The following is a 144,179-nucleotide window of genomic DNA, read 5'->3' on the forward strand; positions in this document are numbered from 1 at the left end:
CAGTGGTAAAGTGAGTAAGGGACCCACCTCTGGGCATACCCTGCCAACTTAGGTCGAGCAAAGCATACAGAAGCAGATGAATGACGGAGTTCCCAAACTTTTCAAACACACACCCCCAGTCACAGATCTGCGTTAAATCCATCATCATTCTTTAGCTCACTTTACCACCCCAATTCAGACACAGCTATATGCAAATCAGTCTTGACCTTGTGCCTCATGGGAAGAGTCCAGCCCGAACGGCAGAGCTGTGCCTTCCCTGGACCGGAAATAAGCATCCTGGGACCGGTTTCGGGCTAACAGCCCTCATCAGCCAGGCTAGCTCGAATCCCGTGGCAAAGTGAGCAAGGGACCCACGTCTGGGCATACCCTGCAAACTTAGGGCAAACAAAGCAAACACAAGGAGATGATGGACGGAGTGCTGAAACCTTTCAAACTCTCCCCCCCAGCCATCTGCGTTGAATCCCTCATCATTCTTTGGCTCACTTTGCCACCCCAGTTCAGACACAGCTATATGCAAATCAGTCTTGACCCTGTGCCTCATGGGAACAGTCCAGCCCGAACTTCTAAGCTATGTCTTCCCTGGACCGGAAACAAGCATCCTGGGACCGGTTTCGGGCTAACAGCCCTCATCAGCCAGGCTAGCATGAATCCATTGGCAAAGTGAGCTGGGGACCCACATCTGGGCATACCCTGCCAACTTAGGGCGAACAAAGCAAACACAAGGAGATGAAGGACGGAGGGCTGAAACTAACACTCACCCCCAGTCACAGATCTGGGTTGAATCCATCATCATTCTTTAGCTCACTTTGCCACACCAGTTCAGACACAGCTATATGCAAATCAGTCTTGACCCTGTGCCTCATGGGAACAGTCCAGCCCGAACTGCAAAGCCGTGCCTTCCCTGGACCGGAAACAAGCATCCTGGGACCGGTTTCGAGCTAACAGCCCTCATCAGCCAGGCTAGCTTGAATCCCGTGGCAAAGTGAGCAAGGGACCCACGTCTGGGCATACCCTGCAAACTTAGGGCAAACAAAGCAAACACAAGGAGATAATGGACGGAGTGCTGAAACCTTTCAAACTCTCCCCCCAGTCATCTGCGTTGAATCTCTCATCATTCTTTGGCTCACTTTGCCACCCCAGTTCAGACACAGCTATATGCAAATCAGTCTTGACCCTGTGCCTCATGGGAACAGTCCAGCCCGAACTGCTAAGCGATGTCTTCCCTGGACCGGAAACAAGCATCCTGGGACCGGTTTCGGGCTAACAGCCCTCATCAGCCAGGCTAGCATGAATCCATTGGCAAAGTGAGCTGGGGACCCACATCTGCGCATACCCTGCCAACTTAGGGCGAACAAAGCAAACACAAGGAGATGATGGACAGAGTGCTGAAACTTTTCAAACTCTCCCCCCCAGTCATCTGGGTTGAATCCCTCATCATTCCTTGGCTGACTTTGCAACCCCAGTTCAGAGACAGCTATATGCAAATCAGTCTTGACCCTGTTCCTCATGGGAACAGTACAGCCCAAACTGCTAAGCTATGTCTTTCTTCCCTGGACTGAAAACAAGCATCATGGGACCGGATTCGGGCTAACAGCCCTCATCAGTCAGGCTAGCTTGAATCCAGTGGCAAAGTAAGCAAGGGGTCCCACATCTGGGCATACCCTGACAACTTAGGGCGAACAAAGCAAACACAAGGAGATGAAGGACGGAGGGCTGAAACCTTTCAAACACTCACCCCCAGTCACAGATCTGGGTTGAATCCATCATCATTCTTTAGCTCACTTTGCCACCCCAGTTCAGACACAGCTATATGCAAATCAGTCTTCCCCCTGTGCCTCATGGGAACAGTCCAGCCCAAACTGCTAAGCTATGTCTTCCCTGGACAGGAAACAAGCATCCTGGGGCCGGTTTCGGGCTAACAGCCCTCATCAGTGAGGCTAGCTTGAATCCATTGGCAAAGTGAGCAAGGGACCCACGTCTGGGCATACCCTGCCAACTTAGGGCGAACAAAGCAAACACAAGAAGATAATGGACGGAGTGCTGAAACTATTCAAGCAGTCACCTCCAGTCACAGATCTGGGTTGAATCCCTCATCATTCTTTATCTCACTTTGCCAACCCAGTTCAGACGCAGCGTATGCAAATCAGTCTTGACCCTGTGCCTCATGGGAACAGTCCAGCCCGAACAGCTAAGGTATGTCTTCCCTGGACCGGAAACAAGCATCCTGGGACCGGTTTAGGGCTAACAGCCTTCATCAGCCAGGCTAGCTTGAATCCCGTGGCAAAGTGAGCAAGGGACCCACGTCTGGGCATACCCTGCCAAATTAGAGCGAGCAAAGCAAACACAAGGATATGATGGACGGAGTGCTGAAACCTTTCAAACTCTCCCCCCCAGTCATCTGCGTTGAATCCCTCATCATTCTTTGGCTCACTTTGCCACCCCAGTTCAGACACAGCTATATGCAAATCAGTCTTGACCCCGTGCTTCATGGGAACAGTCCAGCCCGAACTTCTAAGCTATGTCTTCCCTGGACCGGAAACAAGCATCCTGGGACTGGTTTGGGCTGGCAGCCCTCATCAGCCAGGCTAGCTTGAATCCAGTGGCAAAGTGAGCAAGGGACCCACATCTGGCAATGCACTTCCAACTTAGGGCGAACAAAGCAAACACAAGGAGATGATGGACGAAGTGCTGAAACTTTTCAAACTGTCACCCCCAGTCACAGATCTGGGTTGAACCCCCCGTCATTCTTTAGCTCACTTTGCCACCCCAGTTCAGACACAGCGTATGCAAATCAGTCTTGACCCTGTGCCTCATGGGAACAGTCCAGTCCAAACTGCTAAGCTATGTCTTCCCTGGACCGAAAACAAGCATCCTGTGACCGGTTTCTGGTTAACAGCCCTCATCAGCCAGGCTAGCTTGAATCCAGTGGCAAAGTGTGTTAGGGACCCATGTGTGGGCATACCCTGCCAACTTAGGGTGAACAAATCAAACACAAGAAGATGATGGACGGAGTGCTGAAACTTTTCAAACGCTCACCCCCAGTCACAGATCTATGTTGAATCCATTATCATTCTTTACCTCACCTTGCCACCCCAGTTCAGACACAGCTATGAGCAAATCAATATTCACCCTGTGCCTCATGGGAACAGTCCAACCCGAACAGCTCAGCTATGTTTTCCCTGGACCGGAACCAAGCATCCAGGGACCGGTTTAGGGCTCCTAGCCCTCATCAGCCAGGCTAGCTTGAATCTAGTGGCAAAGTGAGTAAGGTACCCACGTCTGGGCATACCATGCCAACTTACATCAAGCAAAGCAAACACAAGGAGCTGATGAACGGAGTGCTGAAACTTTTCAAACACTCACCTCCTGTCACAGATCTGGGATGAATCCATCATCATTCTTTAGCTCACTTTTCCACCCTTGTTCAGACCCAGCTATATGCAAATCAGTCTTCACCCTGTGCCTCAAGGGAACAATGCAGCCCGAACTGCTAAGCTATGTCTTCCCTGGACTGGAAACAAGCACCCTGGGACCGGTTTAGGGCTCACAGCCCTCATCTGCTAGGCTAGCTTGAATCCAATGGCAAAGTGAGCAAGGCACCCACGTCTGGGCATACCCTGCCAACTAAGAGCAGACAAATCAAACACAAGGAGATGATGGACGGAGTGCTGAAACTTTTCAAACGCTCACCCCCAGTCACAAATCTGGGTTGAATCCATTATCATTCTTTACCTCACTTTGTCACCCCTGTTCAGACACAGCTATGTGCAAATCAGTCTTCACCCTGTGCCTCATGGGAACTGTCCAGCCCGAACAGCTAAGCTATTTCTTCTCTGGACCGGAAACTAGCATCCTGGGACCGGTTTAGGGCTATTAGCCCTCATCAACCAGGCTAGCCTGAATCCAGTGGCAAAGTGAGCAAGGCACCCACGTCTGGGCATACCCTGCCAACTAAGAGCGGACAAATCAAACACAAGGAGATGATGGACAGGGTGCTGAAACTTTTCAAACGCTCACCCCCAGTCACAAATCTGGGTTGAATCCATTATCATTCTTTACCTCACTTTGTCACCCCTGTTCAGACACAGCTATGTGCAAATCAGTCTTCACCCTGTGCCTCATGGGAACAGTCCAGCACGAACAGCTAAGCTATTTCTTCTCTGGACCGGAAACTAGCATCCTGGGACCGGTTTAGGGTTATTAGCCCTCATCAACCAGGCTAGCCTGAATCCAGTGGCAAAGTGAGCAAGGGACCCACATCTGGGTATACCCTGCCAACTTAGGGCGAACAAAGCAAACACAAGGAGATGATGGACGAAGTGCTGAAACTTTTCAAACTGTCACCCCCAGTCACAGATCTGGGTTGAACCCCCGTCATTCTTTAGCTCACTTTACCACCCCAGTTCAGACACAGCGTATGCAAATCAGTCTTGACCCTGTGCCTCATGGGAACAGTCCAGTCCAAACTGCTAAGCTATGTCTTCCCTGGACCGAAAACAAGCATCCTGTGACCGGTTTCTGGTTAACAGCCCTCATCAGCCAGGCTAGCTTGAATCCAGTGGCAAAGTGTGTTAGGGACCCATGTGTGGGCATACCCTGCCAACTTAGGGTGAACAAATCAAACACAAGAAGATGATGGACGGAGTGCTGAAACTTTTCAAACGCTCACCCCCAGTCACAGATCTGGGTTGAATCCATCATCATTCTTTACCTCACCTTGCCACCCCAGTTCAGACACAGCTATGAGCAAATCAATATTCACCCTGTGCCTCATGGGAACAGTCCAACCCGAACAGCTAAGCTATGTTTTCCCTGGACCGGAACCAAGCATCCAGGGACCGGTTTAGGGCTCCTAGCCCTCATCAGCCAGGCTAGCTTGAATCTAGTGGCAAAGTGAGTAAGGTACCCACGTCTGGGCATACCAAGCCAACTTAGATCGAGCAAAGCAAACACAAGGAGCTGATGAACGGAGTGCTGAAACTTTTCAAACACTCACCTCCAGTCACAGATCTGGGATGAATCCATCATCATTCTTTAGCTCACTTTTCCACCCTTCTTCAGACACAGCTATATGCAAATCAGTCTTCACCCTGTGCCTCATGGGAACAATGCAGCCTGAACTGCTAAGCTATGTCTTCCCTGGACCGGAAACAAGCACCCTGGGACCGGTTTAGGGCTCACAGCCCTCATCTGCTGGGCTAGCTTGAATCCAATGGCAAAGTGAGCAAGGCACCCACGTCTGGGCATACCCTGCCAACTAAGAGCGGACAAATCAAACACAAGGAGATGATGGACGGAGTGCTGAAACTTTTCAAACGCTCACCCCCAGTCACAAATCTGGGTTGAATCCATTATCATTCTTTACCTCACTTTGTCACCCCTGTTCAGACACAGCTATGTGCAAATCAGTCTTCACCCTGTGCCTCATGGGAACTGTCCAGCCCGAACAGCTAAGCTATTTCTTCTCTGGACCGGAAACTAGCATCCTGGGACCGGTTTAGGGCTATTAGCCCTCATCAACCAGGCTAGCCTGAATCCAGTGGCAAAGTGAGCAAGGCACCCACGTCTGGGCATACCCTGCCAACTAAGAGCGGACAAATCAAACACAAGGAGATGATGGACAGGGTGCTGAAACTTTTCAAACGCTCACCCCCAGTCACAAATCTGGGTTGAATCCATTATCATTCTTTACCTCACTTTGTCACCCCTGTTTAGACACAGCTATGTGCAAATCAGTCTTCACCCTGTGCCTCATGGGAACAGTCCAGCACGAACAGCTAAGCTATTTCTTCTCTGGACCGGAAACTAGCATCCTGGGACCGGTTTAGGGTTATTAGCCCTCATCAACCAGGCTAGCCTGAATCCAGTGGCAAAGTGAGCAAGGGACCCACATCTGGGTATAACCTGCCAACTTAGGGCGAACAAAGCAAACACAAGGAGATGATGAACAGAGTGCTGAAACTTTTCAAACACTCACCCCCAGTCACAGATCTGGGTTGAATCCCTCGTCATTCTTTAGCTCACTTTGCCACCCCAGTGCAGACACAGCTATATGCAAATCAGTCTTCACTCTGTGCCTCATGGGAACAGTCCAGTCCAAACTGCTAAGCTATGTCTTCCCTAGACCGGAAACAAATATCCTGGGACCAGTTTCGGGCTAACAGCCCTCATCAGCCAGGCTAGCTTGAATCCAGTGGCAAAGTCAGCAAGGGACCCACGTCTGGGCATACCCTGCCAACTTAGGGAGAACAAAGCTAACACAAGGAGATGATGGACAAAGTCCTGAAACTTTTCAAACACACACCCCCAGTCACAGATCTGGGTTGAATCCATCATCATTCTTTAGCTCACTTTGCCACCCCAGTTCAGACACAGGTATATACAAATCAGTTTTCACTCTGTGCCTCATGGGAACATTCCAGCCCGAACTGCTAAGCTATGTCTTCCCTGGACCGGAAACAAGCATCCTGAGACCGATTTGGGCTGGCAGCCCTCATCAGCCAGGCTAGCTTGAATCCAGTGGCAAAGTGAGCAAGGGACCCAAATCTGGCAATACACTTCCAACTTAGGGCGAACAAAGCAAACACAAGGAGATGATGGACGAAGTGCTGAAACTTTTCAAACACTCACCCCCAGTCACAGATCTGGGTTGAATCCCTCGTCATTCTTTAGCTCACTTTGCCACCCCAGTGCAGACACAGCGTATGCAAATCAGTCTTGACCCTGTGCCTCATGGGAACAGTCCAGTCCAAACTGCTAAGCTATGTCTTCCCTGGACCGAAAACAAGCATCCAGGGACCGGTTTCTGGTTAACAGCCCTCATCAGCCAGGCTAGCTTGAATCCAGTGGCAAAGTGTGTTAGGGACCCATGTGTGGGCATACCCTGCCAACTTAGGGTGAACAAATCAAACACAAGAAGATGATGGACGGAGTGCTGAAACTTTTCAACCGCTCACCCCAGTCACAGATCTGGGTTTAATCCATCATCATTCTTTACCTCACCTTGCCAACCCAGTTCAGACACAGCTATGAGCAAATCAGTATTCACCCTGTGCCTCATGGGAACAGTCCAACCCGAACAGCTAAGCTATGTTTTCCCTGGACCGGAAACAAGCATCCAGGGACCGGTTTAAGGCTCATAGCCCTCATCAGCCAGGCTAGCTTGAAACTAGTGGCAAAGTGAGCAAAGTACCCACGTCTGGGCATACCATGCCAACTTAGAGCGAGCAAAGCAAACACAAGGAAATGATGAACGGAGTGCTGAAACTTTTCAAACACTCAACCCCAGTCACAGATCTGGGATGAATCCATCATCATTCTATAGCTCACTTTTCCACACTTGTTCAGACACAGCTATATGCAAATCAGTCTTCACCCTGTGCCTCATGGGAACAATGCAGCCCGAACTGCTAAGCTATGTCTTCCCAGACCGGAAACAAGCATCCTGGGACCGGTTTAGGGCTCACAGCCCTCATCAGCTAGGCTAGCTTGAATCCAATGGCAAAGTGAGCAAGGCACCCACGTCTGGGCATACCCTGCCAACTTAGAGCGGACAAATCAAACACAAGGAGATGATGGACGGAGTGCTGAAACTTTTCAAACGCTCACCCCCAGTCACAAATCTGGGTTGAATCCATTATCATTCTTTACCTCACTTTGTCACCCCTGTTCAGACACAGCTATGTGCAAATCAGTCTTCACCCTGTGCCTCATGGGAACAGTCCAGCCCGAACAGCTAAGCTATTTCTTCTCTGGACCGGAAACTAGCATCCTGGGACCGGTTTAGGGCTATTAGCCGTCATCAACCAGGCTAGCCTGAATCCAGTGGCAAAGTGAGCAAGTGATCCATGTCTGGGCATACCCTGCCAACTTATGGTGATAAAGCAAAAACAAGGAGATGATGGACAGAGTACCCAACCTTTTCAAACACTCACCCCCAGTCACAAATCTGGGTTGAATCCATCATCATTCTTTAGCTCACTTTACCACCCCAATTCAGACACAGTTATATGCAAATCAGTCTTCACCCTGTGCCTCATGGGAACAGTCCAGCCCGAACTGCTAAGCTATGTCTTCCCTGGACAGGAAAGAAGCAACCTGGGACCGGTTTCGGGCTAATAGCCCTGATCATCCAGGCTAGCTTGAATCCAGTGGCAAAGTGAGCAAGGGACCCACGTCTAGACATACCCTGCCAACTTAGGGCGAACAACCAAACACAAGGAGATGATGGACGGAGTGCTGAAACTTTTCAATCACTGACCCCCAGTCACAGATCTTTGTTGAAGCCCTTGTTGTACTTTAGCTCACTTTGCCACCCCAGTTAAGACACAGCTATATGCAAATCAGTCTTGACCCTGTGCCTCATGGGATCAGTCCAGCCCGAACTGCTAAGCTATGTCTTCCCTGGACCAAAAATTACCATCCTTGGACCAGTTTCTGGCTAGCAGCCCTAATCATCCAGGCTAGTTTTAATCCAGTGGCAAAGTGAGTTAGGGACCCACGTCTGGTCATACCCTGCCAACTTAGGGCGAACAAAGCAAACACAAGGAGATGATGGATGGAGTGCTGAAACTTTTCAATCACTCAACCTCAGTCACAGATCTGGGTTGAATCCATCATCATTCTTTAGCTCACTTTGCCACCCCAGTTCAGACACGACTATATGTAAATCATTCTTGACCCTGTGCCTCGTGGGAACAGTCCTGTCTGAACTGCTTAGCTATGTCTTCCCAGGACCGGAAACAAACATCCTGGGACCGATTTCGGGGTAACTGTCCTCATCAGCCAGGCTAGCCTGAATCCAGTGTCAAAGTGAGCAAGGGACCCACGTCTGGGCATACCCTGCCAACTTAGGGCGAACAAAGCAAACACAAGTAGATGATGGAGGGAGTACTGAAACTTTTCAAACACTCACCCCAGTCACCGATCTGAGTTGAATCCCTCGTCATTATTTAGCTCACATTGCCACCCCAGTTCAGACACAGCTGTATGCAAATCAGTTTTGACCCTGTGCCTCATGGGAACAGTCCATCTTGAACTGCTAAGCAATTTCTTCTCTGGACCGAAAACAAGCATCCTGGGACCGATTTCTGGCTAACAGCCCTCATCAGCCAGGCTAGCTTGAATCCAGTGGCAAAGTGAGTTAGGGACCCACGTCTGGGCATACCCTGCCAACTTAGGGCAAACAAAGCAAACACAAGGAGATGATGGATGGAGGACTGAAATTTTTCAAACACTGACCCCCAATCACAGATCTGGGTTGAATCCATCATCATTCTTTAGCTCACTTTCCCACCCCAGTTCAGACACAGCTATATGCAAATCACTCTTCACCCTGTGCCTCATGGGAACAGTCCAGCCCAAACTGCTAAGCTTTGTCTTCTCTGGACTGGAAACAAGAATCCTAGGACCAGTTTCGGGCTAACAGCCCTCATCAGTCAGGCTAGCTTGAATCCAGTGGCAGAGTGAGAAAGGGACCCACGTCTGGGCATACCCTGTCAACTTAGGGCGAACAAAGCAAATACAAGATGATGGACAGAGTGCTGAAACTTTTCAACCACTCACCCCCAGTCACACATCTGGGTTGAATCCATCATCATTCTTTAGCTCACATTGCCACCCCAGTTCAGACACAGCTATATGCAAATCAGTCTTCACCCTGTGCCTCATGGGAACAGTCCAGCCAAAACTGATAAGCTATGTCTTCCCTGGACTGGAATCAAGCATCCTGGGACCGGTTTCGGGCTAACAGCCCTCATCAGCCAGGCCAGCTTGAGTCCAGTGGCAAAGTGAGCAAGGGACCCACGTCTGGGTATACCCTGCCAACTTAGGGCGAACAGAGAAAACACGAAGACATAATGAACAAAGTGCTGAAACTTTTCAAACACTCACCCCCAGTCACAGATCTGGGTTGAATCCATCATCATTCTTTACCTCACTTTGCCACCCCAGTTCAGACACAGCTATATGCAAATCAGTCTTCACCCTCTACCTCATGGGAACAGTCCAGCCCAAACTGCTAAGCTATGTCTTCCCTGGACCTGAAACAAGCATCCTGGCACTGTCTTCGGGCTAACATCCCTGATCAGCCAGGTTAGCTTGAATCCAGTGGCAAAGCCAGCAAGGGACCCACCTCTGTGCATACACTGCCAACTTAGGGCGAGCAAAGCAAACACAAGCAGATGATGGACGGAGTGCCCAAACTTTTCAAACACTCACCCCCAGTCACAGATCTGGGTTGAATCCATCACCATTCTTTGGCTCACTTTGACACCCCGGTTCAGACACAGCTATATGCAAATCAGTCTTGACCCTGTGCCTCATGGGAACAGTCCAGCCCAAACTGCAAAGCTATGTCTTCCCTGGACTGAAAACAAGCATCCTGGGACCGGTTTCGGGCTAGCAGCCCTCTTCAGTCAGACTAGCTTGAATCCAGTGGCAAAGTGAGCAAGGGACCCACGTCTGGGCATACCCTGCCACCTTAGGGCGAACAAAGCAATCACAAGGAGATGATTGACGGAGGGCTGAAACTTTTCAAACACTCACCCCCCGTCACAGATCTGGGTTGAATCCATCATCATTCTTTAGCTCACTTTGCCACCCCAGTTCAGACACAGCTATATGCAAATCAGTCTTCACACTGTGCCTCATGGGAACTGTCCAGCCCGAACTGCAAAGCTATGTCTTCCCTGGACCGGAAACAAGCATCCTGGGACTTGTTTCAGGCTAACAGCCCTCATCAGCCAGGTTAGCTTGAATCCAGTGGCAAAGTGAGCAAGTGACCCATGTCTGGGCATACCCTGCCAACTTAGGGCAAACAAAGCAAACATAAGGGAATGATGGACGGAGTGCTGAAACTTTTCAAACACTCACCCCCGTCACAGATCTGGGTTGAATCCCTCATCATTCTTTAGCTCACTTTGCCACCCCAGTTCAGACATAGCTATGCGCAAATCAGTCTTGAACCTGTGCCTCATGGGAACAGTCCAGCCCAAACTGCTAAGCTAAGTCTTCCCTGGACCGGAAACAAGCAACCTGGGACCGGTTTCGGGCTAACAGCCCACATCAGCCAGGCTAGCTTGAATCCAGTGGCAAAGTGACCAAGGGACCCAAGTCTGGGCATACCCTGCCAACTTAGGGTGAACAAACCAAACACAAGGAGATGATGGATGGAGTGCTGAAACTTTTCAAACACTGACCCCCAGTCACAGGTCTAGGTTGAATCCCTCGTCATTCTTTAGCTCACTTTGCAACCCCAGTTCGGACACAGCTATATGCAAATCAGTCTTCACCCTGTGCCTCATAGGAACAGTCCAGCCCGAACTGCTAAGCTATGTCTTCCCTGGACCGAAAACAAGCATCCTGGGACCGGTTTCTGGCTAACAGCCCTCATCAGCCAGGCTAGTGTGAATCCAGTGGCAAAGTGAGTTAGGGACCCACGTCTGGTCATACCCTGCCAACTTAGGGCGAACAAAGCAAACACAAGGAGATGATGGATGGAGTGCTGAAACTTTTCAAACACTCACCCCCAGTCACAGATCTGGGTTGAATCAATCATCATTCTTTACCTCACTTTGCCACCCCAGTTTAGACACAGCAATATGCAAATCAGTTGTGGCCCTGTGCCTCATGGGAACAGTCCAGCCCGAACTGCAAAGCTATGTCTTCTCTGGACCGAAAACAAGCATCCTGGGACCGGTTTTGGGCTAATTGCCCTCATCAGCCAGGCTAGCTTGAATCCAGTGGCAAAGTGAGCCAGGGATCCACGTCTGAGCATACCCTGCCAACTTAGGGTGAACAAAGCAAAAACAAGGAGATGATGGACGGAGGGCTGAAACTTTTCAAACACTCACCCCCGTCACAGACCTGGGTTGAATCCATCATCATTCTTTAGCTCACTTTGCCACCCCAGTTCAGACACTACTATATGCAAACCAGTCTTGACCCTGTGCCTCATGGGAACAGTCCAGCCCGAACTGCTAAGCTATATCTTCCCAGGACCGGGAACAAACATCCTGGGACCGGTCTCGGGCTAACAGTCCTCATCAGGCAGGCTAGCTTAAATCCAGTGGCAAAGTGAGCAAGGGACCCACGTCTGGGCATACCCTGTCAACTTAGGGCGAACAAAGCAAACACAAGTAGATGATGGACGGAGTGCTGAAACTTTTCAAACACTCACCCCCAGTCACAGATCTGGGTTGAATCCATCATCATTCTTTACCTCACTTTGCCACCCCAGTTTAGACACAGCAATATGCAAATCAGTTGTGGCCCTGTGCCTCATGGGAACAGTCCAGCCCGAACTGCAAAGCTATGTCTTCTCTGGACCGAAAACAAGCATCCTGGGACCGGTTTTGGGCTAATCGCCCTCATCAGCCAGGCTAGCTTGAATCCAGTGGCAAAGTGAGCCAGGGATCCACGTCTGAGCATACCCTGCCAACTTAGGGTGAACAAAGCAAAAACAAGGAGATGATGGACGGAGGGCTGAAACTTTTCAAGCACTCACCCCCAGTCACAGATCCAGGTTGAATCCATCATCATTCTTTAGCTCACGTTGCCACCTCAGTTCAGAGACAGCTATATGCAAATCAGTCTTCACCCTGTGCCTCATGGGAACAGTCCAGCCCGAATTGCTAAGCTATGTCTTCCCTGGACCGGAAACAAGCATCCTGGGACCGGTTTTGGGCAAACAGCCCTCATCAGCCAGGCTAGCTGGAATCCAGTGGCAAAGTAAGCAACGGACCCACGTCTGGGCATACCCTGCCACCTTAGGGCGAACAAAGCAATCACAAGGAGATGATTGACGGAGGGCTGAAACTTTTCAAACACTCACCCCCGTCACAGATCTGGGTTGAATCCATCATCATTCTTTAGCTCACTTTGCCACCCCAGTTCAGATACAGCTATATGGAAATCAGTCTTCACCCTGTGCCTCATGGGACCAGCCTAGCCCAAATTGCTAGGCTATGTCTTCCCTGGACTGAAAACAAGCATCCTGGGACCGTTTTCGGGCTAGCAGCCCTCATCAGTCAGACTAGCTTGGATCCAGTGGCAAAGTAAGCAACGGACCCACGTCTGGGCATACCCTGCCACCTTAGGGCGAACAAAGCAATCACAAGGAGATGATTGACGGAGGGCTGAAACTTTTCAAACACTCACCCCCCGTCACAGATCTGGGTTGAATCCATCATCATTCTTTAGCTCACTTTGCCACCCCAGTTCAGACACAGCTATATGCAAATCAGTCTTCACACTGTGCCTCATGGGAACTGTCCAGCCCGAACTGCAAAGCTATGTCTTCCCTGGACCGGAAACAAGCATCCTGGGACTTGTTTCGGGCTAACAGCCCTCATCAGCCAGGTTAGCTTGAATCCAGTGGCAAAGTGAGCAAGTGACCCATGTCTGGGCATACCCTGCCAACTTAGGGCGAACAAAGCAAACATAAGGGAATGATGGACGGAGTGCTGAAACTTTTCAAACACTCACCCCCGTCACAGATCTGGGTTGAATCCCTCATCATTCTTTAGCTCACTTTGCCACCCCAGTTCAGACACAGCTATGCGCAAATCAGTCTTGAACCTGTGCCTCATGGGAACAGTCCAGCCCGAACTGCTAAGCTAAGTCTTCCCTGGACCGGAAACAAGCAACCTGGGACCGGTTTCGGGCTAACAGCCCACATCAGCCAGGCTAGCTTGAATCCAGTGGCAAAGTGACCAAGGGACCCACGTCTGGGCATACCCTGCCAACTTAGGGTGAACAAACCAAACACAAGGAGATGATGGATGGAGTGCTGAAACTTTTCAAACACTGACCCCCAGTCACAGGTCTAGGTTGAATCCCTCGTCATTCTTTAGCTCACTTTGCAACCCCAGTTCAGACACAGCTATATGCAAATCAGTCTTCACCCTGTGCCTCATGGGAACAGTCCAGCCCGAACTGCTAAGCTATGTCTTCCCTGGACCGAAAACAAGCATCCTGGGACCGGTTTCTGGCTAACAGCCCTCATCAGCCAGGCTAGTGTGAATCCAGTGGCAAAGTGAGTTAGGGACCCACGTCTGGTCATACCCTGCCAACTTAGGGCGAACAAAGCAAACACAAGGAGATGATGGATGGAGTGCTGAAACTTTTCAAACACTCACCCCCGTCACAGACCTGGGTTGAATCCATCATCATTCTTTAGCTCACTTTGCCACCCCAGTTCAGACACTACTATATGCAAACCAGTCTTGACCCTGTGCCTCATGGGAACAGTCCAGCCCGAACTGCTAAGCTACATCTTCCCAGGACCGGGAACAAACATCCTGGGACCGGTCTCGGGCTAACAGTCCTCATCAGGCAGGCTAGCTTAAATCCAGTGGCAAAGTGAGCAAGGGACCCACGTCTGGGCATACCCTGTCAACTTAGGGCGAACAAAGCAAACACAAGTAGATGATGGACGGAGTGCTGAAACTTTTCAAAAACTCACACCCAGTCACAGATCTGAGTTGAATCCATCTTCATTTTTTAGCTTACTTTTCCACCCCAGTTCAGAGACAGCTATATGCAAATCAGTCTTCACCCTATGCCTCATGGGAACAGTCCAGCCCGAACTGCTAAGCTATGTCTTCCCTGGACCGGAAACAAGCTTCCTGGGACCGATTTCGGGCTAACAGACCTCATCAGCCAGACTAGCTTGAATCCAGTGGCAAAGTGAGCAAGGGTTCCACGTCCGGCCATGCCCTGCCAACTTAGGGTGAACAAGGCAAAAACAAGGAGATGATGGACGGAGTGCTGAAACTTTTCAAACACTCACCCCCAGTCACAGATCTGGGTTGAATCCATCATCATTCTTTACCTCACTTTGCCACCCCAGTTTAGACACAGCAATATGCAAATCAGTTGTGGCCCTGTGCCTCATGGGAACAGTCCAGCCCGAACTGCAAAGCTATGTCTTCTCTGGACCGAAAACAAGCATCCTGGGACCGGTTTTGGGCTAATTGCCCTCATCAGCCAGGCTAGCTTCAATCCAGTGGTAAAGTGAGCAAGGGACCCACATCTGGACATACCATGCCACCTTAGGGCAAACACAAGGAGATGATGGACAGAGTGCAGAAACTTTTCAAACACTCACCCCAAGTCACAGATCTGGGTTGAATCCATCACCATTCTTTACCTCACTTTCCCACCCCAGTTCAGACACAGATATATGGAAATCAGTCTTCAACCTGTGCCTCATGGGAACATTCCAGCCCGAACTGCTAAGCTATGTCTTCCCTGGACCGGAAACAAACATCCTGGGACCGATTTCGGGCTAACATCCCTCATCAGACAGGCTAGCTTGAATCCAGTGGCAAAGTGAGCCAGGGATCCACGTCTGAGCATACCCTGCCGACTTAGGGCGAACAAAGCAAACACAAGGAGATGATGGACGGAGTGCTGGAACTTTTCAAACACTCACCCCAAGTCACAGATCTGGGTTGAATCCATCACCATTCTTTACCTCACTTTCCCACCACAGTTCAGATACAGCTATATGGAAATCAGTCTTCACCCTGTGCCTCATGGGACCAGCCTAGCCCAAATTGCTAGGCTATGTCTTCCCTGGACTGAAAACAAGCATCCTGGGACCGGTTTCGGGCTAGCAGCCCTCATCAGTCAGACTAGCTTGAATCCAGTGGCAAAGTAAGCAACGGACCCACGTCTGGGCATACCCTGCCACCTTAGGGCGAACAAAGCAATCACAAGGAGATGATTGACGGAGGGCTGAAACTTTTCAAACACTCACCCCCCGTCACAGATCTGGGTTGAATCCATCATCATTCTTTAGCTCACTTTGCCACCCCAGTTCAGACACAGCTATATGCAAATCAGTCTTCACACTGTGCCTCATGGGAACTGTCCAGCCCGAACTGCAAAGCTATGTCTTCCCTGGACCGGAAACAAGCATCCTGGGACTTGTTTCGGGCTAACAGCCCTCATCAGCCAGGTTAGCTTGAATCCAGTGGCAAAGTGAGCAAGTGACCCATGTCTGGGCATACCCTGCCAACTTAGGGCGAACAAAGCAAACATAAGGGAATGATGGACGGAGTGCTGAAACTTTTCAAACACTCACCCCCGTCACAGATCTGGGTTGAATCCCTCATCATTCTTTAGCTCACTTTGCCACCCCAGTTCAGACACAGCTATGCGCAAATCAGTCTTGAACCTGTGCCTCATGGGAACAGTCCAGCCCGAACTGCTAAGCTAAGTCTTCCCTGGACCGGCAACAAGCAACCTGGGACCGGTTTCGGGCTAACAGCCCACATCAGCCAGGCTAGCTTGAATCCAGTGGCAAAGTGACCAAGGGACCCAAGTCTGGGCATACCCTGCCAACTTAGGGTGAACAAACCAAACACAAGGAGATGATGGATGGAGTGCTGAAACTTTTCAAACACTGACCCCCAGTCACAGGTCTAGGTTGAATCCCTCGTCATTCTTTAGCTCACTTTGCAACCCCAGTTCGGACACAGCTATATGCAAATCAGTCTTCACCCTATGCCTCATAGGAACAGTCCAGCCCGAACTGCTAAGCTATGTCTTCCCTGGACCGAAAACAAGCATCATGGGACCGGTTTCTGGCTAACAGCCCTCATCAGCCAGGCTAGTGTGAATCCAGTGGCAAAGTGAGTTAGGGACCCACGTCTGGTCATACCCTGCCAACTTAGGGCGAACAAAGCAAACACAAGGATATGATGGATGGAGTGCTGAAACTTTTCAAACACTCACCCCCAGTCACAGATCTGGGTTGAATCCATCATCATTCTTTACCTCACTTTGCCACCCCAGTTTAGACACAGCAATATGCAAATCAGTTGTGGCCCTGTGCCTCATGGGAACAGTCCAGCCCGAACTGCAAAGCTATGTCTTCTCTGGACCGAAAACAAGCATCCTGGGACCGGTTTTGAGCTAATTGCCCTCATCAGCCAGGCTAGCTTGAATCCAGTGGCAAAGTGAGCCAGGGATCCACGTCTGAGCATACCCTGCCAACTTAGGGTGAACAAAGCAAAAACAAGGAGATGATGGACGGAGGGCTGAAACTTTTCAAACACTCACCCCCGTCACAGACCTGGGTTGAATCCATCATCATTCTTTAGCTCACTTTGCCACCCCAGTTCAGACACTACTATATGCAAACCAGTCTTGACCCTGTGCCTCATGGGAACAGTCCAGCCCGAACTGCTAAGCTATATCTTCCCAGGACCGGGAACAAACATCCTGGGACCGGTCTCGGGCTAACAGTCCTCATCAGGCAGGCTAGCTTAAATCCAGTGGCAAAGTGAGCAAGGGACCCACGTCTGGGCATACCCTGTCAACTTAGGGCGAACAAAGCAAACACAAGTAGATGATGGACGGAGTGCTGAAACTTTTCAAACACTCACCCCCAGTCACAGATCTGGGTTGAATCCATCATCATTCTTTACCTCACTTTGCCACCCCAGTTTAGACACAGCAATATGCAAATCAGTTGTGGCCCTGTGCCTCATGGGAACAGTCCAGCCCGAACTGCAAAGCTATGTCTTCTCTGGACCGAAAACAAGCATCCTGGGACCGGTTTTGGGCTAATTGCCCTCATCAGCCAGGCTAGCTTGAATCCAGTGGCAAAGTGAGCCAGGGATCCACGTCTGAGCATACCCTGCCAACTTAGGGTGAACAAAGCAAAAACAAGGAGATGATGGACGGAGGGCTGAAACTTTTCAAGCACTCACCCCCAGTCACAGATCCAGGTTGAATCCATCATCATTCTTTAGCTCACGTTGCCACCTCAGTTCAGAGACAGCTATATGCAAATCAGTCTTCACCCTGTGCCTCATGGGAACAGTCCAGCCCGAATTGCTAAGCTATGTCTTCCCTGGACCGGAAACAAGCATCCTGGGACCGGTTTTGGGCAAACAGCCCTCATCAGCCAGGCTAGCTGGAATCCAGTGGCAAAGTAAGCAACGGACCCACGTCTGGGCATACCCTGCCACCTTAGGGCGAACAAAGCAATCACAAGGAGATGATTGACGGAGGGCTGAAACTTTTCAAACACTCACCCCCGTCACAGATCTGGGTTGAATCCATCATCATTCTTTAGCTCACTTTGCCACCCCAGTTCAGATACAGCTATATGGAAATCAGTCTTCACCCTGTGCCTCATGGGACCAGCCTAGCCCAAATTGCTAGGCTATGTCTTCCCTGGACTGAAAACAAGCATCCTGGGACCGGTTTCGGGCTAGCAGCCCTCATCAGTCAGACTAGCTTGGATCCTGTGGCAAAGTAAGCAACGGACCCACGTCTGGGCATACCCTGCCACCTTAGGGCGAACAAAGCAATCACAAGGAGATGATTGACGGAGGGCTGAAACTTTTCAAACACTCACCCCCGTCACAGATCTGGGTTGAATCCATCATCATTCTTTAGCTCACTTTGCCACCCCAGTTCAGACACAGCTATATGCAAATCAGTCTTCACACTGTGCCTCATGGGAACTGTCCAGCCCGAACTGCAAAGCTATGTCTTCCCTGGACCGGAAACAAGCATCCTGGGACTTGTTTCGGGCTAACAGCCCTCATCAGCCAGGTTAGCTTGAATCCAGTGGCAAAGTGAGCAAGTGACCCATGTCTGGGCATACCCTGCCAACTTAGGGCGAACAAAGCAAACATAAGGGAATGATGGACGGAGTGCAGAAACTTTTCAAACTCTCACCCCCGTCACAGATCTGGGTTGAATCCCTCATCATTCTTTAGCTCACTTTGCCACCCCAGTTCAGACACAGCTATGCGCAAATCAGTCTTGAACCTGTGCCTCATGGGAACAGTCCAGCCCGAACTGCTAAGCTAAGTCTTCCCTGGACCGGAAACAAGCAACCTGGGACCGGTTTCGGGCTAACAGCCCACATCAGCCAGGCTAGCTTGAATCCAGTGGCAAAGTGACCAAGGGACCCAAGTCTGGGCATACCCTGCCAACTTAGGGTGAACAAACCAAACACAAGGAGATGATGGATGGAGTGCTGAAACTTTTCAAACACTGACCCCCAGTCACAGGTCTAGGTTGAATCCCTCGTCATTCTTTAGCTCACTTTGCAACCCCAGTTCGGACACAGCTATATGCAAATCAGTCTTCACCCTGTGCCTCATAGGAACAGTCCAGCCCGAACTGCTAAGCTATGTCTTCCCTGGACCGAAAACAAGCATCATGGGACCGGTTTCTGGCTAACAGCCCTCATCAGCCAGGCTAGTGTGAATCCAGTGGCAAAGTGAGTTAGGGACCCACGTCTGGTCATACCCTGCCAACTTAGGGCGAACAAAGCAAACACAAGGATATGATGGATGGAGTGCTGAAACTTTTCAAACACTCACCCCCAGTCACAGATCTGGGTTGAATCCATCATCATTCTTTACCTCACTTTGCCACCCCAGTTTAGACACAGCAATATGCAAATCAGTTGTGGCCCTGTGCCTCATGGGAACAGTCCAGCCCGAACTGCAAAGCTATGTCTTCTCTGGACCGAAAACAAGCATCCTGGGACCGGTTTTGAGCTAATTGCCCTCATCAGCCAGGCTAGCTTGAATCCAGTGGCAAAGTGAGCCAGGGATCCACGTCTGAGCATACCCTGCCAACTTAGGGTGAACAAAGCAAAAACAAGGAGATGATGGACGGAGGGCTGAAACTTTTCAAACACTCACCCCCGTCACAGACCTGGGTTGAATCCATCATCATTCTTTAGCTCACTTTGCCACCCCAGTTCAGACACTACTATATGCAAACCAGTCTTGACCCTGTGCCTCATGGGAACAGTCCAGCCCGAACTGCTAAGCTATATCTTCCCAGGACCGGGAACAAACATCCTGGGACCGGTCTCGGGCTAACAGTCCTCATCAGGCAGGCTAGCTTAAATCCAGTGGCAAAGTGAGCAAGGGACCCACGTCTGGGCATACCCTGTCAACTTACGGCGAACAAAGCAAACACAAGTAGATGATGGACGGAGTGCTGAAACTTTTCAAACACTCACCCCCAGTCACAGATCTGGGTTGAATCCATCATCATTCTTTACCTCACTTTGCCACCCCAGTTTAGACACAGCAATATGCAAATCAGTTGTGGCCCTGTGCCTCATGGGAACAGTCCAGCCCGAACTGCAAAGCTATGTCTTCTCTGGACCGAAAACAAGCATCCTGGGACCGGTTTTGAGCTAATTGCCCTCATCAGCCAGGCTAGCTTGAATCCAGTGGCAAAGTGAGCCAGGGATCCACGTCTGAGCATACCCTGCCAACTTAGGGTGAACAAAACAAAAACAAGGAGATGATGGACGGAGGGCTGAAACTTTTCAAACACTCACCCCCGTCACAGACCTGGGTTGAATCCATCATCATTCTTTAGCTCACTTTGCCACCCCAGTTCAGACACTACTATATGCAAACCAGTCTTGACCCTGTGCCTCATGGGAACAGTCCAGCCCGAACTGCTAAGCTATATCTTCCCAGGACCGGGAACAAACATCCTGGGACCGGTCTCGGGCTAACAGTCCTCATCAGGCAGGCTAGCTTAAATCCAGTGGCAAAGTGAGCAAGGGACCCACGTCTGGGCATACCCTGTCAACTTAGGGCGAACAAAGCAAACACAAGTAGATGATGGACGGAGTGCTGAAACTTTTCAAACACTCACCCCCAGTCACAGATCTGGGTTGAATCCATCATCATTCTTTACCTCACTTTGCCACCCCAGTTTAGACACAGCAATATGCAAATCAGTTGTGGCCCTGTGCCTCATGGGAACAGTCCAGCCCGAACTGCAAAGCTATGTCTTCTCTGGACCGAAAACAAGCATCCTGGGACCGGTTTTGGGCTAATTGCCCTCATCAGCCAGGCTAGCTTGAATCCAGTGGCAAAGTGAGCCAGGGATCCACGTCTGAGCATACCCTGCCAACTTAGGGTGAACAAAGCAAAAACAAGGAGATGATGGACGGAGGGCTGAAACTTTTCAAGCACTCACCCCCAGTCACAGATCCAGGTTGAATCCATCATCATTCTTTAGCTCACGTTGCCACCTCAGTTAAGAGACAGCTATATGCAAATCAGTCTTCACCCTGTGCCTCATGGGAACAGTCCAGCCCGAATTGCTAAGCTATGTCTTCCCTGGACCGGAAACAAGCATCCTGGGACCGGTTTTGGGCAAACAGCCCTCATCAGCCAGGCTAGCTGGAATCCAGTGGCAAAGTAAGCAACGGACCCACGTCTGGGCATACCCTGCCACCTTAGGGCGAACAAAGCAATCACAAGGAGATGATTGACGGAGGGCTGAAACTTTTCAAACACTCACCCCCGTCACAGATCTGGGTTGAATCCATCATCATTCTTTAGCTCACTTTGCCACCCCAGTTCAGATACAGCTATATGGAAATCAGTCTTCACCCTGTGCCTCATGGGACCAGCCTAGCCCAAATTGCTAGGCTATGTCTTCCCTGGACTGAAAACAAGCATCCTGGGACCGGTTTCGGGCTAGCAGCCCTCATCAGTCAGACTAGCTTGGATCCAGTGCCAAAGTAAGCAACGGACCCACGTCTGGGCATACCCTGCCACCTTAGGGCGAACAAAGCAATCACAAGGAGATGATTGACGGAGGGCTGAAACTTTTCAAACACTCACCCCCGTCACAGATCTGGGTTGAATCCATCATCATTCTTTAGCTCACTTTGCCACCCCAGTTCAGACACAGCTATATGCAAATCAGTCTTCACACTGTGCCTCATGGGAACTGTCCAGCCCGAACTGCAAAGCTATGTCTTCCCTGGACCGGAAACAAGCATCCTGGGACTTGTTTCGGGCTAACAGCCCTCATCAGCCAGGTTAGCTTGAATCCAGTGGCAAAGTGAGCAAGTGACCCATGTCTGGGCATACCCTGCCAACTTAGGGCGAACAAAGCAAACATAAGGGAATGATGGACGGAGTGCAGAAACTTTTCAAACACTCACCCCCGTCACAGATCTGGGTTGAATCCCTCATCATTCTTTAGCTCACTTTGCCACCCCAGTTCAGACACAGCTATGCGCAAATCAGTCTTGAACCTGTGCCTCATGGGAACAGTCCAGCCCGAACTGCTAAGCTAAGTCTTCCCTGGACCGGAAACAAGCAACCTGGGACCGGTTTCGGGCTAACAGCCCACATCAGCCAGGCTAGCTTGAATCCAGTGGCAAAGTGACCAAGGGACCCACGTCTGGGCATACCCTGCCAACTTAGGGTGAACAAACCAAACACAAGGAGATGATGGATGGAGTGCTGAAACTTTTCAAACACTGACCCCCAGTCACAGGTCTAGGTTGAATCCCTCGTCATTCTTTAGCTCACTTTGCAACCCCAGTTCAGACACAGCTATATGCAAATCAGTCTTCACCCTGTGCCTCATGGGAACAGTCCAGCCCGAAATGCTAAGCTATGTCTTCCCTGGACCGAAAACAAGCATCCTGGGACCGGTTTCTGGCTAACAGCCCTCATCAGCCAGGCTAGTGTGAATCCAGTGGCAAAGTGAGTTAGGGACCCACGTCTGGTCATACCCTGCCAACTTAGGGCGAACAAAGCAAACACAAGGAGATGATGGATGGAGTGCTGAAACTTTTCAAACACTCACCCCCGTCACAGACCTGGGTTGAATCCATCATCTTTCTTTAGCTCACTTTGCCACCCCAGTTCAGACACTACTATATGCAAACCAGTCTTGACCCTGTGCCTCATGGGAACAGTCCAGCCCGAACTGCTAAGCTATATCTTCCCAGGACCGGGACCAAACATCCTGGGACCGGTCTCGGGCTAACAGTCCTCATCAGGCAGGCTAGCTTAAATCCAGTGGCAAAGTGAGCAAGGGACCCACGTCTGGGCATACCCTGTCAACTTAGGGCGAACAAAGCAAACACAAGTAGATGATGGACGGAGTGCTGAAACTTTTCAAAAACTCACACCCAGTCACAGATCTGAGTTGAATCCATCTTCATTTTTTAGCTTACTTTTCCACCCCAGTTCAGAGACAGCTATATGCAAATCAGTCTTCACCCTATGCCTCATGGGAACAGTCCAGCCCGAACTGCTAAGCTATGTCTTCCCTGGACCGGAAACAAGCATCCTGGGACCGATTTCGGGCTAACAGACCTCATCAGCCAGACTAGCTTGAATCCAGTGGCAAAGTGAGCAAGGGTTCCACGTCCGGCCATGCCCTGCCAACTTAGGGTGAACAAGGCAAAAACAAGGAGATGATGGACGGAGTGCTGAAACTTTTCAAACACTCACCCCCAGTCACAGATCTGGGTTGAATCCATCATCATTCTTTACCTCACTTTGCCACCCCAGTTTAGACACAGCAATATGCAAATCAGTTGTGGCCCTGTGCCTCATGGGAACAGTCCAGCCCGAACTGCAAAGCTATGTCTTCTCTGGACCGAAAACAAGCATCCTGGGACCGGTTTTGGGCTAATTGCCCTCATCAGCCAGGCTAGCTTCAATCCAGTGGTAAAGTGAGCAAGGGACCCACATCTGGGCATACCATGCCACCTTAGGGCAAACACAAGGAGATGATGGACAGAGTGCAGAAACTTTTCAAACACTCACCCCAAGTCACAGATCTGGGTTGAATCCATCACCATTCTTTACCTCACTTTCCCACCCCAGTTCAGACACAGATATATGGAAATCAGTCTTCAACCTGTGCCTCATGGGAACATTCCAGCCCGAACTGCTAAGCTATGTCTTCCCTGGACCGGAAACAAACATCCTGGGACCGATTTCGGGCTAACATCCCTCATCAGACAGGCTAGCTTGAATCCAGTGGCAAAGTGAGCCAGGGATCCACGTCTGAGCATACCCTGCCGACTTAGGGCGAACAAAGCAAACACAAGGAGATGATGGACGGAGTGCTGGAACTTTTCAAACACTCACCCCAAGTCACAGATCTGGGTTGAATCCATCACCATTCTTTACCTCACTTTCCCACCACAGTTCAGATACAGCTATATGGAAATCAGTCTTCACCCTGTGCCTCATGGGACCAGCCTAGCCCAAATTGCTAGGCTATGTCTTCCCTGGACTGAAAACAAGCATCCTGGGACCGGTTTCGGGCTAGCAGCCCTCATCAGTCAGACTAGCTTGAATCCAGTGGCAAAGTAAGCAATGGACCCACGTCTGGGCATACCCTGCCACCTTAGGGCGAACAAAGCAATCACAAGGAGATGATTGACGGAGGGCTGAAACTTTTCAAACACTCACCCCCCGTCACAGATCTGGGTTGAATCCATCATCATTCTTTAGCTCACTTTGCCACCCCAGTTCAGACACAGCTATATGCAAATCAGTCTTCACACTGTGCCTCATGGGAACTGTCCAGCCCGAACTGCAAAGCTATGTCTTCCCTGGACCGGAAACAAGCATCCTGGGACTTGTTTCGGGCTAACAGCCCTCTTCAGCCAGGTTAGCTTGAATCCAGTGGCAAAGTGAGCAAGTGACCCATGTCTGGGCATACCCTGCCAACTTAGGGCGAACAAAGCAAACATAAGGGAATGATGGACGGAGTGCTGAAACTTTTCAAACACTCACCCCCGTCACAGATCTGGGTTGAATCCCTCATCATTCTTTAGCTCACTTTGCCACCCCAGTTCAGACACAGCTATGCGCAAATCAGTCTTGAACCTGTGCCTCATGGGAACAGTCCAGCCCGAACTGCTAAGCTAAGTCTTCCCTGGACCGGAAACAAGCAACCTGGGACCGGTTTCGGGCTAACAGCCCACATCAGCCAGGCTAGCTTGAATCCAGTGGCAAAGTGACCAAGGGACCCAAGTCTGGGCATACCCTGCCAACTTAGGGTGAACAAACCAAACACAAGGAGATGATGGATGGAGTGCTGAAACTTTTCAAACACTGACCCCCAGTCACAGGTCTAGGTTGAATCCCTCGTCATTCTTTAGCTCACTTTGCAACCCCAGTTCGGACACAGCTATATGCAAATCAGTCTTCACCCTGTGCCTCATAGGAACAGTCCAGCCCGAACTGCTAAGCTATGTCTTCCCTGGACCGAAAACAAGCATCATGGGACCGGTTTCTGGCTAACAGCCCTCATCAGCCAGGCTAGTGTGAATCCAGTGGCAAAGTGAGTTAGGGACCCACGTCTGGTCATACCCTGCCAACTTAGGGCGAACAAAGCAAACACAAGGATATGATGGATGGAGTGCTGAAACTTTTCAAACACTCACCCCCAGTCACAGATCTGGGTTGAATCCATCATCATTCTTTACCTCACTTTGCCACCCCAGTTTAGACACAGCAATATGCAAATCAGTTGTGGCCCTGTGCCTCATGGGAACAGTCCAGCCCGAACTGCAAAGCTATGTCTTCTCTGGACCGAAAACAAGCATCCTGGGACCGGTTTTGAGCTAATTGCCCTCATCAGCCAGGCTAGCTTGAATCCAGTGGCAAAGTGAGCCAGGGATCCACGTCTGAGCATACCCTGCCAACTTAGGGTGAACAAAGCAAAAACAAGGAGATGATGGACGGAGGGCTGAAACTTTTCAAACACTCACCCCCGTCACAGACCTGGGTTGAATCCATCATCATTCTTTAGCTCACTTTGCCACCCCAGTTCAGACACTACTATATGCAAACCAGTCTTGACCCTGTGCCTCATGGGAACAGTCCAGCCCGAACTGCTAAGCTATATCTTCCCAGGACCGGGAACAAACATCCTGGGACCGGTCTCGGGCTAACAGTCCTCATCAGGCAGGCTAGCTTAAATCCAGTGGCAAAGTGAGCAAGGGACCCACGTCTGGGCATACCCTGTCAACTTAGGGCGAACAAAGCAAACACAAGTAGATGATGGACGGAGTGCTGAAACTTTTCAAAAACTCACACCCAGTCACAGATCTGAGTTGAATCCATCTTCATTTTTTAGCTTACTTTTCCACCCCAGTTCAGAGACAGCTATATGCAAATCAGTCTTCACCCTATGCCTCATGGGAACAGTCCAGCCCGAACTGCTAAGCTATGTCTTCCCTGGACCGGAAACAAGCATCCTGGGACCGATTTCGGGCTAACAGACCTCATCAGCCAGACTAGCTTGAATCCAGTGGCAAAGTGAGCAAGGGTTCCACGTCCGGCCATGCCCTGCCAACTTAGGGTGAACAAGGCAAAAACAAGGAGATGATGGACGGAGTGCTGAAACTTTTCAAACACTCACCCCCAGTCACAGATCTGGGTTGAATCCATCATCATTCTTTACCTCACTTTGCCACCCCAGTTTAGACACAGCAATATGCAAATCAGTTGTGGCCCTGTGCCTCATGGGAACAGTCCAGCCCGAACTGCAAAGCTATGTCTTCTCTGGACCGAAAACAAGCATCCTGGGACCGGTTTTGGGCTAATTGCCCTCATCAGCCAGGCTAGCTTCAATCCAGTGGTAAAGTGAGCAAGGGACCCACATCTGGGCATACCATGCCACCTTAGGGCAAACACAAGGAGATGATGGACAGAGTGCAGAAACTTTTCAAACACTCACCCCAAGTCACAGATCTGGGTTGAATCCATCACCATTCTTTACCTCACTTTCCCACCCCAGTTCAGACACAGATATATGGAAATCAGTCTTCAACCTGTGCCTCATGGGAACATTCCAGCCCGAACTGCTAAGCTATGTCTTCCCTGGACCGGAAACAAACATCCTGGGACCGATTTCGGGCTAACATCCCTCATCAGACAGGCTAGCTTGAATCCAGTGGCAAAGTGAGCCAGGGATCCACGTCTGAGCATACCCTGCCGACTTAGGGCGAACAAAGCAAACACAAGGAGATGATGGACGGAGTGCTGGAACTTTTCAAACACTCACCCCAAGTCACAGATCTGGGTTGAATCCATCACCATTCTTTACCTCACTTTCCCACCACAGTTCAGATACAGCTATATGGAAATCAGTCTTCACCCTGTGCCTCATGGGACCAGCCTAGCCCAAATTGCTAGGCTATGTCTTCCCTGGACTGAAAACAAGCATCCTGGGACCGGTTTCGGGCTAGCAGCCCTCATCAGTCAGACTAGCTTGAATCCAGTGGCAAAGTAAGCAACGGACCCACGTCTGGGCATACCCTGCCACCTTAGGGCGAACAAAGCAATCACAAGGAGATGATTGACGGAGGGCTGAAACTTTTCAAACACTCACCCCCCGTCACAGATCTGGGTTGAATCCATCATCATTCTTTAGCTCACTTTGCCACCCCAGTTCAGACACAGCTATATGCAAATCAGTCTTCACACTGTGCCTCATGGGAACTGTCCAGCCCGAACTGCAAAGCTATGTCTTCCCTGGACCGGAAACAAGCATCCTGGGACTTGTTTCGGGCTAACAGCCCTCTTCAGCCAGGTTAGCTTGAATCCAGTGGCAAAGTGAGCAAGTGACCCATGTCTGGGCATACCCTGCCAACTTAGGGCGAACAAAGCAAACATAAGGGAATGATGGACGGAGTGCTGAAACTTTTCAAACACTCACCCCCGTCACAGATCTGGGTTGAATCCCTCATCATTCTTTAGCTCACTTTGCCACCCCAGTTCAGACACAGCTATGCGCAAATCAGTCTTGAACCTGTGCCTCATGGGAACAGTCCAGCCCGAACTGCTAAGCTAAGTCTTCCCTGGACCGGAAACAAGCAACCTGGGACCGGTTTCGGGCTAACAGCCCACATCAGCCAGGCTAGCTTGAATCCAGTGGCAAAGTGACCAAGGGACCCAAGTCTGGGCATACCCTGCCAACTTAGGGTGAACAAACCAAACACAAGGAGATGATGGATGGAGTGCTGAAACTTTTCAAACACTGACCCCCAGTCACAGGTCTAGGTTGAATCCCTCGTCATTCTTTAGCTCACTTTGCAACCCCAGTTCGGACACAGCTATATGCAAATCAGTCTTCACCCTGTGCCTCATAGGAACAGTCCAGCCCGAACTGCTAAGCTATGTCTTCCCTGGACCGAAAACAAGCATCATGGGACCGGTTTCTGGCTTACAGCCCTCATCAGCCAGGCTAGTGTGAATCCAGTGGCAAAGTGAGTTAGGGACCCACGTCTGGTCATACCCTGCCAACTTAGGGCGAACAAAGCAAACACAAGGATATGATGGATGGAGTGCTGAAACTTTTCAAACACTCACCCCCAGTCACAGATCTGGGTTGAATCCATCATCATTCTTTACCTCACTTTGCCACCCCAGTTTAGACACAGCAATATGCAAATCAGTTGTGGCCCGGTGCCTCATGGGAACAGTCCAGCCCGAACTGCAAAGCTATGTCTTCTCTGGACCGAAAACAAGCATCCTGGGACCGGTTTTGAGCTATTTGCCCTCATCAGCCAGGCTAGCTTGAATCCAGTGGCAAAGTGAGACAGGGATCCACGTCTGAGCATACCCTGCCAACTTAGGGTGAACAAAGCAAAAACAAGGAGATGATGGACGGAGGGCTGAAACTTTTCAAACACTCACCCCCGTCACAGACCTGGGTTGAATCCATCATCATTCTTTAGCTCACTTTGCCACCCCAGTTCAGACACTACTATATGCAAACCAGTCTTGACCCTGTGCCTCATGGGAACAGTCCAGCCCGAACTGCTAAGCTATATCTTCCCAGGACCGGGAACAAACATCCTGGGACCGGTCTCGGGCTAACAGTCCTCATCAGGCAGGCTAGCTTAAATCCAGTGGCAAAGTGAGCAAGGGACCCACGTCTGGGCATACCCTGTCAACTTAGGGCGAACAAAGCAAACACAAGTAGATGATGGACGGAGTGCTGAAACTTTTCAAACACTCACCCCCAGTCACAGATCTGGGTTGAATCCATCATCATTCTTTACCTCACTTTGCCACCCCAGTTTAGACACAGCAATATGCAAATCAGTTGTGGCCCTGTGCCTCATGGGAACAGTCCAGCCCGAACTGCAAAGCTATGTCTTCTCTGGACCAAAAACAAGCATCCTGGGACCGGTTTTGGGCTAATTGCCCTCATCAGCCAGGCTAGCTTGAATCCAGTGGCAAAGTGAGCCAGGGATCCACGTCTGAGCATACCCTGCCAACTTAGGGTGAACAAAGCAAAAACAAGGAGATGATGGACGGAGGGCTGAAACTTTTCAAGCACTCACCCCCAGTCACAGATCCAGGTTGAATCCATCATCATTCTTTAGCTCACGTTGCCACCTCAGTTCAGAGACAGCTATATGCAAATCAGTCTTCACCCTGTGCCTCATGGGAACAGTCCAGCCCGAATTGCTAAGCTATGTCTTCCCTGGACCGGAAACAAGCATCCTGGGACCGGTTTTGGGCAAACAGCCCTCATCAGCCAGGCTAGCTGGAATCCAGTGGCAAAGTAAGCAACGGACCCACGTCTGGGCATACCCTGCCACCTTAGGGCGAACAAAGCAATCACAAGGAGATGATTGACGGAGGGCTGAAACTTTTCAAACACTCACCCCCGTCACAGATCTGGGTTGAATCCATCATCATTCTTTAGCTCACTTTGCCACCCCAGTTCAGATACAGCTATATGGAAATCAGTCTTCACCCTGTGCCTCATGGGACCAGCCTAGCCCAAATTGCTAGGCTATGTCTTCCCTGGACTGAAAACAAGCATCCTGGGACCGGTTTCGGGCTAGCAGCCCTCATCAGTCAGACTAGCTTGGATCCAGTGGCAAAGTAAGCAACGGACCCACGTCTGGGCATACCCTGCCACCTTAGGGCGAACAAAGCAATCACAAGGAGATGATTGACGGAGGGCTGAAACTTTTCAAACACTCACCCCCGTCACAGATCTGGGTTGAATCCATCATCATTCTTTAGCTCACTTTGCCACCCCAGTTCAGACACAGCTATATGCAAATCAGTCTTCACACTGTGCCTCATGGGAACTGTCCAGCCCGAACTGCAAAGCTATGTCTTCCCTGGACCGGAAACAAGCATCCTGGGACTTGTTTCGGGCTAACAGCCCTCATCAGCCAGGTTAGCTTGAATCCAGTGGCAAAGTGAGCAAGTGACCCATGTCTGGGCATACCCTGCCAACTTAGGGCGAACAAAGCAAACATAAGGGAATGATGGACGGAGTGCTGAAACTTTTCAAACACTCACCTCCGTCACAGATCTGGGTTGAATCCCTCATCATTCTTTAGCTCACTTTGCCACCCCAGTTCAGACACAGCTATGCGCAAATCAGTCTTGAACCTGTGCCTCATGGGAACAGTCCAGCCCGAACTGCTAAGCTAAGTCTTCCCTGGACCGGAAACAAGCAACCTGGGACCGGTTTCGGGCTAACAGCCCACATCAGCCAGGCTAGCTTGAATCCAGTGGCAAAGTGACCAAGGGACCCACGTCTGGGCATACCCTGCCAACTTAGGGTGAACAAACCAAACACAAGGAGATGATGGATGGAGTGCTGAAACTTTTCAAACACTGACCCCCAGTCACAGGTCTAGGTTGAATCCCTCGTCATTCTTTAGCTCACTTTGCAACCCCAGTTCAGACACAGCTATATGCAAATCAGTCTTCACCCTGTGCCTCATGGGAACAGTCCAGCCCGAAATGCTAAGCTATGTCTTCCCTGGACCGAAAACAAGCATCCTGGGACCGGTTTCTGGCTAACAGCCCTCATCAGCCAGGCTAGTGTGAATCCAGTGGCAAAGTGAGTTAGGGACCCACGTCTGGTCATACCCTGCCAACTTAGGGCGAACAAAGCAAACACAAGGAGATGATGGATGGAGTGCTGAAACTTTTCAAACACTCACCCCCGTCACAGACCTGGGTTGAATCCATCATCATTCTTTAGCTCACTTTGCCACCCCAGTTCAGACACTACTATATGCAAACCAGTCTTGACCCTGTGCCTCATGGGAACAGTCCAGCCCGAACTGCTAAGCTATATCTTCCCAGGACCGGGAACAAACATCCTGGGACCGGTCTCGGGCTAACAGTCCTCATCAGGCAGGCTAGCTTAAATCCAGTGGCAAAGTGAGCAAGGGACCCACGTCTGGGCATACCCTGTCAACTTAGGGCGAACAAAGCAAACACAAGTAGATGATGGACGGAGTGCTGAAACTTTTCAAAAACTCACACCCAGTCACAGATCTGAGTTGAATCCATCTTCATTTTTTAGCTTACTTTTCCACCCCAGTTCAGAGACAGCTATATGCAAATCAGTCTTCACCCTATGCCTCATGGGAACAGTCCAGCCCGAACTGCTAAGCTATGTCTTCCCTGGACCGGAAACAAGCATCCTGGGACCCATTTCGGGCTAACAGACCTCATCAGCCAGACTAGCTTGAATCCAGTGGCAAAGTGAGCAAGGGTTCCACGTCCGGCCATGCCCTGCCAACTTAGGGTGAACAAGGCAAAAACAAGGAGATGATGGACGGAGTGCTGAAACTTTTCAAACACTCACCCCCAGTCACAGATCTGGGTTGAATCCATCATCATTCTTTACCTCACTTTGCCACCCCAGTTTAGACACAGCAATATGCAAATCAGTTGTGGCCCTGTGCCTCATGGGAACAGTCCAGCCCGAACTGCAAAGCTATGTCTTCTCTGGACCGAAAACAAGCATCCTGGGACCGGTTTTGGGCTAATTGCCCTCATCAGCCAGGCTAGCTTCAATCCAGTGGTAAAGTGAGCAAGGGACCCACATCTGGGCATACCATGCCACCTTAGGGCAAACACAAGGAGATGATGGACAGAGTGCAGAAACTTTTCAAACACTCACCCCAAGTCACAGATCTGGGTTGAATCCATCACCATTCTTTACCTCACTTTCCCACCCCAGTTCAGACACAGATATATGGAAATCAGTCTTCAACCTGTGCCTCATGGGAACATTCCAGCCCGAACTGCTAAGCTATGTCTTCCCTGGACCGGAAACAAACATCCTGGGACCGATTTCAGGCTAACATCCCTCATCAGACAGGCTAGCTTGAATCCAGTGGCAAAGTGAGCCAGGGATCCACGTCTGAGCATACCCTGCCGACTTAGGGCGAACAAAGCAAACACAAGGAGATGATGGACGGAGTGCTGGAACTTTTCAAACACTCACCCCAAGTCACAGATCTGGGTTGAATCCATCATCATTCTTTAGATCACGTTGCCACCCCAGTTCAGAGACAGCTGTATGCAAATCAGTCTTCACCCTGTGCCTAATGGGAATAGTCCAGCCCGAATTGCTAAGTTATGTCTTCCCTGGACCGGAAACAAGCATCCTCCGACCGGTTTTGGGCTAACAGCCCTCTTCAGACAGGCTAGCTGGAATCCAGTGGCAAAGTGAGCAAGGGACCCACGTCTGGGCATACCCTGCCAACTTAGGGCGAACAAACCAAACACAAGGAGATGATGGACGGAGTGCTGAAAATTTTCAAACACTCACCCCTAGTCACAGATCTGGGTTGAATCCATCATCATTCTTTATCTCACTTTCCCACCCCAGTTCAGACACAGCTATATGGAAATCAGTCTTCACCCTGTACCTCATAGGAATAGTCCAGCCCAAACTGCTAAGCTATGTCTTCCCTGGACCGGAAACAAACATCCTGGGACTGGTTTCGGGCTAACAGTCCTCATCAGCCAGGCTAGCTTGAATCCAGTGGCAAAGTGAGCAAGGGACCCACCTCTGGGCATACCCTGCCAATTTAGGGCAAGCAAAGCAAACACAAGCAGATGATGGATGGAGTGCCCAAACTTTTCAAACACTCACCCCCAATCACAGATCTGGGTTGAATCCATCATCATTCTTTGGCTCCCGTTGCCACCCCAGTTCAGACACAGCTATATGCAAATCAGTCTTCACCCTGTGCCTCATGGGAACAGTCCAGCCCGAACAGCTAAGCTATGTCTTCCCTGGACCGGAAACAAGCATCCTGGGACCGGCTTCGGGCTAACAGCCCTCATCAACCAGGCTAGCTTGAATCCAATGGCAAAGTGAGCAAAGGACCCACGTCTGGGCATACCCTGCCAACTTAGGGCGAACAAAGCAAACACAAGGAGATGATGGACGGAGTGCTGGAACTTTTCAAACACTCACCCCAGTCACAGATCTGGATTGAATCCATCATCAGTCTTTAGCTCACTTTGCCACCTCAATTCAGACACAGCTATGTACAAATCAGTCTTCACCCTGTGCCTCATGGGAACAGTCCAGTCTGAACTGCTAAGCTATGTCTTCCCTGGACCAAAAATGACCATCCTTGAACCAGTTTCTGGCTAGCAGCCCTAATCAGCCAGGCTAGTTTTAATCCAGTGGCAAAGTGAGTTAGGGACCCACGTCTGGTCATACCCTGCCAACTTAGGGCGAACAAAGCAAACACAAGGAGATGATCGATGGAGTGCTGAAACTTTTCAATCACTCAACCTTAGTCACAGATCTGGGTTGAATCCATCATCATTCTTCAGCTCACTTTGCCACCCCAGTTCAGACACAACTATATGCAAATCAGTCTTGACCCTGTGCCTCGTGGGAACAGTCCAGCCTGAACTGCTAAGCTATGTCTTCCCAGGACCGGAAACAAACATCCTTGGACCGGTTTTGGGGTAACTGCCCTCATCAGCCAGGCTAGCTTGAATCCAGTGGCAAAGTGAGCAAGGGGCCCACGTCTGGGCATACCCTGCCAATTTAGGGCGAACAAAGCAAACACAAGTAGATGATGGACGGAGTACTGAAACTTTTCAAACACTCACCCCAGTCACAGATCTGAGTTGAATCCCTCGTCATTCTTTAGCTCACATTGCCACCCCAGTTCAGATACAGCTGTATGCAAATCAGTCTTCACCCTGTGCCTCATGGGAACAGTCCAGCCCGAATTGCTAAGCTATGTCTTCCCTGGACCGGAAACAAACATCCTGGGACCGATTTCGGGCTAAAATCCCTCATCAGCCAGGCTAGCTTGAATCCAGTGGCAAAGTGAGCCAGGGATCCACGTCTGAGCATACCGTGCCACCTTAGGGTGAACAAAGCAAAAACAAGAAGATGATGGACGGAGGGCTGAAACTTTTCAAGCACTCACCCCCAGTCACAGATCCAGGTTGAATCCATCATCATTCTTTAGCTCACGTTGCCACCTCAGTTCAGAGACAGCTATGTGCAAATCAGTCTTCACCCTGTGCCTCATGGGAACAGTCCAGCCCGAATTGCTAAGCTATGTCTTCCCTGGACCGGAAACAAGCATCCTGGGACCGGTTTTGGGCAAACAGCCCTCATCAGCCAGGCTAGCTGGAATCCAGTGGCAAAGTGAGCAAGGGACCCACGTCTGGGCATACCATGCCACCTTAGGGCGAACAAAGCAAACACAAGGAGATGATGGACAGAGTGCTGAAACTTTTCAAACACTCACCCCAAGTCACAGATCTAGGTTGAATCCATCACCATTCTTTACCTCACTTTCCCACCCCAGTTCAGACACAGATATATGGAAATCAGTCTTCAACCTGTGCCTCATGGGAACAGTCCAGCCCGAACTGCTAAGCTATGTCTTCCCTGGACCGATAACAAGCATCCTGGGACTGGTTTCTGGCTAACAGTCCTCATCAGCCAGGCTAGCTTGAATCCAGTGGCAAAGTGAGTTAGGGACCCACGTCTGGGCATTCCCTGCCAACTTAGGGCGAACAAAGCCAACACAAGTAGATGATGGAAGGAGAGCTGAAACTTTTGAAACATTCACCCCCAGTGACAGATCTGGGTTGAATCCATCATCATTCTTTAGCTCACTTTGCCACCCCAGTTCAGACACAGCTATATGCAAATAAGTCTTGACCCTGTGCCTCATGGGAACAGTACAGCCGAACTGCTAAGCTATGTCTTCCCTGGACTGAAAACAAGCCTCCTGGGACCGGTTTCGGGCTAACAGCCCTCATCAGTCAGGCTAGCTTGAATCCAGTGGCAAAGTGAGCAACGGAACCCAAGTCTGGGCATTCCCTGCCAACTTAGGGCGAACAAAGCAATCACAAGGAGATGATTGACGGAGGTCTGAAACTTTTCAAACACTCATCCCCAGTCACAGATCTGGGTTGAATCCATCATCATTCTTTAGCTCACTTTGCCACCCCAGTTCAGACACAGCTATATGCAAATCGGTCTTCACACTACGCCTCATGGGAACAGTCCAGCCCGAACTGTAAAGCTATGTCTTCCCAGTACCGGAAACAAGCATCCTGGGACCGGTTTCGGGCTAACAGCCCACGTCAGCCAGGTTAGCTTGAATCCAGTGGCAAAGTGAGCAAGTGACCCACGTTTGGGCATACCCTGCCAACTTAGGGTGAACAAAGCAAACACAAGGGGATGATGGAAGGAGTGCTGACACTTTTCAAACACTCACCCCCAGTCATCTGGGTTGAATTCCTCATCATTCTTTAGCTCACTTTGCCATCCCAGTTCAGACACAGCTATATGCAAATCAGTCTTGACCCTGTGCCTCATGGGAACAGTCCAGCCCGAACTGGTAAGCTATGTCTTCTCTGGACCAGAAACAAGCAACCTCGGACCGGTTTCGGGCTAACAGCCCTCATCAGCCAGGCTAGCTTGAATCCAGTGGCAAAGTGAGCTAGTGACCCACATCTGGTCATACCCTGCCAACTTAGGGCAAACAAAGCAAACACAAGGAGATGATGGACGGAGTTCTGAAACTTTTCAAACTCTCAACCCCAGTCACAGATCAGGGTTGAATCCCTCATCATTCTTTAGCTCACTTTGCCACCCCAGTTCAGACACAGATATATGCAAATCAGTCTTGACCCTGTGCCTCATGGGAACAGTCCAGCCCGAACTGCTAAGCTATGTCTTCCCTGGAACAGAAACAAACATCCTGGGACCGATTTTGGGCTAACAACCCTCATCGGCCAGGCTAGCTTGAATCCAGTGGCAAAGTGAGCCAGGGATCCACGCCTGAGCATACCCTGCCAACTTAGGGTGAACAAAGCAAAAACATGGAGATGATGGACGGAGGGCTGAAACTTTTCAAGCACTCACCCCCAGTCACAGATCCGGGTTGAATCCATCATCATTCTTTAGCTCACGTTGCCACCCCATTTCAGAAACAGCTATATACAAATCAGTCTTCACCGTGTGCCTCATGAGAACAGTCCAGCCCGAATTGCTAAGCTATGTCTTCCCTGGACCGGAAACAAGCATCCTGGGACCGGTTTTGGGCTAACAGCCCTCATCAGCCAGGCTAGCTGGAATCCAGTGGCAAAGTGAGCAAGGTACCCACGTCTGGGCATACCCTGCCAACTTAGGGCGAACAAAGCAAACCCAAGGAGATGATGGAAGGAGTGCTGGAACTTTTCAAACACTCATCCCCAAGTCACAGATCTGGGTTGAATCCATCACCATTCTTTACCTCACTTTCCCACCACAGTTCAGATACAGCTATATGGAAATCAGTCTTCACCCTGTGCCTCATGGGACCACCCCAGCCCAAATTGCTAGGCTATGTCTTCCCTGGACTGAAAACAAGCATCCTGGGACCGGTTTCGGGCTAGCAGCCCTCATCAGTCAGACTAGCTTGAATCCAGTGGCAAAGTAAGCAACGGACCCACGTCTGGGCATACCCTGCCACCTTAGGGCGAACAAAGCAATCACAAGGAGATGATTGACGGAGGGCTGAAACTTTTCAAACACTCACCCCCCGTCACAGATCTGGGTTGAATCCATCATCATTCTTTAGCTCACTTTGCCACCCCAGTTCAGACACAGCTATATGCAAATCAGTCTTCACACTGTGCCTCATGGGAACTGTCCAGCCCGAACTGCAAAGCTATGTCTTCCCTGGACTGGAAACAAGCATCCTGGGACTTGTTTCGGGCTAACAGCCCTCATCAGCCAGGTTAGCTTGAATCCAGTGGCAAAGTGAGCAAGTGACCCATGTCTGGGCATACCCTGCCAACTTAGGGCGAACAAAGCAAACATAAGGGAATGATGGACGGAGTGCTGAAACTTTTCAAACACTCACCCCCGTCACAGATCTGGGTTGAATCCATCATCATTCTTTAGCTCACTTTGCCACCCCAGTTCAGAAACAACTATATGCAAATCAGTCTTGACCCTGTGCCTCATGGGAACAGTCCAGCCCGAACTGCTGAGCTATGTGTTCCCTGGACCGGAAACAAGCATCCTGGGACCGGTTTCGGGCTATCAGCACTCATCAGCCAGGCTAGCTTGAATCCAGTGGCAAAGTGAGCCAGGGGTCCATGTCTGAGCATACCCTGCCAACTTAGTGTGAACAAAGCAAAAACAAGGAGATGATGGACGGAGGGCTGAAACTTTTCAAACACTCACCCCCACTCACAGATCTGGGTTGAATCCATCATCATTCTTTAGATCACGTTGCCACCCCAGTTCAGAGACAGCTGTATGCAAATCAGTCTTCACCCTGTGCCTCATGGGAATAGTCCAGCCCGAATTGCTAAGTTATGTCTTCCCTGGACCGGAAACAAGCATCCTCCGACCGGTTTTGGGCTAACAGCCCTCTTCAGACAAGCTAGCTGGAATCCAGTGGCAAAGTGAGCAAGGGACCCACGTCTGGGCATACCCTGCCAACTTAGGGCGAACAAACCAAACACAAGGAGATGATGGACGGAGTGCTGAAAATTTTCAAACACTCACCCCTAGTCACAGATCTGGGTTGAATCCATCATCATTCTTTATCTCACTTTCCCACCCCAGTTCAGACACAGCTATATGGAAATCAGTCTTCACCCTGTACCTCATAGGAATAGTCCAGCCCAAACTGCTAAGCTATGTCTTCCCTGGAACGGAAACAAACATCCTGGGACTGGTTTCAGGCTAACAGTCCTCATCAGCCAGGCTAGCTTGAATCCAGTGGCAAAGTGAGCAAGGGACCCACCTCTGGGCATACCCTGCCAATTTAGGGCGAGCAAAGCAAACACAAGCAGATGATGGATGGAGTACCCAAACTTTTCAAACACTCACCCCCAATCACAGATCTGGGTTGAATCCATCATCATTCTTTGGCTCCCGTTGCCACCCCAGTTCAGACACAGCTATATGCAAATCAGTCTTCACCCTGTGCCTCATGGGAACAGTCCAGCCCGAACAGCTAAGCTATGTCTTCCCTGGACCGGAAACAAGCATCCTGGGACCGGCTTCGGGCTAACAGCCCTCATCAACCAGGCTAGCTTGAATCCAATGGCAAAGTGAGCAAGGGACCCACGTCTGGGCATACCCTGCCAACTTAGGGCGAACAAAGCAAACACAAGGAGATGATGGACGGAGTGCTGGAACTTTTCAAACACTCACCCCAGTCACAGATCTGGATTGAATCCATCATCACTCTTTAGCTCACTTTGCCACCTCAATTCAGACACAGCTATATACAAATCAGTCTTCACACTGTGCCTCATGGGAACAGTCCAGTCTGAACTGCTAAGCTATGTCTTCCCTGGACCAAAAATGACCATCCTTGAACCAGTTTCTGGCTAGCAGCCCTAATCAGCCAGGCTAGTTTTAATCCAGTGGCAAAGTGAGTTAGGGACCCACGTCTGGTCATACCCTGCCAACTTAGGGCGAACAAAGCAAACACAAGGAGATGATCGATGGAGTGCTGAAACTTTTCAATCACTCAACCTTAGTCACAGATCTGGGTTGAATCCATCATCATTCTTCAGCTCACTTTGCCACCCCAGTTCAGACACGACTATATGCAAATCAGTCTTGACCCTGTGCCTCGTGGGAACAGTCCAGCCTGAACTGCTAAGCTATGTCTTCCCAAGACCGGAAACAAACATCCTGGGACCGGTTTCGGGGTAACTGCCCTCATCAGCCAGGCTAGCTTGAATCCAGTGGCAAAGTGAGCAAGGGACCCACGTCTGGGCATACCCTGCCAATTTAGGGCGAACAAAGCAAACACAAGTAGATGATGGACGGAGTACTGAAACTTTTCAAACACTCACCCCAGTCACAGATCTGAGTTGAATCCCTCGTCATTCTTTAGCACACATTGCCACCCCAGTTCAGATACAGCTGTATGCAAATCAGTCTTCACCCTGTGCCTCATGGGAACAGTCCAGCCCGAATTGCTAAGCTATGTCTTCCCTGGACCGGAAACAAACATCCTGGGACCGATTTCGGGCTAAAATCCCTCATCAGCAAGGCTAGCTTGAATCCAGTGGCAAAGTGAGCCAGGGATCCACGTCTGAGCATACCGTGCCACCTTAGGGTGAACAAAGCAAAAACAAGAAGATGATGGACGGAGGGCTGAAACTTTTCATGCACTCACCCCCAGTCACAGATCCAGGTTGAATCGATCATCATTCTTTAGCTCACGTTGCCACCTCAGTTCAGAGACAGCTATGTGCAAATCAGTCTTCACCCTGTGCCTCATGGGAACAGTCCAGCCCGAATTGCTAAGCTATGTCTTCCCTGGACTGGAAACAAGCATCCTGGGACCGGTTTTGGGCAAACAGCCCTCATCAGCCAGGCTAGCTGGAATCCAGTGGCAAAGTGAGCAAGGGACCCACGTCTGGGCATACCATGCCACCTTAGGGCGAACAAAGCAAACACAAGGAGATGATGGACAGAGTGCTGAAACTTTTCAAACACTCACCCCAAGTCACAGATCTAGGTTGAATCCATCACCATTCTTTACCTCACTTTCCCACCCCAGTTCAGACACAGATATATGGAAATCAGTCTTCAACCTGTGCCTCATGGGAACAGTCCAGCCCGAACTGCTAAGCTATGTCTTCCCTGGACCGAAAACAAGCATCCTGGGACTGGTTTCTGGCTAACAGTCCTCATCAGCCAGGCTAGCTTGAATCCAGTGGCAAAGTGAGTTAGGGACCCACGTCTGGGCATTCCCTGCCAACTTAGGGCGAACAAAGCCAACACAAGTAGATGATGGAAGGAGAGCTGAAACTTTTGAAACATTCACCCCCAGTGACAGATCTGGGTTGAATCCATCATCATTCTTTAGCTCACTTTGCCACCCCAGTTCAGACACAGCTATATGCAAATAAGTCTTGACCCTGTGCCTCATGGGAACAGTACAGCCAAACTGCTAAGCTATGTCTTCCCTGGACTGAAAACAAGCCTCCTGGGACCGGTTTCGGGCTAACAGCCCTCATCAGTCAGGCTAGCTTGAATCCAGTGGCAAAGTGAGCAACGGAACCCAAGTCTGGGCATTCCCTGCCAACTTAGGGCGAACAAAGCAATCACAAGGAGATGATTGACGGAGGTCTGAAACTTTTCAAACACTCATCCCCAGTCACAGATCTGGGTTGAATCCATCATCATTCTTTAGCTCACTTTGCCACCCCAGTTCAGACACAGCTATATGCAAATCGGTCTTCACACTACGCCTCATGGGAACAGTCCAGCCCGAACTGTAAAGCTATGTCTTCCCATGACCGGAAACAAGCATCCTGGGACCGGTTTCGGGCTAACAGCCCACGTCAGCCAGGTTAGCTTGAATCCAGTGGCAAAGTGAGCAAGTGACCCACGTTTGGGCATACCCTGCCAACTTAGGGCGAACAAAGTAAACACAAGGGGATGATGGACGGAGTGCTGACACTTTTCAAACACTCACCCCCAGTCATCTGGGTTGAATTCCTCATCATTCTTTAGCTCACTTTGCCATCCCAGTTCAGACACAGCTATATGCAAATCAGTCTTGACCCTGTGCCTCATGGGAACAGTCCAGCCCAAACTGCTAAGCTATGTCTTCCCTGGACCAGAAACAAGCATCCTGGGACCGGCTTAGGGCTAACATCCCTCATCAGCCAGGCTAGCTTGAATCCAGTGGCAAAGTGAGCTAGGGATCCACGCCTGAGCATACCCTGCCAACTTAGGGTGAACAAAGCAAAAACATGGAGATGATGGACGGAGGGCTGAAACTTTTCAAGCACTCACCCCCAGTCACAGATCCGGGTTGAATCCATCATCATTCTTTAGCTCACGTTGCCACCCCATTTCAGAAACAGCTATATACAAATCAGTCTTCACCGTGTGCCTCATGAGAACAGTCCAGCCCGAATTGCTAAGCTATGTCTTCCCTGGACCGGAAACAAGCATCCTGGGACCGGTTTTGGGCTAACAGCCCTCATCAGCCAGGCTAGCTGGAATCCAGTGGCAAAGTGAGCAAGGTACCCACGTCTGGGCATACCCTGCCAACTTAGGGCGAACAAAGCAAACCCAAGGAGATGATGGACGGAGTGCTGGAACTTTTCAAACACTCACCCCAAGTCACAGATCTGGGTTGTATCCATCACCATTCTTTACCTCACTTTCCCACCACAGTTCAGATACAGCTATATGGAAATCAGTCTTCACCCTGTGCCTCATGGGACCAGCCCAGCCCAAATTGCTAGGCTATGTCTTCCCTGGACTGAAAACAAGCATCCTGGGACCGGTTTCGGGCTAGCAGCCCTCATCAGTCAGACTAGCTTGAATCCAGTGGCAAAGAAAGCAACGGACCCACGTCTGGGCATACCCTGCCACCTTAGGGCGAACAAAGCAATCACAAGGAGATGATTGACGGAGGGCTGAAACTTTTCAAACACTCACCCCCCGTCACAGATCTGGGTTGAATCCATCATCATTCTTTAGCTCACTTTACCACCCCAGTTCAGACACAGCTATATGCAAATCAGTCTTCACACTGTGCCTCATGGGAACTGTCCAGCCCGAACTGCAAAGCTATGTCTTCCCTGGACCGGACACAAGCATCCTGGGACCGATTTCGAGCTAACAGACCTCATCAGCCAGGTTAGCTTGAATCCAGTTGCAAAGTGAGCAAGGGTTCCACGTCCGGCCATGCCCTGCCAACTTAGGGTGAACAAGGCAAAAACAAGGAGATGATGGACGGAGTGCTGAAACTTTTCAAACACTCACCCCCAGTCACAGATCCAGGTTGAATCCATCATCATTCTTTAGCTCACGTTGCCACCTCAGTTCAGAGACAGCTATATGCAAATCAGTCTTCACCCTGTGCCTCATGGGAACAGTCCAGCCCGAATTGCTAAGCTATGTCTTCCCTGGACCGGAAACAAGCATCCTGGGACCGGTTTTGGGCAAACAGCCCTCATCAGCCAGGCTAGCTGGAATCCAGTGGCAAAGTGAGCAAGGGACCCACATCTGGGCATACCATGCCACCTTAGGGCAAACAAAGCAAACACAAGGAGATGATGGACAGAGTGCTGAAACTTTTCAAACACTCACCCCAAGTCACAGATCTGGGTTGAATCCATCACCATTCTTTACCTCACTTTCCCACCCCAGTTCAGACACAGATATATGGAAATCAGTCTTCAACCTGTGCCTCATGGGAACATTCCAGCCCGAACTGCTAAGCTATGTCTTCCCTGGACCGGAAACAAACATCCTGGGACCGATTTCGGGCTAACATCCCTCATCAGACAGGCTAGTGTGAATCCAGTGGCAAAGTGAGTTAGGGACCCACGTCTGGTTATACCCTGCCAACTTAGGGCGAACAAAGCAAACACAAGGAGATGATGGATGGAGTGCTGAAACTTTTCAAACACTCACCCCCATCACAGACCTGGGTTGAATCCATCATCATTCTTTAGCTCACTTTGCCACCCCAGTTCAGACACTACTATCTGCAAACCAGTCTTGACCCTGTGCCTCATGGGAACAGTCGAGCCCGAACTGCTAAGCTATTTCTTCCCTGGATCGGAAACAAGCTTCCTGGGACCGGTTTCGGGCAAACAGCCCTCATCCTCTAGGCTAGCTTGAATCCAGTGGCAAAGTAAGCAAGGGACCCACATCTGGGTATACCCTGCCGAGTTGGCGCGAACAAAGCAAACACAAGGAGATTATGGGTGGAGTGCTGAAACTTTTCAACCACTCACCCCAAGTCACAGATCTGGGTTGAATCCATCATCATTCTTTAGCTCACTTTGCCACCCCAGTTCAGACACAGCTATATGCAAATCAGGCTTGACCCTGTGCCTCATGGGACCAGCCCAGCCTGAACCGCTAGGCTATGTCTTCCCTGGACTGAAAACGAGTATCCTGGGACCAGTTTCAGGCTAGCAGCCCTCGTCAGTCAGACTAGCTTGAATCCAGTGGCAAAGTGAGCAACGGACCCACGTCTGGGCATACCCTGCCAACTTAGGGCGAACAAAGCATACACAAGGAGATGATGGGCGGAGTGCTGAAACTTTTTAACCACTCACCCCAAGTCACAGATCTGGGTTGAATCCATCACCATTCTTTACCTCACTTTCCCACCCCAGTTCAGACACAGATATATGGAAATCAGTCTTCAACCTGTGCCTCATGGGAACATTCCAGCCCGAACTGCTAAGCTATGTCTTCCCTGGACCGGAAACAAACATCCTGGGACCGATTTCGGTCTAACATCCCTCATCAGACAGGCTAGCTTGAATTCAGTGGCAAAGTGAGCCAGGGATCCACGTCTGAGCATACCCTGCCGACTTAGGGCGAACGAAGCAAACACAAGGAGATGATGGACGGAGTGCTGGAACTTTTCAAACACTCACCCCAAGTCACAGATCTGGGTTGAATCCATCACCATTCTTTACCTCACTTTCCCACCACAGTTCAGATACAGCTATATGGAAATCAGTCTTCACCCTGTGCCTCATGGGACCAGCCCAGCCCAAATTGCTAGGCTATGTCTTCCCTGGACTGAAAACAAGCATCCTGGGACCGGTTTCGGGCTAGCAGCCCTCATCAGTCAGACTAGCTTGAATCCAGTGGCAAAGTAAGCAACGGACCCACGTCTGGGCAAACCCTGCCACCTTAGGGCGAACAAAGCAATCACAAGGAGATGATTGACGGAGGGCTGAAACTTTTCAAACACTCACCCCCCGTCACAGATCTGGGTTGAATCCATCATCATTCTTTAGCTCACTTTGCCACCCCAGTTCAGACACAGCTATAAGCAAATCAGTCTTCACACTGTGCCTCATGGGAACTGTCCAGCCCGAACTGCAAAGCTATGTCTTCCCTGGACCGGAAACAAGCATCCTGGGACTTGTTTCGGGCTAACAGCCCTCATCAGCCAGGTTAGCTTGAATCCAGTGGCAAAGTGAGCAAGTGACCCATGTCTGGGCATACCCTGCCAACTTAGGGCGAACAAAGCAAACATAAGGGAATGATGGACGGAGTGCTGAAACTTTTCAAACACTCACCCCCCGTCACAGATCTGGGTTGAATTCCTCATCATTCTTTAGCACACTTTGCCACCCCAGTTCAGACACAGATATGCGCAAATCAGTCTTGAACCTGTGCCTCATGGGAACAGTCCAGCCCGAACTGCTAAGCTAAGTCTTCCCTGGACCAGAAACAAGCAACCTGGCACTGGTTTCGGGCTAACAGCCCACATCAGCCAGGCTAGCTTGAATCCAGTAGCAAAGTGACCAAGGGACCCACGTCTGGGCATACCCTGCCAACTTAGGGTGAACAAACCAAACACAAGGAGATGATGGATGGAGTGCTGAAACTTTTCAAACACTGACCCCCAGTCACAGGTCTAGGTTGAATCCCTCGTCATTCTTTAGCTCACTTTGCAACCCCAGTTCAGACACAGCTATATGCAAATCAGTCTTCACCCTGTGCCTCAAGGGAACAGTCCAGCCCGAACTGCTAAGCTATGTCTTCCCTGGACCGAAAACAAGCATCCTGGGACTGGTTTCTGGCTAACAGCCCTCATCAGCCAGGCTAGTGTGAATCCAGTGGCAAAGTGAGTTAGGGACCCACGTCTGGTCATACCCTGCCAACTTAGGGCGAACAAAGCAAACACAAGGAGATGATGGATGGAGTGCTGAAACTTTTCAAACACTCACCCCGTCACAGATCTAGGTTGAATCCATCACCATTCTTTGGCTCACTTTGACACCCCGGTTCAGACACAGCTATGTGCAAATCAGTCTTGACCCTGTGCCTCATGGGACCAGCCCAGCCCGAATTGCTAGGCTATCTCTTCCCTGGACTGAAAACAAGCATCCTGGGACCGGTATCGGGCTAGCAGCCCTCATCACTCAGACTAGCTTGAATCCAGTGGCAAAGTAAGCAACGGACCCACGTCTGGGCATACCCTGCCACCTTAGGGCGAACAAAGCAATCACAAGGAGATGATTGACGGAGAGCTGAAACTTTTCAAACACTCACCCCCTGTCACAGATCTGGGTTGAATCCATCATCATTCTTTAGCTCACTTTGCAACCCCAGTTCAGACACAGCTATATGCAAATCAGTCTTCACACTGTGCCTCATGGGAACTGTCCAGCCCGAACTGCAAAGCTATGTCTTCCCTGGACCGGAAACAAGCATCCTGGGACTTGTTTCGGGATAACAGCCCTCATCAGCCAGGCTAGCTTGAATCCAGTGGCAAAGTGAGCAAGTGACCCATGTCTGGGCATACCCTGCCAACTTAGGGCGAACAAAGCAAACATAAGGGAATGATGGACGGAGTGCTGAAACTTTTCAAACACTCACCCCCGTCACAGATCTGGGTTGAATCCCTCATCATTCTTTAGCTCACTTTGCCACCCCAGTTCAGACACAGCTATGCACAAATCAGGCTTGAACCTGTGCCTCATGGGAACAGTCCAGCCCGAACTGCTAAGCTAAGTCTTCCCTGGACCGGAAACAAGCAACCTGGCACCGGTTTCGGGCTAACAGCCCACATCAGCCAGGCTAGCTTGAATCCAGTGGCAAAGTGACCAAGGGACCCACGTCTGGGCATACCCTGCCAACTTAGGGTGAACAAACTAAACACAAGGAGATGATGGATGGAGTGCTGAAACTTTTCAAACACTGACCCCCAGTCACAGGTCTAGGTTGAATCCCTCGTCATTCTTTAGCTCACTTTGCAACCCCAGTTCAGACACAGCTATATGCAAATCAGTCTTCACCCTGTGCCTCATGGGAACAGTCCAGCCCGAACTGCTAAGCTATGTCTTCCCTGGACCGAAAACAAGCATCCTGGGACCGGTTTCTGGCTAACAGCCCTCATCAGCCAGGCTAGTGTGAATCCAGTGGCAAAGTGAGTTAGGGACCCACGTCTGGTCATACCCTGCCAACTTAGGGCGAACAAAGCAAACACAAGGAGATGATGGATGGAGTGCTGAAACTTTTCAAACACTCACCCCCATCACAGACCTGGGTTGAATCCATCATCATTCTTTAGCTCACTTTGCCACCCCAGTTCAGACACTACTATCTGCAAACCAGTCTTGACCCTGTGCCACATGGGAACAGTCCAGCCCGAACTGCTAAGCTATATCTTCCCAGGACCGGGAACAAACATCCTGGGACCGGTTTCGGGCTAACAGTCCTCATCAGGCAGGCTAGCTTAAATCCAGTGGCAAAGTGAGCAAGGGACCCACGTATGGGCATACCCTGTCAACTTAGGGCGAACAAAGCAAACACAAGTAGATGATGGACGGAGTGCTGAAACTTTTCAAAAACTCACCCCCAGTCACAGATCTGAGTTGAATCCATCTTCATTTTTTAGCTTACTTTTCCACCCCAGTTCAGAGACAGCTATATGCAAATCAGTCTTCACCCTATGCCTCATGGGAACAGTCCAGCCCGAACTGCTAAGCTATGTCTTCCCTGGACCGGACACAAGCATCCTGGGACCGATTTCGGGCTAACAGACCTCATCAGCCAGACTAGCTTGAATCCAGTGGCAAAGTGACCAAGGGACCCACGTCTGGGCATACCCTGCCAACTTAGGGTGAACAAACCAAACACAAGGAGATGATGGATGGAGTGCTGAAACTTTTCAAACACTGACCCCCAGTCACACGTCTAGGTTGAATCCCTCGTCATTCTTTAGCTCACTTTGCAACCCCAGTTCAGACACAGCTATATGCAAATCAGTCTTCACCCTGTGCCTCATGGGAACAGTCCAGCCCGAACTGCTAAGCTATGTCTTCCCTGGACCGAAAACCAGGACCTGGACGGAGTGCTGGAACTTTTCAAACACTCACCCCAAGTCACAGATCTGGGTTGAATCCATCACCATTCTTTACCTCACTTTCCCACTCCAGTTCAGATACAGCTATATGGAAATCAGTCTTCACCCTGTGCCTCATGGGAACAGTCGAGCCCGAACTGCTAAGCTATTTCTTCCCTGGATCGGAAACAAGCTTCCTGGGACCGGTTTCGGGCAAACAGCCCTCATCCTCTAGGCTAGCTTGAATCCAGTGGCAAAGTAAGCAAGGGACCCACATCTGGGCATACCCTGCCGAGTTGGCGCGAACAAAGCAAACACAAGGAGATGATGGGTGGAGTGCTGAAACTTTTCAACCACTCACCCCAAGTCACAGATCTGGGTTGAATCCATCATCATTCTTTAGCTCACTTTGCCACCCCGGTTCAGACACAGCTATATGCAAATCAGGCTTGACCCTGTGCCTCATGGGACCAGCCCAGCCTGAACCGCTAGGCTATGTCTTCCCTGGACTGAAAACGAGTATCCTGGGACCAGTTTCAGGCTAGCAGCCCTCGTCAGTCAGACTAGCTTGAATCCAGTGGCAAAGTGAGCAACGGACCCACGTCTGGGCATACCCTGCCAACTTAGGGCGAACAAAGCATACACAAGGAGATGATGGGCGGAGTGCTGAAACTTTTTAACCACTCACCCCAAGTCACAGATCTGGGTTGAATCCATCATCATTCTTTAGCTCACTTTGCCACCCCAGTTCAGAAACAACTATATGCAAATCAGTCTTGACCCTGTGCCTCATGGGAACAGTCCAGCCCGAACTGCTGAGCTATGTGTTCCCTGGACCGGAAACAAGCATCCTGGGACCGGTTTCGGGCTATCAGCACTCATCAGCCAGGCTAGCTTGAATCCAGTGGCAAAGTGAGCCAGGGGTCCATGTCTGAGCATACCCTGCCAACTTAGTGTGAACAAAGCAAAAACAAGGAGATGATGGACGGAGGGCTGAAACTTTTCAAACACTCACCCCCACTCACAGATCTGGGTTGAATCCATCATCATTCTTTAGATCACGCTGCCACCCCAGTTCAGATACAGCTGTATGCAAATCAGTCTTCACCCTGTGCCTCATGGGAACAGTCCAGCCCGAATTGCTAAGCTATGTCTTCCCTGGACCGGAAACAAACATCCTGGGACCGATTTCGGGCTAAAATCCCTCATCAGCCAGGCTAGCTTGAATCCAGTGGCAAAGTGAGCCAGGGATCCACGTCGGAGCATACCGTGCCACCTTAGGGTGAACAAAGCAAAAACAAGAAGATGATGGACGGAGGGCTGAAACTTTTCAAGCACTCACCCCCAGTCACAGATCCAGGTTGAATCCATCATCATTCTTTACCTCACTTTGCCACCCCAGTTTAGACACAGCAATATGCAAATCAGTTGTGGCCCTGTGCCTCATGGGAACAGTCCAGCCCGAACTGCAAAGCTATGTCTTCTCTGGACCGAAAACAAGCATCCTGGGACCGGTTTTGGGCTAATTGCCCTCATCAGCCAGGCTAGCTTGAATCCAGTGGCAAAGTGAGCCAGGGATCCACGTCTGAGCATACCCTGCCAACTTAGGGTGAACAAAGCAAAAACAAGGACATGATGGACGGAGGGCTGAAACTTTTCAAGCACTCACCCCCAGTCACAGATCCAGGTTGAATCCATCATCTTTCTTTAGCTCACGTTGCCACCTCAGTTCAGAGACAGCTATATGCAAATCAGTCTTCACACTGTGCCTCATGGGAACAGTCCAGCCCGAATTGCTAAGCTATGTCTTCCCTGGACCGGAAACAAGCATCCTGGGACCGGTTTTGGGCAAACAGCCCTCATCAGCCAGGCTAGCTGGAATCCAGTGGCAAAGTGAGCAAGGGACCCACATCTGGGCATACCATGCCACCTTAGGGCAAACAAAGCAAACACAAGGAGATGATGGACAGAGTGCTGAAACTTTTCAAACATTCACCTCAAGTCACAGATCTGGGTTGAATCCATCACCATTCTTTACCTCACTTTCCCACCCCAGTTCAGACACAGATATATGGAAATCAGTCTTCAACCTGTGCCTCATGGGAACATTCCAGCCCGAACTGCTAAGCTATTTCTTCCCTGGACCGGAAACAAACATCCTGGGACCGATTTCGGGCTAACATCCCTCATCAGACAGGCTAGCTTGAATCCAGTGGCAAAGTGAGCCAGGGATCCACGTCTGAGCATACCCTGCCGACTTAGGGCGAGCAAAGCAAACACAAGGAGATGATGGACGGAGTGCTGGAACTTTTCAAACACTCACCCCAAGTCACAGATCTGGGTTGAATCCATCACCATTCTTTACCTCACTTTCCCACTCCAGTTCAGATACAGCTATATGGAAATCAGTCTTCACCCTGTGCCTCATGGGAACAGTCGAGCCCGAACTGCTAAGCTATTTCTTCCCTGGATCGGAAACAAGCTTCCTGGGACCGGTTTCGGGCAAACAGCCCTCATCCTCTAGGCTAGCTTGAATCCAGTGGCAAAGTAAGCAAGGGACCCACATCTGGGCATACCCTGCCGAGTTGGCGCGAACAAAGCAAACACAAGGAGATGATGGGTGGAGTGCTGAAACTTTTCAACCACTCACCCCAAGTCACAGATCTGGGTTGAATCCATCATCATTCTTTAGCTCACTTTGCCACCCCGGTTCAGACACAGCTATATGCAAATCAGGCTTGACCCTGTGCCTCATGGGACCAGCCCAGCCTGAACCGCTAGGCTATGTCTTCCCTGGACTGAAAACGAGTATCCTGGGACCAGTTTCAGGCTAGCAGCCCTCGTCAGTCAGACTAGCTTGAATCCAGTGGCAAAGTGAGCAAAGGACCCACGTCTGGGCATACCCTGCCAACTTAGGGTGAACAAAGCATACACAAGGAGATGATGGGCGGAGTGCTGAAACTTTTTAACCACTCACCCCAAGTCACAGATCTGGGTTGAATCCATCATCATTCTTTAGCTCACTTTGCCACCCCAGTTCAGAAACAACTATATGCAAATCAGTCTTGACCCTGTGCCTCATGGGAACAGTCCAGCCCGAACTGCTGAGCTATGTGTTCCCTGGACCGGAAACAAGCATCCTGGGACCGGTTTCGGGCTATCAGCACTCATCAGCCAGGCTAGCTTGAATCCAGTGGCAAAGTGAGCCAGGGGTCCATGTCTGAGCATACCCTGCCAACTTAGTGTGAACAAAGCAAAAACAAGGAGATGATGGACGGAGGGCTGAAACTTTTCAAACACTCACCCCCACTCACAGATCTGGGTTGAATCCATCATCATTCTTTAGATCACGTTGCCACCCCAGTTCAGAGACAGCTGTATGCAAATCAGTCTTCACCCTGTGCCTCATGGGAATAGTCCAGCCCGAATTGCTAAGTTATGTCTTCCCTGGACCGGAAACAAGCATCCTCCGACCGGTTTTGGGCTAACAGCCCTCTTCAGACAGGCTAGCTGGAATCCAGTGGCAAAGTGAGCAAGGGACCCACGTCTGGGCATACCCTGCCAACTTAGGGCGAACAAACCAAACACAAGGAGATGATGGACGGAGTGCTGAAAATTTTCAAACACTCACCCCTAGTCACAGATCTGGGTTGAATCCATCATCATTCTTTATCTCACTTTCCCACCCCAGTTCAGACACAGCTATATGGAAATCAGTCTTCACCCTGTACCTCATAGGAATAGTCCAGCCCAAACTGCTAAGCTATGTCTTCCCTGGACCGGAAACAAACATCCTGGGACTGGTTTCGGGCTAACAGTCCTCATCAGCCAGGCTAGCTTGAATCCAGTGGCAAAGTGAGCAAGGGACCCACCTCTGGGCATACCCTGCCAATTTAGGGCGAGCAAAGCAAACACAAGCAGATGATGGATGGAGTGCCCAAACTTTTCAAACACTCACCCCCAATCACAGATCTGGGTTGAATCCATCATCATTCTTTGGCTCCCGTTGCCACCCCAGTTCAGACACAGCTATATGCAAATCAGTCTTCACCCTGTGCCTCATGGGACCAGCCCAGCCCAAATTGCTAGGCTATGTCTTCCCTGGACTGAAAACAAGCATCCTGGGACCGGTTTCGGGCTAGCAGCCCTCATCAGTCAGACTAGCTTGAATCCAGTGGCAAAGTAAGCAACGGACCCACGTCTGGGCATACCCTGCCACCTTAGGGCGAACAAAGCAATCACAAGGAGATGATTGACGGAGGGCTGAAACTTTTCAAACACTCACCCCCCGTCACAGATCTGGGTTGAATCCATCATCATTCTTTAGCTCACTTTGCCACCCCAGTTCAGACACAGCTATATGCAAATCAGTCTTCACACTGTGCCTCATGGGAACTGTCCAGCCCGAACTGCAAAGCTATGTCTTCCCTGGACCGGAAACAAGCATCCTGGGACTTGTTTCGGGCTAACAGCCCTCATCAGCCAGGTTAGCTTGAATCCAGTGGCAAAGTGAGCAAGTGACCCATGTCTGGGCATACCCTGCCAACTTAGGGCGAACAAAGCAAACATAAGGGAATGATGGACGGAGTGCTGAAACTTTTCAAACACTCACCCCCCGTCACAGATCTGGGTTGAATCCCTCATCATTCTTTAGCTCACTTTGCCACCCCAGTTCAGACACAGATATGCGCAAATCAGTCTTGAACCTGTGCCTCATGGGAACAGTCCAGCCCGAACTGCTAAGCTAAGTCTTCCCTGGACCGGAAACAAGCAACCTGGGACCGGTTTCGGGCTAACAGCCCACATCAGCCAGGCTAGCTTGAATCCAGTAGCAAAGTGACCAAGGGACCCACGTCTGGGCATACCCTGCCAACTTAGGGTGAACAAACCAAACACAAGGAGATGATGGATGGAGTGCTGAAACTTTTCAAACACTGACCCCCAGTCACAGGTCTAGGTTGAATCCCTCGTCATTCTTTAGCTCACTTTGCAACCCCAGTTCAGACACAGCTATATGCAAATCAGTCTTCACCCTGTGCCTCATGGGAACAGTCCAGCCCGAACTGCTAAGCTATGTCTTCCCTGGACCGAAAACAAGCATCCTGGGACCGGTTTCTGGCTAACAGCCCTCATCAGCCAGGCTAGTGTGAATCCAGTGGCAAAGTGAGTTAGGGACCCACGTCTGGTCATACCCTGCCAACTTAGGGCGAACAAAGCAAACACAAGGAGATGATGGATGGAGTGCTGAAACTTTTCAAACACTCACCCCCGTCACAGATCTGGGTTGAATCCATCACCATTCTTTGGCTCACTTTGACACCCCGGTTCAGACACAGCTATATGCAAATCAGTCTTGACCCTGTGCCTCATGGGACCAGCCCAGCCCAGCCCGAATTGCTAGGCTATCTCTTCCCTGGACTGAAAACAAGCATCCTGGGACCGGTTTCGGGCTAGCAGCCCTCATCAGTCAGACTAGCTTGAATCCAGTGGCAAAGTAAGCAACGGACCCACGTCTGGGCATACCCTGCCACCTTAGGGCGAACAAAGCAATCACAAGGAGATGATTGACGGAGGGCTGAAACTTTTCAAACACTCACCCCCGTCACAGATCTGGGTTGAATCCATCATCATTCTTTAGCTCACTTTGCCACCCCAGTTCAGACACAGCTATATGCAAATCAGTCTTCACATTGTGCCTCATGGGAACTGTCCAGCCCGAACTGCAAAGCTATGTCTTCCCTGGACCGGAAACAAGCATCCTGGGACTTGTTTCGGGCTAACAGCCCTCATCAGCCAGGTTAGCTTGAATCCAGTGGCAAAGTGAGCAAGTGACCCATGTCTGGGCATACCCTGCCAACTTAGGGCGAACAAAGCAAACATAAGGGAATGATGGACGGAGTGCTGAAACTTTTCAAACACTCACCCCCGTCACAGATCTGGGTTGAATCCCTCATCATTCTTTAGCTCACTTTGCCACCCCAGTTCAGACACAGCTATGCGCAAATCAGTCTTGAACCTGTGCCTCATGGGAACAGTCCAGCCCGAACTGCTAAGCTAAGTCTTCCCTGGACCGGAAACAAGCAACCTGGGACCGGTTTCGGGCTAACAGCCCACATCAGCCAGGCTAGCTTGAATCCAGTGGCAAAGTGACCAAGGGACCCACGTCTGGGCATACCCTGCCAACTTAGGGTGAACAAACTAAACACAAGGAGATGATGGATGGAGTGCTGAAACTTTTCAAACACTGACCCCCAGTCACAGGTCTAGGTTGAATCCCTCGTCATTCTTTAGCTCACTTTGCAACCCCAGTTCAGACACAGCTATATGCAAATCAGTCTTCACCCTGTGCCTCATGGGAACAGTCCAGCCCAAACTGCTAAGCTATGTCTTCCCTGGACCGAAAACAAGCATCCTGGGACCGGTTTCTGGCTAACAGCCCTCATCAGCCAGGCTAGTGTGAATCCAGTGGCAAAGTGAGTTAGGGACCCACGTCTGGTTATACCCTGCCAACTTAGGGCGAACAAAGCAAACACAAGGAGATGAAGGATGGAGTGCTGAAACTTTTCAAACACTCACCCCCATCACAGACCTGGGTTGAATCCATCATCATTCTTTAGCTCACTTTGCCACCCCAGTTCAGACACTACTATCTGCAAACCAGTCTTGACCCTCTGCCTCATGGGAACAGTCCAGCCCGAACTGCTAAGCTATATCTTCCCAGGACCGGGAACAAACATCCTGGGACCGGTTTCGGGCTAACAGTCCTCATCAGGCAGGCTAGCTTAAATCCAGTGGCAAAGTGAGCAAGGGACCCACGTCTGGGCATACCCTGTCAACTTAGGGCGAACAAAGCAAACACAAGTAGATGATGGACGGAGTGCTGAAACTTTTCAAAAACTCACCCCCAGTCACAGATCTGAGTTGAATCCATCTTCATTTTTTAGCTTACTTTTCCACCCCAGTTCAGAGACAGCTATATGCAAATCAGTCTTCACCCTATGCCTCATGGGAACAGTCCAGCCCGAACTGCTAAGCTATGTCTTCCCTGGACCAGACACAAGCATCCTGGGACCGATTTCGGGCTAACAGACCTCATCAGCCAGACTAGCTTGAATCCAGTTGCAAAGTGAGCAAGAGTTCCACGTCCGGCCATGCCCTGCCAACTTAGGATGAACAAGGCAAAAACAAGGAGATGATGGACGGAGTGCTGAAACTTTTCAAACACTCACCCCCAGTCACAGATCTGGTTTGAATCCATCATCATTCTTTACCTCACTTTGCCACCCCAGTTTAGACACAGCAATATGCAAATCAGTTGTGGCCCTGTGCCTCATGGGAACAGTCCAGCCCGAACTGCAAAGCTATGTCTTCTCTGGACCGAAAACAAGCATCCTGGGACCGGTTTTAGGCTAATTGCCCTCATCAGCCAGGCTAGCTTGAATCCAGTGGCAAAGTGAGCCAGGGATCCACGTCTGAGCATACCCTGCCAACTTAGGGTGAACAAAGCAAAAACAAGGAAATTATGGACGGAGGGCTGAAACTTTTCAAGCACTCACCCCCAGTCACAGATCCAGGTTGAATCCATCATCATTCTTTAGCTCACGTTGCCACCTCAGTTCAGAGACAGCTATATGCAAATCAGTCTTCACCCTGTGCCTCATGGGAACAGTCCAGCCCGAATTGCTAAGCTATGTCTTCCCTGGACCGGAAACAAGCATCCTGGGACCGGTTTTGGGCAAACAGCCCTCATCAGCCAGGCTAGCTGGAATCCAGTGGCAAAGTGAGCAAGGGACCCACATCTGGGCATACCATGCCACCTTAGGGCAAACAAAGCAAACACAAGGAGATGATGGACAGAGTGCTGAAACTTTTCTAACACTCACCCCAAGTCACAGATCTGGGTTGAATCCATCACCATTCTTTACCTCACTTTCCCACACCAGTTCAGACACAGATATATGGAAATCAGTCTTCAACCTGTGCCTCATGGGAACATTCCAGCCCGAACTGCTAAGCTATGTCTCCCTGGACCGGAAACAAACATCCTGGGACCGATTTCGGGCTAACATCCCTCATCAGACAGGGTACCTTGAATCCAGTGGCAAAGTGAGCCAGGGATCCACGTCTGAGCATACCCTGCCGACTTAGGGCGAACAAAGCAAACACAAGGAGATGATGGACGGAGTGCTGGAACTTTTCAAACACTTACCCCAAGTCACAGATCTGGGTTGAATCCATCACCATTCTTTACCTCACTTTCCCACTCCAGTTCAGATACAGCTATATGGAAATCAGTCTTCACCCTGTGCCTCATGGGAACAGTCGAGCCCGAACTGCTAAGCTATTTCTTCCCTGGATCGGAAACAAGCTTCCTGGGACCGGTTTCGGGCAAACAGCCCTCATCCTCTAGGCTAGCTTGAATCCAGTGGCAAAGTAAGCAAGGGACCCACATCTGGGCATACCCTGCCGAGTTGGCGCGAACAAAGCAAACACAAGGAGATGATGGGTGGAGTGCTGAAACTTTTCAACCACTCACCCCAAGTCACAGATCTGGGTTGAATCCATCATCATTCTTTAGCTCACTTTGCCACCCCGGTTCAGACACAGCTATATGCAAATCAGGCTTGACCCTGTGCCTCATGGGACCAGCCCAGCCTGAACCGCTAGGCTATGTCTTCCCTGGACTGAAAACGAGTATCCTGGGACCAGTTTCAGGCTAGCAGCCCTCGTCAGTCAGACTATCTTGAATCCAGTGGCAAAGTGAGCAACGGACCCACGTCTGGGCATACCCTGCCAACTTAGGGCGAACAAAGCATACACAAGGAGATGATGGGCGGAGTGCTGAAACTTTTTAACCACTCACCCCAAGTCACAGATCTGGGTTGAATCCATCACCATTCTTTACCTCACTTTCCCACCCCAGTTCAGACACAGATATATGGAAATCAGTCTTCAACCTGTGCCTCATGGGAACATTCCAGCCCGAACTGCTAAGCTATGTCTTCCCTGGACCGGAAACAAACATCCTGGGACCGATTTCGGTCGAACATCCCTCATCAGACAGGCTAGCTTGAATCCAGTGGCAAAGTGAGCCAGGGATCCACGTCTGAGCATACCCTGCCGACTTAGGGCGAACAAAGCAAACACAAGGAGATGATGGACGGAGTGCTGGAACTTTTCAAACACTCACCCCAAGTCACAGATCTGGGTTGAATCCATCACCATTCTTTACCTCACTTTCCCACCACAGTTCAGATACAGCTATATGGAAATCAGTCTTCACCCTGTGCCTCATGGGACCAGCCCAGCCCAAATTGCTAGGCTATGTCTTCCCTGGACTGAAAACAAGCATCCTGGGACCGGTTTCGGGCTAGCAGCCCTCATCAGTCAGACTAGCTTGAATCCAGTGGCAAAGTAAGCAACGGACCCACGTCTGGGCATACCCTGCCACCTTAGGGCGAACAAAGCAATCACAAGCAGATGATTGACGGAGGGCTGAAACTTTTCAAACACTCACCCCCCGTCACAGATCTGGGTTGAATCCATCATCATTCTTTAGCTCACTTTGCCACCCCAGTTCAGACACAGCTATATGCAAATCAGTCTTCACACTGTGCCTCATGGGAACTGTCCAGCCCGAACTGCAAAGCTATGTCTTCCCTGGACCGGAAACAAGCATCCTGGGACTTGTTTCGGGCTAACAGCCCTCATCAGCCAGGTTAGCTTGAATCCAGTGGCAAAGTGAGCAAGTGACCCATGTCTGGGCATACCCTGCCAACTTAGGGCGAACAAAGCAAACATAAGGGAATGATGGACGGAGTGCTGAAACTTTTCAAACACTCACCCCCCGTCACAGATCTGGGTTGAATCCCTCATCATTCTTTAGCTCACTTTGCCACCCCAGTTCAGACACAGATATGCGCAAATCAGTCTTGAACCTGTGCCTCATGGGAACAGTCCAGCCCGAACTGCTAAGCTAAGTCTTCCCTGGACCAGAAACAAGCAACCTGGCACCGGTTTCGGGCTAACAGCCCACATCAGCCAGGCTAGCTTGAATCCAGTAGCAAAGTGACCAAGGGACCCACGTCTGGGCATACCCTGCCAACTTAGGGTGAACAAACCAAACACAAGGAGATGATGGATGGAGTGCTGAAACTTTTCAAACACTGACCCCCAGTCACAGGTCTAGGTTGAATCCCTCGTCATTCTTTAGCTCACTTTGCAACCCCAGTTCAGACACAGCTATATGCAAATCAGTCTTCACCCTGTGCCTCAAGGGAACAGTCCAGCCCGAACTGCTAAGCTATGTCTTCCCTGGACCGAAAACAAGCATCCTGGGACCGGTTTCTGGCTAACAGCCCTCATCAGCCAGGCTAGTGTGAATCCAGTGGCAAAGTGAGTTAGGGACCCACGTCTGGTCATACCCTGCCAACTTAGGGCGAACAAAGCAAACACAAGGAGATGATGGATGGAGTGCTGAAACTTTTCAAACACTCACCCCCGTCACAGATCTGGGTTGAATCCATCACCATTCTTTGGCTCACTTTGACACCCCGGTTCAGACACAGCTATATGCAAATCAGTCTTGACCCTGTGCCTCATGGGACCAGCCCAGCCCGAATTGCTAGGCTATCTCTTCCCTGGACTGAAAACAAGCATCCTGGGACCGGTTTCGGGCTAGCAGCCCTCATCAGTCAGACTAGCTTGAATCCAGTGGCAAAGTAAGCAACGGACCCACGTCTGGGCATACCCTGCCACCTTAGGGCGAACAAAGCAATCACAAGGAGATGATTGACGGAGGGCTGAAACTTTTCAAACACTCACCCCCCGTCACAGATCTGGGTTGAATCCATCATCATTCTTTAGCTCACTTTGCCACCCCAGTTCAGACACAGATATATGCAAATCAGTCTTCACACTGTGCCTCATGGGAACTGTCCAGCCCGAACTGCAAAGCTATGTCTTCCCTGGACCGGAAACAAGCATCCTGGGACTTGTTTCGGGCTAACAGCCCTCATCAGCCAGGCTAGCTTGAATCCAGTGGCAAAGTGAGCAAGTGACCCATGTCTGGGCATACCCTGCCAACTTAGGGCGAACAAAGCAAACATAAGGGAATGATGGACGGAGTGCTGAAACTTTTCAAACACTCACCCCCGTCACAGATCTGGGTTGAATCCCTCATCATTCTTTAGCTCACTTTGCCACCCCAGTTCAGACACAGCTATGCGCAAATCAGTCTTGAACCTGTGCCTCATGGGAACAGTCCAGCCCGAACTGCTAAGCTAAGTCTTCCCTGGACCGGAAACAAGCAACCTGGCACCGGTTTCGGGCTAACAGCCCACATCAGCCAGGCTAGCTTGAATCCAGTGGCAAAGTGACCAAGGGACCCACGTCTGGGCATACCCTGCCAACTTAGGGTGAACAAACTAAACACAAGGAGATGATGGATGGAGTGCTGAAACTTTTCAAACACTGACCCCCAGTCACAGGTCTAGGTTGAATCCCTCGTCATTCTTTAGCTCACTTTGCAACCCCAGTTCAGACACAGCTATATGCAAATCAGTCTTCACCCTGTGCCTCATGGGAACAGTCCAGCCCGAACTGCTAAGCTATGTCTTCCCTGGACCGAAAACAAGCATCCTGGGACCGGTTTCTGGCTAACAGCCCTCATCAGCCAGGCTAGTGTGAATCCAGTGGCAAAGTGAGTTAGGGACCCAAGTCTGGTCATACCCTGCCAACTTAGGGCGAACAAAGCAAACACAAGGAGATGATGGATGGAGTGCTGAAACTTTTCAAACACTCACCCCCATCACAGACCTGGGTTGAATCCATCATCATTCTTTAGCTCACTTTGCCACCCCAGTTCAGACACTACTATCTGCAAACCAGTCTTGACCCTGTGCCACATGGGAACAGTCCAGCCCGAACTGCTAAGCTATATCTTCCCAGGACCGGGAACAAACATCCTGGGACCGGTTTCAGGCTAACAGTCCTCATCAGGCAGGCTAGCTTAAATCCAGTGGCAAAGTGAGCAAGGGACCCACGTATGGGCATACCCTGTCAACTTAGGGCGAACAAAGCAAACACAAGTAGATGATGGACGGAGTGCTGAAACTTTTCAAAAACTCACCCCCAGTCACAGATCTGAGTTGAATCCATCTTCATTTTTTAGCTTACTTTTCCACCCCAGTTCAGAGACAGCTATATGCAAATCAGTCTTCACCCTATGCCTCATGGGAACAGTCCAGCCCGAACTGCTAAGCTATGTCTTCCCTGGACCGGACACAAGCATCCTGGGACCGATTTCGGGCTAACAGACCTCATCAGCCAGACTAGCTTGAATCCAGTGGCAAAGTGAGCAAGGGTTCCACGTCCGGCCATGCCCTGCCAACTTAGGGTGAACAAGGCAAAAACAAGGAGATGATGGACGGAGTGCTGAAACTTTTCAAACACTCACCCCCAGTCACAGATCTGGTTTGAATCCCTCATCATTCTTTAGCTCACTTTGCCACCCCAGTTCAGACACAGATATGCGCAAATCAGTCTTGAACCTGTGCCTCATGGGAACAGTCCAGCCCGAACTGCTAAGCTAAGTCTTCCCTGGACCGGAAACAAGCAACCTGGGACCGGTTTCGGGCTAACAGCCCACATCAGCCAGGCTAGCTTGAATCCAGTAGCAAAGTGACCAAGGGACCCACGTCTGGGCATACCCTGCCAACTTAGGGTGAAAAAACCAAAAACAAGGAGATGATGGATGGAGTGCTGAAACTTTTCAAACACTGACCCCCAGTCACAGGTCTAGGTTGAATCCCTCGTCATTCTTTAGCTCACTTTGCAACCCCAGTTCAGACACAGCTATATGCAAATCAGTCTTCACCCTGTGCCTCATGGGAACAGTCCAGCCCGAACTGCTAAGCTATGTCTTCCCTGGACCGAAAACCAGGACCTGGACGGAGTGCTGGAACTTTTCAAACACTCACCCCAAGTCACAGATCTGGGTTGAATCCATCATCATTCTTTAGCTCACTTTGCCACCCCGGTTCACACACAGCTATATGCAAATCAGGCTTGACCCTGTGCCTCATGGGACCAGCCCAGCCTGAACCGCTAGGCTATGTCTTCCCTGGACTGAAAACGAGTATCCTGGGACCAGTTTCAGGCTAGCAGCCCTCGTCAGTCAGACTAGCTTGAATCCAGTGGCAAAGTGAGCAACGGACCCACGTCTGGGCATACCCTGCCAACTTAGGGCGAACAAAGCATACACAAGGAGATGATGGGCGGAGTGCTGAAACTTTTTAACCACTCACCCCAAGTCACAGATCTGGGTTGAATCCATCATCATTCTTTAGCTCACTTTGCCACCCCAGTTCAGAAACAACTATATGCAAATCAGTCTTGACCCTGTGCCTCATGGGAACAGTCCAGCCCAAATTGCTAGGCTATGTCTTCCCTGGACTGAAAACAAGCATCCTGGGACCGGTTTCGGGCTAGCAGCCCTCATCAGTCAGACTAGCTTGAATCCAGTGGCAAAGTAAGCAACGGACCCACGTCTGGGCATACCCTGCCACCTTAGGGCGAACAAAGCAATCACAAGCAGATGATTGACGGAGGGCTGAAACTTTTCAAACACTCACCCCCCGTCACAGATCTGGGTTGAATCCATCATCATTCTTTAGCTCACTTTGCCACCCCAGTTCAGACACAGCTATATGCAAATCAGTCTTCACACTGTGCCTCATGGGAACTGTCCAGCCCGAACTGCAAAGCTATGTCTTCCCTGGACCGGAAACAAGCATCCTGGGACTTTTTTCGGGCTAACAGCCCTCATCAGCCAGGTTAGCTTGAATCCAGTGGCAAAGTGAGCAAGTGACCCATGTCTGGGCATACCCTGCCAACTTAGGGCGAACAAAGCAAACATAAGGGAATGATGGACGGAGTGCTGAAACTTTTCAAACACTCACCCCCCGTCACAGATCTGGGTTGAATCCCTCATCATTCTTTAGCTCACTTTGCCACCCCAGTTCAGACACAGATATGCGCAAATCAGTCTTGAACCTGTGCCTCATGGGAACAGTCCAGCCCGAACTGCTAAGCTAAGTCTTCCCTGGACCAGAAACAAGCAACCTGGCACCGGTTTCGGGCTAACAGCCCACATCAGCCAGGCTAGCTTGAATCCAGTAGCAAAGTGACCAAGGGACCCACGTCTGGGCATACCCTGCCAACTTAGGGTGAACAAACCAAACACAAGGAGATGATGGATGGAGTGCTGAAACTTTTCAAACACTGACCCCCAGTCACAGGTCTAGGTTGAATCCCTCGTCATTCTTTAGCTCACTTTGCAACCCCAGTTCAGACACAGCTATATGCAAATCAGTCTTCACCCTGTGCCTCAAGGGAACAGTCCAGCCCGAACTGCTAAGCTATGTCTTCCCTGGACCGAAAACAAGCATCCTGGGACTGGTTTCTGGCTAACAGCCCTCATCAGCCAGGCTAGTGTGAATCCAGTGGCAAAGTGAGTTAGGGACCCACGTCTGGTCATACCCTGCCAACTTAGGGCGAACAAAGCAAACACAAGGAGATGATGGATGGAGTGCTGAAACTTTTCAAACACTCACCCCCGTCACAGATCTGGGTTGAATCCATCACCATTCTTTGGCTCACTTTGACACCCCGGTTCAGACACAGCTATATGCAAATCAGTCTTGACCCTGTGCCTCATGGGACCAGCCCAGCCCGAATTGCTAGGCTATCTCTTCCCTGGACTGAAAACAAGCATCCTGGGACCGGTTTCGGGCTAGCAGCCCTCATCAGTCAGACTAGATTGAATCCAGTGGCAAAGTAAGCAACGGACCCACGTCTGGGCATACCCTGCCACCTTAGGGCGAACAAAGCAATCACAAGGAGATGATTGACGGAGGGCTGAAACTTTTCAAACACTCACCCCCCGTCACAGATCTGGGTTGAATCCATCATCATTCTTTAGCTCACTTTGCCACCCCAGTTCAGACACAGATATATGCAAATCAGTCTTCACACTGTGCCTCATGGGAACTGTCCAGCCCGAACTGCAAAGCTATGTCTTCCCTGGACCGTAAACAAGCATCCTGGGACTTGTTTCGGGCTAACAGCCCTCATCAGCCAGGCTAGCTTGAATCCAGTGGCAAAGTGAGCAAGTGACCCATGTCTGGGCATACCCTGCCAACTTAGGGCGAACAAAGCAAACATAAGGGAATGATGGACGGAGTGCTGAAACTTTTCAAACACTCACCCCCGTCACAGATCTGGGTTGAATCCCTCATCATTCTTTAGCTCACTTTGCCACCCCAGTTCAGACACAGCTATGCGCAAATCAGTCTTGAACCTGTGCCTCATGGGAACAGTCCAGCCCGAACTGCTAAGCTAAGTCTTCCCTGGACCGGAAACAAGCAACCTGGCACCGGTTTCGGGCTAACAGCCCACATCAGCCAGGCTAGCTTGAATCCAGTGGCAAAGTGACCAAGGGACCCACGTCTGGGCATACCCTGCCAACTTAGGGTGAACAAACTAAACACAAGGAGATGATGGATGGAGTGCTGAAACTTTTCAAACACTGACCCCCAGTCACAGGTCTAGGTTGAATCCCTTGTCATTCTTTAGCTCACTTTGCAACCCCAGTTCAGACACAGCTATATGCAAATCAGTCTTCACCCTGTGCCTCATGGGAACAGTCCAGCCCGAACTGCTAAGCTATGTCTTCCCTGGACCGAAAACAAGCATCCTGGGACCGGTTTCTGGCTAACAGCCCTCATCAGCCAGGCTAGTGTGAATCCAGTGGCAAAGTGAGTTAGGGACCCACGTCTGGTCATACCCTGCCAACTTAGGGCGAACAAAGCAAACACAAGGAGATGATGGATGGAGTGCTGAAACTTTTCAAACACTCACCCCCATCACAGACCTGGGTTGAATCCATCATCATTCTTTAGCTCACTTTGCCACCCCAGTTCAGACACTACTATCTGCAAACCAGTCTTGACCCTGTGCCACATGGGAACAGTCCAGCCCGAACTGCTAAGCTATATCTTCCCAGGACCGGGAACAAACATCCTGGGACCGGTTTCAGGCTAACAGTCCTCATCAGGCAGGCTAGCTTAAATCCAGTGGCAAAGTGAGCAAGGGACCCACGTATGGGCATACCCTGTCAACTTAGGGCGAACAAAGCAAACACAAGTAGATGATGGACGGAGTGCTGAAACTTTTCAAAAACTCACCCCCAGTCACAGATCTGAGTTGAATCCATCTTCATTTTTTAGCTTACTTTTCCACCCCAGTTCAGAGACAGCTATATGCAAATCAGTCTTCACCCTATGCCTCATGGGAACAGTCCAGCCCGAACTGCTAAGCTATGTCTTCCCTGGACCGGACACAAGCATCCTGGGACCGATTTCGGGCTAACAGACCTCATCAGCCAGATTAGCTTGAATCCAGTGGCAAAGTGAGCAAGGGTTCCACGTCCGGCAATGCCCTGCCAACTTAGGGTGAACAAGGCAAAAACAAGGAGATGATGGACGGAGTGCTGAAACTTTTCAAACACTCACCCCCAGTCACAGATCTGGTTTGAATCCCTCATCATTCTTTAGCTCACTTTGCCACCCCAGTTCAGACACAGATATGCGCAAATCAGTCTTGAACCTGTGCCTCATGGGAACAGTCCAGCCCGAACTGCTAAGCTAAGTCTTCCCTGGACCGGAAACAAGCAACCTGGGACCGGTTTCGGGCTAACAGCCCACATCAGCCAGGCTAGCTTGAATCCAGTAGCAAAGTGACCAAGGGACCCACGTCTGGGCATACCCTGCCAACTTAGGGTGAAAAAACCAAAAACAAGGAGATGATGGATGGAGTGCTGAAACTTTTCAAACACTGACCCCCAGTCACAGGTCTAGGTTGAATCCCTCGTCATTCTTTAGCTCACTTTGCAACCCCAGTTCAGACACAGCTATATGCAAATCAGTCTTCACCCTGTGCCTCATGGGAACAGTCCAGCCCGAACTGCTAAGCTATGTCTTCCCTGGACCGAAAACCAGGACCTGGACGGAGTGCTGGAACTTTTCAAACACTCACCCCAAGTCACAGATCTGGGTTGAATCCATCACCATTCTTTACCTCACTTTCCCACTCCAGTTCAGATATAGCTATATGGAAATCAGTCTTCACCCTGTGCCTCATGGGAACAGTCGAGCCCGAACTGCTAAGCTAATTCTTCCCTGGATCGGAAACAAGCTTCCTGGGACCGGTTTCGGGCAAACAGCCCTCATCCTCTAGGCTAGCTTGAATCCAGTGGCAAAGTAAGCAAGGGACCCACATCTGGGCATACCCTGCCGAGTTGGCGCGAACAAAGCAAACACAAGGAGATGATGGGTGGAGTGCTGAAACTTTTCAACCACTCACCCCAAGTCACAGATCCGGGTTGAATCCATCATCATTCTTTAGCTCACTTTGCCACCCCGGTTCAGACACAGCTATATGCAAATCAGGCTTGACCCTGTGCCTCATGGGACCAGCCCAGCCTGAACCGCTAGGCTATGTCTTCCCTGGACTGAAAACGAGTATCCTGGGACCAGTTTCAGGCTAGCAGCCCTCGTCAGTCAGACTAGCTTGAATCCAGTGGCAAAGTGAGCAACGGACCCACGTCTGGGCATACCCTGCCAACTTAGGGCGAACAAAGCATACACAAGGAGATGATGGGCGGAGTGCTGAAACTTTTTAACCACTCACCCCAAGTCACAGATCTGGGTTGAATCCATCATCATTCTTTAGCTCACTTTGCCACCCCAGTTCAGAAACAACTATATGCAAATCAGTCTTGACCCTGTGCCTCATGGGAACAGTCCAGCCCGAACTGCTGAGCTATGTGTTCCCTGGACCGGAAACAAGCATCCTGGGACCGGTTTCGGGCTATCAGCACTCATCAGCCAGGCTAGCTTGAATCCAGTGGCAAAGTGAGCCAGGGGTCCATGTCTGAGCATACCCTGCCAACTTAGTGTGAACAAAGCAAAAACAAGGAGATGATGGACGAAGGGCTGAAACTTTTCAAACACTCACCCCCACTCACAGATCTGGGTTGAATCCATCATCATTCTTTAGATCACGTTGCCACCCCAGTTCAGATACAGCTGTATGCAAATCAGTCTTCACCCTGTGCCTCATGGGAACAGTCCAGCCCGAATTGCTAAGCTATGTCTTCCCTGGACCGGAAACAAACATCCTGGGACCGATTTCGGGCTAAAATCCCTCATCAGCCAGGCTAGCTTGAATCCAGTGGCAAAGTGAGCCAGGGATCCACGTCTGAGCATACCGTGCCACCTTAGGGTGAACAACAAGAAGATGATGGACGGAGGGCTGAAACTTTTCAAGCACTCACCCCCAGTCACAGATCCAGGTTGAATCCATCATCATTCTTTACCTCACTTTGCCACCCCAGTTTAGACACAGCAATATGCAAATCAGTTGTGGCCCTGTGCCTCATGGGAACAGTCCAGCCCGAACTGCAAAGCTATGTCTTCTCTGGACCGAAAACAAGCATCCTGGGACCGGTTTTGGGCTAATTGCCCTCATCAGCCAGGCTAGCTTGAATCCAGTGGCAAAGTGAGCCAGGGATCCACGTCTGAGCATACCCTGCCAACTTAGGGTGAACAAAGCAAAAACAAGGAGATGATGGACGGAGGGCTGAAACTTTTCAAGCACTCACCCCCAGTCACAGATCCAGGTTGAATCCATCATCATTCTTTAGCTCACGTTGCCACCTCAGTTCAGAGACAGCTATATGCAAATCAGTCTTCACACTGTGCCTCATGGGAACAGTCCAGCCCGAATTGCTAAGCTATGTCTTCCCTGGACCGGAAACAAGCATCCTGGGACCGGTTTTGGGCAAACAGCCCTCATCAGCCAGGCTAGCTGGAATCCAGTGGCAAAGTGAGCAAGGGACCCACATCTGGGCATACCATGCCACCTTAGGGCAAACAAAGCAAACACAAGGAGATGATGGACAGAGTGCTGAAACTTTTCAAACATTCACCCCAAGTCACAGATCTGGGTTGAATCCATCACCATTCTTTACCTCACTTTCACACCCCAGTTCAGACACAGATATATGGAAATCAGTCTTCAACCTGTGCCTCATGGGAACATTCCAGCCCGAACTGCTAAGCTATTTCTTCCCTGGACCGGAAACAAACATCCTGGGACCGATTTCGGGCTAACATCCCTCATCAGACAGGCTAGCTTGAATCCAGTGGCAAAGTGAGCCAGGGATCCACGTCTGAGCATACCCTGCCGACTTAGGGCGAACAAAGCAAACACAAGGAGATGATGGACGGAGTGCTGGAACTTTTCAAACACTCACCCCAAGTCACAGATCTGGGTTGAATCCATCACCATTCTTTACCTCACTTTCCCACTCCAGTTCAGATACAGCTATATGGAAATCAGTCTTCACCCTGTGCCTCATGGGAACAGTCGAGCCCGAACTGCTAAGCTATTTCTTCCCTGGATCGGAAACAAGCTTCCTGGGACCGGTTTCGGGCAAACAGCCCTCATCCTCTAGGCTAGCTTGAATCCAGTGGCAAAGTAAGCAAGGGACCCACATCTGGGCATACCCTGCCGAGTTGGCGCGAACAAAGCAAACACAAGGAGATGATGGGTGGAGTGCTGAAACTTTTCAACCACTCACCCCAAGTCACAGATCTGGGTTGAATCCATCATCATTCGTTAGCTCACTTTGCCACCCCGGTTCAGACACAGCTATATGCAAATCAGGCTTGACCCTGTGCCTCATGGGACCAGCCCAGCCCGAACTGCTGAGCTATGTGTTCCCTGGACCGGAAACAAGCATCCTGGGACCGGTTTCGGGCTATCAGCACTCATCAGCCAGGCTAGCTTGAATCCAGTGGCAAAGTGAGCCAGGGGTCCATGTCTGAGCATACCCTGCCAACTTAGTGTGAACAAAGCAAAAACAAGGAGATGATGGACGGAGGGCTGAAACTTTTCAAACACTCACCCCCACTCACAGATCTGGGTTGAATCCATCATCATTCTTTAGATCACGTTGCCACCCCAGTTCAGAGACAGCTGTATGCAAATCAGTCTTCACCCTGTGCCTCATGGGAATAGTCCAGCCTGAATTGCTAAGTTATGTCTTCCCTGGACCGGAAACAAGCATCCTCCGACCGGTTTTGGGCTAACAGCCCTCTTCAGACAGGCTAGCTGGAATCCAGTGGCAAAGTGAGCAAGGGACCCACGTCTGGGCATACCCTGCCAACTTAGGGCGAACAAACCAAACACAAGGAGATGATGGACGGAGTGCTGAAAATTTTCAAACACTCACCCCTAGTCACAGATCTGGGTTGAATCCATCATCATTCTTTATCTCACTTTCCCACCCCAGTTCAGACACAGCTATATGGAAATCAGTCTTCACCCTGTACCTCATAGGAATAGTCCAGCCCAAACTGCTAAGCTATGTCTTCCCTGGACCGGAAACAAACATCCTGGGACTGGTTTCGGGCTAACAGTCCTCATCAGCCAGGCTAGCTTGAATCCAGTGGCAAAGTGAGCAAGGGACCCACCTCTGGGCATACCCTGCCAATTTAGGGCGAGCAAAGCAAACACAAGCAGATGATGGATGGAGTGCCCAAACTTTTCAAACACTCACCCCCAATCACAGATCTGGGTTGAATCCATCATCATTCTTTGGCTCCCGTTGCCACCCCAGTTCAGACACAGCTATATGCAAATCAGTCTTCACCCTGTGCCTCATGGGAACAGTCCAGCCCGAACAGCTAAGCTATGTCTTCCCTGGACCGGAAACAAGCATCCTGGGACCGGCTTCGGGCTAACAGCCCTCATCAACCAGGCTAGCTTGAATCCAATGGCAAAGTGAGCAAGGGACCCACGTCTGGGCATACCTTGCCAACTTAGGGCGAACAAAGCAAACAAAAGGAGATGATGGACGGAGAGCTGGAACTTTTCAAACACTCACCCCAGTCACAGATCTGGATTGAATCCATCATCACTCTTTAGCTCACTTTGCCACCTCAATTCAGACACAGCTATATACAAATCAGTCTTCACCCTGTGCCTCATGGGAACAGTCCAGTCTGAACTGCTAAGCTATGTCTTCCCTGGACCAAAAATGACCATCCTTGAACCAGTTTCTGGCTAGCAGCCCTAATCAGCCAGGCTAGTTTTAATCCAGTGGCAAAGTGAGTTAGGGACCCACGTCTGGTCATACCCTGCCAACTTAGGGCGAACAAAGCAAACACAAGGAGATGATCGATGGAGTGCTGAAACTTTTCAATCACTCAACCTTAGTCACAGATCTGGGTTGAATCCATCATCATTCTTCAGCTCACTTTGCCACCCCAGTTCAGACACGACTATATGCAAATCAGTCTTGACCCTGTGCCTCGTGGGAACAGTCCAGCCTGAACCGCTAAGCTATATCTTCCCAGGACCGGAAACAAACATCCTGGGACCGGTTTCGGGGTAACTGCCCTCATAAGCCAGGCTAGCTTGAATCCAGTGGCAAAGTGAGCAAGGGACCCACGTCTGGGCATACCCTGCCAATTTAGGGCGAACAAAGCAAACACAAGTAGATGATGGACGGAGTACTGAAACTTTTCAAACACTCACCCCAGTCACAGATCTGAGTTGAATCCCTCGTCATTCTTTAGCTCATATTGCCACCCCAGTTCAGATACAGCTGTATGCAAATCAGTCTTCACCCTGTGCCTCATGGGAACAGTCCAGCCCGAATTGCTAAGCTATGTCTTCCCTGGACCGGAAACAAACATCCTGGGACCGATTTCGGGCTAAAATCCCTCATCAGCCAGGCTAGCTTGAATCCAGTGGCAAAGTGAGCCAGGGATCCACGTCTGAGCATACCGTGCCACCTTAGGGTGAACAAAGCAAAAACAAGAAGATGATGGACGGAGGGCTGAAACTTTTCAAGCACTCACCCCCAGTCACAGATCCAGGTTGAATCCATCATCATTCTTTAGCTCACGTTGCCACCTCAGTTCAGAGACAGCTATGTGCAAATCAGTCTTCACCCTGTGCCTCATGGGAACAGTCCAGCCCGAATTGCTAAGCTATGTCTTCCCTGGACCGGAAACAAGCATCCTGGGACCGGTTTTGGGCAAACAGCCCTCATCAGCCAGGCTAGCTGGAATCCAGTGGCAAAGTGAGCAAGGGACCCACGTCTGGGCATACCATGCCACCTTAGGGCGAACAAAGCAAACACAAGGAGATGATGGACAGAGTGCTGAAACTTTTCAAACACTCACCCCAAGTCACAGATCTAGGTTGAATCCATCACCATTCTTTACCTCACTTTCCCACCCCAGTTCAGACACAGATATATGGAAATCAGTCTTCAACCTGTGCCTCATGGGAGCAGTCCAGCCCGAACTGCTAAGCTATGTCTTCCCTGGACCGAAAACAAGCATCCTGGGACTGGTTTCTGGCTAACAGTCCTCGTCAGCCAGGCTAGCTTGAATCCAGTGGCAAAGTGAGTTAGGGACCCACGTCTGGGCATTCCCTGCCAACTTAGGGCGAACAAAGCCAACACAAGTAGATGATGGAAGGAGAGCTGAAACTTTTGAAACATTCACCCCCAGTGACAGATCTGGGTTGAATCCATCATCATTCTTTAGCTCACTTTGCCACCCCAGTTCAGACACAGCTATATGCAAATAAGTCTTGACCCTGTGCCTCATGGGAACAGTACAGCCGAACTGCTAAGCTATGTCTTCCCTGGACTGAAAACAAGCCTCCTGGGACCGGTTTCGGGCTAACAGCCCTCATCAGTCAGGCTAGCTTGAATCCAGTGGCAAAGTGAGCAACGGAACCCAGGTCTGGGCATTCCCTGCCAACTTAGGGCGAACAAAGCAATCACAAGGAGATGATTGACGGAGGTCTGAAACTTTTCAAACACTCATCCCCAGTCACAGATCTGGGTTGAATCCATCATCATTCTTTAGCTCACTTTGCCACCCCAGTTCAGACACAGCTATATGCAAATCGGTCTTCACACTACGCCTCATGGGAACAGTCCAGCCCGAACTCTAAAGCTATGTCTTCCCATGACCGGAAACAAGCATCCTGGGACCGGTTTCGGGCTAACAGCCCACGTCAGCCAGGTTAGCTTGAATCCAGTGGCAAAGTGAGCAAGTGACCCACGTTTGGGCATACCCTGCCAACTTAGGGTGAACAAAGCAAACACAAGGGGATGATGGACGGAGTGCTGACACTTTTCAAACACTCACCCCCAGTCATCTGGGTTGAATTCCTCATCATTCTTTAGCTCACTTTGCCATCCCAGTTCAGACACAGCTATATGCAAATCAGTCTTGACCCTGTGCCTCATGGGAACAGTCCAGCCCGAACTGGTAAGCTATGTCTTCTCTGGACCAGAAACAAGCAACCTCGGACCGGTTTCGGGCTAACAGCCCTCATCAGCCAGGCTAGCTTGAATCCAGTGGCAAAGTGAGCTAGGGACCCACGTCTGGTCATACCCTGCCAACTTAGGGCGAACAAAGCAAACACAAGGAGATGATGGACGGAGTTCTGAAACTTTTCAAACTCTCAACCCCAGTCACAGATCAGGGTTGAATCCCTCATCATTCTTTAGCTCACTTTGCCACCCCAGTTCAGACACAGATATATGCAAATCAGTCTTGACCCTGTGCCTCATGGGAACAGTCCAGCCCGAACTGCTAAGCTATGTCTTCCCTGTAACAGAAACAAACATCCTGGGACCGATTTTGGGCTAACATCCCTCATCAGCCAGGTTAGCTTGAATCCAGTGGCAAAGTGAGCCAGGGATCCACGCCTGAGCATACCCTGCCAACTTAGGGTGAACAAAGCAAAAACATGGAGATAATGGACGGAGTGCTGAAAGTTTTCAAACACACATCCCCATCACAGATCTGGGTTGAATCCATCATCATTCTTTAGCTCACCTTGCCACCCAAGTTCAGACACAGCTATTTGCGAATCAGTCTTCACCCTGTGCATCATGGGAACAGTCCAGCCCGAACTGCTAAGCTATGTCTTCCCTGGACCAGAAACAAGCATCCTGGGACCGTTTTCGGGCAAACAGCCCTCATCCGCCAGGCTAGTGTGAATCCAGTGGCAAAGTGAGTTAGGGACCCACGTCTGGTCATACCCTGCCAACTTAGGGCGAACAAAGCAAACACAAGGAGATGATGGATGGAGTGCTGAAACTTTTCAAACACTCACCCCCGTCACAGATCTGGGTTGAATCCATCACCATTCTTTGGCTCACTTTGACACCCCGGTTCAGACACAGCTATATGCAAATCAGTCTTGACCCTGTGCCTCATGGGACCAGCCCAGCCCGAATTGCTAGGCTATCTCTTCCCTGGACTGAAAACAAGCATCCTGGGACCGGTTTCGGGCTAGCAGCCCTCATCAGTCAGACTAGCTTGAATCCAGTGGCAAAGTAAGCAACGGACCCACGTCTGGGCATACCCTGCCACCTTAGGGCGAACAAAGCAATCACAAGGAGATGATTGACGGAGGGCTGAAACTTTTCAAACACTCACCCTTCGTCACAGATCTGGGTTGAATCCATCATCATTCTTTAGCTCACTTTGCCACCCCAGTTCAGACACAGCTATATGCAAATCAGTCGTCACACTGTGCCTCATGGGAACTGTCCAGCCCGAACTGCAAAGCTATGTCTTCCCTGGACCGGAAACAAGCATCCTGGGACTTGTTTCGGGCTAACAGCCCTCATCAGCCAGGTTAGCTTGAATCCAGTGGCAAAGTGAGCAAGTGACCCATGTCTGGGCATACCCTGCCAACTTAGGGCGAACAAAGCAAACATAAGGGAATGATGGACGGAGTGCTGAAACTTTTCAAACACTCACCCCCGTCACAGATCTGGGTTGAATCCCTCATCATTCTTTAGCTCACTTTGCCACCCCAGTTCAGACACAGCTATGCGCAAATCAGTCTTGAACCTGTGCCTCATGGGAACAGTCCAGCCCGAACTGCTAAGCTAAGTCTTCCCTGGACCGGAAACAAGCAACCTGGCACCGGTTTCGGGCTAACAGCCCACATCAGCCAGGCTAGCTTGAATCCAGTGGCAAAGTGACCAAGGGACCCACGTCTGGGCATACCCTCCCAACTTAGGGTGAACAAACTAAACACAAGGAGATGATGGATGGAGTGCTGAAACTTTTCAAACACTGACCCCCAGTCACAGGTCTAGGTTGAATCCCTCGTCATTCTTTAGCTCACTTTGCAACCCCAGTGCAGACACAGCTATATGCAAATCAGTCTTCACCCTGTGCCTCATGGGAACAGTCCAGCCCGAACTGCTAAGCTATGTCTTCCCTGGACTGAAAACAAGCATCCTGGGACTGGTTTCTGGCTAACAGCCCTCATCAGCCAGGCTAGTGTGAATCCAGTGGCAAAGTGAGTTAGGGACCCACGTCTGGTCATACCCTGCCAACTTAGGGCGAACAAAGCAAACACAAGGAGAGGATGGACAGAGTGCTGAAACTTTTCAAACACTCACCCCAGTCACAGATCTGGGTTGAATCCATCATCATTCTTTAGCTCACTTTGCCACCCCAGTTCAGACACTACTATCTGCAAACCAGTCTTGACCCTGTGCCTCATGGGAACAGTCCAGCCCGAACTGCTAAGCTATATCTTCCCAGGACCGGGAACAAACATCCTGGGACCGGTTTCGGGCTAACAGTCCTCATCAGGCAGGCTAGCTTAAATCCAGTGGCAAAGTGAGCAAGGGACCCACGTCTGAGCATACCCTCTCAACTTAGGGCGAACAAAGCAAACACAAGTAGATGATGGACGGAGTGCTGAAACTTTTCAAAAACTCACCCCCAGTCACAGATCTGAGTTGAATCCATCTTCATTTTTTAGCTTACTTTTCCACCCCAGTTCAGAGACAGCTATATGCAAATCAGTCTTCAACCTATGCCTCATGGGAACAGTCCAGCCCGAACTGCTAAGCTATGTCTTCCCTGGACCGGACACAAGCATCCTGGGACCGATTTCGGGCGAACAGACCTCATCAGCCAGACTAGCTTGAATCCAGTGGCAAAGTGAGCAAGGGTTCCACGTCCGGCCATGCCCTGCCAACTTAGGGTGAACAAGGCAAAAACAAGGAGATGATGGACGGAGTGCTGAAACTTTTCAAACACTCACCCCCAGTCACAGATCTGGTTTGAATCCCTCATCATTCTTTAGCTCACTTTGCCACCCCAGTTCAGACACAGATATGCGCAAATCAGTCTTGAACCTGTGCCTCATGGGAACAGTCCAGCCCGAACTGCTAAGCTAAGTCTTCCCTGGACCGGAAACAAGCAACCTGGGACCGGTTTCGGGCTAACAGCCCACATCAGCCAGGCTAGCTTGAATCCAGTAGCAAAGTGACCAAGGGACCCACGTCTGGGCATACCCTGCCGAGTTGGCGCGAACAAAGCAAACACAAGGAGATGATGGGTGGAGTGCTGAAACTTTTTAACTACTCACCCCAAGTCACAGATCTGGGTTGAATCCATCATCATTCTTTAGCTCACTTTGCCACCCCAGTTCAGAAACAACTATATGCAAATCAGTCTTGACCCTGTGCCTCATGGGAACAGTCCAGCCCGAACTGCTGAGCTATGTGTTCCCTGGACCGGAAACAAGCATCCTGGGACCGGTTTCGGGCTAACAGCCCTCATCAGGCAGGCTAGCTTGAATCCAGTAGCAAAGTGACCAAGGGACCCACGTCTGGGCATACCCTGCCGAGTTGGCGCGAACAAAGCAAACACAAGGAGATGGTGGATGGAGTGCTGAAACTTTTCAAACACTGACCCCCAGTCACAGGTCTAGGTTGAATCCCTCGTCATTCTTTAGCTCACTTTGCCACCCCGGTTCAGACACAGCTATATGCAAATTAGGCTTGACCCTGTGCCTCATGGGACCAGCCCAGCCTGAACCGCTAGGCTATGTCTTCCCTGGACTGAAAACGAGTATCCTGGGACCAGTTTCAGGCTAGCAGCCCTCGTCAGTCAGACGAGCTTGAATCCAGTGGCAAAGTGAGCAACGGACCCACGTCTGGGCATACCCTGCCAACTTAGGGCGAACAAAGCATACACAAGGAGATGATGGGCGGAGTGCTGAAACTTTTTAACTACTCACCCCAAGTCACAGATCTGGGTTGAATCCATCATCATTCTTTAGCTCACTTTGCCACCCCAGTTCAGAAACAACTATATGCAAATCAGTCTTGACCCTGTGCCTCATGGGAACAGTCCAGCCCGAACTGCTGAGCTATGTGTTCCCTGGACCGGAAACAAGCATCCTGGGACCGGTTTCGGGCTATCAGCACTCATCAGCCAGGCTAGCTTGAATCCAGTGGCAAAGTGAGCCAGGGGTCCATGTCTGAGCATACCTTGCCAACTTAGTGTGAACAAAGCAAAAACAAGGAGATGATGGACGGAGGGCTGAAACTTTTCAAACACTCACCCCCACTCACAGATCTGGGTTGAATCCATCATCATTCTTTAGATCACGTTGCCACCCCAGTTCAGAGACAGCTGTATGCAAATCAGTCTTCACCCTGTGCCTCATGGGAATAGTCCAGCCCGAATTGCTAAGTTATGTCTTCCCTGGACCGGAAACAAGCATCCTCCGACCGGTTTTGGGCTAACAGCCCTCTTCAGACAGGCTAGCTGGAATCCAGTGGCAAAGTGAGCAAGGGACCCACGTCTGGGCATACCCTGCCAACTTAGGGCGAACAAACCAAACACAAGGAGATGATGGACAGAGTGCTGAAAATTTTCAAACACTCACCCCTAGTCACAGATCTGGGTTGAATCCATCATCATTCTTTATCTCACTTTCCCACCCCAGTTCAGACACAGCTATATGGAAATCAGTCTTCACCCTGTACCTCATAGGAATAGTCCAGCCCAAACTGCTAAGCTATGTCTTCCCTGGACCGGAAACAAACATCCTGGGACTGGTTTCGGGCTAACAGTCCTCATCAGCCAGGCTAGCTTGAATCCAGTGGCAAAGTGAGCAAGGGACCCACCTCTGGGCATACCCTGCCAATTTAGGGCGAGCAAAGCAAACACAAGCAGATGATGGATGGAGTGCCCAAACTTTTCAAACACTCACCCCCAATCACAGATCTGGGTTGAATCCATCATCAATCTTTGGCTCCCGTTGCCACCCCAGTTCAGACACAGCTATATGCAAATCAGTCTTCACCCTGTGCCTCATGGGAACAGTCCAGCCCGAACAGCTAAGCTATGTCTTCCCTGGACCGGAAACAAGCATCCTGGGACCGGCTTCGGGCTAACAGCCCTCATCAACCAGGCTAGCTTGAATCCAATGGCAAAGTGAGCAAGGGACCCACGTCTGGGCATACCCTGCTAACTTAGGGCGAACAAAGCAAACACAAGGAGATGATGGACGGAGTGCTGGAACTTTTCAAACACTCACCCCAGTCACAGATCTGGATTGAATCCATCATCACTCTTTAGCTCACTTTGCCACCTCAATTCAGACACAGCTATATACAAATCAGTCTTCACCCTGTGCCTCATGGGAACAGTCCAGTCTGAACTGCTAAGCTATGTCTTCCCTGGACCAAAAATGACCATCCTTGAACCAGTTTCTGGCTAGCAGCCCTAATCAGCCAGGCTAGTTTTAATCCAGTGGCAAAGTGAGTTAGGGAGCCACGTCTGGTCATACCCTGCCAACTTAGGGCGAACAAAGCAAACACAAGGAGATGATCGATGGAGTGCTGAAACTTTTCAATCACTCAACCTTAGTCACAGATCTGGGTTGAATCCATCATCATTCTTCAGCTCACTTTGCCACCCCAGTTCAGACACGACTATATGCAAATCAGTCTTGACCCTGTGCCTCGTGGGAACAGTCCAGCCTGAACTGCTAAGCTATGTCTTCCCAGGACCGGAAACAAACATCCTGGGACCGGTTTCGGGGTAACTGCCCTCATCAGCCAGGCTAGCTTGAATCCAGTGGCAAAGTGAGCAAGGGACCCACGTCTGGGCATACCCTGCCAATTTAGGGCGAACAAAGCAAACACAAGTAGATGATGGACGGAGTACTGAAACTTTTCAAACACTCACCCCAGTCACAGATCTGAGTTGAATCCCTCGTCATTCTTTAGCTCACATTGCCACCCCAGTTCAGATACAGCTGTATGCAAATCAGTCTTCACCCTGTGCCTCATGGGAACAGTCCAGCCCGAATTGCTAAGCTATGTCTTCCCTGGACCGGAAACAAACATCCTGGGACCGATTTCGGGCTAAAATCCCTCATCAGCCAGGCTAGCTTGAATCCAGTGGCAAAGTGAGCCAGGGATCCACGTCTGAGCATACCGTGCCACCTTAGGGTGAACAAAGCAAAAACAAGAAGATGATGGACGGAGGGCTGAAACTATTCAAGCACTCACCCCCAGTCACAGATCCAGGTTGAATCCATCATCATTCTTTAGCTCACGTTGCCACCTCAGTTCAGAGACAGCTATGTGCAAATCAGTCTTCACCCTGTGCCTCATGGGAACAGTCCAGCCCGAATTGCTAAGCTATGTCTTCCCTGGACCGGAAACAAGCATCCTGGGACTGGTTTTGGGCAAACAGCCCTCATCAGCCAGGCTAGCTGGAATCCAGTGGCAAAGTGAGCAAGGGACCCACGTCTGGGCATACCATGCCACCTTAGGGCGAACAAAGCAGACACAAGGAGATGATGGACATGGTGCTGAAACTTTTCAAACACTCACCCCAAGTCACAGATCTAGGTTGAATCCATCACCATTCTTTACCTCACTTTCCCACACCAGTTCAGACACAGATATATGGAAATCAGTCTTCAACCTGTGCCTCATGGGAACAGTCCAGCCCGAACTGCTAAGCTATGTCTTCCCTGGACCGAAAACAAGCATCCTGGGACTGGTTTCTGGCTAACAGTCCTCATCAGCCAGGCTAGCTTGAATCCAGTGGCAAAGTGAGTTAGGGACCCACGTCTGGGCATTCCCTGCCAACTTAGGGCGAACAAAGCCAACACAAGTAGATGATGGAAGGAGAGCTGAAACTTTTGAAACATTCACCCCCAGTGACAGATCTGGGTTGAATCCATCATCATTCTTTAGCTCACTTTGCCACCCCAGTTCAGACACAGCTATATGCAAATAAGTCTTGACCCTGTGCCTCATGGGAACAGTACAGCCAAACTGCTAAGCTATGTCTTCCCTGGACTGAAAACAAGCCTCCTGGGACCGGTTTCGGGCTAACGGCCCTCATCAGTCAGGCTAGCTTGAATCCAGTGGCAAAGTGAGCAACGGAACCCAAGTCTGGGCATTCCCTGCCAACTTAGGGCGAACAAAGCAATCACAAGGAGATGATTGACGGAGGTCTGAAACTTTTCAAACACTCATCCCCAGTCACAGATCTGGGTTGAATCCATCATCATTCTTTAGCTCACTTTGCCACCCCAGTTCAGACACAGCTATATGCAAATCGGTCTTCACACTACGCCTCATGGGAACAGTCCAGCCCGAACTGTAAAGCTATGTCTTCCCATGACCGGAAACAAGCATCCTGGGACCGGTTTCGGGCTAACAGCCCACGTCAGCCAGGTTAGCTTGAATCCAGTGGCAAAGTGAGCAAGTGACCCACGTTTGGGCATACCCTGCCAACTTAGGGCGAACAAAGCAAACACAAGGGGATGATGGATGGAGTGCTGACGCTTTTCAAACACTCACCCCCAGTCATCTGGGTTGAATTCCTCATCATTCTTTAGCTCACTTTGCCATCCCAGTTCAGACACAGCTATATGCAACTCAGTCTTGACCCTGTGCCTCATGGGAACAGTCCAGCCCGAACTGGTAAGCTATGTCTTCTCTGGACCAGAAACAAGCAACCTCGGACCGGTTTCGGGCTAACAGCCCTCATCAGCCAGGCTAGCTTGAATCCAGTGGCAAAGTGAGCAACGGACCCACGTCTGGGCATACCCTGCCAACTTAGGGCGCACAAAGCATACACAAGAAGATGATGGGCGGAGTGCTGAAACTTTTTAACCACTCACCCCAAGTCACAGATCTGGGTTGAATCCATCATCATTCTTTAGCTCACTTTGCCACCCCAGTTCAGAAACAACTATATGCAAATCAGTCTTGACCCTGTGCCTCATGGGAACAGTCCAGCCCGAACTGCTGAGCTATGTGTTCCCTGGACCGGAAACAAGCATCCTGGGACCGGTTTCGGGCTATCAGCACTCATCAGCCAGGCTAGCTTGAATCCAGTGGCAAAGTGAGCCAGGGGTCCATGTCTGAGCATACCCTGCCAACTTAGTGTGAACAAAGCAAAAACAAGGAGATGATGGACGGAGGGCTGAAATTTTTCAAACACTCACCCCCACTCACAGATCTGGGTTGAATCCATCATCATTCTTTAGATCCCGTTGCCACCCCAGTTCAGATACAGCTGTATGCAAATCAGTCTTCACCCTGTGCCTCATGGGAACAGTCCAGCCCGAATTGCTAAGCTATGTCTTCCCTGGACCGGAAACAAACATCCTGGGACCGATTTTGGGCTAAAATCCCTCATCAGCCAGGCTAGCTTGAATCCAGTGGCAAAGTGAGCCAGGGATCCACGTCTGAGCATACCGTGCCACCTTAGGGTGAACAAAGCAAAAACAAGAAGATGATGGACGGAGGGCTGAAACTTTTCAAGCACTCACCCCCAGTCACAGATCCAGGTTGAATCCATCATCATTCTTTACCTCACTTTGCCACCCCAGTTTAGACACAGCAATATGCAAATCAGTTGTGGCCCTGTGCCTCATGGGAACAGTCCAGCCCGAACTGCAAAGCTATGTCTTCTCTGGACCGAAAACAAGCATCCTGGGACCGGTTTTGGGCTAATTGCCCTCATCAGCCAGGCTAGCTTGAATCCAGTGGCAAAGTGAGCCAGGGATCCACGTCTGAGCATACCCTGCCAACTTAGGGTGAACAAAGCAAAAACAAGGAGATGATGGACGGAGGGCTGAAACTTTTCAAGCACTCACCCCCAGTCACAGATCCAGGTTGAATCCATCATCATTCTTTAGCTCACGTTGCCACCTCAGTTCTGAGACAGCTATATGCAAATCAGTCTTCACCCTGTGCCTCATGGGAACAGTCCAGCCCGAATTGCTAAGCTATGTCTTCCCTGGACCGGAAACAAGCATCCTAGGACCGGTTTTGGGCAAACAGCCCTCATCAGCCAGGCTAGCTGGAATCCAGTGGCAAAGTGAGCAAGGGACCCACATCTGGGCATACCATGCCACCTTAGGGCAAACAAAGCAAACACAAGGAGATGATGGACAGAGTGCTGAAACTTTTCAAACACTCACCCCAAGTCACAGATCTGGGTTGAATCCATCACCATTCTTTACCTCACTTTCCCACCCCAGTTCAGACACAGATATATGGGAATCAGTCTTCAACCTGTGCCTCATGGGAACATTCCAGCCCGAACTGCTAAGCTATTTCTTCCCTGGACCGGAAACAAACATCCTGGGACCGATTTCGGGCTAACATCCCTCATCAGACAGGCTAGCTTGAATCCAGTGGCAAAGTGAGCCAGGGATCCACGTCTGAGCATACCCTGCCGACTTAGGGCGAACAAAGCAAACACAAGGAGATGATGGACGGAGTGCTGGAACTTTTCAAACACTCACCCCAAGTCACAGATCTGGGTTGAATCCATCACCATTCTTTACCTCACTTTCCCACTCCAGTTCAGATACAGCTATATGGAAATCAGTCTTCACCCTGTGCCTCATGGGAACAGTCGAGCCCGAACTGCTAAGCTATTTCTTCCCTGGATCAGAAACAAGCTTCCTGGGACCGGTTTCGGGCAAACAGCCCTCATCCTCTAGGCTAGCTTGAATCCAGTGGCAAAGTAAGCAAGGGACCCACATCTGGGCATACCCTGCCGAGTTGGCGCGAACAAAGCAAACACAAGGAGATGATGGGTGGAGTGCTGAAACTTTTCAACCACTCACCCCAAGTCACAGATCTGGGTTGAATCCATCATCATTCTTTAGTTCACTTTTCCACCCCGGTTCAGACACAGCTATATGCAAATTAGGCTTGACCCTGTGCCTCATGGGACCAGCCCAGCCTGAACTGCTAGGCTATGTCTTCCCTGGACTGAAAACGAGTATCCTGGGACCAGTTTCAGGCTAGCAGCCCTCGTCAGTCAGACTAGCTTGAATCCAGTGGCAAAGTGAGCAACAGACCCACGTCTGGGCATACCCTGCCAACTTAGGGCGAACAAAGCATACACAAGGAGATGATGGGCGGAGTGCTGAAACTTTTAAACCACTCACCCCAAGTCACAGATCTGGGTTGAATCCATCATCATTCTTTAGCTCACTTTGCCACCCCAGTTCAGAAACAACTATATGCAAATCAGTCTTGACCCTGTGCCTCATGGGAACAGTCCAGCCCGAACTGCTGAGCTATGTGTTCCCTGGACCGGAAACAAGCATCCTGGGACCGGTTTCGGGCTATCAGCACTCATCAGCCAGGCTAGCTTGAATCCAGTGGCAAAGTGAGCCAGGGGTCCATGTCTGAGCATACCTTGCCAACTTAGTGTGAACAAAGCAAAAACAAGGAGATGATGGACGGAGGGCTGAAACTTTTCAAACACTCACCCCCACTCACAGATCTGGGTTGAATCCATCATCATTCTTTAGATCACATTGCCACCCCAGTTCAGAGACAGCTGTATGCAAATCAGTCTTCACCCTGTGCCTCATGGGAATAGTCCAGCCCGAATTGCTAAGTTATGTCTTCCCTGGACCGGAAACAAGCATCCTCCGACCGGTTTTGGGCTAACAGCCCTCTTCAGACAGGCTAGCTGGAATCCAGTGGCAAAGTGAGCAAGGGACCCACGTCTGGGCATACCCTGCCAACTTAGGGCGAACAAACCAAACACAAGGAGATGATGGACGGAGTGCTGAAAATTTTCAAACACTCACCCCTAGTCACAGATCTGGGTTGAATCCATCATCATTCTTTATCTCACTTTCCCACCCCAGTTCAGACACAGCTATATGGAAATCAGTCTTCACCCTGTACCTCATAGGAATAGTCCAGCCCAAACTGCTAAGCTATGTCTTCCCTGGACCGGAAACAAACATCCTGGGACTGGTTTCGGGCTAACAGTCCTCATCAGCCAGGCTAGCTTGAATCCAGTGGCAAAGTGAGCAAGGGACCCACCTCTGGGCATACCCTGCCAATTTAGGGCGAGCAAAGCAAACACAAGCAGATGATGGATGGAGTGCCCAAACTTTTCAAACACTCACCCCCAATCACAGATCTGGGTTGAATCCATCATCATTCTTTGGCTCCCGTTGCCACCCCAGTTCAGACACAGCTATATGCAAATCAGTCTTCACCCTGTGCCTCATGGGAACAGTCCAGCCCGAACAGCTATGCTATGTCTTCCCTGGACCGGAAACAAGCATCCTGGGACCGGCTTCGGGCTAACAGCCCTCATCAACCAGGCTAGCTTGAATCCAATGGCAAAGTGAGCAAGGGACCCACGTCTGGGCATACCCTGCCAACTTAGGGCGAACAAAGCAAACACAAGGAGATGATGGACGGAGTGCTGGAACTTTTCAAACACTCACCCCAGTCACAGATCTGCATTGAATCCATCATCACTCTTTAGCTCACTTTGCCACCTCAATTCAGACACAGCTATATACAAATCAGTCTTCACCCTGTGCCTCATGGGAACAGTCCAGTCTGAACTGCTAAGCTATGTCTTCCCTGGACCAAAAATGACCATCCTTGAACCAGTTTCTGGCTAGCAGCCCTAATCAGCCGGTCTAGTTTTAATCCAGTGGCAAAGTGAGTTAGGGACCCACGTCTGGTCATACCCTGCCAACTTAGGGCGAACAAAGCAAACACAAGGAGATGATCGATGGAGTGCTGAAACTTTTCAATCACTCAACCTTAGTCACAGATCTGGGTTGAATCCATCATCATTCTTCAGCTCACTTTGCCACCCCAGTTCAGACACAACTATATGCAAATCAGTCTTGACCCTGTGCCTCGTGGGAACAGTCCAGCCTGAACTGCTAAGCTATGTCTTCCCAGGACCGGAAACAAACATCCTGGGACCGGTTTCGGGGTAACTGCCCTCATCAGCCAGGCTAGCTTGAATCCAGTGGCAAAGTGAGCAAGGGACCCACGTCTGGGCATACCCTGCCAATTTAGGGCGAACAAAGCAAACACAAGTAGATGATGGACGGAGTACTGAAACTTTTCAAACACTCACCCCAGTCACAGATCTGAGTTGAATCCCTCGTCATTCTTTAGCTCACATTGCCACCCCAGTTCAGATACAGCTGTATGCAAATCAGTCTTCACCCTGTGCCTCATGGGAACAGTCCAGCCCGAATTGCTAAGCTATGTCTTCCCTGGACCGGAAACAAACATCCTGGGACCGATTTCGGGCTAAAATCCCTCATCAGCCAGGCTAGCTTGAATCCAGTGGCAAAGTGAGCCAGGGATCCACGTCTGAGCATACCGTGCCACCTTAGGGTGAACAAAGCAAAAACAAGAAGATGATGGACGGAGGGCTGAAACTATTCAAGCACTCACCCCCAGTCACAGATCCAGGTTGAATCCATCATCATTCTTTAGCTCACGTTGCCACCTCAGTTCAGAGACAGCTATGTGCAAATCAGTCTTCACCCTGTGCCTCATGGGAACAGTCCAGCCCGAATTGCTAAGCTAAGTCTTCCCTGGACCGGAAACAAGCATCCTAGGACCGGTTTTGGGCAAACAGCCCTCATCAGCCAGGCTAGCTGGAATCCAGTGGCAAAGTGAGCAAAGGACCCACGTCTGGGCATACCATGCCACCTTAGGGCGAACAAAGCAAACACAAGGAGATGATGGACAGAGTGCTGAAACTTTTCAAACACTCACCCCAAGTCACAGATCTAGGTTGAATCCATCACCATTCTTTACCTCACTTTCCCACACCAGTTCAGACACAGATATATGGAAATCAGTCTTCAACCTGTGCCTCATGGGAACAGTCCAGCCCGAACTGCTAAGCTATGTCTTCCCTGGACCGAAAACAAGCATCCTGGGACTGGTTTCTGGCTAACAGTCCTCATCAGCCAGGCTAGCTTGAATCCATTGGCAAAGTGAGTTAGGGACCCACGTCTGGGCATTCCCTGCCAACTTAGGGCGAACAAAGCCAACACAAGTAGATGATGGAAGGAGAGCTGAAACTTTTGAAACATTCACCCCCAGTGACAGATCTGGGTTGAATCCATCATCATTCTTTAGCTCACTTTGCCACCCCAGTTCAGACACAGCTATATGCAAATAAGTCTTGACCCTGTGCCTCATGGGAACAGTACAGCCGAACTGCTAAGCTATGTCTTCCCTGGACTGAAAACAAGCCTCCTGGGACCGGTTTCAGGCTAACAGCCCTCATCAGTCAGGCTAGCTTGAATCCAGTGGCAAAGTCAGCAACGGAACCCAAGTCTGGGCATTCCCTGCCAACTTAGGGCGAACAAAGCAATCACAAGGAGATGATTGACGGAGGTCTGAAACTTTTCAAACACTCATCCCCAGTCACAGATCTGGGTTGAATCCATCATCATTCTTTAGCTCACTTTGCCACCCCAGTTCAGACACAGCTATATGCAAATCGGTCTTCACACTACGCCTCATGGGAACAGTCCAGCCCGAACTGTAAGGCTATGTCTTCCCATGACCGGAAACAAGCATCCTGGGACCGGTTTCGGGCTAACAGCCCACGTCAGCCAGGTTAGCTTGAATCCAGTGGCAAAGTGAGCAAGTGACCCACGTTTGGGCATACCCTGCCAACTTAGGGCGAACAAAGCAAACACAAGGGGATGATGGATGGAGTGCTGACGCTTTTCAAACACTCACCCCCAGTCATCTGGGTTGAATTCCTCATCATTCTTTAGCTCACTTTGCCATCCCAGTTCAGACACAGCTATATGCAAATCAGTCTTGACCCTGTGCCTCATGGGAACAGTCCAGCCCGAACTGGTAAGCTATGTCTTCTCTGGACCAGAAACAAGCAACCTCGGACCGGTTTCGGGCTAACAGCCCTCATCAGCCAGGCTAGCTTGAATCCAGTGGCAAAGTGAGCTAGGGACCCACGTCTGGTCATACCCTGCCAACTTAGGGCGAACAAAGCAAACACAAGGAGATGATGGACGGAGTTCTGAAACTTTTCAAACTCTCAACCCCAGTCACAGATCAGGGTTGAATCCCTCATCATTCTTTAGCTCACTTTGCCACCCCAGTTCAGACACAGATATATGCAAATCAGTCTTGACCCTGTGCCTCATGGGAACAGTCCAGCCCGAACTGCTAAGCTATGTCTTCCCTGGAACAGAAACAAACATCCTGGGACCGATTTTGGGCTAACATCCCTCATCAGCCAGGCTAGCTTGAATCCAGTGGCAAAGTGAGCCAGGGATCCACGCCTGAGCATACCCTGCCAACTTAGGGTGAACAAAGCAAAAACATGGAGATGATGGACGGAGGGCTGAAACTTTTCAAGCACTCACCCCCAGTCACAGATCCGGGTTGAATCCATCATCATTCTTTAGCTTACGTTGCCACCCCATTTCAGAAACAGCTATATACAAATCAGTCTTCACCGTGTGCCTCATGACAACAGTCCAGCCCGAATTGCTAAGCTATGTCTTCCCTGGACCGGAAACAAGCATCCTGGGACCGGTTTTGGGCTAACAGCCCTCATCAGCCAGGCTAGCTGGAATCCAGTGGCAAAGTGAGCAAGGTACCCACGTCTGGGCATACCCTGCCAACTTAGGGCGAACAAAGCAAACCCAAGGAGATGATGGACGGAGTGCTGGAACTTTTCAAACACTCACCCCAAGTCACAGATCTGGGTTGAATCCATCACCATTCTTTACCTCACTTTCCCACCACAGTTCAGATACAGCTATATGGAAATCAGTCTTCACCCTGTGCCTCATGGGACCAGCCCAGCCCAAATTGCTAGGCTATGTCTTCCCTGGACTGGAAACAAGCATCCTGGGACCGGTTTCGGGCTAGCAGCCCTCATCAGTCAGACTAGCTTGAATCCAGTGGCAAAGTAAGCAACGGACCCACGTCTGGGCATACCCTGCCACCTTAGGGCGAACAAAGCAATCACAAGGAGATGATTGCCGGAGGGCTGAAACTTTTCAAACACTCACCCCTCGTCACAGATCTGGGTTGAATCCATCATCATTCTTTAGCTCACTTTGCCACCCCAGTTCAGACACAGCTATATGCAAATCAGTCTTCACACTGTGCCTCATGGGAACTGTTCAGCCCGAACTGCAAAGCTATGTCTTCCCTGGACCGGAAACAAGCATCCTGGGACTTGTTTCGGGCTAACAGCCCTCATCAGCCAGGTTAGCTTGAATCCAGTGGCAAAGTGAGCAAGTGACCCATGTCTGGGCATACCCTGCCAACTTAGGGCGAACAAAGCAAACATAAGGGAATGATGGACGGAGTGCTGAAACTTTTCAAACACTCACCCCCCGTCACAGATCTGGGTTGAATCCCTCATCATTTTTTAGCTCACTTTGCCACCCCAGTTCAGAAACAACTATATGCAAATCAGTCTTGACCCTGTGCCTCATGGGAACAGTCCAGCCCGAACTGCTGAGCTATGTGTTCCCTGGACCGGAAACAAGCATCCCGGGACCGGTTTCGGGCTATCAGCACTCATCAGCCAGGCTAGCTTGAATCCAGTGGCAAAGTGAGCCAGGGGTCCATGTCTGAGCATACCCTGCCAACTTAGTGTGAACAAAGCAAAAACAAGGAGATGATGGACGGAGGGCTGAAACTTTTCAAACACTCACCCCCACTCACAGATCTGGGTTGAATTCATCATCATTCTTTAGATCACGTTGCCACCCCAGTTCAGAGACAGCTGTATGCAAATCAGTCTTCACCCTGTGCCTCATGGGAATAGTCCAGCCCGAATTGCTAAGTTATGTCTTCCCTGGACCGGACACAAGCATCCTCCGACCGGTTTTGGGCTAACAGCCCTCTTCAGACAGGCTAGCTGGAATCCAGTGGCAAAGTGAGCAAGGGACCCACGTCTGGGCATACCCTGCCAACTTAGGGCGAACAAACCAAACACAAGGAGATGATGGACGGAGTGCTGAAAATTTTCAAACACTCACCCCTAGTCACAGATCTGGGTTGAATCCATCATCATTCTTTATATCACTTTACAACCCCAGTTCAGACACAGCTATATGGAAATCAGTCTTCGCCCTGTACCTCATAGGAATAGTCCAGCCCAAACTGCTAAGCTATGTCTTCCCTGGACCGGAAACAAACATCCTGGGACTGGTTTCGGGCTAACAGTCCTCATCAGCCAGGCTAGCTTGAATCCAGTGGCAAAGTGAGCAAGGGACCCACCTCTGGGCATACCCTGCCAATTTAGGGCGAGCAAAGAAAACACAAGCAGATGATGGATGGAGTGCCCAAACTTTTCAAACACTCACCCCCAATCACAGATCTGGGTTGAATCCATCATCATTCTTTGGCTCCCGTTGCCACCCCAGTTCAGACACAGCTATATGCAAATCCGTCTTCACCCTGTGCCTCATGGGAACAGTCCAGCCCGAACAGCTAAGCTATGTCTTCCCTGGACCGGAAACAAGCATCCTGGGACCGGCTTCGGGCTAACAGCCCTCATCAACCAGGCTAGCTTGAATCCAATGGCAAAGTGAGCAAGGGACCCACGTCTGGGCATACCCTGCCAACTTAGGGCGAACAAAGCAAACACAAGGAGATGATGGACGGAGTGCTGGAACTTTTCAAACACTCACCCCAGTCACAGATCTGGATTGAATCCATCATCACTCTTTAGCTCACTTTGCCACCTCAATTCAGATACAGCTATATACACATCAGTCTTCACCCTGTGCCTCATGGGAACAGTCCAGTCTGAACTGCTAAGCTATGTCTTCCCTGGACCAAAATGACCATCCTTGAACCAGTTTCTGGCTAGCAGCCCTAATCAGCCAGGCTAGTTTTAATCCAGTGGCAAAGTGAGTTAGGGACCCACGTCTGGTCATACCCTGCCAACTTAGGGCGAACAAAGCAAACACAAGGAGATGATCGATGGAGTGCTGAAACTTTTCAATCACTCAACCTTAGTCACAGATCTGGGTTGAATCCATCATCATTCTTCAGCTCACTTTGCCACCCCAGTTCAGACAAGACTATATGCAAATCAGTCTTGACCCTGTGCCTCGTGGGAACAGTCCAGCCTGAACCGCTAAGCTATGTCTTCCCAGGACCGGAAACAAACATCCTGGGACCGGTTTCGGGGTAACTGCCCTCATCAGCCAGGCTAGCTTGAATCCAGTGGCAAAGTGAGCAAGGGACCCACGTCTGGGCATACCCTGCCAATTTAGGGCGAACAAAGCAAACACAAGTAGATGATGGACGGAGTACTGAAACTTTTCAAACACTCACCCCAGTCACAGATCTGAGTTGAATCCCTCGTCATTCTTTAGCTCACATTGCCACCCCAGTTCAGATACAGCTGTATGCAAATCAGTCTTCACCCTGTGCCTCATGGGAACAGTCCAGCCCGAATTGCTAAGCTATGTCTTCCCTGGACCGGAAACAAACATCCTGGGACCGATTTCGGGCTAAAATCCCTCGTTAGTCAGACTAGCTTGAATCCAGTGGCAAAGTGAGCAACGGACCCACGTCTGGGCATACCCTGCCAACTTAGGGCGAACAAAGCATACACAAGGAGATGATGGGCGGAGTGCTGAAACTTTTTAACCACTCACCCCAAGTCACAGATCTGGGTTGAATCCATCATCATTCTTTAGCTCACTTTGCCACCCCAGTTCAGAAACAACTATATGCAAATCAGTCTTGACCCTGTGCCCCATGGGAACAGTCCAGCCCGAACTGCTGAGCTATGTGTTCCCTGGACCGGAAACAAGCATCCTGGGACCGGTTTCGGGCTATCAGCACTCATCAGCCAGGCTAGCTTGAATCCAGTGGCAAAGTGAGCCAGGGGTCCATGTCTGAGCATACCCTGCCAATTTAGTGTGAACAAAGCAAAAACAAGGAGATGATGGACGGAGGGCTGAAACTTTTCAAACACTCACCCCCACTCACAGATCTGGGTTGAATCCATTATCATTCTTTAGATCACGTTGCCACCCCAGTTCAGAGACAGCTGTATGCAAATCAGTCTTCACCCTGTGCCTCATGGGAATAGTCCAGCCTGAATTGCTAAGTTATGTCTTCCCTGGACCGGAAACAAGCATCCTCCGACCGGTTTTGGGCTAACAGCCCTCTTCAGACAGGCTAGCTGGAATCCAGTGGCAAAGTGAGCAAGGGACCCACGTCTGGGCATACCCTGCCAACTTAGGGCGAACAAACCAAACACAAGGAGATGATGGACGGAGTGCTGAAAATTTTCAAACACTCACCCCTAGTCACAGATCTGGGTTGAATCCATCATCATTCTTTATCTCACTTTCCCACCCCAGTTCAGACACAGCTATATGGAAATCAGTCTTCACCCTGTACCTCATAGGAATAGTCCAGCCCAAACTGCTAAGCTATGTCTTCCCTGGACCGGAAACAAACATCCTGGGACTGGTTTCGGCTAACAGTCCTCATCAGCCAGGCTAGCTTGAATCCAGTGGCAAAGTGAGCAAGGGACCCACCTCTGGGCATACCCTGCCAATTTAGGGCAAGCAAAGCAAACACAAGCAGATGATGGATGGAGTGCCCAAACTTTTCAAACACTCACCCCCAATCACAGATCTGGGTTGAATCCATCATCATTCTTTGGCTCCCGTTGCCACCCCAGTTCAGACACAGCTATATGCAAATCAGTCTTCACCCTGTGCCTCATGGGAACAGTCCAGCCCGAACAGCTAAGCTATGTCTTCCCTGGACCGGAAACAAGCATCCTGGGACCGGCTTCGGGCTAACAGCCCTCATCAACCAGGCTAGCTTGAATCCAATGGCAAAGTGAGCAAGGGACCCACGTCTGGGAATACCCTGCCAACTTAGGGCGAACAAAGCAAACACAAGGAGATGATGGACGGAGTGCTGGAACTTTTCAAACACTCACCCCAGTCACAGATCTGGATTGAATCCATCATCACTCTTTAGCTCACTTTGCCACCTCAATTCAGACCCAGCTATATACAAATCAGTCTTCACCCTGTGCCTCATGGGAACAGTCCAGTCTGAACTGCTAAGCTATGTCTTCCCTGGACCAAAAATGACCATCGTTGAACCAGTTTCTGGCTAGCAGCCCTAATCAGCCAGGCTAGTTTTAATCCAGTGGCAAAGTGAGTTAGGGACCCACGTCTGGTCATACCCTGCCAACTTAGGGCGAACAAAGCAAACACAAGGAGATGATCGATGGAGTGCTGAAACTTTTCAATCACTCAACCTTAGTCACAGATCTGGGTTGAATCCATCATCATTCTTCAGATCACTTTGCCACCCCAGTTCAGACACGACTATATGCAAATCAGTCTTGACCCTGTGCCTCGTGGGAACAGTCCAGCCTGAACTGCTGAGCTATGTCTTCCCAGGACCGGAAACAAACATCCTGAGACCGGTTTCGGGGTAACTGCCCTCATCAGCCAGGCTAGCTTGAATCCAGTGGCAAAGTGAGCAAGGGACCCACGTCTGGGCATACCCTGCCAATTTAGGGCGAACAAAGCAAACACAAGTAGATGATGGACGGAGTACTGAAACTTTTCAAACACTCACCCCAGTCACAGATCTGAGTTGAATCCCTCGTCATTCTTTAGCTCACATTGCCACCCCAGTTCAGATACAGCTGTATGCAAATCAGTCTTCACCCTGTGCCTCATGGGAACAGTCCAGCCCGAATTGCTAAGCTATGTCTTCCCTGGACCGGAAACAAACATCCTGGGACCGATTTCGGGCTAAAATCCCTCATCAGCCAGGCTAGCTTGAATCCAGTGGCAAAGTGAGCCAGGGATCCACGTCTGAGCATACCGTGCCACCTTAGGGTGAACAAAGCAAAAACAAGAAGATGATGGACGGAGGGCTGAAACTTTTCAAGCACTCACCCCCAGTCACAGATCCAGGTTGAATCCATCATCATTCTTTAGCTCACGTTGCCACCTCAGTTCAGAGACAGCTATGTGCAAATCAGTCTTCACCCTGTGCCTCATGGGAACAGTCCAGCCCGAATTGCTAAGCTATGTCTTCCCTGGACCGGAAACAAGCATCCTGGGACCGATTTTGGGCAAACAGCCCTCATCAGCCAGGCTAGCTTGAATCCAGTGGCAAAGTGAGCCAGGGATCCACGTCTGAGCATACCGTGCCACCTTAGGGTGAACAAAGCAAAAACAAGAAGATGATGGACGGAGGGCTGAAACTTTTCAAGCACTCACCCCAAGTCACAGATCTAGGTTGAATCCATCACCATTCTTTACCTCACTTTCCCACCCCAGTTCAGACACAGATATATGGAAATCAGTCTTCAACCTGTGCCTCATGGGAACAGTCCAGCCCGAACTGCTAAGCTATGTCTTCCCTGGACCGAAAACAAGCATCCTGGGACTGGTTTCTGGCTAACAGTCCTCATCAGCCAGGCTAGCTTGAATCCAGTGGCAAAGTGAGTTAGGGACCCACGTCTGGGCATTCCCTGCCAACTTAGGGCGAACAAAGCCAACACAAGTAGATGATGGAAGGAGAGCTGAAACTTTTGAAACATTCACCCCCAGTGACAGATCTGGGTTGAATCCATCATCATTCTTTAGCTCACTTTGCCACCCCAGTTCAGACACAGCTATATGCAAATAAGTCTTGACCCTGTGCCTCATGGGAACAGTACAGCCGAACTGCTAAGCTATGTCTTCCCTGGACTGAAAACAAGCCTCCTGGGACCGGTTTCGGGCTAACAGCCCTCATCAGTCAGGCTAGCTTGAATCCAGTGGCAAAGTGAGCAATGGAACCCAAGTCTGGGCATTCCCTGCCAACTTAGGGCAAACAAAGCAATCACAAGGAGATGATTGACGGAGGTCTGAAACTTTTCAAACACTCATCCCCAGTCACAGATCTGGGTTGAATCCATCATCATTCTTTAGCTCACTTTGCCACCCCAGTTCAGACACAGCTATATGCAAATCGGTCTTCACACTACGCCTCATGGGAACAGTCCAGCCCGAACTGTAAAGCTATGTCTTCCCATGACCGGAAACAAGCATCCTGGGACCGGTTTCGGGCTAACAGCCCACGTCAGCCAGGTTAGCTTGAATCCAGTGGCAAAGTGAGCAAGTGACCCACGTTTGGGCATACCCTGCCAACTTAGGGCGAACAAAGCAAACACAAGGGGATGATGGACGGAGTGCTGACACTTTTCAAACACTCACCCCCAGTCATCTGGATTGAATTCCTCATCATTCTTTAGCTCACTTTGCCATCCCAGTTCAGACACAGCTATATGCAAATCAGTCTTGACCCTGTGCCTCATGGGAACAGTCCAGCCCGAACTGGTAAGCTATGTCTTCTCTGGACCAGAAACAAGCAACCTCGGACCGGTTTCGGGCTAACAGCCCTCATCAGCCAGGCTAGCTTGAATCCAGTGGCAAAGTGAAAAAGGGACCCACGTCTGGTCATACCCTGCCAACTTAGGGCGAACAAAGCAAACACAAGGAGATGATGGACGGAGTTCTGAAACTTTTTTAACTCTCAACCCCAGTCACAGATCAGGGTTGAATCCCTCATCATTCTTTAGCTCACTTTGCCACCCCAGTTCAGACACAGATATATGCAAATCAGTCTTGACCCTGTGCCTCATGGGAACAGTCCAGCCCGAACTGCTAAGCTATGTCTTCCCTGGAACAGAAACAAGCATCCTGGGACCGGTTTTGGGCTAACAGCCCTCATCAGCCAGGCTAGCTGGAATCCAGTGGCAAAGTGAGCAAGGTACCCACGTCTGGGCATACCCTGCCAACTTAGGGCGAACAAAGCAAACCCAAGGAGATGATGGACGGAGTGCTGGAACTTTTCAAACACTCACCCCAAGTCACAGATCTGGGTTGAATCTTTCACCATTCTTTACCTCACTTTCCCACCACAGTTCAGATACAGCTATATGGAAATTAGTCTTCACCCTGTGCCTCATGGGACCAGCCCAGCCCAAATTGCTAGGCTATGTCTTCCCTGGACTGAAAACAAGCATCCTGGGACCGGTTTCGGGCTAGCAGCCCTCATCAGTCAGACTAGCTTGAATCCAGTGGCAAAGTAAGCAACGGACCCACGTCTGGGCATACCCTGCCACCTTAGGGCGAACAAAGCAATCACAAGGAGATGATTGACGGAGGGCTGAAACTTTTCAAACACTCACCCCCGTCACAGATCTGGGTTGAATCCATCATCATTCTTTAGCTCACTTTGCCACCCCAGTTCAGACACAGCTATATGCAAATCAGTCTTCACACTGTGCCTCATGGGAACTGTCCAGCCCGAACTGCAAAGCTATGTCTTCCCTGGACCGGAAACAAGCATCCTGGGACTTGTTTCGGGCTAACAGCCCTCATCAGCCAGGTTAGCTTGAATCCAGTGGCAAAGTGAGCAAGTGACCCATGTCTGGGCATACCCTGCCAACTTAGGGCGAACAAAGCAAACATAAGGGAATGATGGACGGAGTGCTGAAACTTTTCAAACACTCACCCCCCGTCACAGATCTGGGTTGAATCCCTCATCATTCTTTAGCTCACTTTGCCACCCCAGTTCAGACACAGATATGCGCAAATCAGTCTTGAACCTGTGCCTCATGGGAACAGTCCAGCCCGAACTGCTAAGCTAAGTCTTCCCTGGACCGGAAACAAGCAACCTGGGACCGGTTTCAGGCTAACAGCCCACATCAGCCAGGCTAGCTTGAATCCAGTGGCAAAGTGACCAAGGGACCCACGTCTGGGCATACCCTGCCAACTTAGGGTGAACAAACTAAACACAAGGAGATGATGGATGGAGTGCTGAAACTTTTCAAACACTGACCCCCAGTCACAGGTCTAGGTTGAATCCCTCGTCATTCTTTAGCTCACTTTGCAACCCCAGTTCAGACACAGCTATATGCAAATCAGTCTTCACCCTGTGCCTCATGGGAACAGTCCAGCCCGAACTGCTAAGCTATGTCTTCCCTGGACCGAAAACAAGCATCCTGGGACCGGTTTCTGGCTAACAGCCCTCATCAGCCAGGCTAGTGTGAATCCAGTGGCAAAGTGAGTTAGGGACCCACGTCTGGTCATACCCTGCCAACTTAGGGCGAACAAAGCAAACACAAGGAGATGATGGATGGAGTGCTGAAACTTTTCAAACACTCACCCCCGTCACAGATCTGGGTTGAATCCATCACCATTCTTTGGCTCACTTTGACACCCCGGTTCAGACACAGCTATATGCAAATCAGTCTTGACCCTGTGCCTCATGGGACCAGCCCGAATTGCTAGGCTATCTCTTCCCTGGACTGAAAACAAGCATCCTGGGACCGGTTTCGGGCTAGCAGCCCTCATCAGTCAGACTAGCTTGAATCCAGTGGCAAAGTAAGCAACGGACCCACGTCTGGGCATACCCTGCCACCTTAGGGCGAACAAAGCAATCACAAGGAGATGATTGACGGAGGGCTGAAACTTTTCAAACACTCACCCCCCGTCACAGATCTGGGTTGAATCCATCATCATTCTTTAGCTCACTTTGCCACCCCAGTTCAGACACAGCTATATGCAAATCAGTCTTCACATTGTGCCTCATGGGAACTGTCCAGCCCGAACTGCAAAGCTATGTCTTCCCTGGACCGGCGGAAACAAGCATCCTGGGACTTGTTTCGGGCTGACAGCCCTCATCAGCCAGGTTAGCTTGAAACCAGTGGCAAAGTGAGCAAGTGACCCATGTCTGGGCATACCCTGCCAACTTAGGGCGAACAAAGCAAACATAAGGGAATGATGGACGGAGTGCTGAAACTTTTCAAACACTCACCCCCCTCACAGATCTGGGCTGAATCCCTCATCATTCTTTAGCTCACTTTGCTTCCCCAGTTCAGACACAGCTATGCCCAAATCAGTCTTGAACCTGTGCCTCATGGGAACAGTCCAGCCCGAACTGCTAAGCTAAGTCTTCCCTGGACCGGAAACAAGCAACCTGGGACCGGTTTCGGGCTAACAGCCCACATCAGCCAGGCTAGCTTGAATCCAGTGGCAAAGTGACCAAGGGACCCACGTCTGGGCATACCCTGCCAACTTAGGGTGAACAAACTAAACACAAGGAGATGATGGATGGAGTGCTGAAACTTTTCAAACACTGACCCCCAGTCACAGGTCTAGGTTGAATCCCTCGTCATTCTTTAGCTCACTTTGCAACCCCAGTTCAGACACAGCTATATGCAAATCAGTCTTCACCCTGTGCCTCATGGGAACAGTCCAGCCCGAACTGCTAAGCTATGTCTTCCCTGGACCGAAAACAAGCATCCTGGGACCGGTTTCTGGCTAACAGCCCTCATCAGCTAGGCTAGTGTGAATCCAGTGGCAAAGTGAGTTAGGGACCCACGTCTGGTCATACCCTGCCAACTTAGGGCGAACAAAGCAAACACAAGGAGATGATGGATGGAGTGCTGAAACTTTTCAAACACTCACCCCCATCACAGACCTGGGTTGAATCCATCATCATTCTTTAGCTCACGTTGCCACCCCAGTTCAGACACTACTATCTACAAACCAGTCTTGACCCTGTGCCTCATGGGAACAGTCCAGCCCGAACTGCTAAGCTATATCTTCCCAGGACCGGGAACAAACATCCTGGGACCGGTTTCAGGCTAACAGTCCTCATCAGGCAGGCTAGCTTAAATCCAGTGGCAAAGTGAGCAAGGGACCCACGTCTGGGCATACCTTGTCAACTTAGGGCGAACAAAGCAAACACAAGTAGATGATGGACGGAGTGCTGAAACTTTTCAAAAACTCACCCCCAGTCACAGATCTGAGTTGAATCCATCTTCATTTTTTAGCTTACTTTTCCACCCCAGTTCAGAGACAGCTATATGCAAATCAGTCTTCAACCTATGCCTCATGGGAACAGTCCAGCCCGAACTGCTAAGCTATGTCTTCCCTGGACCGGACACAAGCATCCTGGGACCGATTTCGGGCTAACAGACCTCATCAGCCAGACTAGCTTGAATCCAGTGGCAAAGTGAGCAAGGGTTCCACGTCCGGCCATGCCCTGCCAACTTAGGGTGAACAAGGCAAAAACAAGGAGATGATGGACGGAGTGCTGAAACTTTTCAAACACTCACCCCCAGTCACAGATCTGGTTTGAATCCCTCATCATTCTTTAGCTCACTTTGCCACCCCAGTTCAGACACAGATATGCGCAAATCAGTCTTGAACCTGTGCCTCATGGGAACAGTCCAGCCCGAACTGCTAAGCTAAGTCTTCCCTGGACTGGAAACAAGCAACCTGGGACCGGTTTCGGGCTAACAGCCCACATCAGCCAGGCTAGCTTGAATCCAGTAGCAAAGTGACCAAGGGACCCACGTCTGGGCATACCCTGCCAACTTAGGGTGAACAAACCAAACACAAGGAGATGATGGATGGAGTGCTGAAACTTTTCAAACACTGACCCCCAGTCACAGGTCTAGGTTGAATCCCTCGTCATTCTTTAGCTCACTTTGCAACCCCAGTTCAGACACAGCTATATGCAAATCAGTCTTCACCCTGTGCCTCAAGGGAACAGTCCTGCCCGAACTGCTAAGCTATGTCTTCCCTGGACCGAAAACAAGCATCCTGGGACCGGTTTCTGGCTAACAGCCCTCATCAGCCAGGCTAGTGTGAATCCAGTGGCAAAGTGAGTTAGGGACCCACGTCTGGTCATACCCTGCCAACTTAGGGCGAACAAAGCAAACACAAGGAGATGATGGATGGAGTGCTGAAACTTTTCAAACACTGACCCCCAGTCACAGGTCTAGGTTGAATCCCTCGTCATTCTTTAGCTCACTTTGCAACCCCAGTTCAGACACAGCTATATGCAAATCAGTCTTCACCCTGTGCCTCATGGGAACAGTCCAGCGCGAACTGCTAAGCTATGTCTTCCCTGGACCGAAAACAAGCATCCTGGGACCGGTTTCTGGCTAACAGCCCTCATCAGCCAGGCTAGTGTGAATCCAGTGGCAAAGTGAGTTAGGGACCCACGTCTGGTCATACCCTGCCAACTTAGGGCGAACAAAGCAAACACAAGGAGATGATGGATGGAGTGCTGAAACTTTTCAAACACTCACCCCCATCACAGACCTGGGTTGAATCCATCATCATTCTTTAACTCACTTTGCCACCCCAGTTCAGACACTACTATCTGCAAACCAGTCTTGACCCTGTGCCTCATGGGAACAGTCCAGCCCGAACTGCTAAGCTATATCTTCCCAGGACCGGGAACAAACATCCTGGGACCGGTTTCGGGCTAACAGTCCTCATCAGGCAGGCTAGCTTAAATCCAGTGGCAAAGTGAGCAAGGGACCCACGTCTGGGCATACCCTGTCAACTTAGGGCGAACAAAGCAAACACAAGTAGATGATGGACGGAGTGCTGAAACTTTTCAAAAACTCACCCCCAGTCACAGATCTGAGTTGAATCCATCTTCATTTTTTAGCTTACTTTTCCACCCCAGTTCAGAGACAGCTATATGCAAATCAGTCTTCAACCTATGCCTCATGGGAACAGTCCAGCCCGAACTGCTAAGCTATGTCTTCCCTGGACCGGACACAAGCATCCTGGGACCGATTTCGGGCTAACAGACCTCATCAGCCAGACTAGCTTGAATCCAGTGGCAAAGTGAGCAAGGGTTCCACGTCCGGCCATGCCCTGCCAACTTAGGGTGAACAAGGCAAAAACAAGGAGATGATGGACGGAGTGCTGAAACTTTTCAAACACTCACCCCCAGTCACAGATCTGGTTTGAATCCCTCATCATTCTTTAGCTCACTTTGCCACCCCAGTTCAGACACAGATATGCGCAAATCAGTCTTGAACCTGTGCCTCATGGGAACAGTCCAGCCCGAACTGCTAAGCTAAGTCTTCCCTGGACTGGAAACAAGCAACCTGGGACCGGTTTCGGGCTAACAGCCCACATCAGCCAGGCTAGCTTGAATCCAGTAGCAAAGTGACCAAGGGACCCACGTCTGGGCATACCCTGCCAACTTAGGGTGAACAAACCAAACACAAGGAGATGATGGATGGAGTGCTGAAACTTTTCAAACACTGACCCCCAGTCACAGGTCTAGGTTGAATCCCTCGTCATTCTTTAGCTCACTTTGCAACCCCAGTTCAGACACAGCTATATGCAAATCAGTCTTCACCCTGTGCCTCATGGGAACAGTCCAGCCCGAACTGCTAAGCTATGTCTTCCCTGGACTGAAACAAGCATCCTGGGACCGGTTTCTGGCTAACAGCCCTCATCAGCTAGGCTAGTGTGAATCCAGTGGCAAAGTGAGTTAGGGACCCACGTCTGGTCATACCCTGCCAACTTAGGGCGAACAAAGCAAACACAAGGAGATGATGGATGGAGTGCTGAAACTTTTCAAACACTCACCCCCATCACAGACCTGGGTTGAATCCATCATCATTCTTTAGCTCACTTTGCCACCCCAGTTCAGACACTACTATCTGCAAACCAGTCTTGACCCTGTGCCTAATGGGAACAGTCCAGCCCGAACTGCTAAGCTATATCTTCCCAGGACCGGGAACAAACATCCTGGGACCGGTTTCAGGCTAACAGTCCTCATCAGGCAGGCTAGCTTAAATCCAGTGGCAAAGTGAGCAAGGGACCCACGTCTGGGCATACCCTGTCAACTTAGGGCGAACAAAGCAAACACAAGTAGATGATGGACGGAGTGCTGAAACTTTTCAAAAACTCACCCCCAGTCACAGATCTGAGTTGAATCCATCTTCATTTTTTAGCTTACTTTTCCACCCAGTTCAGAGACAGCTATATGCAAATCAGTCTTCACCCTATGCCTCATGGGAACAGTCCAGCCCGAACTGCTAAGCTATGTCTTCCCTGGACCGGACACAAGCATCCTGGGACTGATTTCGGGCTAACAGACCTCATCAGCCAGACTAGCTTGAATCCAGTGGCAAAGTGAGCAAGGGTTCCACGTCCGGCCATGCCCTGCCAACTTAGGGTGAACAAGGCAAAAACAAGGAGATGATGGACGGAGTGCTAAAACTTTTCAAACACTCACCCCCAGTCACAGATCTGGTTTGAATCCATCATCATTCTGTACCTCACTTTGCCACCCCAGTTTAGACACAGCAATATGCAAATCAGTTGTGGCCCTGTGCCTCATGGGAACAGTCCAGCCCGAACTGCAAAGCTATGTCTTCTCTGGACCGAAAACAAGCATCCTGGGACCGGTTTTGGGCTAATTGCCCTCATCAGCCAGGCTAGCTTGAATCCAGTGGCAAAGTGAGCCAGGGATCCACGTCTGAGCATACCCTGCCAACTTAGGGTGAACAAAGCAAAAACAAGGAGATGATGGACGGAGGGCTGAAACTTTTCAAGCACTCACCCCCAGTCACAGATCCAGGTTGAATCCATCATCATTCTTTAGCTCACGTTGCCACCTCAGTTCAGAGACAGCTATATACAAATCAGTCTTCACCCTGTGCCTCATGGGAACAGTCCAGCCCGAATTGCTAAGCTATGTCTTCCCTGGACCGGAAACAAGCATCCTGGGACCGGTTTTTGGCAAACAGCCCTCATCAGCCAGGCTAGCTGGAATCCAGTGGCAAAGTGAGCAAGGGACCCACATCTGGGCATACCATGCCAACTTAGGGCAAACAAAGCAAACACAAGGAGATGATGGACAGAGTGCTGAAACTTTTCAAACACTCACCCCAAGTCACAGATCTGGGTTGAATCCATCACCATTCTTTACCTCACTTTCCCACCCCAGTTCAGACACAGATATATGGAAATCAGTCTTCAACCTGTGCCTCATGGGAACATTCCAGCCCGAACTGCTAAGCTATGTCTTCCCTGGACCGGAAACAAACATCCTGGGACCGATTTCGGGCTAACATCCCTCATCAGACAGGCTAGCTTGAATCCAGTGGCAAAGTGAGCCAGGGATCCACGTCTGAGCATACCCTGCCGACTTAGGGCGAACAAAGCAAACACAAGGAGATGATGGACGGAGTGCTGGAACTTTTCAAACACTCACCCCAAGTCACAGATCTGGGTTGAATCCATCACCATTCTTTACCTCACTTTCCCAGCACAGTTCAGATACAGCTATATGGAAATCAGTCTTCACCCTGTGCCTCATGGGACCAGCCCAGCCCAAATTGCTAGGCTATGTCTTCCCTGGACTGAAAACAAGCATCCTGGGACCGGTTTCGGGCTAGCAGCCCTCATCAGTCAGACTAGCTTGAATCCAGTGGCAAAGTAAGCAACGGACCCACGTCTGGGCATACCCTGCCACCTTAGGGCGAACAAAGCAATCACAAGGAGATGATTGACGGAGGGCTGAAACTTTTCAAACACTCACCCCCCGTCACAGATCTGGGTTGAATCCATCATCATTCTTTAGCTCACTTTGCCACCCCAGTTCAGACACAGCTATATGCAAATCAGTCTTCACACTGTGCCTCATGGGAACTGTCCAGCCCGAACTGCAAAACTATGTCTTCCCTGGACCGGAAACAAGCATCCTGGGACTTGTTTCGGGCTAACAGCCCTCATCAGCCAGGTTAGCTTGAATCCAGTGGCAAAGTGAGCAAGTGACCCATGTCTGGGCATACCCTGCCAACTTAGGGCGAACAAAGCAAACATAAGGGAATGATGGACGGAGTGCTGAAACTTTTCAAACACTCACCCCCGTCACAGATCTGGGTTGAATCCCTCATCATTCTTTAGCTCACTTTGCCACCCCAGTTCAGACACAGATATGCGCAAATCAGTCTTGAACCTGTGCCTCATGGGAACAGTCCAGCCCGAACTGCTAAGCTAAGTCTTCCCTGGACCAGAAACAAGCAACCTGGCACCGGTTTCGGGCTAACAGCCCACATCAGCCAGGCTAGCTTGAATCCAGTAGCAAAGTGACCAAGGGACCCACATTTGGGCATACCCTGCCAACTTAGGGTGAACAAACCAAACACAAGGAGATGATGGATGGAGTGCTGAAACTTTTCAAACACTGACCCCCAGTCACAGGTCTAGGTTGAATCCCTCGTCATTCTTTAGCTCACTTTGCAACCCCAGTTCAGACACAGCTATATGCAAATCAGTCTTCACCCTGTGCCTCAAGGGAACAGTCCTGCCCGAACTGCTAAGCTATGTCTTCCCTGGACCGAAAACAAGCATCCTGGGACCGGTTTCTGGCTAACAGCCCTCATCAGCCAGGCTAGTGTGAATCCAGTGGCAAAGTGAGTTAGGGACCCACGTCTGGTCACACCCTGCCAACTTAGGGCGAACAAAGCAAACACAAGGAGATCATGGATGGAGTGCTGAAACTTTTCAAACACTCACCCCCGTCACAGATCTGGGTTGAATCCATCACCATTCTTTGGCTCACTTTGACACCCCGGTTCAGACACAGCTATATGCAAATCAGTCTTGACCCTGTGCCTCATGGGACCAGCCCAGCCCGAATTGCTAGGCTATGTCTTCCCTGGACTGAAAACAAGCATCCTGGGACCGGTTTCGGGCTAGCAGCCCTCATCAGTCAGACTAGCTTGAATCCAGTGGCAAAGTAAGCAACGGACCCACGTCTGGGCATACCCTGCCACCTTAGGGCGAACAAAGCAATCACAAGGAGATGATTGACGGAGGGCTGAAACTTTTCAAACACTCACCCCCCATCACAGATCTGGGTTGAATCCATCATCATTCTTTAGCTCACTTTGCCACCCCAGTTCAGACACAGCTATATGCAAATCAGTCTTCACACTGTGCCTCATGGGAACTGTCCAGCCCGAACTGCAAAGCTATGTCTTCCCTGGACCGGAAACAAGCATCCTGGGACTTATTTCGGGCTAACAGCCCTCATCAGCCAGGTTAGCTTGAATCCAGTGGCAAAGTGAGCAAGTGACCCATGTCTGGGCATACCCTGCCAACTTAGGGCGAACAAAGCAAACATAAGGGAATGATGGACGGAGTGCTGAAACTTTTCAAACACTCACCCCCGTCACAGATCTGGGTTGAATCCCCCATCATTCTTTAGCTCACTTTGCCACCCCAGTTCAGACACAGCTATGCGCAAATCAGTCTTGAACCTGTGCCTCATGGGAACAGTCCAGCCCGAACTGCTAAGCTAAGTCTTCCCTGGACCGGAAACAAGCAACCTGGCACCGGTTTCGGGCTAACAACCCACATCAGCCAGGCTAGCTTGAATCCAGTGGCAAAGTGACCAAGGGACCCACGTCTGGGCATACCCTGCCAACTTAGGGTGAACAAACTAAACACAAGGAGATGATGGATGGAGTGCTGAAACTTTTCAAACACTGACCCCCAGTCACAGGTCTAGGTTGAATCCCTCGTCATTCTTTAGCTCACTTTGCAACCCCAGTTCAGACACAGCTATATGCAAATCAGTCTTCACCCTGTGCCTCATGGGAACAGTCCAGCCCGAACTGCTAAGCTATGTCTTCCCTGGACCGAAAACAAGCATCCTGGGACCGGTTTCTGGCTAACAGCCCTCATCAGCCAGGCTAGTGTGAATCCAGTGGCAAAGTGAGTTAGGGACCCAAGTCTGGTCATACCCTGCCAACTTAGGGCGAACAAAGCAAACACAAGGAGATGATGGATGGAGTGCTGAAACTTTTCAAACACTCACCCCCATCACAGACCTGGGTTGAATCCATCATCATTCTTTAGCTCACTTTGCCACCCCAGTTCAGACACTACTATCTGCAAACCAGTCTTGACCCTGTGCCTCATGGGAACAGTCCAGCCCGAACTGCTAAGCTATATCTTCCCAGGACCGGGAACAAACAACCTGGGACCGGTTTCGGGCTAACAGTCCTCATCAGGCAGGCTAGCTTAAATCCAGTGGCAAAGTGAGCAAGGGACCCACGTCTGGGCATACCCTGTCAACTTAGGGCGAACAAAGCAAACACAAGTAGATGATGGACGGAGTGCTGAAACTTTTCAAAAACTCACCCCCAGTCACATATCTGAGTTGAATCCATCTTCATTTTTTAGCTTACTTTTCCACCCCAGTTCAGAGACAGCTATATGCAAATCAGTCTTCAACCTATGCCTCATGGGAACAGTCCAGCCCGAACTGCTAAGCTATGTCTTCCCTGGACCGGACACAAGCATCCTGGGACCGATTTCGGGCTAACAGACCTCATCAGCCAGACTAGCTTGAATCCAGTGGCAAAGTGAGCAAGGGTTCCACGTCCGGCCATGCCCTGCCAACTTAGGGTGAACAAGGCAAAAACAAGGAGATGATGGACGGAGTGCTGAAACTTTTCAAACACTCACCCCCAGTCACAGATCTGGTTTGAATCCCTCATCATTCTTTAGCTCACTTTGCCACCCCAGTTCAGACACAGATATGCGCAAATCAGTCTTGAACCTGTGCCTCATGGGAACAGTCCAGCCCGAACTGCTAAGCTAAGTCTTCCCTGGACCGGAAACAAGCAACCTGGGACCGGTTTCGGGCTAACAGCCCACATCAGCCAGGCTAGCTTGAATCCAGTAGCAAAGTGACCAAGGGACCCACGTCTGGGCATACCCTGCCAACTTAGGGTGAACAAACCAAACACAAGGAGATGATGGATGGAGTGCTGAAACTTTTCAAACACTGACCCCCAGTCACAGGTCTAGGTTGAATCCCTCGTCATTCTTTAGCTCACTTTGCAACCCCAGTTCAGACACAGCTATATGCAAATCAGTCTTCACCCTGTGCCTCATGGGAACAGTCCAGCCCGAACTGCTAAGCTATGTCTTCCCTGGACTGAAAACCAGGACCTGGACGGAGTGCTGGAACTTTTCAAACACTCACCCCAAGTCACAGATCTGGGTTGAATCCATCACCATTCTTTACCTCACTTTCCCACTCCAGTTCAGATACAGCTATATGGAAATCAGTCTTCACCCTGTGCCTCATGGGAACAGTCGAGCCCGAACTGCTAAGCTATTTCTTCCCTGGATCGGAAACAAGCTTCCTGGGACCGGTTTCGGGCAAACAGCCCTCATCCTCTAGGCTAGCTTGAATCCAGTGGCAAAGTAAGCAAGGGACCCACATCTGGGCATACCCTGCCGAGTTGGCGCGAACAAAGCAAACACAAGGAGATGATGGGTGGAGTGCTGAAACTTTTCAACCACTCACCCCAAGTCACAGATCTGGGTTGAATCCATCATCATTCTTTAGCTCACTTTGCCACCCCGGTTCAGACACAGCTATATGCAAATCAGGCTTGACCCTGTGCCTCATGGGACCAGCCCAGCCTGACCCGCTAGGCTATGTCTTCCCTGGACTGAAAACGAGTATCCTGGGACCAGTTTCAGGCTAGCAGCCCTCGTCAGTCAGACTAGCTTGAATCCAGTGGCAAAGTGAGCAACGGACCCACGTCTGGGCATACCCTGCCAACTTAGGGCGAACAAAGCATACACAAGAAGATGATGGGAGGAGTGCTGAAACTTTTTAACCACTCACCCCAAGTCACAGATCTGGGTTGAATCCATCATCATTCTTTAGCTCACTTTGCCACCCCAGTTCAGAAACAACTATATGCAAATCAGTCTTGACCCTGTGCCTCATGGGAACAGTCCAGCCCGAACTGCTGAGCTATGTGTTCCCTGGACCGGAAACAAGCATCCTGGGACCGGTTTCGGGCTATCAGCACTCATCAGCCAGGCTAGCTTGAATCCAGTGGCAAAGTGAGCCAGGGGTCCATGTCTGAGCATAGCCTGCCAACTTAGTGTGAACAAAGCAAAAACAAGGAGATGATGGACGGAGGGCTGAAACTTTTCAAACACTCACCCCCACTCACAGATCTGGGTTGAATCCATCATCATTCTTTAGATCACGTTGCCACCCCAGTTCAGATACAGCTGTATGCAAATCAGTCTTCACCCTGTGCCTCATGGGAACAGTCCAGCCCGAATTGCTAAGCTATGTCTTCCCTGGACCGGAAACAAGCATCCTGGGACCGGTTTTGGGCAAACAGCCCTCATCAGCCAGGCTAGCTTGAATCCAGTGGCAAAGTGAGCCAGGGATCCACATGTGAGCATACCGTGCCACCTTAGGGTGAACAAAGCAAACACAAGGAGATGATGGACGGAGTGCTGAAAATTTTCAAACACTCACCCCTAGTCACAGATCCAGGTTGAATCCATCATCATTCTTTGTCTCACTTTCCCACCCCAGTTCAGACACAGCTATATGGAAATCAGTCTTCACCCTGTACCTCATAGGAATAGTCCAGCCCAAACTGCTAAGCTATGTCTTCCCTGGACCGGAAACAAACATCCTGGGACTGGTTTCGGGCTAACAGTCCTCATCAGCCAGGCTAGCTTGAATCCAGTGGCAAAGTGAGCAAGGGACCCACCTCTGGGCATACCCTGCCAATTTAGGGCAAGCAAAGCAAACACAAGCAGATGATGGATGGAGTGCCCAAACTTTTCAAACACTCACCCCCAATCACAGATCTGGGTTGAATCCATCATCATTCTTTGGCTCCCGTTGCCACCCCAGTTCAGACACAGCTATACGCAAATCAGTCTTCACCTTGTGCCTCATGGGAACAGTCCAGCCCGAACTGCAAAGCTGTATCTTCCCATGACCGGAAACAAGAATCCTGGGACCGGTTTCGGGCTAACAGCCCACATCAGCCAGGTTAGCTTGAATCCAGTGGCAAAGTGAGCAAGTGACCTACGTCTGGGCATACCCTGCCAACTTAGGGCGAACAAAGCAAACACAAGGGGATGATGGACGGAGTGCTGAAACTTTTCAAACACTCACCACCAGTCATCTGGGTTGAATCCCTCATCATTCTTTACCTCACTTTCCCACCCCAGTTCAGACACAGCTATATGGAAATCAGTCTTCACCCTGTGCCTCATGGGAACAGTCGAGCCCGAACTGCTAAGCTATTTCTTCCCTGGATCGGAAACAAGCTTCCTGGGACCGGTTTTGGGCTAACACCCCTCATCAGCCAGGCTAGCTTGAATCCAGTGGCAAACTGATCAAGGGACCCACGTCTGGGCATACCCTGCCAACTTATGGCGATCAAAGCAAACACAAGGAGATAATGGACGGAGTACTGAAAGTTTTCAAACACACATCCCCCATCACAGATCTGGGTTGAATCCATCATCATTCTTTAGCTCACCTTGCCACCCAAGTTCAGACACAGCTATTTGCGAATCAGTCTTCACCCTGTGCCTCATGGGAACAGTCCAGCCCGAACTGCTAAGCTATGTTTTCCCTGGACCAGAAACAAGCATCCTGGGACCGTTTTCGGGCAAACAGCCCTCATCCGCCAGGCCAGCTTGAATCCAGTGGCAAAGTGAGCAAGGACCCACTTCTTGGCATACCCTGCCAACTTAGGGCAAACAAAGCAAACACAAGTAGATGATGGGCGGAAAGCTGAAACTTTTGAAACATTCACCCCCTGTGACAGATCCGGGTTGAACCCATCATCATTCTTTAGCTCACTTTGCCACCCCAGTTCAGACACAGCTATATGCAAAGCTGTCTTCACACTGTGCCTCATGGGAACAGTCCAGCCCGAACTGCAAAGCTGTATCTTCCCATGACCGGAAACAAGAATCCTGGGACCGGTTTCGGGCTAACAGCCCACATCAGCCAGGTTAGCTTGAATCCAGTGGCAAAGTGAGCAAGTGACCTACGTCTGGGCATACCCTGCCAACTTAGGGCGAACAAATCAAACACAAGGGGATGATGGACGGAGTGCTGAAACTTTTCAAACACTCACCACCAGTCATCTGGGTTGAATCCCTCATCATTCTGTAGCTCACTTTGCCACCCCAGTTCAGACACAGCTATATGCAAATCAGTCTTGACCCTGTGCCTCATGGGAACAGTCCAGCCCAAACTGCTAAGCTATGCTTTTCCTGGACCGGAAACAAACATCCTGGGACCGGTTTTGGGCAAACAGCCCTCATCAGCCAGGCTAGCTTGAATCCAGTGGCAAAGTGAGCAAGGGACCCACGTCTGGGCATACCCTGCCAACTTAGGGTGAACAAAGCAAAAACAAGGAGATGATGGACGGAGGGCTGAAACTTCTCAAGCACTCACCCCCAGTCACAGATCCGGGTTGAATCCATCATCATTCTTTAGCTCACGTTTCCACCTCAGTTCAGAGACAGCTATATGCAAATTAGTATTCACCCTGTGCCTCATGGGAACAGTCCAGCCCGAATTGCTAAGCCATGTCTTCCCTGGACCGGAAACAAGCATCCTGGGACCGGTTTTGGGCAAACAGCCCTCATCAGCCAGGCTAGCTGGAATCCAGTGGCAAAGTGAGCAAGGGACCCACGTCTGGGCATAGCCTGCCACCTTAGGGCAAACAAAGCAAACAAAAGGAGATGATGAACGGAGTGCTGAAACTTTTCAAACACTCACCCCAAGTAACAGATCTGGGTTGAATCCATCACCATTCTTTACCTCACTTTCCCACCCCAGTTCAGACACAGCTATATGGAAATCAGTCTTCACCCTGTGCCTCATGGGAACAGTCCAGCCCAAACTGGTAAGCTATGTCTTCCCTGGATCGAAAACAAGCAACCTGGGACCGGTTTTGGGTTAACAGCCCTCATCAGCCAGGCCAGCTTGAATCCAGTGGCAAAGTGAGCTAGGGACCCACTTCTGGTCATACCCTGCTAACTTAGGCCGAACAAAGCAAACACAAGGAGATTATGGTCGGAGTGCTTACATTTTTTAAACTCTCAACCCCAGTCACAGATCTGGGTTGAATCCCTCATCATTCTTTAGCTCACTTTGCACCCCACTTCAGACACAACTACATGCAAATCAGTCTTGACCCTGTGCCTCATGGTAACAGTCCAGTCCGAACTGCTAAGCTATGTCTTCCCATGACCGGAAACAAGCATCTTGGGACCGGTTTCGGGCTAATAGCCCTCATCAGCCAGGTTAGCTTGAATCCAGTGGCAAAGTGAGCAAGTGACCCACGCCTGGGCATACCCTGCCAACTTAGGGTGAACAAAGCAAACACAATGGCATGATGGACGGAGTGCTGAAACTTTTCAAACAGTCACCCCCAGTCATCTGAGTTGAATCCCTCATAATACTTTAGCTCACTTTGCCACCCCAGATCAGACACAGCTACATTCAAATCAGTCTTGACCTTGTGCCTCATGGGAATAGTCAAGCCCGAACTGCTAAGCTATGTCTTCCCTGGACCGGAAACAAGCAACCTGGGACCGGTTTCGGGCTATCAGCCCTCATCAGCCAAGCTAGCTTGAATCCAGTGGCAAAGTGAGCTAGGGACCCACGTCTGGGCATACCCTGCCAAATTAGGGTGAAAAAAGCAAACACACGGAGATGATTGATGGAGTGCTGAAACTTTTCAAACACTCACCCCCAGTCACAGATCTGGGTTGAATCCATCATCATTCTTTGGCTCACTTTGCCACCCCAATTCAGACACATCTATCTGCAAATCAATCTTCACCCTGTTCCTCATGGGAACAGTCCAGCCCGAAATGCTAAGCTATTTCTTCCCTGGACCGCAAACAAGTATCCTGGGACTGGTTTAGGGCTTACAGCCCTTATCAGCCAGGCTAGCTTGAATCCAGTGGCAAAGTGAGCCAGGGATCCATGTCTGAGCATTCCCTGACAAACTTAGGATGAACAAAGCAAAAACAAGGAGATGATGGACGGAGGGCTGAAACTTTTCAAGCACTCAACCCCAGTCACAGATCTGAGTTGAATAAATCATCATTCTTTAGCTCACTTTGCCACCCCAGTTCAGACACATCTATCTGCAAATCAGTCTTGACCCTGTGCCTCATGGGAACAGTCCAGCCCAAACTGCTAAGCTTAGTCTTACCTGGACCGGAAACAAGCAAAATGGGACCGGTTTCGGGCTAACAGCCCTCATCAGCCAGGCCGGCTTGAATCCAGTGGCAAAGTGAGCTAGGGACCCACTTCTGGTCATACCCTGCTAACTTAGGGCGAACCAAGCAAACACAAGGAGATGATGGACGGAGTGCTGAAACTTTTCAAACTCTCACCCCAAGTCGTCACAGATCTGGGTTGAATCCATCATCATTCTTAACCTCACTTTCCCACCCCAGTTCAGACACAGCTATATGGAAATCAGTCTTCAACCTGTGCCCCATGGGAACAGTCCAGCCCGCACTGCTAAGCTATTTCTTCCCTGGATCGGAAACAAGCATCCTGGGACCGGTTTCGGGCTAACACCCCACATCAGCCAGGCTAGTTTGAATCCAGTGGCAAAGTGAGCAAGGGACCCACGTCTGGGCATACCCTGCCAACTTATGGCGAACAAAGCAAACACAAGGAGATGATGGACGGAGTGCTGAAACTTTTCAAACACTCACCCCCATCACAGATCTGGGTTGAATCCATCATCATTCTTTAGCTCACCTTGTCACCCCAGTTCAGACACAGCTATATGCAAATCAGTCTTCAGCCTGTGCCTCATGGGAACAATCCAGCCAGAACTGCTAAGCTATGTCTTCCCTGGATGGGAAACAAGCATCCTGGTACCGGTTTTGGGCTAACACCCCTCATCAGCCAGGTTAGCTTGAATCCAGTGGCAAAGTGAGCAAGGGACCCATATCTGGGCATACCCTGCCAACTTAGGGTGAACAAAGCAAAGAAAGGAGATGATGGACGGAGTGCTGAAACTTTTCAAACACTCACCCCCATCACAGATCTGGGTTGAATACATCATCATTCTTTACCTCACTTTCCCACCCCAGCTCAGACACAGCTATATGCAAATCAGTCTTCACCCTGTGCCTCATGGGAACAGTCCGGCCAGAACTGCTAAGCTATGTCTTACCTGGACCGGAAATAAACATCCTAGGACCTGTTTTGGGCTAACAGCCCTCATTAGCCAGGCCAGCTTGAATCCAGTGGCAAACTGAGCAAGGGACTAATGTCTGGGCATACCCTGCCAACTTAGGGCGAACAAAACAAACACAAGGGGAAGATGGACGGAGTGCTGAAACTTTTCAAACACTCAACCCCAGTCATCTGGGTTGAATCCCTCATCATTCTTTAGCTCACTTTGCCACCCCAGTTCAGACACAGCTATATGCAAATCAGTCTTCACCCTGTGCCTCATGGGAACAGTCCGGCCAGAACTGCTAAGCTATGTCTTACCTGGACCGGAAATAAACATCCTAGGACCTGTTTCGGGGTAACAGCCCTCATTAGCCAGACCAGCTTGAATGCAATGGCAAAGTGAGCAAGTGACCCACGTCTGGGCATACCCTGCCAACTTAGGGCGATCAAAGCAAACACAAGGGGAAGATGGACGGAGTGCTGAAACTTTTCAAACACTCTACCCCAGTCATCTGGGTTGAATCCCTCATCTTTCTTTAGCTCACTTTGCCACCCAAGTTCAGACACAGCCATATGCAAATCAGTCTTGACCCTGTGCCTCATGGGAACAGTCCAGCCCGAACTGCTAAGCTTAGTCTTACCTGGACCGGAAACAAGCAACCTGGGACCGGTTTCGGGCTAACAGCCCTCATCAGCCAGGTCAGCTTGAATCCAGTGGCAAAGTGAGCTAGGGACCCACTTCTGGTCATACCCTGCTAACTTAGGGCGAACAAAGCAAACACAAGGAGATGATGGACGGAGTGCTGAAACTTTTCAAACTCTCAACCCCAGTGACAGATCTGGGTTGAATCCCTCATCATTCTTTAGCTCACCTTGCCATCCCAGTTCAGACACAACTATATGCAAATCAGTCTTCACCCTGTGCCTCATGGGAACAATCCAGCCCGAATTGCTAAGCTATGTCTTCCCTGGACCGGAAACAAGCATCCTGGGACCGGTCTCGGGCTAACAACCCTCATCCGCCAGGCTAGCTTGAATCCTGTGGCAAAGTGAGCAAGGACCCGCGTCTGGGGATACCCTGCCAATTAGGGCGAACAAACCAAACACAAGGAGATGATGGACAGAGTGCTGAAACTTTTCAAAAACTGACCCCCAGTCACAGATCTGGGTTGAATCCATCATCATTCTTTACCTCAGTTTCCCACCCCAGTTCAGACACAGCTATATACAAATCAGTCTTCACCCTGTGCCTCATGGGAACAGTCCAACCCGAACTGCTAAGCTATATCTTCCCTGGACCAGAAACAAGCATCCCGAGACCGGTTTAGGTCAAACAGCCCTCATCCGCCAGGCTAGCTTGAATCCAGTGGCAAAGTGAGCAAGGACCCACGTCTGGGCATACCCTGCCAACTTAGGGTGAACTAAGCAAAGAAAGGAGATGATGGACAAAGTGCTGAAACTTTTCAAACACTCACCCCCATCACAGATCTGGGTTGAATCCATCATCATTCTTTACCTCACTTTCCCACCCCAGTTCAGACACAGCTATATGCAAATCAGTCTTCACCCTGTGCCTCATGGGAACAGTCCAGACAGAACTGCTAAGCTATGTCTTACCTGGACCGGAAATAAACATCCTAGGACCTGTTTCGGGCTAACAGCCCTCATTAGCCAGGCCAGCTTGAATCCAGTGGCAAACTGAGCAAGGGACTAACGTCTGGGCATACCCTGCCAACTTAGGGCGAACAAAGCAAACACAAGGGGAAGATGGACGGAGTGCTAAAACTTTTCAAACACTCAACCCCAGTCATCTGGGTTGAATCCCTCATCATTCTTTAGCTCACTTTTCCACCCCAGTTCAGACACAGCTATATGCAAATCAGTCTTCACACTGTGCCTCATGGGAACAGTCCAGCCCAAACTGCAAAGCTATGTCTTCCCATGACCGGAAACAAGCATCCTGGGACTCGTTTTGGGCTAACAGCCCTCATCAGCCAGGTTAGCTTGAATACAGTGGCAAAGTGAGCAAGTGACCCACGTCTGGACATACCCTGCCAACTTAGGGTGATCAAAGCAAACACAAGGGGAAGATGGACGGAGTGCTGAAACTTTTCAAACACTCTACCCCAGTCTTCTGGGTTGAATCCCTCATCTTTCTTTAGCTCACTTTACCACCCCAGTTCAGACACAGCCATATGCAAATCAGTTTTGACCCTGTGCCTCATGGGAACAGTCCAGCCCGAACTGCTAAGCTTAGTCTTACCTGGACCGGAAACAAGCAACCTGGGACCGGTTTCGGGCTGCCAGCCCTCATCAGCCAGGCCAGCTTGAATCCAGTGGCAAAGTGAGCTACGGACCCACTTCTGGTCATACCCTGCTAACTTAGGGCAAACAAAGCAAACACAAGGAGATGATGGACGGAGTGCTGAAACTTTTCAAACTCTCAACCCCAGTGACAGATCTGGGTTGAATCCCTCATCATTCTTTAGCTCACTTTGCCATCCCAGTTCAGACACAACTATATGCAAATCAGTCTTCACCCTGTGCCTCATGGGAACAGTCCAGCCCGAACTGCTAAGCTATGTCTTCCCTGGACCGGAAACAAGCATCCTGGGACCGGTCTCGGGCTAACAACCCTCATCCGTCAGGCTAGCTTGAATCCAGTGGCAAAGTGAGCAAGGACCCGCGTCTGGGGATACCCTGCCAATTAGGGCGAACAAACCAAACACAAGATGACGGACAGAGTGCTGAAACTTTTCAAACACTGACCCCCAGTCACAGATCTGGGTTGAATCCATCATCATTCTTTACCTCACTTTCCCACCCCAGTTCAGACACAGCTAAATACAAATCAGTCTTCACCCTGTGCCTCATGGGAACAGTCCAACCCGAACTGCTAAGGTATTTCTTCCCTGGACCAGAAACAAGCATCCTGAGACCTGTTTAGGGCAAACAGCCCACATCCGCCAGGCTAGCTTGAATCCAGTGGCAAAGTGAGCAAGGACCCACGTCTGGGCATACCCTGCCAACTTAGGGCGAACAAAGCAAACACAAGTAGATGATGGAGGGAGAGCTGAAACTTTTGAAACATTCACCTCCAGTGATAGATCTGGGTTGAATCCATCATCATTCTTTAGCTCACTTTGCCACCCCAGTTCAGACACAGCTATATGCAAATAAGTCTTGACCCTGTGCCTCATGGGAACAGTACAGCCAAACTGCTAGGCTATGTCTTCCCTGGACTGAGAACAAGCCTCCTAGGACCGGTTTTGGGCTAACAGCCCTCATCAGTCAGGTTAGCTTGAATCCAGTGGCAATGTGAGCAAGGGAAGCCATCTCTGGGCATTCCCTGCCCACTTAGGTCGAACAAAGCAATCACAAGGAGACTATTGACGGAGGTCTGAAACTTTTCAAACACTCATCCCCAGTCACAGATCTGGGTTGAATCCATCATCATTCTTTAGCTCACTTTGCCACCCCAGTTCAGACACAGCTATATGCAAATCTGTCTCCACACTATGCCTCATGGGAACAGTCCAGCCCGAACTGTGGTTTCGGGCTAACAGCCCAGGTCAGCCAGGTTAGCTTGAATCCAGTGGCAAAGTGAGCAAGTGACCCATGTCTGGGCATACCCTGCCAACTTAGGGCGAACAAAGCAAACACAAGGGGATGATGGACGGAGTGCTGAAACTTTTCAAACACTCACCCCCAGTCATCTGGGTTGAATTCCTCATCATTCTTTAGCTCACTTTGCCACCCCAGTTCAGACACAGCTATATGCAAATCAGTCTTGACCCTGAACCTCATGGGAACAGTCCAGCCCGAACTGGTAAGCTATGTCTTCCCTGGACCAGAAACAAGCAACCTCAGACCGGTTTCGGGCAAACAGCCCTCATCAGCCAGGCTAGCTTGAATCCAGTGGCAAAGTGAGCTAGGGACCCACGTCTGGGCATACCCTGCCAACTTAGGGTGAACAAAGCAAAAACAAGGAGATGATGGACGGAGGGCTGAAACTTCTCAAGCACTCACCCCCAGTCACAGATCCGGGTTGAATCCATCATCATTCTTTAGCTCACGTTTCCACCTCAGTTCAGAGACAGCTATATGCAAATCAGTATTCACCCTGTGCCTCATGGGAACAGTCCAGCCCGAATTGCTAAGCCATGTCTTCCCTGGACCGGAAACAAGCATCCTGGGACCGGTTTTGGGCAAACAGCCCTCATCAGCCAGGCTAGCTGGAATCCAGTGGCAAAGTGAGCAAGGGACCCACGTCTGGGCATAGCCTGCCACCTTAGGGCAAACAAAGCAAACAAAAGGAGATGATGAACGGAGTGCTGAAACTTTTCAAACACTCACCCCAAGTCACAGATCTGGGTTGAATCCATCACCATTCTTTACCTCACTTTCCCACCCCAGTTCAGACACAGCTATATGGAAATCAGTCTTCACTCTGTGCCTCATGGGAACAGTCCAGCCCAAACTGGTAAGCTATGTCTTCCCTGGACCGAAAACAAGCAACCTGGGACCGGTTTTGGGTTAACAGCCCTCATCAGCCAGGCCAGCTTGAATCCAGTGGCAAAGTGAGCTAGGGACCCACTTCTGGTCATACCCTGCTAACTTAGGCCGAACAAAGCAAACACAAGGAGATTATGGTCGGAGTGCTTACATTTTTTAAACTCTCAACCCCAGTCACAGATCTGGGTTGAATCCCTCATCATTCTTTAGCTCACTTTGCACCCCACTTCAGACACAACTACATGCAAATCAGTCTTGACCCTGTGCCTCATGGTAACAGTCCAGTCCGAACTGCTAAGCTATGTCTTCCCATGACCGGAAACAAGCATCTTGGGACCGGTTTCGGGCTTATAGCCCACATCAGCCAGGTTAGCTTGAATCCAGTGGCAAAGTGAGCAAGTGACCTACGTCTGGGCATACCCTGCCAACTTAGGGCGAACAAAGCAAACACAAGGGGATGATGGACGGAGTGCTGAAACTTTTCAAACACTCACCACCAGTCATCTGGGTTGAATCCCTCATCATTCTGTAGCTCACTTTGCCACCCCAGTTCAGACACAGCTATATGCAAATCAGTCTTGACCCTGTGCCTCATGGGAACAGTCCAGCCCAAACTGCTGAGCTATGCCTTTCCTGGACCGGAAACAAACATCCTGGGACCGGTTTTGGGCAAACAGCCCTCATCAGCCAGGCTAGCTTGAATCCAGTGGCAAAGTGAGCAAGGGACCCACGTCTGGGCATACCCTGCCAACTTAGGGTGAACAAAGCAAAAACAAGGAGATGATGGACGGAGGGCTGAAACTTCTCAAGCACTCACCCCCAGTCACAGATCCGGGTTGAATCCATCATCATTCTTTAGCTCACGTTTCCACCTCAGTTCAGAGACAGCTATATGCAAATCAGTATTCACCCTGTGCCTCATGGGAACAGTCCAGCCCGAATTGCTAAGCCATGTCTTCCCTGGACCGGAAACAAGCATCCTGGGACCGGTTTTGGGCAAACAGCCCTCATCAGCCAGGCTAGCTGGAATCCAGTGGCAAAGTGAGCAAGGGACCCACGTCTGGGCATAGCCTGCCACCTTAGGGCAAACAAAGCAAACAAAAGGAGATGATGAACGGAGTGCTGAAACTTTTCAAACACTCACCCCAAGTCACAGATCTGGGTTGAATCCATCACCATTCTTTACCTCACTTTCCCACCCCAGTTCAGACACAGCTATATGGAAATCAGTCTTCACTCTGTGCCTCATGGGAACAGTCCAGCCCAAACTGGTAAGCTATGTCTTCCCTGGACCGAAAACAAGCAACCTGGGACCGGTTTTGGGTTAACAGCCCTCATCAGCCAGGCCAGCTTGAATCCAGTGGCAAAGTGAGCTAGGGACCCACTTCTGGTCATACCCTGCTAACTTAGGCCGAACAAAGCAAACACAAGGAGATTATGGTCGGAGTGCTTACATTTTTTAAACTCTCAACCCCAGTCACAGATCTGGGTTGAATCCCTCATCATTCTTTAGCTCACTTTGCACCCCACTTCAGACACAACTACATGCAAATCAGTCTTGACCCTGTGCCTCATGGTAACAGTCCAGTCCGAACTGCTAAGCTATGTCTTCCCATGACCGGAAACAAGCATCTTGGGACCGGTTTCGGGCTTATAGCCCTCATCAGCCAGGTTAGCTTGAATCCAGTGGCAAAGTGAGCAAGTGACCCACGCCTGGGCATACCCTGCCAACTTAGGGTGAACAAAGCAAACACAATGGCATGATGGACGGAGTGCTGAAACTTTTCAAACAGTCACCCCCAGTCATCTGAGTTGAATCCCTCATAATACTTTAGCTCACTTTGCCACCCCAGATCAGACACAGCTACATTCAAATCAGTCTTGACCTTGTGCCTCATGGGAATAGTCAAGCCCGAACTGCTAAGCTATGTCTTCCCTGGACCGGAAACAAGCAACCTGGGACCGGTTTCGGGCTATCAGCCCTCATCAGCCAAGCTAGCTTGAATCCAGTGGCAAAGTGAGCTAGGGACCAACGTCTGGGCATACCCTGCCAAATTAGGGTGAAAAAAGCAAACACACGGAGATGATTGACGGAGTGCTGAAACTTTTCAAACACTCACCCCCAGTCACAGATCTGGGTTGAATCCATCATCATTCTTTGGCTCACTTTGCCACCCCAATTCAGACACATCTATATGCAAATCAATCTTCACCCTGTTCCTCATGGGAACAGTCCAGCCCGAAATGCTAAGCTATTTCTTCCCTGGACCGCAAACAAGTATCCTGGGACTGGTTTAGGGCTTACAGCTCTTATCAGCCAGGCTAGCTTGAATCCAGTGGCAAAGTGAGCCAGGGATCCATGTCTGAGCATTCCCTGACAAACTTAGGATGAACAAAGCAAAAACAAGGAGATGATGGACGGAGGGCTGAAACTTTTCAAGCACTCAACCCCAGTCACAGATCTGAGTTGAATAAATCATCATTCTTTAGCTCACTTTGCCACCCCAGTTCAGACACATCTATCTGCAAATCAGTCTTGACCCTGTGCCTCATGGGAACAGTCCAGCCCAAACTGCTAAGCTTAGTCTTACCTGGACCGGAAACAAGCAAAATGGGACCGGTTTCGGGCTAACAGCCCTCATCAGCCAGGCCGGCTTGAATCCAGTGGCAAAGTGAGCTAGGGACCCACTTCTGGTCATACCCTGCTAACTTAGGGCGAACCAAGCAAACACAAGGAGATGATGGACGGAGTGCTGAAACTTTTCAAACTCTCACCCCAAGTCGTCACAGATCTGGGTTGAATCCATCATCATTCTTAACCTCACTTTCCCACCCCAGTTCAGACACAGCTATATGGAAATCAGTCTTCAACCTGTGCCCCATGGGAACAGTCCAGCCCGCACTGCTAAGCTATTTCTTCCCTGGATCGGAAACAAGCATCCTGGGACCGGTTTCGGGCTAACACCCCACATCAGCCAGGCTAGTTTGAATCCAGTGGCAAAGTGAGCAAGGGACCCACGTCTGGGCATACCCTGCCAACTTATGGCGAACAAAGCAAACACAAGGAGATGATGGACGGAGTGCTGAAACTTTTCAAACACTCACCCCCATCACAGATCTGGGTTGAATCCATCATCATTCTTTAGCTCACCTTGTCACCCCAGTTCAGACACAGCTATATGCAAATCAGTCTTCAGCCTGTGCCTCATGGGAACAATCCAGCCAGAACTGCTAAGCTATGTCTTCCCTGGATGGGAAACAAGCATCCTGGTACCGGTTTTGGGCTAACACCCCTCATCAGCCAGGTTAGCTTGAATCCAGTGGCAAAGTGAGCAAGGGACCCATATCTGGGCATACCCTGCCAACTTAGGGTGAACAAAGCAAAGAAAGGAGATGATGGACGGAGTGCTGAAGCTTTTCAAACACTCACCCCCATCACAGATCTGGGTTGAATACATCATCATTCTTTACCTCACTTTCCCACCCCAGCTCAGACACAGCTATATGCAAATCAGTCTTCACCCTGTGCCTCATGGGAATAGTCCAGCCCGAAATGCTAAGCTATTTCTTCCCTGGACCACAAACAAGATACTGGGACTGGTTTAGGGATTACAGCCCTTATCAGCCAGGCTAGCTTGAATCCAGTGGCAAAGTGAGCAAGGGACTCATGTCTGGGCATACCCTGCCAACTTAGGGCGAACAAAGCAAGCACAAGGAGATGACGGACGAAGTGCTGAAACTTTTCAAACATTCACCCCCAGTCACAGATCTGGTTTGAATCCATCATCATTCTTTAGCTCACTTTGCCACCCCAGTTCAGACAAAGCTATGTGCAAATCAGTCTTCACCCTGTGAATAATGGGAACAGTCCAGCCCAAACTGCTAAGCTATGTCTTCCCTGGACCGGAAACAAGCATCCTGGGACTGGTTTCGGGCTAACAGCCCTCATCAGCCAGGCTAGCTTGAATCCAGTGGCAAAGTGAGCTAGGGACCCACGTCTGGTCATACCCTGCTAACTTAGGGTGAACAAAGCAAACACAAGGAGATGATGGACGGAGTGCTGAAACTTTTCAAACTTTCAACCCCCGTCACAGATCTGGGTTGAATCCCTCATCATTCTTTAGCTCACTTTGCCACCCCAGATCACACACAGCTATATGCAAATCAGTCTTGATCCTGTGCCTCATGGGAACAGTCCAGCCCGAACCACTAAGCTATGTTTTCGCTGGACCGGAAACAAGCATCCTGGGATTGGTTTCAGGCTAACAGCCCTCATCAGTCAGGCTAGCTTGAATCCAGTGGCAAAGTGAGCCAGGGATCCACGTCTGAGCATACCCTGCCAACTTAGGGTGAACATAGCAAAAATAAGGAGATAATGGACGGAGAGCTGAAACTTTTCAAGCACTCACCCCCAGTCACACATCTGGGTTGAATAAATCATCATTCTTTGGCTCACTTTGCCACCCCAGTTCAGATACAGCTATATACAAATCAGTCTTCACCCTGTGCCTCATGGGAACAGTCCACCCCAAATTGCTAAGCTATGTCTTCCCTGGACTGGATACAAGCATCCTGGGACAGGTTTCGGGCTAACAGCCCTTATCAGCCAGGCTAGCTGGAATCCAGTGGCAAAGTGAGCAAGGGACCCACATCTGGGCATACCCTGCCAACTTAGGGCGAACAAAGCAAACACAAGAAGATGATGGATGGAGTGCTGAAACTTTTCAAACACTCACCCCAAGTCACACATCTGTGTTGAATCCATCATCATTCTTTTGCTCACTTTCCCACCCCAGTTCAGACACAACTATATGCAAATCAGTCTTCACCCTGTACCTCATGGGAACAGTCCAGCCCAAACTGCTAAGCCATAACATCCCTGGACCGGAAACGAGAATCCTGGGACCTGTTTCGGGCTAACAGCCCTCATTAGCCAGGCCAGCTTGAATCCAGTGGCAAACTGAGCAAGGGACTAATGTCTGGGCATACCCTGCCAACTTAGGGCGATCAAAGCAAACACAAGGGGAAGATGGACGGAGTGCTGAAACTTTTCAAACACTCTACCCCAGTCATCTGGGTTGAATCCCTCATCTTTCTTTAGCTCACTTTGCCACCCCAGTTCAGACACAGCCATATGCAAATCAGTCTTGACCCTGTGCCTCATGGGAACAGTCCAGCCCGAACTGCTAAGCTTAGTCTTACCTGGACCGGAAACAAGCAACCTGGGACCGGTTTCGGGCTAACAGCCCTCATCAGCCAGGTCAGCTTGAATCCAGTGGCAAAGTGAGCTAGGGACCCACTTCTGGTCATACCCTGCTAACTTAGGGCGAACAAAGCAAACACAAGGAGATGATGGACGGAGTGCTGAAACTTTTCAAACTCTCAACCCCAGTGACAGATCTGGGTTGAATCCCTCATCATTCTTTAGCTCACCTTGCCATCCCAGTTCAGACACAACTATATGCAAATCAGTCTTCACCCTGTGCCTCATGGGAACAATCCAGCCCGAATTGCTAAGCTATGTCTTCCCTGGACCGGAAACAAGCATCCTGGGACCGGTCTCGGGCTAACAACCCTCATCCGCCAGGCTAGCTTGAATCCTGTGGCAAAGTGAGCAAGGACCCACGTCTGGGGATACCCTGCCAATTAGGGCGAACAAACCAAACACAAGGAGATGATGGACAGAGTGCTGAAACTTTTCAAAAACTGACCCCCAATCACAGATCTGGGTTGAATCCATCATCATTCTTTACCTCACTTTCCCACCCCAGTTCAGACACAGCTAAATACAAATCAGTCTTCACCCTGTGCCTCATGGGAACAGTCCAACCCGAACTGCTAAGGTATTTCTTCCCTGGACCAGAAACAAGCATCCTGAGACCTGTTTAGGGCAAACAGCCCACATCCGCCAGGCTAGCTTGAATCCAGTGGCAAAGTGAGCAAGGACCCACGTCTGGGCATACCCTGCCAACTTAGGGCGAACAAAGCAAACACAAGTAGATGATGGAGGGAGAGCTGAAACTTTTGAAACATTCACCTCCAGTGATAGATCTGGGTTGAATCCATCATCATTCTTTAGCTCACTTTGCCACCCCAGTTCAGACACAGCGATATGCAAATAAGTCTTGACCCTGTGCCTCATGGGAACAGTACAGCCAAACTGCTAGGCTATGTCTTCCCTGGACTGAGAACAAGCCTCCTAGGACCGGTTTTGGGCTAACAGCCCTCATCAGTCAGGTTAGCTTGAATCCAGTGGCAATGTGAGAAAGGGAACCCATCTCTGGGCATTCCCTGCCCACTTAGGGCGAACAAAGCAATCACAAGGAGACTATTGACGGAGGTCTGAAAATTTTCAAACACTCATCCCCAGTCACAGATCTGGGTTGAATCCATCATCATTCTTTAGCTCACTTTGCCACCCCAGTTCAGACACAGCTATATGCAAATCTGTCTCCACACTATGCCTCATTGGAACAGTCCAGCCCGAACTGTGGTTTCGGGCTAACAGCCCAGGTCAGCCAGGTTAGCTTGAATCCAGTGGCAAAGTGAGCAAGTGACCCATGTCTGGGCATACCCTGCCAACTTAGGGCGAACAAAGCAAACACAAGGGGATGATGGACGGAGTGCTGAAACTTTTCAAACACTCACCCCCAGTCATCTGGGTTGAATTCCTCATCATTCTTTAGCTCACTTTGCCACCCCAGTTCAGACACAGCTATATGCAAATCAGTCTTGACCCTGAACCTCATGGGAACAGTCCAGCCCGAACTGGTAAGCTATGTCTTCCCTGGATCAGAAACAAGCAACCTCAGACCGGTTTCGGGCAAACAGCCCTCATCAGCCAGGCTAGCTTGAATCCAGTGGCAAAGTGAGCTAGGGACCCACGTCTGGGCATACCCTGCCAACTTAGGGTGAACAAAGCAAAAACAAGGAGATGATGGACGGAGGGCTGAAACTTCTCAAGCACTCACCCCCAGTCACAGATCCGGGTTGAATCCATCATCATTCTTTAGCTCACGTTTCCACCTCAGTTCAGAGACAGCTATATGCAAATCAGTATTCACCCTGTGCCTCATGGGAAAAGTCCAGCCCGAATTGCTAAGCCATGTCTTCCCTGGACCGGAAACAAGCATCCTGGGACCGGTTTTGGGCAAACAGCCCTCATCAGCCAGGCTAGCTGGAATCCAGTGGCAAAGTGAGCAAGGGACCCACGTCTGGGCATAGCCTGCCACCTTAGGGCAAACAAAGCAAACAAAAGGAGATGATGAACGGAGTGCTGAAACTTTTCAAACACTCACCCCAAGTCACAGATCTGGGTTGAATCCATCACCATTCTTTACCTCACTTTCCCACCCCAGTTCAGACACAGCTATATGGAAATCAGTCTTCACTCTGTGCCTCATGGGAACAGTCCAGCCCAAACTGGTAAGCTATGTCTTCCCTGGACCGAAAACAAGCAACCTGGGACCGGTTTTGGGTTAACAGCCCTCATCAGCCAGGCCAGCTTGAATCCAGTGGCAAAGTGAGCTAGGGACCCACTTCTGGTCATACCCTGCTAACTTAGGCCGAACAAAGCAAACACAAGGAGATTATGGTCGGAGTGCTTACATTTTTTAAACTCTCAACCCCAGTCACAGATCTGGGTTGAATCCCTCATCATTCTTTAGCTCACTTTGCACCCCACTTCAGACACAACTACATGCAAATCAGTCTTGACCCTGTGCCTCATGGTAACAGTCCAGTCCGAACTGCTAAGCTATGTCTTCCCATGACCGGAAACAAGCATCTTGGGACCGGTTTCGGGCTTATAGCCCACATCAGCCAGGTTAGCTTGAATCCAGTGGCAAAGTGAGCAAGTGACCTACGTCTGGGCATACCCTGCCAACTTAGGGCGAACAAAGCAAACACAAGGGGATGATGGACGGAGTGCTGAAACTTTTCAAACACTCACCACCAGTCATCTGGGTTGAATCCCTCATCATTCTGTAGCTCACTTTGCCACCCCAGTTCAGACACAGCTATATGCAAATCAGTCTTGACCCTGTGCCTCATGGGAACAGTCCAGCCCAAACTGCTGAGCTATGCCTTTCCTGGACCGGAAACAAACATCCTGGGACCGGTTTTGGGCAAACAGCCCTCATCAGCCAGGCTAGCTTGAATCCAGTGGCAAAGTGAGCAAGGGACCCACGTCTGGGCATACCCTGCCAACTTAGGGTGAACAAAGCAAAAACAAGGAGATGATGGACGGAGGGCTGAAACTTCTCAAGCACTCACCCCCAGTCACAGATCCGGGTTGAATCCATCATCATTCTTTAGCTCACGTTTCCACCTCAGTTCAGAGACAGCTATATGCAAATCAGTATTCACCCTGTGCCTCATGGGAACAGTCCAGCCCGAATTGCTAAGCCATGTCTTCCCTGGACCGGAAACAAGCATCCTGGGACCGGTTTTGGGCAAACAGCCCTCATCAGCCAGGCTAGCTGGAATCCAGTGGCAAAGTGAGCAAGGGACCCACGTCTGGGCATAGCCTGCCACCTTAGGGCAAACAAAGCAAACAAAAGGAGATGATGAACGGAGTGCTGAAACTTTTCAAACACTCACCCCAAGTCACAGATCTGGGTTGAATCCATCACCATTCTTTACCTCACTTTCCCACCCCAGTTCAGACACAGCTATATGGAAATCAGTCTTCACTCTGTGCCTCATGGGAACAGTCCAGCCCAAACTGGTAAGCTATGTCTTCCCTGGACCGAAAACAAGCAACCTGGGACCGGTTTTGGGTTAACAGCCCTCATCAGCCAGGCCAGCTTGAATCCAGTGGCAAAGTGAGCTAGGGACCCACTTCTGGTCATACCCTGCTAACTTAGGCCGAACAAAGCAAACACACGGAGATTATGGTCGGAGTGCTTACATTTTTTAAACTCTCAACCCCAGTCACAGATCTGGGTTGAATCCCTCATCATTCTTTAGCTCACTTTGCACCCCACTTCAGACACAACTACATGCAAATCAGTCTTGACCCTGTGCCTCATGGTAACAGTCCAGTCCGAACTGCTAAGCTATGTCTTCCTATGACCGGAAACAAGCATCTTGGGACCGGTTTCGGGCTTATAGCCCTCATCAGCCAGGTTAGCTTGAATCCAGTGGCAAAGTGAGCAAGTGACCCACGCCTGGGCATACCCTGCCAACTTAGGGTGAACAAAGCAAACACAATGGCATGATGGACGGAGTGCTGAAACTTTTCAAACAGTCACCCCCAGTCATCTGAGTTGAATCCCTCATAATACTTTAGCTCACTTTGCCACCCCAGATCAGACACAGCTACATTCAAATCAGTCTTGACCTTGTGCCTCATGGGAATAGTCAAGCCCGAACTGCTAAGCTATGTCTTCCCTGGACCGGAAACAAGCAACCTGGGACCGGTTTCGGGCTATCAGCCCTCATCAGCCAAGCTAGCTTGAATCCAGTGGCAAAGTGAGCTAGGGACCCACGTCTGGGCATACCCTGCCAAATTAGGGTGAAAAAAGCAAACACACGGAGATGATTGACGGAGTGCTGAAACTTTTCAAACACTCACCCCCAGTCACAGATCTGGGTGGAATCCATCATCATTCTTTGGCTCACTTTGCCACCCCAATTCAGACACATCTATATGCAAATCAATCTTCACCCTGTTCCTCATGGGAACAGTCCAGCCCGAAATGCTAAGCTATTTCTTCCCTGGACCGCAAACAAGTATCCTGGGACTGGTTTAGGGCTTACAGCTCTTATCAGCCAGGCTAGCTTGAATCCAGTGGCAAAGTGAGCCAGGGATCCATGTCTGAGCATTCCCTGACAAACCTAGGATGAACAAAGCAAAAACAAGGAGATGATGGACGGAGGGCTGAAACTTTTCAAGCACTCAACCCCAGTCACAGATCTGAGTTGAATAAATCATCATTCTTTAGCTCACTTTGCCACCCCAGTTCAGACACATCTATCTGCAAATCAGTCTTGACCCTGTGCCTCATGGGAACAGTCCAGCCCAAACTGCTAAGCTTAGTCTTACCTGGACCGGAAACAAGCAAAATGGGACCGGTTTCGGGCTAACAGCCCTCATCAGCCAGGCCGGCTTGAATCCAGTGGCAAAGTGAGCTAGGGACCCACTTCTGGTCATACCCTGCTAACTTAGGGCGAACCAAGCAAACACAAGGAGATGATGGACGGAGTGCTGAAACTTTTCAAACTCTCACCCCAAGTCGTCACAGATCTGGGTTGAATCCATCATCATTCTTAACCTCACTTTCCCACCCCAGTTCAGACACAGCTATATGGAAATCAGTCTTCAACCTGTGCCCCATGGGAACAGTCCAGCCCGCACTGCTAAGCTATTTCTTCCCTGGATCGGAAACAAGCATCCTGGGACCGGTTTCGGGCTAACACCCCACATCAGCCAGGCTAGTTTGAATCCAGTGGCAAAGTGAGCAAGGGACCCACGTCTGGGCATACCCTGCCAACTTATGGCGAACAAAGCAAACACAAGGAGATGATGGACGGAGTGCTGAAACTTTTCAAACACTCACCCCCATCACAGATCTGGGTTGAATCCATCATCATTCTTTAGCTCACCTTGTCACCCCAGTTCACACACAGCTATATGCAAATCAGTCTTCAGCCTGTGCCTCATGGGAACAATCCAGCCAGAACTGCTAAGCTATGTCTTCCCTGGATGGGAAACAAGCATCCTGGTACCGGTTTTGGGCTAACACCCCTCATCAGCCAGGTTAGCTTGAATCCAGTGGCAAAGTGAGCAAGGGACCCATATCTGGGCATACCCTGCCAACTTAGGGTGAACAAAGCAAAGAAAGGAGATGATGGACGGAGTGCTGAAACTTTTCAAACACTCACCCCCATCACAGATCTGGGTTGAATACATCATCATTCTTTACCTCACTTTCCCACCCCAGCTCAGACACAGCTATATGCAAATCAGTCTTCACCCTGTGCCTCATGGGAACAGTCCGGCCAGAACTGCTAAGCTATGTCTTACCTGGACCGGAAATAAACATCCTAGGACCTGTTTCGGGCTAACAGCCCTCATTAGCCAGGCCAGCTTGAATCCAGTGGCAAACTGAGCAAGGGACTAATGTCTGGGCATACCCTGCCAACTTAGGGCGAACAAAACAAACACAAGGGGAAGATGGACGGAGTGCTGAAACTTTTCAAACACTCAACCCCAGTCATCTGGGTTGAATCCCTCATCATTCTTTAGCTCACTTTGCCACCCCAGTTCAGACACAGCTATATGCAAATCAGTCTTCACCCTGTGCCTCATGGGAACAGTCCGGCCAGAACTGCTAAGCTATGTCTTACCTGGACCGGAAATAAACATCCTAGGACCTGTTTCGGGGTAACAGCCCTCATTAGCCAGACCAGCTTGAATGCAATGGCAAAGTGAGCAAGTGACCCACGTCTGGGCATACCCTGCCAACTTAGGGCGATCAAAGCAAACACAAGGGGAAGATGGACGGAGTGCTGAAACTTTTCAAACACTCTACCCCAGTCATCTGGGTTGAATCCCTCATCTTTCTTTAGCTCACTTTGCCACCCCAGTTCAGACACAGCCATATGCAAATCAGTCTCTTGACCCTGTGCCTCATGGGAACAGTCCAGCCCGAACTGCTAAGCTTAGTCTTACCTGGACCGGAAACAAGCAACCTGGGACCGGTTTCGGGCTAACAGCCCTCATCAGCCAGGTCAGCTTGAATCCAGTGGCAAAGTGAGCTAGGGACCCACTTCTGGTCATACCCTGCTAACTTAGGGCGAACAAAGCAAACACAAGGAGATGATGGACGGAGTGCTGAAACTTTTCAAACTCTCAACCCCAGTGACAGATCTGGGTTGAATCCCTCATCATTCTTTAGCTCACCTTGCCATCCCAGTTCAGACACAACTATATGCAAATCAGTCTTCACCCTGTGCCTCATGGGAACAATCCAGCCCGAATTGCTAAGCTATGTCTTCCCTGGACCGGAAACAAGCATCCTGGGACCGGTCTCGGGCTAACAACCCTCATCCGCCAGGCTAGCTTGAATCCTGTGGCAAAGTGAGCAAGGACCCGCGTCTGGGGATACCCTGCCAATTAGGGCGAACAAACCAAACACAAGGAGATGATGGACAGAGTGCTGAAACTTTTCAAAAACTGACCCCCAGTCACAGATCTGGGTTGAATCCATCATCATTCTTTACCTCAGTTTCCCACCCCAGTTCAGACACAGCTATATACAAATCAGTCTTCACCCTGTGCCTCATGGGAACAGTCCAACCCGAACTGCTAAGCTATATCTTCCCTGGACCAGAAACAAGCATCCCGAGACCGGTTTAGGTCAAACAGCCCTCATCCGCCAGGCTAGCTTGAATCCAGTGGCAAAGTGAGCAAGGACCCACGTCTGGGCATACCCTGCCAACTTAGGGTGAACTAAGCAAAGAAAGGAGATGATGGACAAAGTGCTGAAACTTTTCAAACACTCACCCCCATCACAGATCTGGGTTGAATCCATCATCATTCTTTACCTCACTTTCCCACCCCAGTTCAGACACAGCTATATGCAAATCAGTCTTCACCCTGTGCCTCATGGGAACAGTCCGGACAGAACTGCTAAGCTATGTCTTACCTGGACCGGAAATAAACATCCTAGGACCTGTTTCGGGCTAACAGCCCTCATTAGCCAGGCCAGCTTGAATCCAGTGGCAAACTGAGCAAGGGACTAACGTCTGGGCATACCCTGCCAACTTAGGGCGAACAAAGCAAACACAAGGGGAAGATGGACGGAGTGCTAAAACTTTTCAAACACTCAACCCCAGTCATCTGGGTTGAATCCCTCATCATTCTTTAGCTCACTTTGCCACCACAGTTCAGACACAGCTATATGCAAATCAGTCTTCACACTGTGCCTCATGGGAACAGTCCAGCCCAAACTGCAAAGCTATGTCTTCCCATGACCGGAAACAAGCATCCTGGGACTCGTTTTGGGCTAACAGCCCTCATCAGCCAGGTTAGCTTGAATACAGTGGCAAAGTGAGCAAGTGACCCACGTCTGGACATACCCTGCTAACTTAGGGTGATCAAAGCAAACACAAGGGGAAGATGGACGGAGTGCTGAAACTTTTCAAACACTCTACCCCAGTCATCTGGGTTGAATCCCTCATCTTTCTTTAGCTCACTTTGCCACCCCAGTTCAGACACAGCCATATGCAAATCAGTTTTGACCCTGTGCCTCATGGGAACAGTCCAGCCCGAACTGCTAAGCTTAGTCTTACCTGGACCGGAAACAAGCAACCTGGGACCGGTTTCGGGCTGCCAGCCCTCATCAGCCAGGCCAGCTTGAATCCAGTGGCAAAGTGAGCTACGGACCCACTTCTGGTCATACCCTGCTAACTTAGGGCGAACAAAGCAAACACAAGGAGATGATGGATGGAGTGCTGAAACTTTTCAAACTCTCAACCCCAGTGACAGATCTGGGTTGAATCCCTCATCATTCTTTAGCTCACTTTGCCATCCCAGTTCAGACACAACTATATGCAAATCAGTCTTCACCCTGTGCCTCATGGGAACAGTCCAGCCCGAACTGCTAAGCTATGTCTTCCCTGGACCGGAAACAAGCATCCTGGGACCGGTCTCGGGCTAACAACCCTCATCCGTCAGGCTAGCTTGAATCCAGTGGCAAAGTGAGCAAGGACCCGCGTCTGGGGATACCCTGCCAATTAGGGCGAACAAACCAAACACAAGGAGATGATGGACAGAGTGCTGAAACTTTTCAAAAACTGACCCCCAGTCACAGATCTGGGTTGAATCCATCATCATTCTTTACCTCAGTTTCCCACCCCAGTTCAGACACAGCTATATACAAATCAGTCTTCACCCTGTGCCTCATGGGAACAGTCCAACCCGAACTGCTAAGCTATATCTTCCCTGGACCAGAAACAAGCATCCCGAGACCGGTTTAGGTCAAACAGCCCTCATCCGCCAGGCTAGCTTGAATCCAGTGGCAAAGTGAGCAAGGACCCACGTCTGGGCATACCCTGCCAACTTAGGGTGAACTAAGCAAAGAAAGGAGATGATGGACAAAGTGCTGAAACTTTTCAAACACTCACCCCCATCACAGATCTGGGTTGAATCCATCATCATTCTTTACCTCACTTTCCCACCCCAGTTCAGACACAGCTATATGCAAATCAGTCTTCACCCTGTGCCTCATGGGAACAGTCCGGACAGAACTGCTAAGCTATGTCTTACCTGGACCGGAAATAAACATCCTAGGACCTGTTTCGGGCTAACAGCCCTCATTAGCCAGGCCAGCTTGAATCCAGTGGCAAACTGAGCAAGGGACTAACGTCTGGGCATACCCTGCCAACTTAGGGCGAACAAAGCAAACACAAGGGGAAGATGGACGGAGTGCTAAAACTTTTCAAACACTCAACCCCAGTCATCTGGGTTGAATCCCTCATCATTCTTTAGCTCACTTTGCCACCACAGTTCAGACACAGCTATATGCAAATCAGTCTTCACACTGTGCCTCATGGGAACAGTCCAGCCCAAACTGCAAAGCTATGTCTTCCCATGACCGGAAACAAGCATCCTGGGACTCGTTTTGGGCTAACAGCCCTCATCAGCCAGGTTAGCTTGAATACAGTGGCAAAGTGAGCAAGTGACCCACGTCTGGACATACCCTGCTAACTTAGGGTGATCAAAGCAAACACAAGGGGAAGATGGACGGAGTGCTGAAACTTTTCAAACACTCTACCCCAGTCATCTGGGTTGAATCCCTCATCTTTCTTTAGCTCACTTTGCCACCCCAGTTCAGACACAGCCATATGCAAATCAGTTTTGACCCTGTGCCTCATGGGAACAGTCCAGCCCGAACTGCTAAGCTTAGTCTTACCTGGACCGGAAACAAGCAACCTGGGACCGGTTTCGGGCTGCCAGCCCTCATCAGCCAGGCCAGCTTGAATCCAGTGGCAAAGTGAGCTACGGACCCACTTCTGGTCATACCCTGCTAACTTAGGGCGAACAAAGCAAACACAAGGAGATGATGGATGGAGTGCTGAAACTTTTCAAACTCTCAACCCCAGTGACAGATCTGGGTTGAATCCCTCATCATTCTTTAGCTCACTTTGCCATCCCAGTTCAGACACAACTATATGCAAATCAGTCTTCACCCTGTGCCTCATGGGAACAGTCCAGCCCGAACTGCTAAGCTATGTCTTCCCTGGACCGGAAACAAGCATCCTGGGACCGGTCTCGGGCTAACAACCCTCATCCGTCAGGCTAGCTTGAATCCAGTGGCAAAGTGAGCAAGGACCCGCGTCTGGGGATACCCTGCCAATTAGGGCGAACAAACCAAACACAAGATGACGGACAGAGTGCTGAATCTTTTCAAACACTGACCCCCAGTCACAGATCTGGGTTGAATCCATCATCATTCTTTACCTCACTTTCCCACCCCAGTTCAGACACAGCTAAATACAAATCAGTCTTCACCCTGTGCCTCATGGGAACAGTCCAACCCGAACTGCTAAGGTATTTCTTCCCTGGACCAGAAACAAGCATCCTGAGACCGGTTTAGGGCAAACAGCCCACATCCGCCAGGCTAGCTTGAATCCAGTGGCAAAGTGAGCAAGGACCCACGTCTGGGCATACCCTGCCAACTTAGGGCGAACAAAGCAAACACAAGTAGATGATGGAGGGAGAGCTGAAACTTTTGAAACATTCACCTCCAGTGATAGATCTGGGTTGAATCCATCATCATTCTTTAGCTCACTTTGCCACCCCAGTTCAGACACAGCTATATGCAAATAAGTCTTGACCCTGTGCCTCATGGGAACAGTACAGCCAAACTGCTAGGCTATGTCTTCCCTGGACTGAGAACAAGCCTCCTAGGACCGGTTTTGGGCTAACAGCCCTCATCAGTCAGGTTAGCTTGAATCCAGTGGCAATGTGAGCAAGGGAACCCATCTCTGGGCATTCCCTGCCCACTTAGGGCGAACAAAGCAATCACAAGGGGAAGATGGACGGAGTGCTAAAACTTTTCAAACACTCAACCCCAGTCATCTGGGTTGAATCCCTCATCATTCTTTAGCTCACTTTGCCACCCCAGTTCAGACACAGCTATATGCAAATCAGTCTTCACACTGTGCCTCATGGGAACAGTCCAGCCCAAACTGCAAAGCTATGTCTTCCCATGACCGGAAACAAGCATCCTGGGACTCGTTTTGGGCTAACAGCCCTCATCAGCCAGGTTAGCTTGAATACAGTGGCAAAGTGAGCAAGTGACCCACGTCTGGACATACCCTGCTAACTTAGGGTGATCAAAGCAAACACAAGGGGAAGATGGACGGAGTGCTGAAACTTTTCAAACACTCTACCCCAGTCATCTGGGTTGAATCCCTCATCTTTCTTTAGCTCACTTTGCCACCCCAGTTCAGACACAGCCATATGCAAATCAGTTTTGACCCTGTGCCTCATGGAAACAGTCCAGCCCGAACTGCTAAGCTTAGTCTTACCTGGACCAGAAACAAGCAACCTGGGACCGGTTTCGGGCTGCCAGCCCTCATCAGCCAGGCCAGCTTGAATCCAGTGGCAAAGTGAGCTACGGACCCACTTCTGGTCATACCCTGCTAACTTAGGGCGAACAAAGCAAACACAAGGAGATGATGGACGGAGTGCTGAAACTTTTCAAACTCTCAACCCCAGTGACAGATCTGGGTTGAATCCCTCATCATTCTTTAGCTCACTTTGCCATCCCAGTTCAGACACAACTATATGCAAATCAGTCTTCACCCTGTGCCTCATGGGAACAGTCCAGCCCGAACTGCTAAGCTATGTCTTCCCTGGACCGGAAACAAGCATCCTGGGACCGGTCTCGGGCTAACAACCCTCATCCGTCAGGCTAGCTTGAATCCAGTGGCAAAGTGAGCAAGGACCCGCGTCTGGGGATACCCTGCCAATTAGGGCGAACAAACCAAACACAAGATGACGGACAGAGTGCTGAATCTTTTCAAACACTGACCCCCAGTCACAGATCTGGGTTGAATCCATCATCATTCTTTACCTCACTTTCCCACCCCAGTTCAGACACAGCTAAATACAAATCAGTCTTCACCCTGTGCCTCATGGGAACAGTCCAACCCGAACTGCTAAGGTATTTCTTCCCTGGACCAGAAACAAGCATCCTGAGACCGGTTTAGGGCAAACAGCCCACATCCGCCAGGCTAGCTTGAATCCAGTGGCAAAGTGAGCCAGGACCCACGTCTGGGCATACCCTGCCAACTTAGGGCGAACAAAGCAAACACAAGTAGATGATGGAGGGAGAGCTGAAACTTTTGAAACATTCACCTCCAGTGATAGATCTGGGTTGAATCCATCATCATTCTTTAGCTCACTTTGCCACCCCAGTTCAGACACAGCTATATGCAAATAAGTCTTGACCCTGTGCCTCATGGGAACAGTACAGCCAAACTGCTAGGCTATGTCTTCCCTGGACTGAGAACAAGCCTCCTAGGACCGGTTTTGGGCTAACAGCCCTCATCAGTCAGGTTAGCTTGAATCCAGTGGCAATGTGAGCAAGGGAACCCATCTCTGGGCATTCCCTGCCCACTTAGGGCGAACAAAGCAATCACAAGGAGACTATTGACGGAGGTCTGAAACTTTTCAAACACTCATCCCCAGTCACAGATCTGGGTTGAATCCATCATCATTCTTTAGCTCACTTTGCCACCCCAGTTCAGACACAGCTATATGCAAATCTGTCTCCACACTATGCCTCATGGGAAGAGTCCAGCCCGAACTGTGGTTTCGGGCTAACAGCCCAGGTCAGCCAGGTTAGCTTGAATCCAGTGGCAAAGTGAGCAAGTGACCCATGTCTGGGCATACCCTGCCAACTTAGGGCAAACAAAGCAAATACAAGGGGATGATGGCTGGAGTGCTGAAACTTTTCAAACACTCACCCCCAGTCATCTGGGTTGAATTCCTCATCATTCTTTAGCTTACTTTGCCACCCCAGTTCAGACACAGCTATATGCAAATCAGTCTTGACCCTGAACCTCATGGGAACAGTCCAGCCCGAACTGGTAAGCTATGTCTTCCCTGGACCAGAAACAAGCAACCTCAGACCGGTTTCGGGCTAACAGCCCTCATCAGCCAGGCTAGCTTGAATCCAGTGGCAAAGTGAGCTAGGGACCCACGTCTGGTCATACCCTGTCAACTTAGGGCGTACAAAGCAAACACAAGGAGATGATGGACGGAGTGCTGAAACTTTTCAAACTCTCAACCCCAGTCACAGATCTGAGTTGAATCCCTCATCATTCTTTAGCTCACTTTGCCACCCCAGTTCAGACACAGATATATGCAAATCAGTCTTGACCCTGTGCCTCATGGGAACAGTCCAGCCCGAACTGCTAAGCTATGTCTTCCCTGGAACAGAAACAAACATCCTGGGACCGATTTTGGGCTAACATCCCTCATCAGCCAGGCTAGCTTGAATCCAGTGGCAAAGTGAGCCAGGGATCCACGCCTGAGCATACCCTGCCAACTTAGGGTGAACAAAGCAAAAACATGGAGATGATGGACGGAGGGCTGAAACTTTTCAAGCACTCACCCCCAGTCACAGATCCGGGTTGAATCCATCATCATTCTTTAGCTCACGTTGCCACCCCATTTCAGAAACAGCTATATACAAATCAGTCTTCACCGTGTGCCTCATGAGAACAGTCCAGCCTGAATTGCTAAGCTATGTCTTCCCTGGACCGGAAACAAGCATCCTGGGACCGGTTTTGGGCTAACAGCCCTCATCAGCCAGGTTAGCTGGAATCCAGTGGCAAAGTGAGCAAGGTACCCACGTCTGGGCATACCATGCCAACTTAGGGCAAACAAAGCAAACCCAAGGAGATGATGGGCAGAGTGCTGGAACTTTTCAAACACTCACCCCAAGTCACAGATCTGGGTTGAATCCATCACCATTCTTTACCTCACTTTCCCACCCCAGTTCAGACACAGCTATATGGAAATCAGTCTTCACCCTGTGCCTCATGGGAACAGTCGAGCCCGAACTGCTAAGCTATTTCTTCCCTGGATCGGAAACAAGCTTCCTGGGACCGGTTTTGGGCTAACACCCCTCATCAGCCAGGCTAGCTTGAATCCAGTGGCAAAGTGATCAAGGGACCCACGTCTGGGCATACCCTGCCAACTTATGGCGATCAAAGCAAACACAAGGAGATAATGGACGGAGTGCTGAAAGTTTTCAAACACACATCCCCATCACAGATCTGGGTTGAATCCATCATCATTCTTTAGCTCACCTTGCCACCCAAGTTCAGACACAGCTATTTGCGAATCAGTCTTCACCCTGTGCATCATGGGAACAGTCCAGCCCGAACTGCTAAGCTATGTCTTCCCTGGACCAGAAACAAGCATCCTGGGACCGTTTTCGGGCAAACAGCCCTCATCCACCAGGCTAGCTTGAATCCAGTGGCAAAGTGAGCAAGGACCCACTTCTTGGCATACCCTGCCAACTTAGGGCAAACAAAGCAAACACAAGTAGATGATGGGCGGAAAGCTGAAACTTTTGAAACATTCACCCCCTGTGACAGATCCGGGTTGAACCCATCATCATTCTTTAGCTCACTTTGCCACCCTAGTTCAGACACAGCTATATGCAAATCTGTCTTCACACTGTGCCTCATGAGAACAGTCCAGCCCGAACTGCAAAGCTGTATCTTCCCATGACCGGAAACAAGAATCCTGGGACCGGTTTCGGGCTAACAGCCCACATCAGCCAGGTTAGCTTGAATCCAGTGGCAAAGTGAGCAAGTGACCTACGTCTGGGCATACCCTGCCAACTTAGGGCGAACAAAGCAAACACAAGGGGATGATGGACGGAGTGCTGAAACTTTTCAAACACTCACCACCAGTCATCTGGGTTGAATCCCTCATCATTCTGTAGCTCACTTTGCCACCCCAGTTCAGACACAGCTATATGCAAATCAGTCTTGACCCTGTGCCTCATGGGAACAGTCCAGCCCAAACTGCTGAGCTATGCCTTTCCTGGACCGGAAACAAACATCCTGGGACCGGTTTTGGGCAAACAGCCCTCATCAGCCAGGCTAGCTTGAATCCAGTGGCAAAGTGAGCAAGGGACCCACGTCTGGGCATACCCTGCCAACTTAGGGTGAACAAAGCAAAAACAAGGAGATGATGGACGGAGGGCTGAAACTTCTCAAGCACTCACCCCCAGTCACAGATACGGGTTGAATCCATCATCATTCTTTAGCTCACGTTTCCACCTCAGTTCAGAGACAGCTATATGCAAATCAGTATTCACCCTGTGCCTCATGGGAACAGTCCAGCCCGAATTGCTAAGCCATGTCTTCCCTGGACCGGAAACAAGCATCCTGGGACCGGTTTTGGGCAAACAGCCCTCATCAGCCAGGCTAGCTGGAATCCAGTGGCAAAGTGAGCAAGGGACCCACGTCTGGGCATAGCCTGCCACCTTAGGGCAAACAAAGCAAACAAAAGGAGATGATGAACGGAGTGCTGAAACTTTTCAAACACTCACCCCAAGTCACAGATCTGGGTTGAATCCATCACCATTCTTTACCTCACTTTCCCACCCCAGTTCAGACACAGCTATATGGAAATCAGTCTTCACTCTGTGCCTCATGGGAACAGTCCAGCCCAAACTGGTAAGCTATGTCTTCCCTGGACCGAAAACAAGCAACCTGGGACCGGTTTTGGGTTAACAGCCCTCATCAGCCAGGCCAGCTTGAATCCAGTGGCAAAGTGAGCTAGGGACCCACTTCTGGTCATACCCTGCTAACTTAGGCCGAACAAAGCAAACACAAGGAGATTATGGTCGGAGTGCTTACATTTTTTAAACTCTCAACCCCAGTCACAGATCTGGGTTGAATCCCTCATCATTCTTTAGCTCACTTTGCACCCCACTTCAGACACAACTACATGCAAATCAGTCTTGACCCTGTGCCTCATGGTAACAGTCCAGTCCGAACTGCTAAGCTATGTCTTCCCATGACCGGAAACAAGCATCTTGGGACCGGTTTCGGGCTAATAGCCCTCATCAGCCAGGTTAGCTTGAATCCAGTGGCAAAGTGAGCAAGTGACCCACGCCTGGGCATACCCTGCCAACTTAGGGTGAACAAAGCAAACACAATGGCATGATGGACGGAGTGCTGAAACTTTTCAAACAGTCACCCCTAGTCATCTGAGTTGAATCCCTCATAATACTTTAGCTCACTTTGCCACCCCAGATCAGACACAGCTACATTCAAATCAGTCTTGACCTTGTGCCTCATGGGAATAGTCAAGCCCGAACTGCTAAGCTATGTCTTCCCTGGACCGGAAACAAGCAACCTGGGACCGGTTTCGGGCTATCAGCCCTCATCAGCCAGGCTAGCTTGAATCCAGTGGCAAAGTGAGCTAGGGACCCACGTCTGGGCATAGCCTGCAAAATTAGGGTGAAAAAAGCAAACACACGGAGATGATTGACGGAGTGCTGAAACTTTTCAAACACTCACCCCCAGTCACAGATCTGGGTTGAATCCATCATCATTCTTTGGCTCACTTTGCCACCCCAATTCAGACACATCTATATGCAAATCAGTCTTCACCCTGTTCCTCATGGGAACAGTCCAGCCCGAAATGCTAAGCTATTTCTTCCCTGGACCGCAAACAAGTATCCTGGGACTGGTTTAGGGCTTACAGCCCTTATCAGCCAGGCTAGCTTGAATCCAGTGGCAAAGTGAGCCAGGGATCCATGTCTGAGCATTCCCTGACAAACTTAGGATGAACAAAGCAAAAACAAGGAGATGATGGACGGAGGGCTGAAACTTTTCAAGCACTCAACCCCAGTTACAGATCTGAGTTGAATAAATCATCATTCTTTAGCTCACTTTGCCACCCCAGTTCAGACACATCTATATGCAAATCAGTCTTGACCCTGTGCCTCATGGGAACAGTCCAGCCCAAACTGCTAAGCTTAGTCTTACCTGGACCGGAAACAAGCAAAATGGGACCGGTTTCGGGCTAACAGCCCTCATCAGCCAGGCCGGCTTGAATCCAGTGGCAAAGTGAGCTAGGGACCCACTTCTGGTCATACCCTGCTAACTTAGGGCGAACCAAGCAAACACAAGGAGATGATGGACGGAGTGCTGAAACTTTTCAAACTCTCACCCCAAGTCATCACAGATCTGGGTTGAATCCATCATCATTCTTAACCTCACTTTCCCACCCCAGTTCAGACACAGCTATATGGAAATCAGTCTTCAACCTGTGCCCCATGGGAACAGTCCAGCCCGCACTGCTAAGCTATTTCTTCCCTGGATCGGAAACAAGCATCCTGGGACCGGTTTCGGGCTAACACCCCACATCAGCCAGGCTAGTTTGAATCCAGTGGCAAAGTGAGCAAGGGACCCACGTCTGGGCATACCCTGCCAACTTATGGTGAACAAAGCAAACACAAGGAGATGATGGACGGAGTGCTGAAACTTTTCAAACACTCACCCCCATCACAGATCTGGGTTGAATCCCTCATCATTCTTTACCTCACTTTCCCACCCCAGCTCAGACACAGCTATATGCAAATCAGTCTTCACCCTGTGCCTCATGGGAACAGTCCGGCCAGAACTGCTAAGCTATGTCTTACCTGGACCGGAAATAAACATCCTGGGACCGGTCTCGGGCTAACAACCCTCATCCGCCAGGCTAGCTTGAAACCTGTGGCAAAGTGAGCAAGGACCCGCGTCTGGGGATACCCTGCCAATTAGGGCGAACAAACTAAACACAAGGAGATGATGGACAGAGTGCTGAAACTTTTCAAACACTGACCCCCAGTCACAGATCTGGGTTGAATCCATCATCATTCTTTACCTCAGTTTCCCACCCCAGTTCAGACACAGCTACATACAAATCAGTCTTCACCCTGTGCCTCATGGGAACAGTCCAACCCGAACTGCTAAGCTATATCTTCCCTGGACCAGAAACAAGCATCCCGAGACCGGTTTAGGTCAAACAGCCCTCATCCGCCAGGCTAGCTTGAATCCAGTGGCAAAGTGAGCAAGGACCCACGTCTGGGCATACCCTGCCAACTTAGGGTGAACTAAGCAAAGAAAGGAGATGATGGACAAAGTGCTGAAACTTTTCAAACACTCACCCCCATCACAGATCTGGGTTGAATCCATCATCATTCTTTACCTCACTTTCCCACCCCAGTTCAGACACAGCTATATGCAAATCAGTCTTCACCCTGTGCCTCATGGGAACAGTCCGGCCAGAACTGCTAAGCTATGTCTTACCTGGACCGGAAATAAACATCCTAGGACCTGTTTCGGGCTAACAGCCCTCATTAGCCAGGCCAGCTTGAATCCAGTGGCAAACTGAGCAAGGGACTAACGTCTGGGCATACCCTGCCAACTTAGGGCGAACAAAGCAAACACAAGGGGAAGATGGACGGAGTGCTAAAACTTTTCAAACACTCAACCCCAGTCATCTGGGTTGAATCCCTCATCATTCTTTAGCTCACTTTGCCACCCCAGTTCAGACACAGCTATATGCAAATCAGTCTTCACACTGTGCCTCATGGGAACAGTCCAGCCCAAACTGCAAAGCTATGTCTTCCCATGACCGGAAACAAGCATCCTGGGACTCGTTTCGGGCTAACAGCCCTCATCAGCCAGGTTAGCTTGAATACAGTGGCAAAGTGAGCAAGTGACCCACGTCTGGGCATACCCTGCCAACTTAGGGCGATCAAAGCAAACACAAGGGGAAGATGGACGGAGTGCTGAAACTTTTCAAACTCTCAACCCCAGTGACAGATCTGGGTTGAATCCCTCATCTTTCTTTAGCTCACTTTGCCACCCCAGTTCAGACACAGCCATATGCAAATCAGTTTTGACCCTGTGCCTCATGGGAACAGTCCAGCCCGAACTGCTAAGCTTAGTCTTACCTGGACCGGAAACAAGCAACCTGGGACCGGTTTCGGGCTGCCAGCCCTCATCAGCCAGGCCAGCTTGAATCCAGTGGCAAAGTGAGCTAGGGACACACTTCTGGTCATACCCTGCTAACTTAGGGCGATCAAAGCAAACACAAGGGGAAGATGATGGACGGAGTCCTGAAACTTTTCAAACTCTCAACCCCAGTCATCTGGGTTGAATCCCTCATCTTTCTTTAGCTCACTTTGCCACCCCAGTTCAGACACAGCCATATGCAAATCAGTTTTGACCCTGTGCCTCATGGGAACAGTCCAGCCCGAACTGCTAAGCTTAGTCTTACCTGGACCGGAAACAAGCAACCTGGGACCGGTTTCGGGCTGCCAGCCCTCATCTGCCAGGCCAGCTTGAATCCAGTGGCAAAGTGAGCTAGGGACCCACTTCTGGTCATACCCTGCTAACTTAGGGCGAACAAAGCAAACACAAGGAGATGATGGACGGAGTGCTGAAACTTTTCAAACTCTCAACCCCAGTGACAGATCTGGGTTGAATCCCTCATCATTCTTTAGCTCACTTTGCCATCCCAGTTCAGACACAACTATATGCAAATCAGTCTTCGCCCTGTGCCTCATGGGAACAGTCCAGCCCGAACTGCTAAGCTATGTCTTCCCTGGACCGGAAACAAGCATCCTGGGACCGGTCTCGGGCTAACAACCCTCATCCGTCAGGCTAGCTTGAATCCAGTGGCAAAGTGAGCAAGGACCCGCGTCTGGGGATACCCTGCCAATTAGGGCGAACAAACCAAACACAAGATGACGGACAGAGTGCTGAAACTTTTCATACACTGACCCCCAGTCACAGATCTGGGTTGAATCCATCATCATTCTTTACCTCAGTGTCCCACCCCAGTTCAGACACAGCTATATACAAATCAGTCTTCACCCTGTGCCTCATGGGAACAGTCCAACCCGAACTGCTCAGCTATATCTTCCCTGGACCAGAAACAAGCATCCCAAGACCGGTTTAGGTCAAACAGCCCTCATCCGCCAGGCTAGCTTGAATCCAGTGGCAAAGTGAGCAAGGACCCACGTCTGGGCATACCCTGCCAACTTAGGGTGAACTAAGCAAAGAAAGGAGATGATGGACAAAGTGCTGAAACTTTTCAAACACTCACCCCCATCACAGATCTGGGTTGAATCCATCATCATTCTTTACCTCACTTTCCCACCCCAGTTCAGACACAGCTATATGCAAATCAGTCTTCACCCTGTGCCTCATGGGAACAGTCCGGCCAGAACTGCTAAGCTATGTCTTACCTGGACCGGAAATAAACATCCTAGGACCTGTTTCGGGCTAACAGCCCTCATTAGCCAGGCCAGCTTGAATCCAGTGGCAAACTGAGCAAGGGACCCACGTCTGGGCATACCCTGCCAACTTAGGGCGAACAAAGCAAACACAAGGGGAAGATGGACGGAATGCTGAAACTTTTCAAACACTCAACCCCAGTCATCTGGGTTGAATCCCTCATCATTCTTTAGCTCACTTTGCCACCCCAGTTCAGACACAGCTATATGCAAATCAGTCTTCACACTGTGCCTCATGGGAACAGTCCAGCCCAAACTGCAAAGCTATGTCTTCCCATGACCGGAAACAAGCATCCTGGGACTCGTGTCGGGCTAACAGCCCTCATCAGCCAGGTTAGCTTGAATACAGTGGCAAAGTGAGCAAGGGACTAACGTCTGGGCATACCCTGCCAACTTAGGGCGAACAAAGCAAACACAAGGGGAAGATGGACGGAGTGCTGAACCTTTTCAAACACTCTACCCCAGTCATCTGGGTTGAATCCCTCATCTTTCTTTAGCTCACTTTGCCACCCCAGTTCAGACACAGCCATATGCAAATCAGTCTTGACCCTGTGCCTCATGGGAGCAGTTCAGCCCGAACTGCTAAGCTTAGTCTTACCTGGACCGGAAACAAGCAACCTGGGACCGGTTTCGGGCTGCCAGCCCTCATCAACCAGGCCAGCTTGAATCCAGTGGCAAAGTGAGCTAGGGACCCACTTCTGGCCATACCCTGCTAACTTAGGGCGAACAAAGCAAACACAAGGAGATGATGGACGGAGTGCTGAAACTTTTCAAACTCTCAACCCCAGTGACAGATCTGGGTTGAATCCCTCATCATTCTTTAGCTCACTTTGCCATCCCAGTTCAGACACAACTATATGCAAATCAGTCTTCACCCTGTGCCTCATGGGAACAGTCCAGCCCGAACTGCTAAGCTATGTCTTCCCTGGACCGGAAACAAGCATCCTGGGACCGGTCTCGGGCTAACAACCCTCATCCGCCAGGCTAGCTTGAATCCAGTGGCAAAGTGAGCAAGGACCCGCATCTGGGGATACCCTGCCAATTAGGTCGAACAAACCAAACACAAGATGACGGACAGAGTGCTGAAACTTTTCAAACACTGACCCACAGTCACAGATCTGGGTTGAATCCATCATCATTCTTTACCTCACTTTCCCACCCCAGTTCAGACACAGCTATATACAAATCAGTCTTCACCCTGTGCCTCATGGGAACAGTCCAACCCGAACTGCTAAGGTATTTCTTCCCTGGACCAGAAACAAGCATCCTGAGACCGGTTTAGGGCAAACAGCCCACATCCGCCAGGCTAGCTTGAATCCAGTGGCAAAGTGAGCAAGGACCCACGTCTGGGCATACCCTGCCAACTTAGGGTGAACTAAGCAAATACAAGGAGATGATGGACGGAGTGCTGAAACTTTTCAAACACTCACCCCCAGTCACAGATCTGGGTTGAATCCCTCGTCATTCTTTAGCTCACTTTGCCGTCCCAGTTCAGGCACAGCTATATGCAAATCAGTCTTCACCCTGTGCCTCATGGGAACAGTCCAGCCAGAACTGTGAAGCTATGTCTTACCTGGACCGGAAATAAACATCCTTGGAACCTGTTTAGGGCTAACAGCCCTCATTAGCCAGGCCAGCTTGAATCCAGTGGCAAAGTGAGCAAGTGACCCACGTCTGGGCATACCCCGCCAACTTAGGGCGAACAAATCAACCGCAAGTTTATGATGGACGGTCTGCTGAAACTTTTCAAACACTCACCCCCAGTCACAGATCTGAGTTGAATCCCTCGTCATGCTTTAGCTCACTTTGCCTCCCAGTTTAGACACAGCTATATGCAAATCAGTCTTGACCCTGTTCCTCATGGGAACAGTCCAGCCCGAACTGCTAAGCTATGTCTTCACTGGACCGAAAACAAGCATCCTGGGACTGGTTTCTGGCTAACAGCCCTCATCAGCCAGGCTAGCTTTGAATCCAGTGGCAAAGTGAGTTAGGGACCCACGTCTGCGCATACCCTGCCAACTTAGGGCAAACGAAGCAAACACAAGGAGATGATCGACGGAGTGCTGAAACTTTTCAAACACTCACCCCCGTCACTGATCTGGGTTGAATCCATCATCATTCTTTAACTCACTTTGCCACCCCAATTCAGACACAGCTATATACAAATCAGTCTTCACCCTGTGCCTCATGGGAACAGTCCAGCCAGAACTGCTAAGCTATATCTTCCCTGGACCAGAAACAATCATCCTGAGACAAGTTTAGGGCAAACAGCCCTCATCCGCCAGGCTAGCTTGAATCCAGTGGCAAAGTGAGCAAGGACCCACATCTGGAGATACCCTGCCAATTAGGGCGAACAAACCAAACACAAGGAGATGACAGACAGAGTGCTGAAACTTTTCAAACACTGACCCCCAGTCACAGATCTGGGTTGAATCCCTCGTCATTCTTTAGCTCACTTTGCCACCCCAGTTCAGACACAGCTATATGCAAATCAGTCTTGACCCTGTTCCTCATGGGAACAGTCCAGCCCGAACTGCTAAGCTATGTCTTCCCTGGACCGAAAACAAGCTTCCTGGGACAGGTTTCTGGCTAACAGCCCTCATCAGCCAGGCTAGTTTGAATCCAATGGCAAAGTGAGTTAGTGACCCACGTCTGGTCATACCCTGCCAACTTAGGGTGAACAAAGCAAACACAAGGAGATGATGGACGGAGTGCTGAAACTTTTCAATCACTCACCCCCAGTCACAGATCGCGGTTGAATCCATCATCATTCTTCACCTCACTTTCCCACCCCAGTTCAGACACAGCTATATGCAAATCAGTCTTGACCCTGTGCCTCATGGGAACAGTCCAGCCCGAACTGCTAAGGTATGTGTTCCCTGGACCGGAAACAAGCATCCTGGGACCGGTTTCGGGCTCACACCCCTCATCAGCCAGGCTATCTTGAATCCAGTGGCAAGGTGAGCAAGGGACCCACGTCTGGGCATACCCAGCCAACTCAGGACGAACAAAGCAAACACAAGGAGATGATGGACGGAGTGCTAAAACTTTTCAAACACTCACCCCAGTCACAGATCTGAGTTGAATCCCTCGTCATTCTTTAGCTCACTTTGCCACCCCAGTTCAGACACAGCTATATGCAAATCAGTCTTCACCCTGTGCCTCATGGGAACAGTCCAGCCTGAACTGCTAAGCTATGTCTTCCCTGGACCGGAATCAATCATCCTGGGACCGGTTTCGGGCTACCAGCCCTCATCAGCCAGGCTAGCTTGAATCCAGTGGCAAAGTGAGCAAGGGAGCCACATCTGGGTATACCCTGCCAACTTAGGGTGAACAAAGCAAATACAAAGAGATGATGAACAGAGTGCTGAAACTTTTCAAACACTCACCCCCAGTCACAGATCTGGGTTGAATCCATCATCTTTCTTTACCTCACTTTGCCACCCCAGTTCAGACACAGCTATATGCAAATCAGTCTTCACCCTGTTCCTCATGGGAACAGTCCAGCCCGAACTGCTAAGCTATGTCTTCCCTAGACCACAAACAAGCATCCTGGGACCTGTTTAGGGCTAACAGCCCACATCAGCCAGGCTAGCTTGAATCCAGTGGCGAAGTGTGCAAGGGACCCATGTCTGGGCATACCGTGCCAACTTAGGGCGAAGAAAGCAAACACAAGAAGATGATGGACAGAGTGCTGAAACTTTTCAAACATTCACCCCCAGTCACAGATCTGGGTTGAATCCTTCATCATTCTTTAGCTCACTTTTCCACCCCAGTTCAGACACAGCTATGTGCAAATCAGTCTTGAGCCTGTGCCTCATGGGACCAGCCCAGTCTGAACTGCTCAGCTATGTCTTCCCTGGACTGGAAACAAGCATCCCGGGACAGGTTTCGGGCTAACAGCCTTCATCAGCCAGGCTAGCTTGAATCCAGTGGCAAAGTGAGCAAGGGACCCACGTCTGGGCATACCCTGCCAACTTAGGGCGAACAAAGCAAACACAAGAAGATGATGGATGGAGTGCTGAAAGTTTTCAAACACTCACCCCAAGTCACAGATCTGGGTTGAATCCATCATCATTCTTTAGCTCACTTTGCCACCCCAGTTCAGACACAGCTATATGCAAATCAGTCTTGACCCTGTGCCTCATGGGAACAGTCCTTCCCGAACTGCTAAGCTATGTCTTCCCTGGACTGAAAACAAGCATCCTGGGACTGGTTTCTGGCTTACAGCCCTCATCAGCCAGGCTAGCTTGAATCCAGTGGCAAAGTGAGTTAGGGACCCACGTCTGGGCATACCCTGCCAACTTAGGTACGAACAAAGCAAACACAAGGAGATGATGGACGGGGTTCAGTGACTTAATATCGAGAGACAAAATATCGACTAAACAAAATATCGACACCAAAATATCGTAAACCACAATATCGACCATCAATACTTAATTACAAATGTACTAAAATATCGAACCCACTATATCGACTAAAAAAAATATTGTTTCTAACATTATCGAATTACAAAATATCGAATAGACAAATATCGAAATTCATACAATTAACAAAGAAATAACCATAATATCGAAAATCAAAATATAGACAGCCAACAATATCGAAAATATAATAATATTGATTAATTATAAAACACATCATAACATACAAATGCATAGAAAACAGACTTTTTAACAACATAAACATACACTATACAATTAACTAATATAAATAGACATGTTATAAACACATTAAAACCAAAATAGATAGTATTTACTAAAACCACTTATAAAATAAAATATATATATACGAAACAAAATAAACACCAAAATATATAACCGTAAATTCCTTATAAATAATATTTAAACAATTAAATATACTTAAAATACATTACTACTACTAATTAGCATCTTCCATATATGGAAACACCAACAAAAAAAATTCAAACTGAACACAACAACCAATAAAAATCTAGCAGTAACGAAACCGACCAATGACAGAAAGTAACTAATTAACTCAACAGCATAAAAACCGAAAAATATTTTGACTCTTTTCCACTTCAACACTACAAGAAAACAGAAGATAAAAAGCTACCAGATTATTTCCTGATAACAAGATACACTTTTGAAAGAAAACCTCAAACAGAACCGAGTAAGTAAATAATCTTTTGTAAAACTTTAATAGTGCTAAAAAGTTGTAAAAAATGCTTCTAAATTATATTAAACTAAAATACACTTTCATT

Source organism: Triturus cristatus, chromosome 1_1, assembly GCF_964204655.1.
Source record: "Triturus cristatus chromosome 1_1, aTriCri1.1, whole genome shotgun sequence".
NCBI lineage: Eukaryota > Metazoa > Chordata > Amphibia > Caudata > Salamandridae > Triturus > Triturus cristatus.